The sequence below is a fragment of the Falco biarmicus genome, chromosome 4 (genome assembly GCF_023638135.1).
Source record: "Falco biarmicus isolate bFalBia1 chromosome 4, bFalBia1.pri, whole genome shotgun sequence".
In the NCBI taxonomy this organism is placed as follows: Eukaryota; Metazoa; Chordata; class Aves; order Falconiformes; family Falconidae; genus Falco; species Falco biarmicus.
In genome coordinates this window covers 50627174-50743992 of record NC_079291.1, presented here as the reverse complement: position 1 = coordinate 50743992, position 116819 = coordinate 50627174, and the positions used below count along the sequence as shown (strand labels likewise).

Here is a 116819-nt window from a genome sequence, read left to right as displayed (position 1 = left end):
ATAATGGGAACCTCCTACCCACGCCAGCCCAAACGCTGCTGGGAGAAGCCCTAACAGAGCCCACCACAGCCAGGGTGCCTGTCACCTTGCCATCCAGCCCCAGGCTCACAAGCCCTTCAGGCCCCATGGCTAAGGTGATCCCGAGGAGCTCTCTGCAGCTGTACCCACCCTGAGTAGCTGTACCCCCACACGCACAGACCTAGCTTTGCTCCCCGCCACCAAAAAGCTGCCACTTCAGCTCACCTACCTGGGAAACACGATCACCGTTCCTCGGCCTCAGGAGACTGAAGAACCTAAAAACCTTCACCTAGGTGGAAATCTGCTATGCTCCGTTCCCAGCCAAGGGGCACACAACAACACAGGGGTATCTGCCCAATCCCAGCTCTACAAGCTGTCCTGTGTATCTTGATTTTCATCTTGCCTTCCCCTAACGCTGCCAGGCACAGGAAAGACTAAAACCCCCTCACCCCACAGCCACAACCAGCGGACTCTCATTTGGCCCCAGCAATAAGCTAGCTCTTACTAGCTCAAGTCAAATCTGGCAGCAAGTCTTCTCAAAAGCCTCATTCTAGCCCAGATGACCAAAAATAACATGAGTCTGGAGACGTCTGGGAATTCCCTCCTCGGTATCAGAAAACATCCAAAGCTGAAGCCCAGCAGCACGGGTCTAGCCCCTGCTCCAGGGCCTGAGGTGGACTTGGGGGGGATGATTTAATCAGCCAGTTGTTTCCCTAAATAAAGGGCAAGAGAAGCCAAAAGACTCATTGAAAATGTGCATGAAAGCATTGATTTTCTTTGTATTTATAAAAAAAAACCCACCAGTCTTTTAGTCAAAGAATCGGTGCTTCCTCCCTAAGATATCACTAAAGCTTCCCCAGTACAGGCTCAGTCTCTTTAACAAAGGACATGATACATGGTGTTCATTTAGGTATCTACACATGAGAACATGCTGCAGGCATCCCTGTGAAGTACTTCGTAAAATGACTTTTTGCATCACTAATGAAAACCAGCTTCGGCATCTCTCTGGGTAGAAGCTGACATCTTGTGGATAGTTCACTTGGGCCTCCCACGGAGAAGAACATGGAGCAGCAACACACTGCTCTCCACTGCTGAGAGAAGGCTGGTGAGCCAGGCTGCAGTTCATGTCCAAGAACATTTGTGTAATTGGACAATCTCTTAGATGCTATAAAATATATAAAGGATCCTACAACTCTTTATCTGCAGATTTCTTGCTTACTAAAAACCACGTCGCCCATGGTGACAGACAATTGACACTGGTAATTCGGTATTTAATGCCACGTTTTAGTAATTTTGAAAATCAATATACTCTAAATCGCAAGGCAACTTGCTAGCTCTGGCAAATCCCTTTTATTAAGGATGGACTCAAGTAAAAGTAAAGCGAATGAGAGAGTTGATTTAGCAATACTGGTGGCTATTTCTTTTGAAGGACACTCTTAAAGGAGTACTTTCTCCCCAGACCTTTGGGGTTTGACTCCTGGTTACCACCAGGGAACAGGCAATACGCAGTAATCGACCCCATGCGTGCTCTTTCTCTCTATCAAATACAAGCTGATTTGAGTTCGCTCAGCCCTCTCCCGTACAGTCCTAGGCTGGTGCTAAGAGCAAGAAACAGCAGATGCATCCAGATGATTTCCTTTGAACAGAGCAGCTGAGCTACATCCAAATGACTAAGTTCAGATAAATTGAGTCATCAGATGCCCACTTAAGACAAATTAGTTTAGAATGGCTACGCTGCATTTGTCAATGGTTTAATGCACTAGAAGTGTATTTATAAGACAGGGCTAATTTCCTGGTCCTTGAAGGAGAACACTCTTGAGAAAGCAACTGCTCCATCTAGCAAAGTATTCTCAGATGCAGTCAGAAAGGCATTCGTGGCATTAGTTTACTACAATACATCTTTGGCCAAGCGTCACTCTTAAGGTTGAAGAGATACGGTCTTTGGTTTTTATAATATGCACAGCTGAAGTGCCAAAACACTGAAGACATCATAAATCATGTCGCACAAGCTCTCTGCTTCTTCTCTTTGACCAGATCAAACAGCAGCCGAAATGCAGATCAGCACGCCTACTACATTATTTTTTATAAACTGGATTTTTAAATTCCAACAAGGAATATCCTCTTACTTCAGTATCAGCAAGACACCTCACTTGAGCCAGCTCTGTCTGGGAGAGGCGTTCAAATAAACGCACCCATTTTTGCCCATGGTGAGGCTAGCGGGGCCAGGCAGGGCAGCACGACCAGCCAGCCTGGGCAACCTGCCATCATCGCCGGCTGGCACACAGGGCCGCACGGGGTGCTGGAACCCTCCTCACAGCAAGAGGAGCAAAAAGCCTGGTTCTTCAGGATTGTGATTTTCTTCAGCTTTTCCCTGTCTTTCCTTCGCTTCTGCCTGGTTCACATTCCTTCCCTGCGTCTAACAGCAAATCCAAAAACACGCCGTGAGCTGCAGCCCTCTCCAAACAAAGGCTATTGGTTAGGCCACTAAAAGTGCGCTATGTATTTCTCTATTAACGAAGAATTGTAGCACTTGGTCATTTTCATGTATGAAATTGAGTTCATAGATCAAACGCCAAGCTACAGGTGTCTATACCAGCTGTGTATATGCGTGTCCTCATGTTTCAGGGGAGCCTGAAGAGCCACTCAAGCTGATCGAAATGCAGATGAGCTGCCCTCCAGGCTCCATTGCCTATTGATCCCAGCTCCACAGACTAAGCAGACAATTCAATTTATCTGCATCTGCAAGCTGAGTCCCAACCACTGCCTAGTAGTTTATAACTTAATTTCTGCATATTATATACACATTCCTTGCTCTTTTATGCTGTATTAGCAGACAACAGCCTAACACGATTTCCCATTTAACTGCTTACAAGGCAATTCTAGTGTCATTTGTTTGGGAGATTTTAACCATGCTGAGCTCACCCACAGCTGCCAAGTCAGGCTAAGGGATGGGAAGACATTGTAAGAAGTAGAGTCCAACAAAACTTCTTATACACCCCAACGGAGAAGTATCTTGCAGTCATGATGCTCACGTCTCCACAGAGCACGAGAAGCCCCTACAGTCACCTGGCTAAGCCTGCCATTCTCTTCCTGGTGCAAAGTACATCGTTGCCTCTGCACTCTTTCTTTCTCTTTACTGGACAGTACCTTTTATTTATTTTTAACCCACCAGTTTGTACAGAAGTAGAATCAAGCTAGAAAACATTTAGATGTCCCTGGAAACGCTGCCAAACACCTAAAGGTGGCTGCGGAGCACACCATTACTGCTGCTGAATCACCAGGATTGCCCACAGCCTGAGGGCCCACAAACAAACGTGTTCCAACTCAGGACATGCTTGGAGAACTTGGAAGGCACAGGGAGATCCCCATCTGCATCCAAGCATCACATCACACTAGCAAGACTCTGTGACTGTTTATTTGGTAGTGACAGGGGCAGGTCCCATGTGCTGCCATGAAACACCAGCATCCTGTGTCAGTCCTCAGACCTACCTATGCAGGGCATCACTTTGTGTTACCTTTCTTCCTAAAAGGGTAATAAAGGCAAATGTGAAATGGTCAAGTCAGAATTTGGACTAGTTACCCAAGTAACCTGGCTTCCATTTTGACATGCAGCTGGAATAGCTAGATGGAATTTGTTGGAATATAGGAAAATAAATCTCTACAGAAAGTGGTACTAAGTTCTTACTCAGATTTGGTCATTCAGTTTAGATGTTTAGAACAAAGTTATTTAAATAATATGTTCTGTAGAAGATTTCACCTTTACCATACACTTGTTGATGGCTTTGAGGCAGTTAGTAAAATGCATCAAATACGAACTGTTAATGCACAACATGGCAGAACCCCCCCCCACAACCCACACTGAAAACGGCCTGCTGGTAAGCCAGAGCAAAGGAACCAAACTCCGTCTCTGAAGGTCTCTGTGCGAAGAACTAACAGTGGCTCTCAGTTGGAATTAAATTACTCAATGATCAGTACGATTTGAATTTTTCTATCAATAACTAAGCCACAGTAAGACTATCTCCCTTCCCAGCTAGCAGCTGGGAATCCCAGAATCCCAGAACAGTGAAGGTTGCCAGGGGTCTCTGGAGATCATCCAGTGCAAACCCCTGCTCAAAGCAGAGGCAGGCAGAGCAGGTGGATCAGGGCTGTGTCTGGTGAGAATTTGAGTATCTCCATGGATGGAGACCCTACAACTTCCCTGGGCAACCCGCACCATCACCCTTACAGCAAAAAAAGGTGTTCCTTCTGCCTGAACAGAATTCCATTTCAGTTTGTGCCCATTACCTCTTGTCACAGAGCACCACTGGGAAGAGCCTTTACTCCCCCCATCAGATATTTGTACACGTGGGTAAGATCTCACTGAGCTGTCTCTTCTTCAGGTTGACCAGTCCCAGCTTTCACAGGCTCTCTCATATGACAGATGCCCCAAATCCCTTAATCACCTTTACAGCCCATCACCGGACTCTCTCTAGTTATGCCCACTTGTTGCCCACCTGGACCTCCCAGGTCCTTCTCTGCGGAGCTGTCACCCCCTGGGTGCATGGGGTTGTTCCCTCACCAGGTGCAGGACTTCCCATGTCCCTTTGTTGAACCTCCTAAGATTTCTGTTGGCACATTTCTCCAGCTTGTCAAGATCACCAAGTCTGCAACGTTCAGGTCAACAAAATAAATGTTTGATGTATCATGGCCAGCGATACAATAGATAAACATCAGCAACTCACCCTGTTACAGTTAAAGAGCAGCCCTCAACAGAAACTACAGCTTGAAGTTACAGGAAAAAGGGCTGGTACCTCTGGTTTCAGACAACTCTGCATCATTTGATGCAGAAACAAAGTAGAGGCTTTTCACACCAAAACAATAGTAACATCTTCTGGGTCCTGGGGTGTCAGAACCACTGCAACAGCAGCACCTGCTACAGCTGAACAGTGAGGCATGCAGTGAGCTGTTTGCATGACTTGCTAAGTCCACCTCCATTGCGCTTCCCTACCTTCCCATTCTGGAACCACTTGTGGTAGCCATATCCTCTTTTCCACGTCAGAACTAAAACCCAGTTCCAAAGAACATCTCTTGTTTTCCTGATTTTCAAGCTCAATGCACATTAAACCTGGCACCGTACTTCCATGTATCCAGCCGTGTGGCTGCCTTCAGATTTTCTAGGCGAGGATGAAAGTGTGCAGCAGCGTGCGGGATGGCAGCCAGCATGGCTGAGCTTTAGTCACCATGGGAAGAGCAATTCAAAGGGAAAGTGAAATTCAAAGGTTGATCTGAAACAGGATTTGCTACCAAGGAAGCATTTGGTTGCCAGTCCAAGCTATCAAAATCCCCTGAGAAAATCACTCTAGCAAATTCATCACTTTGGTATCTGGCTGAATCATCAGGTCTCTTCCAGCACCTTTTTGCCATAGCTTCAAGGCAGGCATCTTCCCCGAGTACCACCACGAGTCATACCAGAGAGGAGGAGCTAGCAATTGCCAGTACGTAGGAAGGAGACAAGATTCCAGCCAACAGAAATGGAGAACTTAGCATCAGACAAACACCACAAACCCAGCAACAGCTATAAATATTCAAAGACAGAACACACTTTTTAAAAATTTATTGTACACATTACACTTTGGGAACCTAGAGCCCAAGATTTAACACATATCAGGATAACTGACCTTTGAGTATCAGATCTGCTTTAACCAGTGGGACAAAAAAAAAGTTCCAACAGACGTTTCAAAACGCTGAGCCTATTGTATATCTGGAAGTAGGTGTAATTCTTAGGAGCAGGGATCAACAGCTGCCATCTTCCACAAGTGATGCAGCTCGAGAATGAGAGCACTGAATCACTAGAAAGGAGAAGGAGGAAAACACACCAAGAGAGAGAAAGTGACTAAAAATCTTACACATCCTATTTCTAAAGGGAAACAAGACAGAAATCACATTCCTCCTTGCAGAGGAGTAAGAGACTGTGTAGGCAAGGCCAGCCGCAGACACCGTGGATCCCCAAGAAATTTCATTTAGGAAAGAGTCCTTCTCCCCCAGAGAGCCTATTTAACCGCCCGTCTCCAAACTTCTGCTCCCACCCCAGAGCGTGTCCTGGGGCCCTTCCATCCCAGCAAGGCCCCCAGCTGCCTCCCACACCGCGCAGGGCTGGCTGGTGGGAGCTGCGAGCCACTGCAGCGCACAGAGCCGCTGCGCTGCACGAGCTGCACGCTGGCAGCCTCAGCCCAAGCTACGTAAGTTGAAGTCAGAGACAAAAAGTAAAGAGTGACGAAAGTTTCTCATGTGTGCTACAGCCTCTGAACTGTAGTTCCTGGGAAACACTCCCAGCCTTGGCGTAAGAGCTGGATAGGCTAGACCTGCTGTCTGGGCTCACATCAAGCTGCACAGAGAGCACACATATGACTTTGGCTCCAGTTTTGGAAGGTATTAGACACATTTCATTAGGTATCAATTCCATCCATGTAGATTTCATAGATCTGTCCAGCTTCAGTATGTTTTACAACTCTTAAATTCATCCCTTTATCCCTCCTGCCTCAGAGCATCCTTAGCCACGGTAGATTTACTACTCTGCAAACACTGCCTACAGTAAATGGGATGTAAAGCCATCAGACTGCAGGATGGTTTCCATACCGTACGTGCGTAACAAGCACACAAAGCAATTTGCCTTTCAAACTGATGAGAATTTAAGAGAGATTAGGGGGCAATTTTATCTTAAGGCTCCCTTCCCCCAGTACATACAGTGAACTGCTCCCAAACCAGTTGTGACAAGATGATGCATAAAGTCTTCTAATAGCCTGCCAATGCGAGACAGATTTAAGATTTAGCACATTTACAGCTCGTACATAAGAATAACCAAAAAGGCTAGAGCAAATCTGCGACCTTTTCTCCTCCCCGTTGTGAAAATAAGGCTCAAAACCGGCCACGCTTGATGAGCTGAGCCATGCTCACCACGCAAGCAAAGCTACGTTTAAGCCAGGACCTTTTATTTTCCATTCACCTTAAGTTAATCATACAAACACCCCGTTTAATTCAGCTGATATAAGGCACTGTCCCTGCCAGGACCGTTACCACATCAGTCTCCTCTGGGCACCGACTGCGTAGTCCTGACTCGTCCTACGTTCTGCTTATGGTGCAACAACAGCTTCTGACCTGTTTAAAAAAAAAAAAAAAAAACAAACCAAAACACAACACACAAAACCCAAACTTGTTTCTTGGTTGCTTTTCAGACAGGCCAGCGTGCTGCTGTGGGGGAGCCGACAGGAGGGACATAGCACAGCCCAGGCAGGGCAGCCTCTTCACAGCGTTTTCGTGCTTATTTGGCACACGAGTTCAGAACAGTATTCCACACACCACTTCAAAAGGAGCAAACTACTTGGTCAGCTTAGGTTGAACATTGAATTACGAGGTGTATACCCATTCTGAGAGTCGATGCTGCAGTAACTGAGCTACTGTAACCAGATGGCACCAAGGCTCTATACTGCTACGTAGTTTATTCTCCCAGAAGCAGAGATGAAGTGGGTAACGTTACATCCATCTATAAACCAGCAAAATCTGAAATTCAGTCGCTCCCCTGCCTTAAGTGGTTGCACTCATAAAAGCCCAGACGTGATAATCAACAGAAAAGGAGCTTTTAACTTCCAGAGGTTTCTGAAGTAAAAACCTATTAACAGACTTAATATTTCATGAACTTTTTTCTAAAGAAGCCTTAGGATCCAAATTCAATGAGTCACAGTTTCTGCGACAGTAAGTAATCTCTGGATACTCAATTGCATGTGATCTTCCATATTCACTTTTTCTCCTCATGCCCAAGAGGAAACAAAATTTTTTTCAACATGAACATTGGTGCAGCCGTCACTGAACATCTCTTTGTACTAGGGAAAACTAGCACAAGGGGACAGTGCCCTATCTGGTTGTGTGAACAAACAGCTACCCGACTGCTGCCACAGCTGGGCTGGTCCTGAAAAGCCACACTGGGACTACAGCAACACTGCCGACCAATTCCATGTTTTCACACGTTAAGTAATAGAAAACTGATTTCCAAGGGCAAAACAGGATATTCCACGCTGAAGTGAAAACTGGTTGTCTGCAACTACTTGTAGTCCATGACACCACCAAAGCCTAATGTTTAACTGACTATTGTAACATGCAGTGCCCGGTGTACATGGGTATTTCTGCATTGCCCTAATTCTGTTGAGCACACGCTAGTGAGGAAATAAAGCAGCAAGCAGCCTAACCTGTCCAGAAGCTTACAGAGTATCCAGCCTGAAGAATAATACTGCAATACTTCCCAAGATACTTATAGAACACAGTAATTGTTAATACTTCCATGCTCATGTCCTCTGTTAAACTTGTCATATACAGCTAAGAAACCTAAAAAAAAAAATAATTTAAAAGGGTTTCAAGTATTTCCAATATAGAACTTTTACTTACAGGGAGGATATCCCAGCAGCAGTTCTTTCCTAGCAGCATGACCAGGATAAGCAGCGAAACCAGCCAAAGCCAAAAGTAATCCCAGGACTTCTCTGGATTCAAGAGCCAAACAAGCAAAGCACTAACCTAAATGTTAAAATCCATGTTTAAGACCAAGCCAACACCTTATCTAATAATTTGTGGAAAGCACTAATGAAGATTATATCCCCTAGTAAACAAAACATCACATCAGCTTTTTTTTTTTGTTTTAAGAAGTTAACCACAGTTACCTAGAGATAGATAGGGCTGCCTTCAGAGGTACATTATAGGTAGTCCTGCTGCTGCTACATAGCCTTAGGTGATGGTTGCAACAGCTGCGTTGAAGAAGTAAAGCAAGCAAAGATTTTTTCCCAAAATTAGAAATATACAATTTCCAAAAATGGGAGCAAAAGACAAAAGGTAATAAAAAATACTGCTGAAGAAAGGTTTAATTAAAAAAATCAGGAATTCAACAGTGCCTAAATCTTTATTTTTCATAACCTACATATTTTTTTCAAATTAGACAGTTTTACATTTTTATGACACAAAAGGAAACTTAAATTACTGATAGTTTACATGTAAGCTTGATTCCAGTCTTAATGGAAGAAGAACAAAAACAAAAACCCTCAAGAAGGCTCCCATATTACACTTCTATTTCGTGAATTGGCAGCTGTTAGGTCTCCTTAGAAATCTTCGATTGTCTGCTGCTATTAGTGTAATAGGTTACAAAGCACATAAAAATCCCTAACTGTAGCTAGCTGAAGGAGATACAGAGGAAGGTATGCACCATTACAGTCAGCTGTTGCTCCTGATACACTGCACCACACTCAAACAAGGGCCTTTCTGCCAGCTGCTGAAGTCTTTGAAGGATAATGCAGCAACATAAAAAAATTGCCACTGTTCGTAAGATTTCTAACTGGCAAACGACAGCGTCACAGTGGGGGACTGATCTGAAACAACAGTAAGTTTTAAAAGCAACCTATTTTTTTTTTTAACTGAAAGTCTCAGATCCCATTTTGACTTGTTTTCACAATTAAAAGCATGGCCAGAGTCCTACAAGGTAAAATGCCAATTTCAATTACTGTATCCCTGCACCTTTAACTCAGCTACTGCTTTTCGGAGATTTTGAATTTTAAAAGCCACAGTTTAATCCTTCTATGTATCGTAGCAACAGCCTGCATGCAACTTCACAACTCTACTCTGAAAACTCCATTTTGTCACTGAGTGGAAAAAAAAGAAAAATCTCAAAGTAAAATGCAGTAAGGATAAGTTGTATATTACACAGCTATTTGGCGTGTCACTTTTTTTCTTTTTAAGAAAAAAGCTATAAAAACCACATCAGAGGAAGGTTTAAACTTTCAATGCAACAGACTGTTGCTGGGTAAGCAGTAATTACAGTGTATTGACCTAGCACAAATGGCAGCAGAATACATTAGAACGGCACAACACACCCCGCTGGTGTCAACATATCACCTTAGGTACCAGTTGAGCATTATGACTAGCTGTACACAGTCGCTGTAAGGAACCACTTGTGATTGTTTGCAGCTGGTAAGCCTTTCACTTGCAGCAGACAAACAAAATGAATCATACAGCTGGCCTAAACCATACACAAACCTAGCTGCCATTTTCACTGCCGCTGGGGAAAGGAGAAGCGTATTCAAAATCCAATGACAGAACTAGTTGAGTGGTTTCGGTGACGTCGTCTCAAGAGTCCTATCTCCTCTCACAGCAGTCACAAAGTGCGCTTTTTAAACAAGAAAAATCAGATCCCAGCATGCCCTACTTTGACCAGTTCTGCAGCATACAACAGGCTGGATTTAAACGGTCAACTAGTCACCAATTGATGCTCATAATAGGAAATTTATCAGGAGTCAACTTCTATAGTTACTTTACAGTTCTATGATTCATACGCTAAGGAAAGCACTGATATTCTTGAAAGCAGACAAGTAAGCTTCAGTGTGTATTTTTGTAGCAGTCTAAAATTCTTTCCAATTGAATTTGATTTTATGACAAAATTACAGTTTGACTGCTGAAATTCACTATTTACACTTTTGAATTGGTTACATCACTTGTTTTCAGAAGGACACAGGAAAGTATTTGAGGGCTTTCAAATAAGACTTCTATTCCATTTCCCTTTTGCAGTGAAGAGGCAGAGTCAGTTCAGCACACCAGAATAAAATAAGAAAAAGAAAAAACAACAAATTAAAGTAATATTCAAACCACAACATTTAGTTTATCTACATCCAGCTCAACAGCAACATTTATAATATCAATAATTTTTATCAGATTTTTTCTTTAGGGTACCTTTTTATATGTTCTGATTATTTACAACTGTACAAGCAAAGCACACACTTCCAAGTGCACATATTTAATACAGTATTGACTATTTGCATTTACAGGTTTTTCAACAATCTGAAAAAGATCAACTGTGTAAGATCTTTAAGGTATATTACAAAAACTGCTGCTAGTTCCTGTACTACAGTATGTTTACCCAGTAAGACCAGTGACAATAGATACATACTGTAACTGAGTAATTCTGTATTCCACTCATGCTAACCCTCCACGGGGTCAGACCTCATTAACTCTAAGCTGTCTTGTACAAAAGTTAAGGCAAAGTCATTTTCAAGTTTAAATAAAATTCAAGTCTTTAAATATTGGATGGAAATAATTCTTTAAAAAAATCAGTTGTTTAAATAAACATTTTTGTGGAATAAACTGTACTGTCATAATCAGCAGGAATGATTTTTGTCTGAACTTCCTGCAGTTTAAACACTTAAAGAAAAACTTTAGGCATTTTAAAACAAAAATAATTTATATTCAACTTTATTAGAAACTCGCTAATTTAGTGCATCCTTGTCCTTCAGAAAGCGCATCACTTCTAAAGTAAATAAGTGTGAGAAACCTCATCCCAGAGGTAAATATCAGGGATCTCTTCCTCTACCACACAAAACAAACACCATTATCTCACGTCTTGAAAAATTCAAATCCATATGCCAATGCTCGTAGTTACAGGAAGACGTCAACACAAAGCTGACTAAGATATGGACTCTTTCAAAGAGCACTTGGGGCAGAGTTTAAAAAAAAAGTCTACACAGAGCACAGGGGTAACCAGAACATACAGCGCTGACTCAGTTAACTCCCTTACAAGCACAGGGAAGCTAAGGTTATCACAAGAAGGCTACAGTGCTTTCTCCTGATAACACCCACTAACAGGCTTCACCACCATAGAAGCTCACAGACTTAATTCTTTCTATTCACAATGTGCTTTGTATTTGCAAATTATAACATCAGTTTTATTCTGGAGTGAGAAGATGGTTACTTGCTTGCAGTAAGTCGAAAAAGGAAGTATTTTAGAAAGACTGCTATGGTGCTCCGTAGGATTCATTTTGTGTGTGCAAAACATCAATAGAAGATTAAATTTTTAAAAATGCTAGAAACAACTACTCATTTAACCTAAAAGTGCAAGTTTGTTTGCTGACACTTAGTACAGCAGCCCAATAAAAAAAAAATCTTCAAGGTCACATACTAATTAATAAAATATGTCTACTTCCTTGCACTCTACACACTAGCTGCCGTTACCAGTCTTTTGGACACTTTAGATATGTACTTGCAGACCAGTTTATTAAAAATATTGCAGCAGCACGTTTCTGCTTAACAGTTTAGAAAAAACTCACTATACAGAGCTTGCACTCACACAGCCACAGAGAGGCTTAATAAAAAGTTGATTTTTTTTTAAAGACGAATATTTTACATCTTGAAAAAAAATAATCACACTAAGCTTCACCTCCAATTAAGCACCAACCTAAATGTAAGGTTTAGAACAACTATCCAGAAATATCCAGAAAAATAGAATGTTTGTTCAAGAGGGGAAAAAGTATTTCACAGAAAAATAACTTGCAGGCATTGTTATATGCCTAGTATCACTGCAAGCTCCTAACCAGCAACTCATTCTCAGGTATCTTAGTGGGAACATGGGTTTAATTTGTGGGAAGCAGACCTCTTTTCAAATCCCTCCCAGGTGTTAGTTTCACTGAGGAGATTTTGGAGGGGTACTCTGTTCTTTGTTTAAGCGTTTGCCAACGGCTGGAGGTGATGATCTGCGTCCTGACTGTCTCCTCTGGTCTTTGGGTTGTCCAGGATGTGACTTTGCAGGAGGAGGTTCTCTGTTTTTCTCTATTGTTTCTGTGGGCTTTCTTTCATCTTTTCCACATGCTACAGTGTTTGGCTTCTGCTCCTTCTGGGGTTGCAACGTAGGAGGATCTTTAGTTGTTCTCTGGCAAATTTCTGCATAACTAGGTTTTCGCAGTTCCTGTGAAATCAAAAGCAAACAGGACAGTGAAGTTAAGGCATCCTGAGGAAAAATAAAAATCATTTACTTTTATGAACAAAAAAGGTAAAAATCTTTGCCCCAAAAGACCGCTGCAGTAAAATATGCAGATGAGGGCATGAGCACGAATTTTACAGAAGTTGTACAGACAATAAGGTTCAAGACAAGGTAAAATGCAAAACAGTATGCCAGAAAAATGGGGTACTGTGACATGGCAAAATATTTCTGATTCAAGCAAACTAAGACAGCTGAAAGACAATGAATACTCTTGTTTAAATACCAAGTTATGTATTAACGCTTCTACCTCAAGGATACTACCAAGAAGAGAATTCAGACAGAGCTATCATTCACCAAGTTATTTTAAACATTTTTGCAGTGTTAACTGCATAATTGTATCGCGCAAGTAATCACGAGGCCACCAACACAAGTTTAAGGATACTAGGCTCACATGATTAAGCAACACTGGGTAGCAATGAAAGCAATATTCTGTTAAAAGCATCAAACTGGATCATTAAGAGAAAGTGAAGTAATAAGGTCACTTACTATGGCAGCCCCATTGACTTGTACCGATTTACATGCAGTGCTGAGTGTGGAAGAAGAAAGCCTTTCTGTACTCTGTGTCTCTCTCTGCTGTTTATCCACAACCTTGGAGTCCCTGTAAGCATCCAGCAAGAAGCAAGGCTCATGAAAAGCAAAACTTCAGGATAGATGAATAATCTAATAATGGGTGTAAAGCTGTTGAGTATGATTATAAGAAGTTACAGCTATAGTTTGCCTAGCACATAATGACTAGCATTGCATTTAAAAATGCTATCAAATATTAAAGAAAAGATATTCCTGTGGAATTTGACACTATTTGTAATTTGCGACATTGATAGCATTTGATTGTTATCTTAACACCTCTATTTGATTTGCAGGTTCTAAATAAGGTCTTACTGAAAGCTTTATTTATTGTATGGGCAATGATACTGCCCACAGGACCATAGGTTTACCCTCTATGCTTCAAAGACAGTAAGGTATTCATTAAACTTCTAAATACTTGCAGAGACTGAAACAGCACAAAATTTGTCTGCTGAATGACTGACTGAATCTCTATTATGATACTGTTCAGAAATTAAGCTTTATTGTCTTTATTACAAGTATAATATGCAACAAAATATTATTCTTTTCACTGATCAAGATTTGAATAGCCATTTACAGTGTTCCACTGATCCTTCTGATGAGAGAAAATGGAAATGTGATTCCGAGCAGAATAATTACAGCTATGTAATTAAGTGCTTACTCAGAAGACGGGGATGGCGAAGGAGACCTTTCAAACGTCCTGGGCAATGTAGAAGAAACTGGCAACAACGGCTCTCGAGGAATTCCCGATGAAATAGTGTTTGTACTTGCATCCACATTAATGTTCTAAAGGAGGGGAAAAAAAGAAGGGCAATCTTAATATCTGATATATGGTTTACCTGAAGATTAACACAATCAGTAAACAGTTTACAAGTTGATTTATAAAGGTGAATTGACCGTAGGAAGACACAGAAGGATCCAATGTATCTATTGTAACAAAAGAGATTTTTCCTTTATAATTATTTGGAAACACAGACAAACAAAATCGCACACTGTGGCTCCTCCCCCCAAAATTGGGGGAGGAGCCACAAAAATTAATTCCCTTTGGGACATATCCGGATGACAAAAGTCACTTCATTCAACCTGGCAAATTCGGACCTGCTGGTGACAAAGCAGGCTTTGTTCCTCTTCACATGACCATAGGTAGCCTATTAAGGTGTAAGTCTCCTGGAGTTACGCACCAAGAATCATCATCTTCAAAGCTCTAGCTCTGCATCATCCCAAATAGCTGGTGCTAAAACATACTAACCTTTTTTTAAAAAAAAAAAATGAAGCTTTTGCAAACTAGGATACGACCATAATTTGAAAGTCCTTTTCTTATGCTGTAAGGGTGATCTGCTACGAAGCAGAAGAGGTTTTTTTTTCATAGCCCTTAAAAGATTCTGGTAGGGCCAAGTGATACCGTGCTTCCAGGTAAAAGCCAAAAAGGTTCAAGATACATACATAAATATATATTGTCACAAAATAAGAAAAGAGAAAGACTTTATCTTGAAAAATGGATTTCTGACATTTATAACCATTTTGGTGGTGGTGGTGGGTTGGGTGTTTTTTGTTTTGTTTTTTAATGAAGTGCTGTGTCCTTTGTATTGCTTCTGACCTGTCTGACTCTAGAACCAGAACAGATTCTGGTAGCAGATGAGAGTGTAGAAAACATGAGACTCCTGTGGTCACTGTTACAAAGGAAAATGGTATTTGACGACACTGTTTCAAACCAGGCAGCATAGATTACTGCAGTAGATCTAAGCCTAGTTTTACTCAAAGTAAAACCATAAAAGGTAGGATGTTCAGAAATAAAAGAATAGCTTCTAAAGTTTTAGTTTTACTCATTATAGTAGTGTGTGCAAAGCCTTGAGACTGCAAGTTACTGAGCATTCCAGCCAAGTTCAAAACTGTAGGTGCCTGGTCAAGCGTGAATAGCTTCAAGTCAAGCAGACATGCAAGTGCTGTTCCTAGGCCAAAACACTCAGCCCCTGGTCTGTCAGCACTGCAGTTTCCTAGTTAGAAAATGTGGGATCATTAACACCTGCCATTCCCCAGACCTACCTCTAGAAGAGCACCATAAAGCAAAGCACATGAAGATGATGATGCATGGATAACAACCATTGGAAACACGCAACTTAAGTTCACTCAGCTTTTGTACGTTGGACTTGCCCATCTATAAAGAGTAGCACTGTGTAACCCTACATCAGGTGACATGAAAAAATTCTGAGATCAAAGTGAAAAGCAGCCGGTATACATTGGCAAGATTCTAATGTAAACTCAAACACCTTTGTAGTAGAACTCAATCAGTCTTTGGTATCAGTTGCTATTACCTCATTCCTTATTAACACCAACAAGGAAAGACAGCACAACGCGTTTCTTCCATACAATGGTATAGACTAACTCATGCAAGCTGGAGAAAAAAATTAGGACATCAAAGGAAACTTTTTAATGTGACAGTGCATCGCATATCGTAAAACCTTGGTGCCTGACCTCTACAGAGGTCTACAGAGGTATAGACTGCCTCTACAGAGAAGAAGTGTAAGTTCTTTACATTAAGTGCAAAGCAAGTGCTAGATTTTTAATGGGAGAAGCAATGGGTTTTCAGCCGTGGCATCAATAGCAAGTGCTGGAATTATATTTAAAACCTGAAATAAGGTAATAAAAAACACTTCAGAAATAGAGGTAAAATACTTTAAAAATAGGTCTTGGCCAGGAACAGACTACAGTCTGGAGTACTCACTGACACTAAGTTAAACTCTGTTCTTATCATGGCACTGTCCTGCATATCCCCCCTAAATGCAACCCTGGAACAGTTGTCCCTGTTACCAACTGCAGGAGACAACAGATGGCTTGTCTGCGCAATCGCTGCGCCTGGTGCAGGCTGCCCTGCCGCTTCCTTTCTTTACCAACACACACCCTCCCTACCCACCCTTGATATGTGGGCACCAAAGAAAACACTTCTGCAATAAACTGGTTTTAGAGACCAGGCAGGAGAGATACTGGTGTTTCACCATGTTGCTTTACATTGCTATATCCAGGGGTTAATTTCTTCAGTTGTGGTACAGCTAGAAAAACACAAATTAAATTAGAGCTACCAAAAAAAGCCAATATAGACTTCCATAGCCTAGACTGTTCCATAGTACACAGGGTTATTAGATGAGTCTTGAGAGAGGAGAACTGTCACTCACAAGTGGCATGGTAGAGAGAGTTCTAAACCAAATCTTTGAACAGCTACTGAACATTAATTTTCAACTGCATCTCTACTACATCTAGAAAGCAGTGGTTGCCAAGTCATTCTGGTATATTTTTATCTTTCCAAGTAATATGACAAGACAATGCTGGGATCCAGCTGGTTTTGGTAACAGTTCTTGTTCCAGCTATGCTGCTTAGTGTACTGAGATTATGTAGGCAGCTTCTTTATATTTCAGTGCTTAAAAGTTTGTCTCTGTCACTTTAAAGTGTTTTATATAAATCTCAGAAGTCTAACTTTCGAACATGAGGAAAACTTTTATCACATATTTTTCACCTGAGTCTATCAAAAAGCCTGAGGCAATTACGAACAGCAAAGAGCATATTTTCTAATCTCTGCTATTAACATCTACTTATACTGGTGCTCATACTCCCGAACTATTTCAAAAGGAATACTCAACAAATTTTAAGATATAAGTGAAGAAGGCAGCAGCACATCATTTGACCGCTATCTTTTAAAAGCATTTCTTAGGACCCATGCAAATCCACAAGTCTTTTCCATGTACAAGCCACCAAATCTGAAAACAAGAGATATGCAATGCTTTGTTTTCCCAACAAAAATGAACACTGGTTACTCACTCTTTCTTTTGACGTTCCTATTACCACGCTGGATAGCCTGTTTTCAAAAAGGTCTTCAGTCTTTAAATTGCCAGCAGCCCCAGGTAATGGAGGAAAGCTAGATAAACCCAATTCAAAGCTAGGAGACGGAGGTTTTGGGGGTGGTGGAGACTGTGTTTGGCCTCTCTGGAACAGAAACAACATGTTGAGGTTACTGCACTGGATGACAAAGAGACAGACGTGGAACTTCACAGGTATAAATCAAATGCAAAATACAGTTTGAAGCCCTAGAGAGGCCTCCCCCATCCCACCTCCCAAGAAAACGATACAGCACTCAGGAATAGATACTTTCATTTTTCACTGCTGCCCTTAAAATATTTAACTGTTATTTAAATGTGATGGCATAAGCATCCTTAGATATTTCATATGCGTAAGTTTTAGTGATACTGGTAGAATAAGAGAAGTCTTCTTGCCAACCCTTCCTTCAGGATGGACACTTACACTGACAGATAGCAAAACAGAATGGTTTAGATATCATGATATAGTGAAAATATAAAGCACATTTATGTGGTTGGTAACATTCTAAATGAAAGGCAGGAGTCAACAAGAATCTTTTATCATGTTCAGATAAATTAAGAAGTGGCAAGAGAGCATGCCTTGCATGTAGTGTAGACAACATGCAATTAATATGAATTTACATGGTCACTTCACAAAAATGCAAAGATAAATGTCAAAACTATTGCTGAAACAATGTGAATTTTTTTAACTAAATCTAAGAAAAACAATATCCCAGCAAAAAAAAAGTCTGCTAAACACAACTATTTTGCAATACAGACAGCAGGCAGTTCAGGAGTTGAGTACCACAATTAAAGACTACTTGCAAGGACCACTTGTAAGGATTTATAAAGCTAAATGCTCTTTACACTGAAAAAATAAAATCCCTTCTGTAATATGCTGTAACTGAAGTTAATTGTTAACTTCTTCTACATCATGTAAACAAAGTAGTAACTGTTTCATGACTGCTCAGGCCTGTGTTAAGGTCATCTCATCTGCAGAATACCAAATGCAAAGCATTTTGAGACCATTCCTATTTTGAAAAGGAAAATATAAGTATATAGTCAAAATGGTCTGAATGCAAGAACAATGCTTCTGGACAGAAATGTGCTGCACCACTTACTGTTCCCCCACACACCTTCCTCCTCGTGAAGAGCAACAGATACAAAACTACCCTCAAGGTCTTTTCAGAAACTACAGTTCATGTCAAAAGAAGCATGTGTCAAGAGGGAAGTAGGGAAAGAACAGAGGCAAGAACAACTGCAGCTCCTAGGACTGCTACTGACCCAGCATTACCTGCCAGAACACAGTTTAAGAGCACTACAGGAATGGAGGCTGCAAACCTCCAAAAATATAAGTCAGATGACCTGTCAAAGGGTCACAGTGGGAGACTACACTTAATCCAGCTCAAACTGCAAGAGGAACAACCTTTTTTTTTTTTTTTTTTTTTTTGCTTTTTTAAGGAACTATTCTTCAAATCACAGCACTTAGTTTTCTTAAAAGGGGACTGAAGTCCTCAATAGATAATGCTTCTGTATTTTCTACAAACATTTTAAGTTATAAAGAATGGTCCTAAAAAGCCCAACATATTAAGAGACAAGTAGTATGAACATATTAAATTAGGGGAATTACATGGATTTTAAGCTGCATACTGCATAACATTTCTCAAATCAACTTATGACAAGTTGAGAAACCTGCTTATGTCTTTATGTCTACAGTCAATTATAATCCAATAAAAAGGTTCATGCTTTCTCATGCAAGTACGCATACTCTAATTTTTCCTTGAAAAAATAAAAATCAAAAGTTGCCACTATTCAAGCACAACTGGTTGCAGTTGTGTCCTGTGTACACTATATCTAGTCACTACAGCATCATACAAGAAACAGGACCCTGGATTCAATTACTTCTATAGTCTAAAGGGGTCAAGTGTTAATCCTTCACTTCAGAGTATGCTCCTGCCCAGTGTACACAGTTGTGGGTGTGCAGCAGGTCTCATCTCTGTTCAAGTCACATTACTGGGCAGTACAGACGAAAGATTCATGGGTCTGAAGAGACTAGAAGGAACCTGGCTGCAATTAAATCCTGGGGCTGAGAGAAAGGAACTGTGGATCTCCAAAGAAGTTATGTCTACCAGTTTTACATTCAAAGTTAACATAGCTTTTACCGTCAGCTAAGTCAGAAGAACATCTCTGCTCAGTAAGAGCGTCCAAGGTAACCCTTTCACTCCAGCCACTCACTTATATGCCTAACCTGTACCACTTTCTTGTTCTTCCAAAGACAGAAAATAATGTTTATAGGAAAACACCAAACTAAAAATTCAAGCAGCTTTGAATGGGCAAGAGAAAGCAGTATTGAGAGTCCTACATGCAATCTGATCTCACTGAGCTTTGACAAGTTTGACAAGAACTAAAAGCAACCAAAGGGAAGGAACCACTTGCCACTTCATGCTTTCCAAACCTTGATGCTCCTGCATCCAAGTCCCCCAAGGCTACTCAAGTGCAGGAGCCACAAATCCACAAATGCAATGATTCCAGATCTTTGAGAAAGTGTTATGGCTCATGCCGTGGGGTTACTTTGCAACTGTAACATGAGTAAGGGAATACTCCGGTTCAAACTCAGGAACACGCTGTGTGTGGCAAAAAAACCCAGACACTTCCTGCAATTCATCAAATCAAACCTTAAGTCTTACCAAAAAATTACAATTTTTTTCTTCTACACAGTATCTAGTCAAGCCTTTTTAAGTATCAAGGTTATTTAGGTATTCACCTTGGATTTCAGTTTACCAAAACTAGTATTTCAATAGCGTTAGTACACCCCTACCAAGTGGTACTTGGAAAGGATTTAAGAAACAGAACTGACCATTTAGTAACTATCATTCTTGCTATACATTATGTCACATGAATCTATAAGATGTTCTTCAACATCTACACAAATGATAATCAAGTATTAGTGGTTTGAACTTAGTTATTTAGCTCTCCCTAAATATGTCAGCTGGTATGCTGACAAAGTAACACTAAGATGGAAATTTTTTGCTAGTATAGAGCAAAAGGTAATTTTAACTTTTTCCTGACTTCTGCATTAACAATCTTCTCTGACACCCAAATGCAATAAGCTCACATGACTGCTGTCTTCAGTCAACTGTGACATACAATTGCTTGCGCAAAAACTCATCTCACCTGCTACTCCACATAATATCCATACTATTGCCTTGTTACCCTACTTTTATTATAGATTAATACAATCATGAACACTCACTGTAAACTTGTCCTCCCTTTTCTTTCGGTAGCCATATGAGTTTTTCCTAAGGGAAAGAAAGCAGTTATTAGAACCTTGCCTATAGATAAATGGAAGGCAGTTGGCAAAACCAGGAGAAATTAATTCAAAAATTTATTTCATCTATCTTCATTCTAGACAGGTTATTAAAAAAGTGTTTTAGGGAAAAATTAAAGGTAAGGATCTTATACAAGTCAGCATAAGAATACAGTGGTCACAAATAATTCCGGCATTTAAAGCATCTCTGTGCCGATTACATATAAGGCTTAGACAAAACCTTTCAATACCCAAAGTAAAGGGTTTGTCTTTTTGATGGCTGTGCACCTTTGAAATACAGCTATTTTCAAGTCCTGTAAAGCCCCTCCAAAGCATTTTCAGCACTTCTCCCCCAGCCCTGCTTCAGCTAAAGCCCCTCCACACAGCAGTTTGAAATCTGCAGTGCGTTCTAATGTTTCAATCTATTTTGTTTTCTACTTGACTTAAGTACTGACAATTCCTGTACATTTTCATACTCCACTTAAGCAATCTTGTTTTCTATATCCTTAATCATACTCTCACATCCACTAGTTACAACACAATTTGGCAAAACAGATTTAGACAAGTATTACAATCCTTGCACAAAATCCCCACTTAATTTTGCAGTGATACAACACAAGTCTAATATAGAATCATCTGCAAAAGACTTAAGATATTTTCCAATTCAGTAAGTCACTCGATGTGATTTACTTGGAGACAAAAACACAGCCATTATTAAACAAAGCTGCACAGTACTTTTATAAAGCACTTAGAACTGTACAGTACTGAATAAATTCCAGGATAAGCCTGCTAAATTCTCAAATTAATATTGGTGCCACCAATTTTCAGCTCCCCAGGTGAGGTTTTTTTGGGGTTTTGTTTGGTTGTTTTTAACCTGCATAACAATAGTTTTCTTTGAATGTAATCTTTTTTCCTTCATCCATACCAATCCATCACCTTTGTTGTTGTAAATTTCTAATTTGGGCAAAATTCTGACCTTTCAACTGAAAAAATTAACAATGAGCACTGCTAGTACAGGTTCAGGTGCACAGCCTACACTGCTTAACAACGGAATGGGCAGACCTGCTTCATTAAATTCAAACAATCTGTAAAAACTTTTTTACAACAGATGAAGAAAGGACAGAGGATTAGATGTTATCTTACAGCTGTAAATTGTTCGTCAGTTGCCATTGACGATTTTCATTTGGTAGGAAAGCATGCAAGTCCACTTTGCTTATGTTCTATCTTCAGCACTTTAGAAGCAGCAATACCAGGTTCAGAGGACAACCATCGAGGACACTCACCTTCCTCTACCTAATCCAGGAGACGAGTCAACACTGGTCTGTTCCATCCGTCCAGTTCCCACTTCCCTCTTGGTGTAACTCGTAGTAGCATTCTGCATCCGTGTCCTGTTTTGTCCCGGCTGCCGCGTCTGTGGACTCCTGACGCCATTGATTAAACGATCAGCAGAAAAGTTGAATATTGTAGGACTGTCTAGAAGCCCAGGTCCCCTTTCTGCACTGGGTATTGTATGTCGTATATGAGACTTGCTAGGATTCCTACAAATTCAAAAGTCATTTCAACATACGTACTATGAGAGATCTTCTGAGGCCTAAGGCTATACACAGAATTGAGAAGAAGCAAGGTCTTTAGTCCTTTATTGCAAATTTATAAGAATGAAAAATATCCAATTTAATAGGTCATGTGAATTCCCAAAATTAACCTTTTCGCTGCCTTTTTTCAACTATGGCTTTACTAAAAACTACTTGAAATTGAAAATACTATACAAATAATCCTTCCTGCTGATCACATGCCATCATTCAGTGTATTTCAACTGAATGCCCTAGATCACAGAACAGACAAGTTCTCAGTTTTCAGACAGTCCATTTACATTTAGAAACAGTACATCCACTAACAGCAGCACCATCTGCCCTTTGGCCTCACTTAACCTTGCACCACGGTCAATTTCACAAGTATTTTCAAGTTAGCTGGTGTCACAAAAATAAGCAGATTAAAAGCCCACGAGCCAAATACTAGAATAGTACGTATATTGTTAAAAGATTTTTGAACTTGCCTGTTCCTGGGAGGATATTGTCTGAGCGTAGTCAATGGAGAAGCAGCAGGCTTAAAGGTTGGAGATGTGAACCCATTGATAAAACCAGTATTTGGAAACGGCGTTACCTGAAGAATACATTGCATGCTCATAATTACAAACTGAGTACTATTTTTTCTTAACCCCATACTTCACATCATTCTATACAGGGCAGTACTTAAAACGTTGGCTCAAACAGCAATACAGCATTTGTCCAGTGCCTTGTAACCAACTTAGAAAATGCTGGGTTTTGAGAAGACATATTCAAGCTCTGATGATTGGAAAACGTTGAGCCAAAATTCTTGGCTGTAAGCAACACTCCTATATCACACCATACTATGCACGACTTCAGACTACGGAGATCCTTCATCAAAGAGTAACCTACACAGCCTGTAAGTTTTTCTTCTAATTTATGTGTGAATCCCTCCCAAAAAAGAACAAAAATTGGTTTTTAGTCCCTCATTCTACGTATCTTCCATGTGACACCTAAATAAAGTCTAGAGAGTAAGTGGATGTTGAATAGGCCTCTGATTCTTTTCACATCTTACCACATTATTCTACATGTGAATTACTGTCTTGTTGCCTGAAGAAGCAACATTAGCAAAAGATTTTTTGGGGTGGGTGCATATCCATGTCTTGTATTAACAAGATACCTACAAACTTGAAACATGTTCATAGTAATTTCTGCAACCTCAACTAGCACACTTTCTTTTTTTCAAAATGAATGAATGAGTTTCGTTTAGGAAGTGTTATCATTAGCAACAGCAAATGCTTGTCTTTGTGCCCTGAAAACAGGCAAAATGCAGAACAGTAAGACTTGTACGTAGCATTCCTTCTACAGTTAATTAAATGATGAGAAACAGCTGGGATTAAGACCATTTTCTATAACGGTATCTTTAAGCTTGTCTAACCTTTCTTGCAAAAGTTAAAGCAAATCGCTAATCAATGAAAAAAGTTTAACACCAAAGCTGTCATGTTGAACTACTGTTAGTCTAACCTAGCATTTGCTGTCATGTGTGCTATCTCAGACTCCAAAAATAGGCCATTAGAAGTTTAATAAAGCTATTTTAGGAACAAAGTTTCATCAAAATACTGCTTTGAAGTGCTTTCTGCTTTAATAGTTACAACTTGAGCACTGTAAAATTCAATCAAAACTAGTAACTAGTGAACCTGTATGAGAAGACATTAAGCATACTAAAGGAAAACAAATTCAACTCATTGCTTAAAGGGACTCTAACAATATTCACCCCTTTTCTTTAAGAAAGGGTGACCTTTTTTTGAGACAAAAATGTCATTTTCATTTTCCAGTAACAGCAAAAGCATAAATTTGCTTTCTCCACAGAATTCATCTGGCTCATATAAAGTACACTTTTTTAATACAAGCAGGAGAAACCAGATCTTCTTAGTACTATTAAGTACTTGAAGAAGTAGGTAGGTTTAGAATTTTGAGGACAAGTGTTACCATATTCTAGTTTCAGAACTAAAACTGGATGTCCATGCAAATGGGTGTATTAAATCTCTAATAAATGAGACAAAGCATTGTTAGTGTTTATGCTAAGGCACAAAAGAAATTTCTGCTATATTTGCACACAAGTCTACACACAAACTGCAACCCTGTCTCATGGAAATTATTCCTGTGTGATAGTCTCTCATGGTCCCTGTTCTCAAGCAATTTCTATTCAAATATAGCTCTTCCTATAAAAGGTTCAAGAAACATATTAATGTACACAAAATGCAGCTAACCAATGACAATATGCTGCAGAACAGCAGGAGGTAGAGCTCTGCTAGCTGGTTTCTTAAGAAAGGTATGAGATCTTTAATGCTGGCAAACTTGAATCGTCTTCCCCCAAAGGCCAAGACTAGTAAGCTTTCTGGAACACAAAAAGTTCCAGAATGACATAAGGCAGATACACACTGTGCTGTGCTTGAACCTGTGGCCAATTAATCTATGTCTTCTACACCAATGCCATCCAACTACTTCACTATCCCACAGCAAGTCTGTGCAGTGGTCAATCTTAGTTATCTAGAGGTAGAACAGTTTTCATTGCTGCTTAATAAGGTGGCTTTTCTCCTGAAACAGCATCATTCACTGTGCTACCCTGTCTCCTCCGCATTCTTCATCTCCCTGAAAAAGCCTCCCCCTGCAAGGGTTCTGGCTACCTTCCCTGTGCGTAAAGTATTTAGCACACCAACTTTTTAATTAGCTTGCTGTTTGTTACACAAGAAGTTTGCTCAAGTTTGTTCAAGGACACTTTAATCCTCTGCCAAAAAAGCTCCAAAGCAGCTTCTAGTTTTGAGCATTGCTACCCTAGTTTTTTAGCTGCAAGTCAAGAGGCATTTACAGAGGGGAGAAAGAGGTTCCACATAGAGCAAACAGTCTCCCAGTCATTACAGAAAGCTATATTCACATTAGCTTCTGTAGGGTAACAGCGGCAGCAGACTACAAAGGCCAAGGTAATTCTGATGGGACTGTCACAGTGGAGGAAAAGATGAAAGCAGCATTCCAGCATGTATTGGACATCTCATTAGCATATATATGGTCTTATTGCTATCACTCTAGCTCTAAGACTTACCGATAGCCCCTAAGAAAGTTGTTTTTTTTTTTTAATTAAGCAATTGAAAAGTGAGTATTTTTTAAAGTAATTTTATTTTTTATTGCCAAACAAGATGTTACTTTTGCACAGAAAATATTTTGCTTTTAAGAACATGCTGAATAAGGTAATTCAGCATGTTAACCTGGAACTTCATTTTCTTGCTGAAAGATCAATATACTAAGGTATCCTTATTTATCTGATTCCATTAAGTTTATTCAGTACATATCAGAATTGTTTTTTCTCCTAGTCACATACATTTTCTGAAGATCTAATTTCTAAGGAGGCTTTTAACCATTACGAAAAGAAGTCTTTAGGAAAGATACATTTTGGTAATGGCTAGTTAATAATCTTTACTAAAGAACTGCCTCAAAAAGTTCAAGAGAATCACACTGCAGCCTGAGACCAGATACAATCTTCAAATAATTCATCTTGAACACCATGGGAAGAATTTTAAAGAACTTTTTCAAGAATCAGTATCTTAAACTCCCCCTTTCGGGATACATATGCTTCCTATACCCCAAGACTTAAAAAGAATGCACCCGTTTGATAACCAAGAGACTTACCAATGAAGGGTCAAGGTAGCTGTGTGTGGCTGACCAGGTCTGTGGGCCAATTAAGCTGTACAATGGAAACTGCTGATGGGGGCTGTATACCGGAGGTAAGTAAAAGGATGTTGTGTAACGCTGCTGTGTGTAGAGGTTCATATCCAGAGGTCTATATCCATTCTTTGGCAAAAATGTGTTTATAGCTATTGCCTTTGCTTTTATCCTTGCCTGCAAAGGAGATGAGATTATTTATTACAGCAGCCTTTCAAATTAAATCAAAATGGTTCAAACTAGCAGCTCTCAAACTTCTACTGGACACTTGTCAAGTCACTGCATTCTCCTTCAAGGAAGGCAGAAACAACAATGCTTCCCTGTTGGCCTGATGGTGGGATGCATGTACCACCGCCAGAAGGGAAGAAAAGGAGAAGTAAATGGCATGTGCTACATTTCAAAGCCCATCTCCAGCTCAAATGACTACTCAGATTGGACCACTTAAATTTGTATTAGAAAACAGCATGAGCCCCAGAATATATACACAACATGCCCAAAAGACACCCCTCCCATAAAGCTCTATTTACCTTAATTGGTTTTCCTTGGAAAGTTTTCACTTCTTCTCTAAGGTATCTGTAAGCCTTTAAAAAAGTAATTATAAAATTTGTCAAATAATTTCAACAAAGGAAACTTAAGTCTTGAGTCTAAGCCTAACCTAAGGCTAATTCTTGAAGCATCTGCTAGTTAGACTATAGAAAACCCTCATATGTAATCTGCATTTGGCAAGATTTAAGTTATTGTCGAAGTGCTTCAGTAGCATTAAAACAAGATTAATTTTTACGATCAAAGCATTTCAATGTGTCATACAATATATCAATATTCTTACTACAAAAAAAAATAAAATACAACTGTTTGTATACAGCCAGGATATGTGAACAAGATAACACTCTTACAGGGTTATGTTTAATAGTACTGATAACTGGATATTAGCTAAGGAGAAGCACTACTGGTTTTAGAAGTTTCAGTATTTTTCTTTTAAAATTTTTACATATTTGTAATATACTTTAAAACCCATCAATCCACTCTCATCCCACCCTTGTTTACTGTTATATTCTAAAATGATTCAAAATAGTCTTACCTGCTGTGCATCAGCTTCTGATTCAAACGTGATGAACCAATTGTCATTATAGGCAAACTCACAGTTGATAAACTTAGGCAAATTATCTCCTTTGAAAAGTGCTTCAACCTCCTAAGGAAAGTGGTTTTGATAGGAAGGGAGAGAAAAGAGTGGGGGAAAAAGAAAATGGATGGACAGAAGAAAACATCAATTTGAAGTGCAGAAATCTGGAACTCCAGGTAAGAAAGACAAAAATCCCTTTTGGCCTTACAAAACAGAACTTAGAACTTCAGACACCTGCAGTAGTGTTAGCTGTCTCCAGTCTCCCCACTAACCAGAAATAATTCAAATAAGCATTGTCTAAAGGCCATGTGGCAAGTAGTAGTTGCTTGTTCCTTCATATCCAGGAAGATAAGCTATTTAGGCCATAGAGACACACTTAAATTTGGTGTCAAGTACAGAAAAATGTCTATTTCTCCCCAGTCCCCAAAACTACAGAGCCACGTGAAAACCTGTGCATACCGCATGGGGTAGAAACCTGCCCTTCCAGCAGAAACCTAAAGATACACTAACTCAAGGGACTACAGATTAACATATTTGAAACAGGGTTTGTTGTCTTGAAAACAATTGCCTAGTTAGTACAGAAGACTTGGACTTTATATTCATTTTAATCCATTTGCATATTATTTGTCACAGAGCTGAGGCATGCATCATCAAAAAGCAATACAACTTGGGAGGCCTTACAAGCACTTTGAAATTCTGCTGCTTAAATAAAGCCTGATCATGCTATGGCAGAAAACTTATCCTATTAGATCTGGCTTGTTAAGTCTAGATTTTCCAGACTGGCAAATTTAAACACAATGTATAAAACACTTCAGATCACCTCTTTTGATAATAAAGACACCTCAGAACTTTGCTGTCATTAAGCATTTAAGAGCAATCCCCCAGTACTAATATATCCAACCTGACAAACTAATGACAGCAGAGGAAAAAAAAGTATCTGTAGTATTAAAAGCTAGGCAGTCTTTGAAATGTTACATTTACAAAGCTAAAACCAGCTGATATTTTGAAGCTACATGTTATGGCATATCTAATTTCTTCCCTCCAATTCCTTTTAGCATTTTGTTTCATGCTCCTGTTTATTAATTAAGGCCACTTTTTGTAGTTAAACCGCAGTACTTTTTATTTTCGTATGAAGACTATCAAAAGCAACTCTTTCAGAATCTTTATTCTTCCTCGTAAAATTAAAGGGGGAAATAAAATACCTATTCATCATCAAGAACCTTTTTTTAAAATTCCAGTTGGTTTAATCCATGGCCCAGTCATTTTTTTTCTAGTCTTTCTGTTAGTCATAGTCCCAGATACAGAGTTGCATTGAATATCTTTCCAAGAATCAAGTTCTCCACTCTTGCTCTCATTCCACAAGCCAGCAGAGATCCTTAGCAACCTGTTGACACCTCCACCCTCAGCATTATGGAAATATTTGCAAAGTTACATACTTTATCCTAACAAGCTTCAAGGCACAGCAGTGGCATTTTCCATTCTAAGACTTATCTTACCTCATTTTTGTTTGCTATTTATCCAAGGAGCTGAGCGCTAAGTGCATATGGATAAGACAGAGTCCAAGAATATTATGGTATCTCTACCAAACACAGCATTCCCAGTTTTTCAGCCCTCTGCACAGCTACAGGTTTTACCCACAGTCTTATTGAAGGTAACATGCTTCTAACAAATATATTTATTATCCAAACACATTCAATAGATGAGGGTTTAGACACATTGCTAGAAACTAACAATGTAGTAAGAAATGTGATATGCTTATTCAAATCTGGAATAAATCTAACTTCCAAATCCTAAGGAAAAAGCATTCTTTACTGAACAATTAAACACTTACTTCAATGGGGGTAGATTCAGGTACTTCACGTAAAATAACAATACAACGATTCTGATTTGGCCTAACTTTTTCTCCCTTCTCATCCACTTGGACTAAAGGCAACGCTAAGAGAGAAAAAAAATATGATTTTTAGCTGTCAGCAATCATTAGTTTTTAATTCTGAAGGCACACAGAGTCATGTTCTTTTTTCACTCTTACTTTAGTGGTAACATGCAATAGCCTTTTCTGAGAATTTAATCATAGAATCCCTGATTGGAAGGGACCTAGAAGATCATCTGGTACAACTTTTCCTGGCAAAAGCACAGTCTAGACAAGATGGCCCAGCACCCTGTCCAGCTGAACCTTAAGTGTCTAATGTTGGGGAATCCATCACTTCCCTGGGGAGATTATTGATTATTTCAGTGGCTGACTGTTCTCACTGTTAAAAGTTTTCCTCATGTCCCATCAGGATGTCCCCAGGAGTAACTTGCACCTATTACCCCTCATCGTAAGGTGCTAGACCTTACACTGTGTTAGTTCATTTTTCCAGCCTATCCAGATCTTCCTGCAGGGTTGCTCTCCCTTCCAAAATATCCACTTCCTCACTCTGTTTGGTATCATCAGCAAACTTTATCAGGGTATCCTTGATCTCATCATTCAGATCACTTATGAAGAAATTAAACAGAGTTTGCCCAATATCGATCCCTGAGGGACCCCACTCATTATAGGTTGCCAGCTTAAAAAGCAGCTATTTACCACCATCCTCCAGGTACAGCCTGCCAGCCACCTTCCCACCCACTGCACAGACCACAACACATCCATTTCTCTAGGAGGATGATGTGGGAAACCATGTCAAAAGCCTTGAAGAAATCCAGATAGACAATGTCCACTGCTCACCCCAAATCAACCAAGCAGCTAGCTTAGTCATAGAAGGCCATCAGGTTTGTCAAGCACGATTTGTCCTTGGTGACTCCTTGCTGGCTTTTCCCAGTAATGTGCTTCATTTAACTTGTGATAGCCCCCAGGAGAATTTGTTCCATAACTTTCCCAGGGACTGAAGTAAGACTGATGGGCCTATAATTTCCTGGATACTCCTTTAAGCCCTCCTTGTGGAGGAGTAACATTAGTCTTCTTCCAGTCTTCTGGGACATCCCCAGTCTCCACAACTTCTCAAAGATTATGGAGAGCAGCCTCACAATGACATCAGCCAGCCCTCATCACCCTCAGGTGATACTGTCACAGCCCACTGATTTGTAGGGGTCAAGCTCCCGTAAAGTTCACATATCAACTCTTCCTTCACTGACTGTCTGGGTCTGTTTTTGCATCAACTTGGATTTTTGTTCCTAAGGCTTGAGGCTCAACAGTACTGGTAAAGACAGAGGTCTCTGCCTTTTCAGCACTGTTGGTGACTAATTCACCTCTTCTGTTTAATGGCAGGCCAGGATTTTCCTTCTGTTTCTGCTTCTTGTTGACTGACCTGAAGAAGCTTTTCTTGTAGTTTTTGTCATCTCTGGCCAATTTCAATTCAAGCTGAGCTTTTGCTTTTCTAACTGCATCACTGCACACACCCTGGCAATGCCCTCATAGTTCTCAACTGTCATTCATCTGCTTTTCCATCTCTGGTACGTTTCTCTTTTGGTTTTGAGCAGACTCAGAAGCAAACAGTTAAGCCAAGGGGATCTTTTGCTCTGCCCACTTCCCTTACCGTTAAAGGGGATGAACTCTTTTTGTGCTTCCAGAAGAGCATTTCTGAAAAAACTCCCAGCACCTGCTAGCTCCTTTATCCCCCCCATGGAAGCTTCCCACAGAATCCCTCCCAGCTGAGCTTTGAGCAAGCTGAAGCTGCACTTCTAAAGTCTAAAACCTCTCTTAGTACTAGCCTTCAGTGTGCTCAGCAGGATCCCAAACTCCACAACATTGTGATCACTGCTGCCAGGGCTGTCATTAGCTGAGATATTACAAAGCAGGTTTTCTTGGTTTGTGAGCAGCGAGTCCAGCAGTGCCTCATTCCTGGTCGGCACATCTAACACTTGTATGAGGAAGCAGGCCTCTACGCGTTCCAGGAACTTGATGATTATGTGAGCTGCTGTATCTTCTTCCACTGAATGTCTGGGCAGTTGGAGTCACCCATAAGAACCAGGCTCTGTTGACCTGAAGCCTGCTTAAGTGACCCAAACATTTTGTTGGCTTTATAGTCCTGGTTTGGAGGTCAGTAGCAGGTGCCTACTGTAAGATTCCCCCTTGGAGATGACCCCTCTGATCTTGACCCAAAAGCATTTAATGGGGCTTCTACAATCTCCATAGTGATTTCCATACATTCAAGGTTCTCCTTAACGTAAAGCATGACTTCTCCTTTTCTTTGCCTGTCTTTACAAAACAGCCTAGTGTCCCACCACATCACACAATTTAAGCTCACATTCTCATTTACAGAGATCACTACTCAGTACCTCAAATGTGAAGTAGCTTTGACAAAACCGCAGTCCTATAATTGTGATGGTCTACACTGTGAGCTGCTTGCTTAGTGCTTACAGAAAAAGGATAGCATTTTATTGTGATACAGAACAAAAAAAAAAGGAAGAGATTGAAACCCCAGATTAGCAGTAACCCAGATACAGCAATAACCAAAACACTTTCTAGCACTGAGGGATTTTTACTTACATCTCAGCACTTCAACAATCAGATCCATATCAGTACTGAGTTTCTTGACATGATCAAGGTTTGCTACTGTCATTATTGGCACATACTGATCACTGTCCATCTGTGATATAAGGTACATGTCACTGGCAAGATTTTCTCTGTTGGGAGAGAAAAAAATAAGAACAAGGAAATGTCACAGATGTAACTTTTGCCAACAAATCTGAGGCAAACAACTCATCACATAGAACGCAGATTGCTACACTAAATTTTGTATTCAGCATGTTTACAAACTCCCTAGTCCGTTCACTTACTGAAATTTCACTTCCTAGGAAACATGAACATTTTTCTTTTCATTCATGCAACATCTTTCTGGTTCAGGCAGCACATTACCCCCACAAACACATAATACTGTTGGGAGTTTATTACTTCAAATGACCACTGGTTGTAACTGGTTATGCAACAGTATACAAATTAAGAATTATTCTAGGTTATTAAGACATGTGTTTAAGCTGTTTTTACCCAGACAAGCACTGAGAATAATTAACTAAACTGCTTTGATGCTCTTGCATCAGTCTATACTGCAACATGTGTGATTCAGAGCCCTTTTTTTTTTAAATTGATCCTTTATATTGTAAAGTGATCTACAGATGCACAAAAATCCTACTTTATCAATGCAAATTTTTAAATTATTAGCTTAAAGCTTTACAAAATGGCTTAAGTTACTCAGTTTTAATTTGCAGAAAAACATCAGTAACTCATTAAAATTCACCTGATCCATAACTGCTTGTAACTACTCTCACTAGAAAACAATGTATTTGCTAGTTTATGTTTTAGGCCCAGAAGTTTCACACAAGCTTTAACAGTTACATCAATACGATACTCAAATTTGTGTGTTGCTTTCCCCAATTACTCATCCTTCCCACTCAGTTTTAAGTGACAGCTGAGAAGTATATTGATATACATTCCAAGTTAGGTACTGGATTTTGTTAGTTATCCTCCAGTTTGCTACATTTTGGTATATACATACCTAGATAAACAGAATTCCAGTGTTTTTTTCAGTAATTCTCGTAAGTCTTCCTGACCTTCGGGCTGCAACTGTTCATTTCCACCTAATAATTAAAATACTTGTTTAAATTTTGTTATGCTATATTACACAATATTTTAATCAAGCTATCGTGTCTACTGCTGTCTATATAACTAGTAACAATTTTTCCAATTCATTAAATGTTCATTAGTTCAGCACCCACCAAAATGGCAGAGGGACACTTTTTATTTAAAACAGAAAAAAGACCCATATCTCACTTTACTTGTTATTCTCTGTTCTCCAACTACATATAAATTTGAAGCAGTTTTATAAGAGCAGCTACAAACACATCTGAAAGTAAACACTAAGACAATTTAGCTCCCATATGTGTCTTCCAGTCTTAGGAAACCAATTTTCAGCTGACTAAACCCTGACTAATGCAACCAATACAGCAAGCGACCAGCATAATGGAGGCACTTCATACTTCTGGCCTTGCTCTAAATCCCCACCACATTAATCCAGAAAAGTGTTTACAAACCATAGTTATGAAATATCAGCAGATATCCAATCAATTAACAACAGATGTGTGATCACTTAATATCTTGACTAAGAAGGAGACAATGGTTTAAGACGTTAAACTGTTAAAGATCGGAAGTTTACTGTGGCTTTTAGAGATTTGTAAAACACATGACATGTTTCATAAATTAGGTTTTTTACAGGGTATTTCACACCAACAACTCCATTCCCTTCAGTAATTTCATCCTTTTCTTCAGCTCTCCTTAACCCTTCTTCCTAAAGCAACTCTTAAGTCCTCCCACTGTTTTGTCCTTCACATGTTCTATTCTGATGTAGATAATGCCAACACCTGAGAAATACACCTAGCTGGTACCACTATTTCTCTTCCCCATCTCCTCTTTCTTCCTTGCCCAAAACGTAGCAAAGACCAAATTTACATGCATTTTTAAAAAATAATAAAATAAAAATAGTCAGATTTCAGAGTTCGGACCACCTATGTCACTATTCATCTAGTGGCATAGATCTGACCTGCTATCCAGCTGCTTTACAATACTATTTGACTCATTAAAAGTTAACTGTTTCAGGCACGTAAAGGACACACTGACAAGTTCTAACACTAAACTGCGGAACACTGTTCCCTTCTAGAGAGCTAGGCACCATAAATATAATTTTCTGTTTGCCAGTTAGTAATTTTTTAATATTCCCCAACAGTACCGTTGAATAGCAGAGTCAAAGAGAACTTTCGGTTTTCAACACAAGCAAGGATGATGCCACAGCTGTGTCTGGTTTCAGTCATCTTGATTACCAACTATTATGGATGCTATACTGGTCATTTCAAATACACGTTATAAAATCAGCTAAGCACAATGCACATGGAACAGATGTCTCAAATCTCAAACAGCCAGTACATTTTCCTCTTTCCCATTCCTCATCTCCGTTCAAGTAGTAATCCTACATGCATCTTGCAGGCCTTCTGTCCCCTTCAGTGAAATATAAGCATGGCTGAACCTCTATGCTAGTTTCCAGAAGTTTCTTAAAACATGCCATCTGGTATAGGCTACAGCTACTAACAGTTGCACTGAAAAAAGTTCATGGAAGTTCATTAAAAAAGAATGCAAAGAAATCAAGACTAAACTGTTGCTTATTTTAGCATTTTAAAAAAGTACAAGACTAATCTTCCAACACATTAACATTACTACTTGAGACACAAATGGTATGTGAATTTCACCTCAGTACCTGACCCCGCTAGGAACATGCGGCTTAGGTAGATATCTAAATGTAAATGTCTACACTGGGGACTTGCATTCACAATAACATTTCAGAAAACAATACTCTGCTATATCCAGAACTTATGATCAATTCTGTGGAGTATCTCATAAGGCCTACACAAAACAGGAGGAGACTGATTTCTAAATATGTCTAAACCTGAGGGCAAAAGAGACAGGATTTTCCAGGGTCTGTTTACAGAACACATACATTGAACAACAGAAGTGGTGGGTTTTTTGGTTGGGTTTTTTAATGGATGCTCACTTTTCAACTCAAAGTATGTTTTCTTTTTTTTTTTTAATCCAAGTCCAATCAAATATTTGCTTTCCCTTACCTGTCTGGGTAGTTTCGTGCATAGACTCATACTCAGAATGATCAAGAGCCAAAGGGTTCATATCTGCCTGGTCTGACACAGAAACAGCTGGTGACGGCTCCTGCAGCTCTGTCAGCACCGCATTCTGATGCTTTTTGTCCCCATCACCATTGGCATCCAGTCCTGCAGCAGAGATGACACACTCAAATAAGCATTCCTTCTAATCACAGCAACATTGCAGATAAAACTAAAAAACTGCATGCATTTTTTAAATAGGAAATTAAAATCAAGAAAGTTCTGCACTCAGCTTTACCTTTTGCATGAGCAACAGCTAGAAACTTATTCCTACCTTCTTTACAAGAATCTGGAGGTTGGTCAGGTATTTCTTCCCACGTTTTGCTCACGCTACCATCAGTGGCACCGCTTGCTTCCAAATGTAACATATGATTTCCCCAAACCTTTGCATTAGGGTTTAACTCAGAAACCTTGGTTGACTCCTACAAAGAGAAGGATTTTTGATTATGCACTTGGCAGATGCACAGCACATCTGTGCACATATATGTACATTCTCAAATAACAGTATCAGAGGCGAAACTCAAGACTGTATTGTCAAGTTTTTTCACATCCGAATATATTAACTGACTTGCCATCCCATAATTGTTTTAGGTACAGACATGACCGAAATGTGCAGCACAAGATTCATTTCCCTGATTAAGAATCACTAGAAAAGGATGGCCAAGCAAACTACAACAAACTTTCATTCTTTGCCTCTGACAAACTAACTCAACCTGTACTTGGCCCTAGATTTCAGGCAGTTCTCTAACATAACATGTTAACTTGATGTGGAATGTTACTGCATATGTTTCTGAAAAATAACAAAAAATTTAAGAAAATAAAAACGCACAGGGTTTTTCTCTGGATTTATATAAACATTTAACAGTTTTAAGGAAGCATTACAGAAAAATGAAAGCAATGAGATGTGAATGACAACTTCCATCATTACTTCAAGAAAAGAAAAATAGAACACTAATGAAAATTTAGATCCATTTTCCCCTAGGTAGAACAAAAAGAATGAATTACCAGATGCAGTTAAATCATATCTTAGGCCAACCTCCTTTAACCTGGATTAGAAATGGGCACATTTAACAGTCATATACTGTTATACATAACCATTATATACATGGTTATATTTGTACTTCAGAGATTGCTCTCTGCAGTGCCAGCACCTACAATACTTTCTTGATAGCAGCATGAGACTGTTTTCTCTTGTTTTGCTAATGTTTGAGCAAAATGCATTAAGATATTCCATACCCAGAGTATCTTTGGTAAATTTTACTATGAAGATTATAATGGGAAAGAGTATTGCTCAAAATAACACATACTAAAAAAGTTCATTAAAGTTTGTTTTATGAATTTAAGGAACATTATAGAGCTTAAGACAGGCACTTCAAAACTTCATGAAGCTTTAATTATTCTGAAACACATGCACTCAAATAGTCATTATCATAGTGTATAGAAAACACTATGTTTTCTATATGTCTATATCCAGAAGGTAAAAAGATCTAAAGAATCTCAACTTAAGCACATCTACAGAATGACTGAGAAAAGACATGAAAAGTAGTAGTGTTCAACTGCTTGAATAGTAAGGATTCAAAGATGATAAGTTTGATCAGTTTCCATTTTTAATACAAAAGTTCCCCCCCCAGGAGATAAACTTAAGACTCTAGTACGATCCACTGCCAGGACTGCAACTGCTGGGCAAGGTAAGAGCAGCTGTGTAACAGAGTACTGTGGAGAGCAATGGTTCTGCTCAGCAGGGAAGAGTAGCAGCAGCTACCACGGGTCACCTTTTGTTTCTTTCTTACCCCAGCCAGCCAAGATCCAGTCTAACTCAATTCCTCATGCTCCTCCTGCAGCCACTGCTTTCTACAGCACTTCAGAAGATCACCTCCTGAAGCAAGCAAAAGGTTTCCTAATTGCTACAAAACAAGAACTTTAAGCTTTCAGGAAATGCACAGACATTTCTTCCTATTTGAAGGTAAAGAGTACTACTACCAGTCTGTAGAAAGTTTCCCTTCCACATACTTAAGCGTTCATCTCAAGCTCATCCAGAATTGAGAACGTGCAATCAAGATACTTTGCCCAAAATTTGAACATGCACACAAGGTAAATAGAACAAAAAAAAAAAAAAATAATAATCAATATCCAGCAACATCCTGAACCACTACATGTTGTATAGCATTCAGTTTTGCAAAGGAAAGAGTGGTCAGCTTCAAGACAAGTTAACACATTAAATATAGCTACCTAATAAAACCAGTTTGACTTGCCTTAATTCCTAGCTTCAGCTTTAAGCTTTAACATCAAATCACTTTTGCAGAATACTTACAAGTTTGTCTTTATCTCGCCATCCCGAAGTACCAATATTTTCTGGTGTTAGCAGCTGATATGGGTATCTTCTCACTGAGTACGAAGTACCTGTCAAGTCTTCAGGTCCATTCTGGAAGTTTTCACTAACTATACACAGCCTGTCATTCTTTACAGTATCATTAGAAATCGCATTATTCCATAGAAAGCCCATCAGATATTCACCATTGCCAGCAGTAACGGTGCCAGAAAACAGCTGTTTTGTCCAATCAGTATTGTCAGTATGAAGACTGATAAAATGTGACCACATTTCAACTTGGGGATTTTGTCTGTCCAGTTCATAGGAGTGCTCTTGGTCACTCAACGCATCTTCCATCAGGTCTAATATACACTGCTCACTGCCTTGCTGAAATCCTGCGGCACCAGGAGAGGCACTGTGTATTTCATAGGAAGGAGTAGCAGCATATTTGTCTACCTGCTTTGGGTCAACAAAGACTCCAAGCTCTTTGTTTGAGAAAGTCTTGTGATCTGACTGCATCTGTTCCCAACTTGTGGTCAAGTCATTCATTTCAGTATTTAATAAGTAACTGGTGTTTTTCAGTTCAGCACTCTTGGTCTCTAACTGCTTTAAATCCCCTGTAGTAAAAGCTTCTAGCTTCCCAGTTGACATATCAAAACCAGTAAGGTTCTCCTCCTCTGAGTGGATGCTGACACACTCTTTTACTTCATCATCCTGCAGATTACGCTCATTAACACCACACACTCTTTCTTCACAAATTCCTGATCCTACTTCAGTAAAAGGCCCAACAGAAACTTGGATGTTCCCGACCTCTGGCTCTGGACTGGCACAGTGACATAACTCAGGCTCTTCTACTGGTTTATCATGCACATGAGAATATAGATTTTGACACAATGAAGGTAAACAATTGTGGGCTTTATGTAAGAGATTACTGGCGTCTTCCAGATTTTTAGTGTCATCTACCAATTTTACACAGTTGTCCAAAGCTGCAGGTACAGCGGAGTTAGAGTAAGCATTCTGATCATGAGTCAAGACTTCACTGCAATTTAAGAGGCTTTTACCATGATCAACAATGTTAGCATCCAAATTCTGGTTTACATTTTCTGCCTTGTTATCAATTGTCTCATTTAGGTGAACTTCAAATTTTGTCTGTTTTACAGATTCTATTACATCCCCAGCTGTTTTGGCTGGGTCAGTTCCTGCATTCCACTGATGTGCCACTGTGTGGAGGGAACATGCACCCTGCTGCTCATCCTGTCTACAGTTCATGTCCACTTTACTCATATCCTCATGTTCCACAGACACAGAAGAGATGCTGGATTTGTTATCTGAATTTGAATAACTGCATATTTTTTCTTTATTCCCTGGTGACTCTTGTGAAATCCCAGATTCTAGGCTGTTTTTCTTTAAGAACATTTCATCTGCACTTGTGTGATGTAATTCATGAGATGTCAAAGTGTCATCGCCTACCCATGATCGAGTTCTGCTCAAGCTACCAGCTTCTTCAAGCATGTTTTTTAGCTCAACAATACTCACACAGACATCTTCCTCCATGCCACGGTGGTTTGCACCTTCAGTTGATGTCTTGTTTTCAGAGCAACTCTTAATTTGAGTTTGAAAATCAGAAGCTTCTCCCAAGTTTTTGTGCATTTCAGTCCTACTCAAAGCTTCACAGCTACCCAAAACTGTACCTGTGCATTTCTCTTTATCTTTCAAGATTTCTTCCAAAACCCTGTGGTGTTCACTACAGTCAGGTACAAACATTTGGCTATCGCCGTATGTTCTTTGAAATGTTCTCTTTTCCACATTTGAGTTTACTTCACTTTCTGGCTTTAGGAAGTCACTGCCTTCAGCAAGATTTTCTGCATGTTGACTCACCAAAAAAGAATCATTGTCCATTTCACGTAACTCTAACAATAACTTAAAGTTACCCCTTGTGTTCTCTGCCACCTGTTTGGTATTTATTTCCCTTACAACACTCAATGGATGCCTACTTAAATCGAATGGTACAGTCTCAGAATCATGACTTCCCTCATTTTTTTCTGAATTACATTCTCCAGTGTTTATCAAGACACTGAAAATACAATCAGTGTGTTTCATGTTTTCTGAATCGGGGCTGTATCTGTTCTCTTCAGCAGCATCTGCAGATTTTAAAGTATCACTAGCTGTATGGGGCGATTCATTCCAACTGACAGCATCATCTACAGCACATACCACCTCTTGTTGATTCTCAGGGACAACTTCATCATATACTTTCGCCCTTAAGCCATCTGTTACTGTATTGTCAGTACTTAACCTATGCACCTGACATCTGTTAGCCAGTAAGTTATCGTAAGAAGACTGGGTATCTATGCTACAATATTCCTTTGTTTCCTTTTTCTGCATGTTTGACCTATCCTTTTTTTTAAACTCAAACAGTTCTTTCTGCAAATTAAGCTTAGCTTCCACTTGTGCCGACTGCTGCATTGGAAATTCCTCCCCAGTGTCTAGAGGTCGTGCCATGCTGCACATTCCTTCATCAGTAACAGCTGAGTTATCTATGTCTGCTGCAGTCTCTCCATGCACAGTAGCTGGCACCTCTTCATCCCCTTTCAGATCTTCAGCATCTACAACACAAATACTGTAAAACTCCCTATCTTTTCTATTCTGTCTGTTGTCTACATCAAGATAGGAAAATGTTGGAGACCTCTCTCCGTATGAATTTGAACCTTTTTGCAGGCTGTCACTCGTGCTATCTTCAGCATTTGCTGTTACTTCATTCTGCCTTGAATGGTCACATGTAACTGCATGACCCTCCAGAAAATTTCTATTTAAGGAAATTTCACTCTGTAAGCCTTTGTCTAGGATATCTGGTACATGTGAAGTAGAAATATGATCAAACAAGCAATGCTCTTCTGCAGCTACATTTTCATTAATATTACTGTTAATATTTTCTATATTGTTCATGTACTGACCATTATTACTAGATTTTTTAGGTGCTCTTTTTTTAAAAAACTTGTCTTTATTTTCTTCACTTTTCTGCAGATTTCTGTATGTACCAGAGACCTTCAGGAGGCGACTAAAGGAATTAAAGAAGCTAAAAGGTCTGTCATACGTTCTCCTAGAGCTCTCACGAGGAGTATTCTCCATAGTTTTGTATGACTGATATTTTGCTTTTCTATCCCAGAACCCAGATTTAGAATTTGATGCTGCGCAATCATCACTACGAACGCACCGAATGCTGACCATCGCAGCTGCCCCATTAACTGTCCTTCCCACTGTATGCAGATCCTGGCTTTCCACAGTTCCTAAAATTGAAGATAAAGTTTTACTTATCCTTGACTCTGGCGCTTCCTCTTCCACAGATTTTTGCAACAAGCTGGTTTTCTCCTCATTCGTGCTGTTACTCAATTCTTTACTGAAGCAGCAGCCCATGGTTAATAAGTAGCGTCAGAGGAGTCTTCTCATTGCAAATCACCTTCCTCTGTACACTAAACTAACTTTCTACTGCTACTGAGGAAACAAGCCAACACCCAGCTGCCAAAAATAGCACACTTTAAAACCATACAGGGGTTCATATGTCATTGCCACTCAAAGTCCAAATCCCAGTTGCTGAGCCATGTTTTAGTATTTCATCATATGCACTGTAATATTCAAGCCAAATAATTCTCCTAATGAGATTACAGTCTGTTTACAAGTATTACCAAGTCTTATGAACTTCCACTGTTTCATTTCCTGAAGAGTTTCCTTCATCCAAATCATTAAAATGCTTAAATGACATCTTTCACAATGTCTGTATCTGCCAAAAACCTGCTTGCCTTCATGTTTAATACAACGCCTCCTTTCTGTACAAGGATAAATGCATTCTGGCTTCACACGTTTAAATCTGATTTTAAGACTGAACCAGTGGAAGCTATTAGATCAAAGACATTTTGGACAATTTTCTCCTTTTCCTCCCTTCCCCCAGAGCTGAACCTCTAGCAAGATTACTTCTTTAGGAAAAGCAGGCTAAAGATAGATAAGACCTCATGTATTCCATTGAGGAGACATTGTACGTTATCAGTAGCTAATTCTGTTCCAAGCCCTTTTTTTTTGTTTGTTATCTGCACACAAGAAAATACATAATCCTTCATTGATTACAGCACTGGAAGGGGCCTGAAGATCATCTAGCCATCTTATGGTACTGTGGCAGGATTAATTATACTTAAGCACCAAAAAAGTATGTATTCTTTTATAAAAAAACTTAAGACAAATTTAAAAGGTGATTTGACTAAACGCTACTTCTTCCAAAAGTCTGTCTCCAGTGTAAGTCTTCTTTGTTGTACATAGGCAGACTTCTTTCTGACCTTAGGACAGCTAGAACATCTTTATACACATGTATTTACATACTGAAAGACTTCTACTACTAAGTCCCTTTACTTGCTAAAAAAGTGTTTGTTTTTTCAAAAATGAAAACCCAATAAAAGAAGCTGAAAACACCTAGCAATCTTTTCTGCTCTAAACAGATGTTCTTCTTTGCCTTTACATAACCTTACATCACTCAGACCTCCTCAAATCCATTCCTCTCATTTCAAATTTGGACCCCATCCTTCAGAGAGCTTGCAGACTGTACCACTACAGCACCACTCTACTCTGTTACTTAAAAGGTATTGAAAACACAGAAGAAAGTAAAACAAGACAGACCCTTAAACTCTATTTCAAATGTTCTTTCAGCTATACATTGAACTCAAGTATTATTTTTCAATTGGTTGTGCACTTTACGGCTAGTTTAATAAAGATGTACTTGAACTACAGCTTTAAGTTAACTAGTAAGAAATTATTTTATTTTCTACTGTACCCACTTGCAGGGTAAAGGCTGCTTAATACACAGAGATCCATGCTCTAATACTCTACTACCCTTACTTTTTTTTGGCATGATTGTCATTATGACTTATTTTACAGCTGCTTTCATGGCAAGTCACAAAGCCTATATAAGGCTTGAGAAATGACTCAGTCTCATTTATGTTGTCTATATGGTCTCAGTCACCACCACACTGCAAGATTTCTGCTTTGTTTCCAAAATTCCAAGACAAAAAATTTCCATCTTTACCAGAGAAGCCCACAGTCACTTTCTCATTTCCATCTCCTTCTCTTCCTTTAATTCTGACCGAAAATACAGAAAATTTACTACTATAAACATAGAAATAAATCAAGCATCAGTTCCTCTTTTACTCATTCTATCTTGTTAGTAAACTAAGTTGACATCTGTTTAGAGTAACAAAAGAGAAGCAAGCATTTTGTTTCCTGTTGTCATCTGAAGACTGAGAAAAAAAACAAATGCTGCTGCACTGAACCACAGTAAGCAGAATCAAGCTGCATTAAAATCAGGTAGAAAATAAAAAAAACTCTTGCTATCCCTAACTGTTTGCAATCTTATAATAGCTTGCAACTACAAGGTAGTACTGAGCAAGTGCAGAATCACTCTAGAAATTCAAATGTTTCACTTTAGTCTGCACTGCAGCCACTATGAACTGCTCCTGCAGTAACAGTGGAGTTCCCATGTAACAGCAGAGACTGGCAGTGAATCTCTTCCATATACAGCATGAAATGCTTCTGTTCTCTTCTCTGAAGCTTTTACAATGGATTAGAATATTTGAGTCATTCCTTACCCTACTTCTCTTTATAAACACTTGTAACACACAAAAGAGCAAAGCTCTAATGTAGTTGCCAATGCAGCTTTTTCTCCCCAGACAAGTATTCTGCTCATAGGACAAATGAAACAAAAAAATAACGTGCTTTAGATTCTTAAACACAGGTTGCCATATATTTAAATGCCATAGGCAGACTCAGATTTCTATATGTGAAAAAAACATATTGGCTAACTTTCAGGGGAAACCTATTCACTGCTAATCCTCTGACCATAAAGAAAGGTTGCTGAATTAGCTAGGGACACATCCCCTCCACAGCAAATCTGCTTTGAAACTGCATAGTATAAGAGGAAGACTACCCTGCCCCCCCCCCCCCCTCATCTTATCCAATAAGTGAAGCCTCAAAGCACCTCCAGATACATTGCTCTTAAGAATCGGAAGTCTGATGCATCATTGCTGCCATCTGCTGCATTTTTTTTTTAATTCTCCAGGGGGACAAAGTTACTCAACATGCTTAGATCCAGACTTAAAGCTATGCCAAATCACTCCTCTCTTCAGCATTCCCTGGAACCAAGATCAGGGAATGGGGAGGGAGTTACTTATAATAGTTTTTTTTAAACAAATGCCATGAGCAAACAATTCAACTGTTTTTAATGTCAGCATAAAGTCACAGTAATACTTGCAAAGTTTACAACTATTCAGAAAACTCCATCATTGGATAAACAAATAGCATGATTTTTTCCCCTCTGTTATTTAACCATTACTAACTATGTGCTTTCTAGAGGGGAACAAAGTGCTTTTAAGAGACAGACCAGGGCAAAGTCCACTTTTTCAGTGCTTTAACAAGCACTTTGCTATCAACTAATAGGGAGAAAAATGGGTGAAGTGGTTCAGGCAAGCAGACTTCCAGTTTTCCCATAACCTTATGTGCAAAGGCACATTTTGTACTTGCTCCCCTGGTTTTATCTAAGAGTTCCAGGGATAACTTCTATTTTTAAGCACCTATAGTGCACATTCACAAAGTTACATTTCTCAATACTGGTTATTGTGGGATCACCATTAAAAACAGCAACATAAATTTATGCTACATTACCCAAGGCTGGCTGGTTAACTTGCAAGGTTCAGTAAGACTTAAAAGCCTTCTGGCTAAGCTAAACACCACCACCGGAATTGAAAAGCACTTTACCAGAATTTCTGCTTTGCCACTTCAGTGCCCAGCTCAGCTGGGGGCGAGTTTGTTTATTTTGTTAGGTTTTTTCCTTTATAGGTATATTTCTCATCTACTCGAAGCCTAAATAGGTTTTCCCTCTCCATGAAAAAGAACTGCTCTGAAGCAGAAGCTGCACTTTCGTAATGTGAACAATTTTAATAAGCGTTTTAGTCCTATGTTCTGCACACACCTACACAGAAGGCAAGAAGTCAACAAGCTTATTAATAGGAATATACCTACCTAGCTACTTTCATTTCTACACGTCCCTAATTCTTGTCAAGGAATATGGGTTTATCCCATATACAGTCTTACATACTTAAGTTTTAAAATACAGTCTAGCTTTAAAGTCCTTACAACCTTCAGACATCTAACTTCATCTATACTTTTTCTATGATGATGCAACTGTAACCAGTTCTGAGGAAAGCAATTATCCTGTATTCCTAGGCCATACTTGATGTCATGCCCACCTCCAGCTGAGGGAGAAGAGCAGCATCACAACAGACATCACAGCTTCATTACTGCAAGGTTTTTGGAAACTAATCAGATTGCTTAACTTTCCCTCCAAAACATCAAGGTTAAATTGACTGTTAAAGAGTTTAAATAGACATTTGACACATTAAACCAATTAAACATTAGCATTACAAGCCACCAGGTGCAGAACTATTCAGCACTTATGGTCTAAATCTATGATAATGTGACAGAAAGAGCAAACACTGACAAGTATCGATCCTTTACATGATGCTGACACCATAGATGTTCAATTTAAGATCTAATCCTCCCATCTCTTCTTTAAAGCTGTTCATGATCTCAGAATTATTAAATATCACCTACTTGTTATACAAACTGCTACTTAGCTCTTAATTGGCACATACTGTGTATTGTCAAATGATCTGAGGATTATATGCTATACCAGACTTTCACTGAACTGTTACATAGGGTCCTATATTAAACTAGTAAATGTAACTTCCTCAGTCCCTTTTTATTCTGAAGCTTATTCTTGAATGGGTTATAAAAGGGTTTTTGAACAACACAACCCAGAAGCTCTAAGCCCTAGCCATCCTTCCATATTACCTCCTATGAAAAACATTTTAGGAAGTACAATTAAGTCCCATCTTAAGTTTTCTGACTTGCTAGCTATTTTTCTTGCGCTTAGAATCAACAATATGATTGAATGTATATTACAGCACCCATAAGCATTGACAAAAGCCAGCACATGACATCAGTTTGAATTCCCATTAACAGAAGCCCATGGCAGCACCCAATAATTATTCAACTAGGAAGAGATTTAACTAGGGCAATGCTTATATTGCAATCAGACAGCAAGTTCAAATGACACCACAGCAATATCTTCCACTAGAACAAACCAACGTTTGCAGAACCTGTTGCCACTTGATGACAAGACTCCCTTCTAAAGTTCACCTCAAATTTCCAGATCAGGTCTTCAATTCAGCTAATCAAGGAAAGAAAATTCTTTTGCCCTTGGAAAGTGCTCCAAGACACCAAACGTGGGCATGGCAGGAGAAGAGTTTAGGATCAGTAAGTAAGGAAAAAGATCATGCCTTTAGCACTAAAGGTTAGTTAAGTCCTGTCTGGCAGAGACAGGTCATATAAACTACCTCCACCATGGCATTTGGGTCTTGCCCTCTTCCCTCCAACAATAACCTCAAGTTTCTAGCAGCACAGCATTACTTATAGAAAAGGAAAGAGTGTCAAAAGGGAGTGACACATTTCTTTAATACTGACTTTCCTGGGTCCAGTCTGAAAAGGGCTTTCTTGGAAAGAACAGCTGTCATCAGGATACAAAAAAAAAAAATAGGTAAATATCCAATTACAGACAATACCTGAAGTGACAAAGCCCACCCCTCTAGGTTAAAAAGAAAGCCAGAAAACCCAACAAATATTTAACTCCCAAATTTATCAAAGCTAAGAATTTCCTTATATACTCTAAATCATATACTTCCAATTTGCATGTGTAAGCACTTTATGAGGATCCTCAAGCTGACAATTTCCCTCAATGGACTTGCATACTAAACTACTAACATTCTGCTGTTAAGTACTACTAATATCAGCCATTCAAGAGGAACTGTTGTTGAAAGTGAACCATACTAAGCTTGCAATCAATCTACATTAGGCATTAAACAGCATATAGTTCCATAGCTACTTCAAAGCAGAAGAAATTGCTTTGCCTCCTTCACCATAAGGTTAAGCCTTTTAAACTATTAGTAAATAAATTACCTCTATATCATTAACATAAGCAGTCCTGGAAAGTGATTTCTGAAGGGTTCCACCACAACATCAAAACTTTCATTTTAATTCAGTGACTACTGACTATCTGTTCAACATTACTGACAGTAGAACATGTGTTAAGTTTTATTTCTGCCACAGAAAATAGACTATTTGCATGATTTATTTATTGTTAGTATTAAAAAAAAGATGTAACAAAAATAATTCTGTAGCTATTACATGTGGTAAGACTAGCATACAGGGAGTTATTTTTCCAGGGTCTATAGAGGTGTATCAAAATTTCCAGCAGACATTCTACAACCTTCCTCTTGAACTGCCACAACAGCAATCAGACTAGGTATCACCAGATTCTAGAACAGCACAGCCAAAATAGCTAGGGAATGTAATTCAGCAAATTTCTTTTACGTTCACAAGATGACATCCCTATAAATCGCACTAGATACCATGGTAGTATGGCCCCATACCAAATATACATAAAACCAGGGATTACCACAGACATGAATCTATACCTTTATGCAGTCTAGCCCTCTGCTCTCAAAGTAATTAAGACACAGAAGGAACAGCAGGTGATTTTCAGATAACCTGAAGCACGTACTTGCTAAATGCAATTGAGTCAGGACTTCAGAAGTTTTTCTTATGCCTATCACATTTTTGCAAAGATGAAATTGTCTCAGTGATTTTAGTTTTCTAACTTCTTCCTGTACTTTGTGAAGCTTTTCCTCAAACTATAGCCTTGTCCCCAAAATTTGCAAGTGAAGTCCTGAAGCACTGGCAAAATATACTCATGTAAGCGTGTAATTATGGAAGAGACCATCTTGAAAACACCACTTTTAACAGCATGTATTGCTGATGATTCTTATACAAGAAAATTACCTTCTGGTGCTGTGAATACAAGACTATGTTACTGGTATAACTTTAAAAAGCTTAATAAACTACAGGTCTCATCTTTCTGGAATATTTAGCAAAAGAAAAGTTTTAGTCTCAAAAGAATTAGTTATTTTAAATGTGCCACTATAGCACTATGGACACATTCCAAGATATCTAAATTGACGTTAAGTCTCCTCTACTGAGGAAAAGAGCAGGCAGGTTTTCTGAAATAGAATGAAATGGTTACTCCCTTTCTCCAAATAAGTATTAAAGAACAGAAACTAAGATTTAGATCTAACTTTATATGTAGTTTCATAAAAATTCTAGTATGCCAGATTAAAAGAACTAGCCATGTGAAGACTAATCAAACCACCTTTAATACTAATGCACCTATTGAAAGTACACTGACAGTTCAAAGATTTTGAAGCAAATCTACAAAAGCCTCTCACTCAGGCTTACATGCTGGTTTCTTGGCATTACTGCTCTGAGTACAGTAAAAAAACAAGAGTCACAAAAGCTCAACTTCCAAAAGCATGGCCCAATAGTGGGTTCAACTTTCTCCTCTACTGATAAACAGACAAAATTCACACCTGAAAGGTGAAACAGAGCAGAAAAGAAGACAGGATTTAAAAAAACAGGGTGGGGGGTGGGGGTGGGGGGACGGGACAACAAAGAAACCCCACTAGCTTGTTTAACAGAAAAACACATGTCTAGAGTGTTTTCCAAAATGCTCCTTCACGCTTGCTCTGAGGTAAGTTGAAGCAGCAAGCATCTGCTGCTTAGTATAGCACAGGCTAAATGCCTAGCAGAACATACACTAAAACCAAACCCTTCAAGATGTCCCAAGAGGAAATATTCCTCCCAATAAACAGTTTCAAAGATGAAAATATGATGTTACAGCTTACACACAAAGTATTCAGTCTTCTTGAAGACTTATGTAACATCTACTGCAACACAGATACATATACACACAGTAACAGCTATTGTATGATCTGCCAAAAGCATCCCATAAAGCAACTTACTGGATCCTGCACAGGAGCACAAAAGCAGCAGCACGTGTGCCATTTGGCAGAACTGACTGAGCAAAACTCCTGCTACAGAATCCAATTTCCTATTTGTATGGGTTTGTACTTTTTTCAGTTGTAGATACATGCCAAGTGCACTTCCTGCATTTTCCTCACATGTGAATCTGGGAGCTAGAACGTAATGCAAGATTGGTAGTACAATTTCTGCAGTCTAAAAAGCCCTTTACCTTAAATGAGTGCAAACTCTTGTAACTTGCTTTTTGTTTAAATCTCCTGTAGGGCTGAAGAAATGTTAAGTCGAGGCTTCTACTCGGTATGGAGAATTGGCCACCTTCAACTGCTCTGGCTCTAGCATTTAAGTTGCAATGCTATCAGCCAACTTCTAAAACGTTCTGAGATAAAATTTTGATTAAGACATAGTAAATAAGCTGTTTCATGCAACACTTACACCAGGGGAATATGTAATACTCACCAGATGAGAACCGTCTTTAACTTCTTGTACTTGCTGCACCTGCGGTTCAGCCACAACTTTAGTGTCCTGATCAGAAGTCATGAGCTGTCTGCTTTTTGGCTGCTCAGAGAGAACTTTACCAGTCACCTTTGTAAGCTGTGGAAATAGGAAGAGAAAAGATTCTGTAAGTGGTTGTTGAAATTCCTGAGAACTCACAGCCATTCCAGATGTGCCATGTGATTCAGACCAATGGTCCAAAGAGCTACCACACAACATGGTCAAGATCACACATTCAGAGAAAACGTTATGGTGGAAGGCAAGGATAAAGCGATCTTGCAGATACACTCAGTTCCTAGTCACTGTCTGCCTTCGTGCAGAAGAACACTTGCCACAGCACTGGGCAGGGAAATTCCACTGGGAATGTTTCACTTTATTCTCATCTTAATTATTCAGATTGGTTTTCAAACCATGACTTCTTCATACCACCTGATGGACTTGCTTAACTTACTAAAAAGCATTTAGGCACAAACCAACATTTGTCTTCTACTCTGACAGTCACTGAATCTTTGCAAGTTTTAAGAAGCATGTTACAACAGTTCTGCTAGATTAGTAACACTGAAGTAGTCGTACTGCTCCATCATCCTAAAGTGTTGCCTTATTTGATTAGACAAGTAGAAAACTAAGTAGAGTTGAAAAACTGACAGCAGCTTCACTTTGAAATTTGATGCTATTATTTAATATTCTTATTTAAAAAAAACCCAAAACTACTGGTCTTTTAGAAGATAGAAAGTCATTTGAAGCATGAAGATTCAGAAAGTAAATACTAGGGTGTAACATCAGAGTAATTTATTTTATCTTTTCCAAAAGGACTATGAGAAAGTTGTAATATGCTTTGAGTTACTTATTCACGCAGAAATTCCAGTACTGCATCTGTAAGAACATGACAGAAATGTATTGCTTCCAAATTGGTGACACCAAACTTCAGGGTAAGATCCTCTATGGTCTCATTTAAAAAAAACAATCAAGATTTGCAGTACACAGAAGGCGACTGCACGATTCTATTCTTTAGCAGCATAAGCACCTTTCAGGGTATCTTGATCAGAAAAGACTGGAGTTGGAAAGTATTTCTTTCAGTCTATGGTGTTATGGTCTTCCATGGAATCTCTTCTATACTATTTTTTGAAATGGACAAAAGCAAAAGCCTTTTATACAATTGCTTGAATACAGTCCAAAAATTTTAAATAAAATTATGACATTCACCTTTGAACTGATTCAAGCATTCTATTACAGGGTTACGCAGAAGATAAGATATTCTGCGTGCACCATTGAAGAAACAAATATACTGACATTCCGACAGGATGAAATAGTCAGCTTAGATGAACAGTTGCTTATCACTTCACTATTGATGCAAAGTCAGCATGAAAAACATGTTTTTTGAAACAAACACACGCACTGTGTCACTATTACATTCCCAGAAATTTCTTTCCTAACGTCTTGCCTCTCATCTTGGAATAGAAACTACTTAAAGAAAGGAGAAGTGATACAGACAAAAACCCACCAGAACAAAATTATACTGCCCCTCGCAGTGTTACACACACACGAACATACACAGACTCTACCTGGCAGGAAGTCTGGAATTCATTCCAGATGTCTGTATTTTATAAAATAACCAACAACCATTCACAGGATTAAGGCAATTTTTCAAAAGCAAGTATTAAATAGCTAGACTCTGTTACTTAAACCCACACATTAGAAGCTGTATGCACATTAACACTGTGGAAGGTGTCTCAAGCTTCTTTGAGAATGCTTCTGCTAATATTCTTTAAAGAAACTGGTTTTAGCCTTCTAAAATTTTAGGTTAATATTTTTCTAAAAAACCACAAGGCTTCTTACACATTTTGTGCTGACTGTATATGATCTCCACTGCTGTTCATACTATACCCTGAACACGTACATTAGTCCAGATTCACCAGCTAAAGTCTCCTTTACAGAAAGACAAATGTGTTCCAGTCAGCAATGATGTTATCTACTCAGTATTTTGACCCCCAAATCAATGACAAGGTACTTCTTTGCACCCCTCTATGTCACCTGCTTATCTCACACATCCCCATTCCCTTGTAGGATCAACTTGTCCCCAGTCATGCTGCAATATCTTCCATCCTCCGGTATGTAGTTTTAGCACCAGTACTTCATAAACCTATGGATTATGGAAGGAAAACAGCTAAGATCATGTGAGTCAAACAAGAGTAAAGTTCTATTACACCTATATCCTTTAAAGCATTTGCTGACTGGCCATCAAGCACAAAATACTCAGCTAAATCATTAATTTCAGCTGAGTGTAGACAAGTTGTTAGCCAACTTGATAGATGATGCATGACTGCAATGTGCACATTGCAACTTCAATTTCTTAGGCAAGCCACAATCAGAGCACCACATCATTCTACTGCTTTTCAGGAGTCCTTTAGATGAGATTACACAAGACACCACAAGCTAGGTCTAGATTGAAGCTCTACCTAACTTTGTTTGGATTAGTCAAACTAATAATCATATTCTCTTTAGTTACACAGATTTCTTATGATACACAACACACCAAACCCACTCACCTTGTGAACAAATAATTTTTAATAGCTTCAATGCCAAACCCATATATTTAAGTTGCATTTTGATCCTTAATGATCAAGATTACTTCCAAAACAAGTGAGATACTATCATAATCTGTTTAAACAGAAAATTCGATCTGCCTTCTAAGTCCCATGTTTTTAAACATCAGCCAGCTATTGCCTTTCAGCAAATTGATAAGCCATACAGAAAGACCCCAAATGCTTAAGTTTCCTTTGCAATTTTCTTCACTTAGTATGTCACACTACTACAAGTCCTCAGGATGTCAAGTGCTCTGCTGCAAAATCCCATCTGTTGTGATATACTTCACAACTTAATGTGCAGGGCTGTTCTGGAAAGTTAGCGACATCAACTTTTCCACCACAGAGTTGTCACTTACCAGTCTCTTAAGGCATAAAACTTATGTGACTGCAGGCTTCCATGACTACCATGTCAGAGAATACAGTGAGTGTGGAAAGGGCAGTGTTACTTTAGGTAGAGAAACACTGAAAGTCACAAAATGTTAAAGGCTCTTCACAGGATGTGTTTTATCATGTTTCTCCTTAGTATTGATACATACCTTCATTCACAAGCTTATTTAGAGGTACAATAATCACTATATGGTAGTACTAGAAACTGCAGGTCAGGATGGATCGTTTGGAAGAGAGTTTATCCTCTTTTAATGCTAGTTTAATAGTCAAATTCGCAAGCCAGTTAAATGTGGCATCTTAATGCACCAATAAAATTCATTATCTCACTGAACAGTGAACTTGCCCACCACTTCAAAAGATGCACTGAACTGCTGATTGGTAAACCATATCTTTGCATACATACACACTGCTGCAATATGTAGGAGGCATTCAAGAGGAAAATACAAGTCAGCAGACCCATTTGGGATAGAGATAGCAATACCTATGGCAGAACACTAAGCTGTCAGAAGTAGACTGCAATTTTTTTCATTCAAGTTATTAAAAAAAAACAAACCCACAAGAAAAACCTTCAGAGGCACACAAACTCTTAAGTAAGCTTTTAAATAATATCTGTAGTCTATAGCAAGCAGATTCACAAAAAAAATATTCATTTCTCCACAAATTATGTCTAGTCACATACTCTACAGAATAGCTGCCATTTATGAATTGATTTAGAAGTACACAATTTTAACATTGTAATATTATATATAATTTCAGTTCTGTATGTATAGTAAATCTTTATTTTTCCTTCTGGCTTGCCATTTGGTCATCACAGAGTAATTAGTCAAGTTCAACAACTTCAGATATATTATGTCAAGAGCAAAGTTACTCTCGAGACATGCAAATACTTGTTTGAAGAACTACCTAATTGAAGAGAAACTGCATGGATTATTCTGAAGCTTATCAAAAGCAGTCTGCACTTGGTTTGTAAGCAGTCAAGACGCTTACCCCCAGATGTTTAAAGTATAGGTAAAACTACATTTCTTTAGAAACCGCACAACACTCAAGCATGAAGTCCTTACTGTTCCCGAAACTGTAATACACTGCTCAGTCTCCTAAATTAGCAATTGCAACAGGAAAGAGAAGGGCACCTTAATACAGTTGTTTTCTCAGTAGAAAGAAGACAATGGGGGCAGGGCAGTAACTCTTCACTCCTACTTGTACAGATCTTGTCTCTGTGGGCACCTGGTCAGCAGCAGTTAATCTGAGGAGTTAGAAGAACATTCTCAGGAGGGACTGAGACCTGGCAAAGTGACACAGATGCACATATTTCAGCCTACTGGTTTCCCTCTGCAACATCCACAACCATCTTCACAAATAAAGAGTTGGGGGTTGTTAGTGTGTGGTTTTTGTTTGGTTTGGTTTAGTTTTTAAGTTGACAACGTGGTTCTTTATTGGGAAATACTGTCAAATGCATCTTGTTATAATTCCATCACTTCAGAACATACCAGATATAAAGGATAACTATACAGGTAAGTGCACACAACCATATGATCACTCTTGTCTGGCTGCCAAGCTAAACAGAGCTGGGACTGCTCTCATCTAAAAAGCCACCTGTGTGTTATTATGGTGCCAACATCAGGCCAACCTTTACACCGCATTTTAGTTGAGGTTTAGGTATCTTATAGTACTGGCAGAATTAATGTTCAACTGTCTGAAGATACTTAAACACACACTGCATCCACATACACTACAACCTTGCGAACAGCTCAGAAGAGACATCTACACAATTGTTACACAGCCAACAAAACCACTACTGCCCCCCCCAAACCTCCCCCCCCCCCCCCGTGTATCCCCCAGTTCTCCTGCTTTCATTAGTACTCGTCTCTAATTTCTCTAATTCATATTCAAAGCGTGCTTTGATACAGTCTGTTTTGCTGTCTAGAGTTGTAAGAGTATGAGTAGCAGCATGCGTTCTCTCAATCAAACCTGTCAGATAGATCTGTTATTTAAAAACATGCAAAACCCCAAACAATGCTCTAGGGCTGAGATCTTGCCTGCCAACTTTCAGCCCAGAGTAATCAGCCCTTAAAAAGAGATTTACAAATGCAAGTGCTGACAACTAACTTTCACACTGCAAACAGCAACACCATAAAACAAAAAAGCTCACTAGAATAAAAGACCTTTTCATTGCTCTTCCAGCAAGCACAAACAAAAACAGATTTGAGCTTGGCTTTGTGCAGAACTCTTCCCAGCAAACATTTTAGAAACTTTAAACACAGATTAAGATAAACTTCTCACAAGGGTAATACAGAAATACCCTTCGAGTAACATGAGAAAGCCTAAAGTGTTTTCTAACAGGTGCATCGTTTAACTTAAGTCTCACAACAAACTTCCAGTTACAGGACAGAAATCCTCTTTCTAGGGTCAGAGATAACATACTTTCTCACCGTGTTTCACACTCTTACACATTCACAGGGATCACAACACCACAGCAGAAGTTAACAGAGCTACCACTGACCTCTGCTTTGAAAAGAGTTTTAGCACCTGCTGAATACATCACATAGTTGATACAAGAAGCAACAGATGCCTCTTCCAGAAGTACACTATTTAAAAGTTTACCTTTATTAGTTTCACATGTGTTCTGAATTACCAAGGCATATGTAATCTGTCAGAAGTTAATCATGTTGTCAGCCCAGGTAAAGCTGCTAACTCAGACACAGGATAGTGAAGCCCTAGAACATCAACTCTGAAAAGCTGCAAGTTTCCCTCTGTTAGCATTATGAGCAGTGACACAAACTTGAGCTTGCAGTTTTAATCAATGGCTGTTTTAAAAGACTTTCAAAGAAAGATTTAAGCTCTAACGTTAAGAGTTGAACCATCATCCCGCTGCATGGGGCACATCACCATTCTGTAGATGAATAACCATACAAAGCTGTATCATTCTGATACAGAAAGCCTGTGACAGAACTCAGGGGTTTCCATCCTTCCTTTCAAAACAGGAAATCAGCTTATTTACAGAGTAGATGTGACAAGCAACCTATCATTCAAAAGATGGCATTATTCAAAAGAAAACACACTGTGAGGCAGTTACATTACCACACTGGACATAATAGCTGCAAATGAAAAAAATAAATAATCTAACAACCCCAAAAAGCACATCTGTTTTTGGCAATCTCTGCAATCATCATTGTGCCTATGTCAGTTGTAAACTCTGTATTACACAACAGCAATTAAACAGCTGACATGACATAAATATTTAGTCACAGCGTGTCTCTACAGAAGTTAAATATTGAATACACTACTATTAAAAATTACCACAAGGCTCTAAATTTAGCTGCTAATTAGCTAAACAGTTGGGGAAAAAGTTGAACATTTCACCTCTGGAGCTTAGTGTGACCCTGTACTTTCATCAAAGTCTGCCAGATGAAGGTTTCAAAATGTACATGCATCCAGTGTATGTGCCAGTATGGTGACTGGAAAAATAGATTTCAAAAAACCCAAGAAAAGTACCATCTGATTTGTTTCAGTTTTCCTTTCTGCCAAGAACATTACTTATGCCTGGGCACCTCCCAGGCAGCACCCAGAACACCACAGCGTTTTGGTTCTTGAAGAGGGCATGGACACAAGCACCAAGGGCAAACCAGTAACACGGTACCTGGCAGGTGCAAGGCATTTTAAAACCCACATGGGCAGTGAGGTGTCAGCAAGAAGCGCACTGTCTCAGAAAAACCACCTAAACCTTAATGCTGTACGTTTTTAACATTTTGCAATTAAAAATACCAGCTCAAATGGTTTAGAGCTGCTGCTGCATCTACTTCACAAGTTTTTTTTAAAAAAAACCCTTCTGTTCTTTATAAGGTTGATAGCCTTCAAAACTGTTCTGTAATTCTGTTAGTTATCTCTTCAAACCCAGTCTCTCCTCTAAGAATTGCTGAGATCAAGAGAAACAGTAAACCCTGCTATTTAAAGGGAACACTGCATTTCCTTATTTGAAGTTTTACAAAAACATTTCTGCACTAGGCTTCACATGCCATTTGCAACTCCCATCATTTACTGAGGTTTCTAACTCATACAAAATCCCACATGATGGAACTGCACACCAGAACCGATTACTCCACAAGTCTAGAAATTCAGATTGTTATAGTAATTAGTTGTCCAAGCAAGAAGTTATAAGCAAGGTGATAAAATAGTAAAGAGACCTGATAGTGGTAAATGATAAGGACCTTATACAGAGGTATACAAAAAACTTTCAGTCAAGAGCAAGAAAAACATGAAGGGGGTAAAATTACAGTCTTATTTACTCACAAAATCTCAAACAACAGGAAGAAAGATCTTTATAGTACACTGAAGATAACAAGATTACTCCACCACCAAATAATCCTGATTACCTTTTTTATGTCTAGCCTTTTATGCATGGTATTTTAAATATATATGCTTAAAATAAAAGGAAATTTTTTCACTATACTGAAAGGTCTTACAAAGAATTTCCGCAGTCACCCTGCACCCCGAGATGATAGGTATACACAGGTATCATCTGATGTGCACTCAAGAAATGAACTAATAAGTCTGTGGATCATATCCTCCTCAGTAATGCAATGCACCACATGATTGGTAGTACACAATCTAAAAAAAAAAAAAAAATCCATTTAAGAATACTAGGAGTTCTACCAAGACAGGAGTAACCCACTGGGAAGAAATTTTTATGCCCGGGTAAAAGCATTGTGTGCCTTGAAGACAAATGTGATTGTGTCATGAGCAGTTCTCAGTTTTCTTACAGTTTGTTCTTAGCTCTCAAGTTTGAAGCAGCATTCTCCTGACTGCAGGCTGAAGCGTGTAACATTAAGAAACCCAGCTCATTAATTAACAGGGGTTGCTTCATGTAGCACATCCATCACAAAGCCACAAGCTTGTTTTCATCACTGTAAGTGGACTAACAGCACACACCCTGCAGGTTATCCATAAAGATGCATATTTAATTGCTATTATAACTATCATGTCAGATTTTTTTTATCAGATGATGATTTCAAAAAGTACTGAACCGTAAATTAAAATAAATCCTTTACTCTCATTTGTGCATTATCTGCACAACCCCTCAAATGGCAAAGTTAAAGTTGTTAGCAGCTTTGCCAAACCATGGCGATTCTGAAGCAAATGGTGGGATACCACCTTAATATTAAGCATTATGGATTGTAACTCTCCACAACCCCATCTGCTCTTGAAAAGTTGCTTTATCTAGTTGAATATAGAACCACAAGTTCTACATAAATTACCCAACGCCTACAAAAAGCAGAAAACACCTCACACTGGAAAAAAAGGCCTTTTATCTTTCTCCAGAAAGAGATCAAGAATCTGCCCCTCAAGCACATCAGGCTAGCACTTCAAAATTTGATTTTCCAGTAAAATATTCCATCACTTGCCCTCTGTTAGATTCATGAGCATTTGACCTCTCTACTTCCCAGCCCCAGTGGGTTTTTTGCTTTTCCAGGACAGAAGACATCTCTAGCAAGAACAGGATTTTTATAAATTTGAACAAACCATTTTTTCTATGAATAGTTAAACAGGTAACTACACAATAGTTGCTCATACACATGCTTTACTTCTGGGACCACTAGAAGAGTAGTAGAGGATGACCCCAGTTGAACAACTCATGCCATTAATCCTCCTTTCCTGTTCTCTAGGAAATCATCAGCAGTAGAGTACTGCAAACCTAGTAATGCAGTTCTGAGTGAAACTTAACAGGTCAAGTCTACATCGCTCTCTGCTGCTGCTATTACTCTTGCCTACAAAGCATCACAGGTAGTTTCTACTGAAAGAGAAAGAAAAAAAGAAACAAAAGACGACAGTAACATGCCTGCAGGACTTTCACGAGAGAAATCCCAGCAGAATGCCTGCACTGAATTAAAGAGTGAAAGAACAGGTCAATGCAAACCACTGCTCTTTTGCATTGAATAAAAAACAAAACAGAAAACCAATTAAGCCTGAACACGGGGCGATGATGATTCAAAGCACCTACAGAAGGACAAGCTTGGGAGTTCCAGACCCCACACTCTGCACAGCAGTTCACATCTGCCTCTGCTTCCAAGCTGTATAATAAAGAATACATATTTTTAAATGAGCCTGACTATAGAGTAACTTTTCATAAAATCTTCTGAAACCAGTCAGACTAAATAACATCCAAATATAATAAAAAACAAGTTTTTGCCTAACAAACTGTGGGACATGACAGAAACTCCCTCCTCCTGCAAGATTTTTTTACAATTAGTATGTTTTAAAAACTGATGAGGTTTTCATCAGAGGACTGGCATCATATATTATACTAATCCACTGCTCAGGTTAATTTCTTGTAACACTCCCATCCCACCTGCATTTACCTGTTACGCTTGACTAAGCTACAAGGCATCAGTCTCTGCTTGCACAGAGTCCAGTGCAATGGGATTCTGATCCGCAACTACACAAGCCACCACAGAGGTAATGCAAATAGAATTGTTAGTATTTTTACTAATATACATCATTTTAACCACTAAAATTGTTTACCTACTACATAAATATTAACTCTAGATGCTTTGGTGTGACCTTTGATAGGCTAATTGCATTTTTCTCTGAAAATAACAGCTTCTCAGTAACTTCACATACCTTTATGCCTACAAATTAGCAGGAAAGCTATTACAGGCTTTTAATGCAATACCAGTATTTAATGTCAAATACTGTTCGCTGACATGGAAACTAAGTTTTTCACTTAATGCAAATATTAGGAAAGCATCACAAAACTACTTCTGAAGTTTAGGACCATCAAATGCAAAACTTCTTCTAATTTATCAACTATCATCATCCATGTTGCTTGTCTGCACTGAGGTCACCTGAGTGTAGCAATTGCACACCACCTCTGTACACACAGAAAACAGAAGACCAAGACAAAATTGACTAGAAGTAGTAAGTTGAATTTGAAAGAAAATTAAAGCTTGCCCTGGAGTAGACAGGGCAGGAGATGATACCTTTTAGTACTAATGACTATGCATTTCACAAAAAATTGTTCATTTTATTGTTAATTTCCTTTTTAAATCTGCATTTTCAGAACACCAGATGGCAACTTAAATGCTTGAACTCTGATTTATTTAAAGGGAAACTTTCCAAAATCCTACACCTATCTTCAGCCTATATTACTTCTTCTTATAGCCAACCAAGCACCACATGAAGAGATTAACATGGCTATCAAAAAGCCACCTGAAAGACTTCAGATATTTTTTCCTATAAAGGTATAGTTCTTCATTTTGACACACATCTTATTTCCAGCAGGTGAGTTTACTCTGGCACACTGGATACCAAGTATGTCTCATTCTATCATATCTTCTTGTGTGTGCGTGATTTCAGAGGATTTATCATGCAAGGATAGTATCTTGCATAATATCATTTATTTTTCCTTGTTTCCCTTCCCTCGCCACATAGGTGGCTTGCTCTCACTTAACCAAGCAGGATTTTTTGGTGTTCACTTTTCTTTAAAGTATCTATTGAATGGAAGTCAGACAGATTAATCTTCCCATTCCACTACTGAAGGAAACAACAACAAGGCATGCTAAGAGCTCTATACAGAGCAGTAAAGTTATGGAAACTGTTGCACTTTCATCAGGAAAGGCAGTTTTCATTCTAAGACTGAAAGTAATTCCTGACTTGGGAATGAAAACTAGAAAAGATACTGTACTTTGCTGGCTAACAGACTCACCAGCATCTCAGTGTGATAGTGTCACAGCAAATGGACCTGTCACTTAATAAATTCTGTTTATTTCACAAAACAACTGCAATTTCTACAGTATTTTAACAGCTGCTTCAAATTTTTAAAAGTTAAGATGCAGCAATTGATGGCCTATTTGACCTTTCCAAATTCTTCAAAGAAACACTAACACTTCAAAAGATACAACACATGACAAAATACCAGAAGCTTTAGCACTTGCTTAGAGGGAACAAGTTAAATGCTGTGCATGAAGAATGTCAGTTTAGCAATGCTGGGAACAACAAACTTCCTTGTTTCAATTACCGAATGTTCCTCCTCCCAATTTACTAATACAATCTAAGTTTTCCACATACTTCACTACACCACTAACCAGAAAGCGGCCAGTGCACACTCATGATGCTGCCTGTGACTCTAGGCAGTACAGTTCATAAAAGTAAAGGAAATAACTAACCCAGCTCTGCTGGGTAGGATTTTATGGACAGCACCTTCAACAGAAAAATTCTGAAGTTGGCAGAACAGGATGAAGTATTTTATAATGAAAGACAAGATTAAAAGCATCACTTGGAGCTATATGGTTAATATTTAAGGTAGCTCCAAGGGTGAGGTTAGAAGTCTGACATTGTTTAACAGGTCTTAATAGGCTTATCATCTTGGAATATCACTTATTCTTTTGAATTCTACGTTTCAAGTCTGCAATCAGTGCTATGCTTAAGCAAGAGAAGGTCAAAAACTGTATTAGGAACTTCTAGGATGCAATTTTTTTTTTAGTGCTTTGAATTACTCTAAGACACACACATAGCTTCAAAGGAAATTTTTTAAGTTTATCATCACATTCTTGGACCACACAATAAATGTCTTATTCAGGGAAGCCAAAATCTTACTACAAGGATCTCAAACTCAAATGCGTGCAGAACTAGAATACTAGAAAAGATTTGATGCAGACTGATGGGACAGCTGTTACAGTACTCCTAGAATACATCTTTGGTCAGAACAGGTCTGAGAAAGTGAGAAAGAAAACAGTCTACATCTACGTAAAGTCCAGTTGAGAGGCATATACAGAACCAAATAAAATGTTAATAAACTGCAGTGATAAATGAGAAGATACAATTACAAGATTTCTTCCAACACAAATGTATACAGTAATCCTTGACTATGCAAAGACTATTTTAATAAACAGCTGTTCTGCAAAACAAAGAGCCTAGGATGAACTCCCCTTCAGCTCTTGGCTCTGGGTGTTTTTGGATGACTTGAAAGGCATTAATTTACCTAAAATATGTTAGCTTAAGTTTTGAAACATGCTCAGGACCAAATCTGAAGTGAAATTAAACTACTTACAAAAAAGTGTCATGTAACTTTAAGGTTTTGTAATAAGAAAAGGAAGCTAATGTTTTTGCCAATGATTATTTCATTAACCTCTTTGCCAAAAACAGAATTTAACCCAAATAATCCAGTGACTTCAGTATTACTTCCTCTTTCGAAAAAAGCCACCATCCTCCATTACAAGCTTAACTGAAATCAGAAGCAATTCTTGCTTAGTGTTTCATACATTGTTTTAAGAGTATCACCTGCTGGGTGCACATTTGTTCAGTTAGAGAACCCCACCTTTTTAGAGTATCACTGTAATCAAAACTACTGGTAATTCAGGTTTTGACTTGCTGTTAAGTATGGACTGTTCCAATATTTGAGCTTAGATTTAACAACAATAATTCTTCCTTGCAAGTCAAAATAACTGTGTACAGACTCTCCTAAAAGCTCCAGTCTTTGAATCCAGGTGGTTAAAATACACAACATTAATTAAGGAACAGAAAATTATAATCATAACAAAATAATTACAAACTAAGCTGGAAACTATTCATAAAAAAAGATCCCCCTCCCTTCTTTACAATACAAATCTTTTCGACATCTACTACAAAATATTGGACAACAAGATTTAAACAGGAACAGGGACACAAACCTAAGATCCTGGAGACATGCCAACATAGACAATGATATTTTGGCCAAACTGTTTGCCTTGCTGCTTTAAACAGCAACATGTTGACCATTTTCTGCCCCTATCTGTTGGGCAGCAGCAACACTGAATGGGAATGAAACTCTGAGATAAGACTGCAAATCCCACACATATAGGTAGCTCAGCACTTAAAGTAACTGTGCCCCAATGCATTCTTCACTTGTGCTTTATTTTTCTAATTCCTAGAACAAGAAGCAGAAGCCCATAGGATCCATCAAAATGTGTGAGCATAAGCCTTCAGAGCCAGGATATGAAAAAGCAAGTTACTTTGGACATTGGTCTGTTGATTCATCAGTTCCTTGTTTGAACAACAGTCAGTCAGGCTTTGTTGTGAGGCAACCTGTGACAGCACCACAACCTGTGAAAATATGCTTATGGATACCAACACTGACCGAAAACAAAACCATAAAGCTGCCAACATCACTGTAAAGATTCTCAAACATTTCATTAATTTTCTGACACGTGAGATTTATCAAATGGTTAAATATTTTTTCCTCAACATAATTACCATTTAACTAACATTTAATTTGTCAAGATTCCCTGTCAGATCACTGGCATCCTGTGATTATAAAACACTTGAAAATAGAATGCAGAACATTAGGTCTGCTGAGAAATACAGAGAAACACTTTAATAGAATAACAAATCTACAGTTTTTTGAAGTAGGTGTGTAACTCCAATACCAAGACAGATGGAAGTCTGCTTTATGAATACCATCAATAAAGTGTTAATATTCATCATTGTTTATTTCCAGAAGATAGCAGGAAAGGGCCAGTATGAAGCTGAGGGAGAATTAATTTAAGCAAAGGGAAAAATACTGTTGTTTCTTTGCAATTATCAGAAGAAATCTAACAGCAAAATTAAATGATACAGTATTTACACTTGCACACAGCCCAGCACTAGCTTTAGTTAAAATAACTGATCTACAACTACACTCAAGACTCAGTATATTCCTGAACAAGTCCCATGTGAACTACTGATAGCATCTGAAGATGTCATTTCCAGAGTCTGTATTTGCCAGTGTTGGCTATTTTCAATAGTGAAAGTGATGCAGGCATTTTAGGAAGGAGTCTAACAGATGAAGTAATTCTGTGTCTAATTTATCATAAGCTACCACGCTACATAGATTTCTACAGATATCTAGAGGCATTAATTTTCTATTTATCCATCTGCGTAACAGTCCAGAACTAAAAGTCACGTATAGCTACTACTACCTTAAATACACGTACACTGAACCCGAGGTACCTATGAACCCCAGATGGCCACAAACGCTATCCAGAATAAACCTGTACTGTAGGATACACTCTCAGGGATACCAACTCCTTACGTGCCAACAGCCTTATGCTAGTAACAACAGAGCTGCTGGAAGTGCAGAGGTGGCAATCCATTCAGCTTATGAACAACTGATTCCTTTTGTATTACATCATTCAACTACCCATTAAGGAGCTGGACTGACAGGATCCAGAATATGCATAGCCCAGCCCTCCATGGTAAACGAGGGTTAGAAAAGATTAAGGCTCAAAGAAATTGGTGATTCATCAGGGCGTCAAAACAGCATTTCCCCAATTCCCTGCAATGTTCTAGGCCAAGTAGCTAGCCACATATTAGTAACCCCTGTCAGTCTTTCAATTTTGGAGGTAATTGCTGTTCCTGAAACATATACCCAGACACAAAATACCTGCACCAGCACACATCACAGAACGAATACTGTCACGGCTATCCTAATCGCACAATTATGCTGTATTACAGTCACACCTAATTTAAGTACTCCAAAGTACCTCTGTTGTCTGCAGGTATTACTTTGTAGTGCGTGCTTCCTAATACGGGGGGACACCCCCCTTAAAAAGGGTATTTAACAGCAACAAACACAGACAACACAAACAGGAAAGATCAGTGAAAAAGGGATTATAAATCCTTGGCTCCATCACATCACCAAAAATTAAGAACTATCAACTAAGAACAAATTAATAGAACTTGTTTCTCCCACACTACTTTGTAGAACTTTGCTAGATTAATTTAAGCGTATGGGTGGTACAGAAATCAACCTCTAGTTTGTTTCTAACAAGTTCCTCAAACTTACTGGTTTTAGATAATTTTTTATCATGAGCCAGTCAAAGCCAGCATATCCTTAAAGAGAAAGAAACAGATTCTTGGAATAGCAATGGGTCTTCAACTGCTTCGTATTTACAGCACTGAATTATATTTATTGACCAGGTGAAGTATCACCAAGTTTCACATTCAGAGAAAGTGCTTCAGAAGTATTCTGTTTTTGTGTTTGACTTATGACACACTAGCTTGCCTCGAATTCAGCACAGTTAATACATAGGAAAAGAAAACAGAACTTCCCCAAGCATTAGCTTACAGCTGTATTTACAACATTTTCAAACCATACCTTTGGTAAAGCATATAACCAGTTCATGGGGGAAGAGGGTGTGCGTGCACGTTTTCTCTTTTTTGAGGTATCACAATAAAACAGCATTATTTCAAAGTTCATGTTTTACATCACTTTCCCTCCCTAATTTAATGTCTGGCTTACATGGCGAAATCCACCTGTCTCGATCTTGTTTTATATTGACTAAAATAACAGTATTATTTTTCAGCATGTGTATGACTTGCTTTGGAAACAACACTGCTCAAATACCTTTCCAGGGCCTTTACTACAAGAGTAGCTTTTGCTGTCATCTGCTATACAGTTCTCCACACACTATTGCCTCTTTCAAAACTGCATGGGGAGGGTTTTCTTTCTTACAACGTCCTGTTTTGTAACATCCTTCCTTTCCTACTCATACCTGTGTGCCCATTCTGAATGCAAGTACAAGAGACATGCAATACTCACGTTGGTTTAGTATCACTGATTACATACAGGAATAAACACAGCCAGAGTCTTTTCTAGTTATGTCTAAGAGTTACACAAACTTGTATAAAAATGTCATTTTGCTAGTAGATGCTTGAAGGAACAGAACACTATGCAAACCGCATTTTTTACAATGTCTTAAGCCATGTAAGAGTTCCTCACGGTGCATGTACATGCACCCACAAACAAAAAAAATCACACCATCAAAGCTTCATATTCTCTAGACTTGAAACTGTGCTTCTTTGCTTGCTTAATCTGGTCTCTTCTGCCTTTTTCTCTGTGCCAGCAAGTGCCTTCTTGACACTGCATTTGTTAGCTACCTCTCAAGCCACCTTTACACCTTCCTTCACCAAGCATCTCTAAGACAAGAATGCTTTTCAAGATCAATAAGGCCACTGCCCTTAACAAAAACTGCTTCTTCCAACACAGGCACAAGAAAAGATAAGACAATTGCTCTACAGGCTTATTCATGTACTTTACCTGTTAATTTATGAGAATGTGAATGTCTGATGAATATATACAGGCACCACGGAATTAAAGATTAATAGCACTGAAGGGCCCAAAAGCCACCTATTTTAAGAAAATTAAACTGATGAAACACATCTACACCTAATTACTTTGTTCTTTATAAGTCCGTCCTTGTTACCTTTCAGCTGTCACTTTGGATTTGTCACACACTATGGCCAGAAACATGCCTTTTCCGTGTCTAGCATGTGCATTTTGTGAGGTAATGTAATAAATATTTAACAAAGAGTTTATATTACCATGCCAATTAAGCTCACAACTGATTTAAAGCCAAAGCCACTGCCAGATATGAGACCTGAGACACAGCAACAGATCCCCACAGAACATGTGTATTAGACAAACCTGACACTTTATTTTGCATTTCAGTAAAATAAAGCATGCAGTTCATTTCACTCTAAACAAGGAAGAGTCAGAAATTGCCTACATGGTTACCACATGTCTCACAGAAACAAAAAAACCCTAAAGCTCCCACAACTGCCTCCAGTTCTAGATCTTCCATCTTGCTCTGTATTGAAGCAGATTTAAGTCCTAGCCACATATCTAAACAATATATCTATGTACATATCAGTGATCCATACCTTTCTATGTGTATATTTGCATTAGAGCAAGCCATAAAAAGCAACCATGGCAGAACACACTTGCGCCAACACCTTTATTCCCTTAAGGCATTTGTGTGTAAACACTTGAAAAAACATGAATAATTACAAGGGAAACAATTCAATCTAACCCAGAACACCTTGTGCACTTAAGGACCCGATTATATACCATGAAAATATACAATCATTTAGGAACATCCAAGAGGTCAAATGCATCATTTATGCAAATCCTTTATTTCGGTTTCAATAAGCTTTTATTTTTTTTCCCCAAAAAACCCGTAAGACCAATTAAACTTAAGAGTAACTTTGGCTTCCATATAAATAGCATACACATATAAATGACAACACACCTAGAAGAATAAAATTTCCTACAGACATTACATATGTTTTCTGTACATGCTTTATCAGGCTTCATCCTAGTTTTTGCCTTCCTTTCACTTCTTGCAGAATTAATAATAAAAAAGTCAGAAAATATCAATGTTTTTCTAATAGCTAAGGTGATTAAGCTGAATAGCTTCATATCTCAAGAATTAACTTGAAGAAATGCTTACAAGTCAGCAGGAAACAAGTGAAAGTTCAACTGATAAAAAAGTTACCAGATCAGAATCAAAACCCTGGAGTTGTGAAATCTCAGCCAGTTTAAAAAAAAAGAAAACAACCTGCTTTGACCTTTGAAAAATTATCCAATCCATAAAAAACAAGTTCATTTGACACAAAACTTAAACCACATGAAAGGTTAAAGCCTTTCGACAGCCATCCTGAGGCAGTACTTAAGATTTCTACTCCAATTTTACTAAGGATTCAGACGGAGGTTGACAAAACTAGGCCAGAGACAAGACGCAAGATCAGAAGCCAGAATTCCCATGGTTTTACCCCAACTGTGACTCAAGTTTAAACAGTGGTTTTGAAACCAGCTCGCTCTCTGTGGCCACAGGCAAGTCTTAACCACTTTGCCTCAATTCCCTTACCTGCAGAATAAAATAATTATACTTATCTGCCACACAGGAATCTTGTACAACACTGTTTGGCAACTGCACATCTGTTTAAACTGTGGACAAAGCTATGTAGTAATTTTGAGCATCTGCACAGCCTGAAACTGAGAGTGAAAACAACTTGGCTGAGGCAGCTAGTGAAGGCCCGACAACAACAAAATCCTAGGGGCAAAACACTGTTTGTGCGGTAGCTGCTTTTGCAAGTATTGCTTCGTAACCTGCGAGCACAGCTGGCCTGCTGGCTCCTGCACCAGCCACTCACCCGGTCAGGGCACAGCTCTCGGGAAGAGCCAGCGCTGCCCTGCACTGCCCGCAGCAATCGGCGAGGGGCCGGTACCGCCCGCGCCTGCCGCTTCCTCCAGCCGCGCTCATCCGAGAGGGTCACAGCTCCTCACCGCCAAGGGTGCACGGCCCGAAAGCGCCATGAAGCCGGTGCTCCAGGCGTGCCCTCGCACCGCTCGCCCCCTCCCCGCCGTCCCCACCGGCGTTCGCACCCACTGCCCACCGAGATCCTCGGCAACGCCAAACCGGCGCGGGGGGCAAAGCTCACTCGGCCGCTGCCCGGCCACCGTTTGCGACCGGGGCAGCGAGCGCCGCTCGGTGAGACCGCAGTGCGGGAGCGGCCCCGGCAGCCCAGCCCGGCAACTCGCCTTTCCCCCCGCCACCAGCAAGGCCCCGAACCGGGATCCCTCCTCTTCCCTCCTACCTCTCCCCCGGGAACCGCCTCGGGTGGGAAGATGGCGGCTCCGGCCGCCTCCCCGGTGAGAGGGGGGCGGCGGGTGGCGGAACGGGGGGGTGTCTCCCCCCTCCCGCTCTGCCACTCCCCCTCACACCGGGAGATGGCGGGGGGGGGAGGTGGGGGTGGGGGGTGGGGGGGGGGTGGGGAGGGCGGCCCAGGCGGGCACCGCCGCCAGGAGGGCGCGAGCCCCGGGAGGCCCCTCGCACTCACCTGTCACCAGCAGCCGCCGCCGCCCTCGGGCTGGGCCTCGAAGGGGAGAAGACAGGCGGGCACGGGGGGGGGGGGGGGATGCTCTCCGCTAGCGCCGAGGCCTCTCGCTTCTGCCGGGCTTTCCGCTAGCGTCGGGGCCGCTCGCTGCGCCGCCGCCGCCGCCGGGGCCTCGCCGCCGCCGGATGCCAGGAGAGGAAGAGCGGAGAGCGGGGCGGGGGCCGGGAGAAGGAGCAGGCGGCGGCAGCACAGCGGGGAGGGGGGGGCGCGGAGGAGGAGGAGGCGGCGGCGGCGGCTCCGGGGCCCGAAACGTCTCCCAGCCGAGACTCAACCACCCGCTCGCATGAGAGACCCGCTTCCGGCTCCCGGCGGAAGTCCCTCCTCCGCCGGCGGAAGGGATTGGCCAGCGACACTGCGCGGAGCGGCGCGCTCTGCCGGCACCAGTGCCCGCGGATTGGCGGAGTGGGCCCCGCGCGCGGCGTGACGAGTCGAAGCACGTGATGCACCTGACGTCACCCGCTCTGAATGCGCGCGCGGAGGCGGACCGACACCGCCCGCCCACTCCAGGCATTTTATCTCCTCGCACTTGCCGTAGCCCCTCCGCCGGACCCCGCCCCGCCCGCCCCGCCCCCGGCGCTCCAGTCGCGGGGCCTCGCCAGGCCGCCCGGCGCCGCCGCGGGGTCGCATCGGTGCCTTCCCAGGTGACGGGGAAATGGCGTTTGCTTGCGCGCCGAGCACCCTGCGGCAGGGAGCGCCCGGCCGGTGCCCGGAGCCCTGACAGACCTTCGCTGCGGCTCTCAGGGCAGCGCGGGCCGGCCGGTGCGGCGGCCGTGCCCCTTCACGCCGGGAAGGGACGGAGCCGGCCCGAGCAGGCCGGGCAGCGGGGCCGGGCGGGCCTCCCTGCCCCTGCCGGCCCTGGCTCGGGGCCGTGAGGCCGGGCTTTCGGCTCCCTGCGCTGACACGGGGCGTGTTGTTGCTTTCTGAAACGCCGCCACACAGCGATGGGAGCAGGCAGGTGCCTGTCCCGAAATTCCAGACCCTGCCAGTGAAATATGCTAGGTCTTTATATGGCAGCTTCTACTGGGGTAAGGCTGAGCCGTTGTGGCTTCAAAAGGAAGTGATAAACGTCAGTAGGGTTTAAGGAGAAAATGCCATGAAAGAGCCTTCTGCTTCATGTGGGTTGTGAACGCTACAAGACCCTTGTCTCGGTAGAACTCCTGAATTCCTGGCCTCAGTTTACCAAGTGGGGGAATAGATTATATCTTCAATTAATAAAACTGAAGTGAGATTGAAGAGTTCTTTTGTTTGACCAAAGAACAAACAAGGCTTGTCACACAATTCTGCTTACTCAGTGGAGATCATAATTTGTTCTTAACTATAGTTAATTAGGCAAATGGAAAACATGGTTTCTTCTCAGGACTTAAAAAAACCAACCAAACAAAAAAATCCACTAGAAAGAGTCGTGTTCTAGGACTTCTCCCGGTCCTCAGCTTGCCTTCTACCTCAAACGTGGCAAAGCTACATCACCGTACAACCTGCTGGCAGTAATTATCTGTACCATGCATTGCTGCCTATCATTGCATCTCAGAAATTACTCCAGATAGAGCCTTCTGCATCCTGTTTTTAATCCTTACTGATAAGAGTCATATTCCTGCCTTCAGAGTGTCTGCTAGAAACTCCCATAGAGACAATACTGCAATTAACTGAGAAGACCTATTCTAAGGACACCCAAGTACCCTTTGGAACTGTTTTTGAGGTAGATGTATTGTTCCAAATCCCTCGCTACTAGAGGCAATAAAGCACATCATAGTGCCTGAAATGAGGTCAGGTCTTCCCAGACACGAAGCTTTACTGTTCATCCAAGGGGAGTGTGTCTCAGCATTCATTCTTGGGCAGACAACTGTTTCTGCAAGCAGAGGTGGTGTGTTCCTTAGGAAGTTGTTTCAGTTTCACAGAACTGTTATGAGGAAAAAACACTGAGCAAACCATCGGGCGGAGCCTGATCAGGAAAAGTAATAAAACTTCTCTTTGAGCATAGGTATTTAGAACAGCAGGAAGTGCCTCAAGTAGTGCAAGAAGTATTAGGTGGTCACCATGTAGCTGCTATACAAAAACTGAGTCTCAAACAGTGAAACAATTGTTATTCCTAATACTTATACAAAGGAGCTCAATAAAATTGTTCTTTAATACTTGACTATTTTTCATCAAACAACAGTTCTTGTCAAAAAAAAGGGAAAAAAGAAAGGTCTAATTTTAAGCTCTCTGACATCACGAGCCCCATTATATCCGTGTTCTAGAGGGGCCTCAACATCCCTGATACTTAGCCCTCTGGACATACTGTCTTCATGCCTCCTCCAGGCTGTACCCCCATGCAATACCTGAGCAGAAAACCAAACACATCTGACCAGTAAGACTGCACTGTATCATTCCTTCTGCTAACTCAGTGTTCATGACTGCAGAGCTCATCTTCTCCTTTTCTGTAACTGAAGGAGCGTGTGAGAGAGAAAGAAAACAACCGGTTCTTCTGAAAACCAGCCACATGATAGGTTGGAGTTTTCTTTAATGGACAGAGTTTGTTCTGTTTTGGATTTTTTGCCCAAAGCAGCTTAATTGTGTTATTAAAGGAGAAAAATACCCTTGAGACTAAATTTTTAAAAAGCCCAATGCTATAAAAGTGTTATATATGGATAGATATGTCCTATATATGTATTTGGTTTATGATTTTTTTTTTGTCCTTATTCTTAAATTTTATTGTGGTTGAGTAACAGTCAAACTCTTGCACTTTTTCCATAAAGTAATACAAGTTTTCTACTTGCCTGGGCCACTCCTAATTCTCTTCTCGGTGTGGGGGATGTAGAACTTAATCACTGAATGCTTCCATTTTTTAATGGCACACTGCTGAGATCAAAGGGATTTGACCTTTTCCTTGGTGCACTGGTAACTGAGGAATGTGTGTACAGACATGAGTAAAATACTACAACAAGGGATGCTGTGTGGTAATAGAAACTACTCCTGTTTGTTCTGCAGCTCAAACTCAGCAGTCTGGAGAGAGAATGCATCTCTGAAGGAACAGTGTGCGTGAAAAATAGGATTGTTAGTCCACTAAAGCCAAGATTAGACTAACTGGCTGATTCTTTCTTGGTCTGTGGTCAAACAGATGTAGAAGGAACTATGTAAGTTACTTGTCAATATATTGTTAAAATTCTATTTCATAAGTGGTTTTTTTTTTTTAAATCTGGATTCCTAGTTCAGCAAAAAAGAATGAGGTATTTGGTACACTTAAGAAGGTAACTCCTTACAAAGAGGAACTGCAAAAAATACAGTATTCCTGGAAGCTAAACCTAGAATTATCAGTCAGAAACTCAAACCCTTAAAAATGACTAAATGTACTGGAATACTTGGGCTTTACAGTCTTCATGATTTCCTCTAAGTATGATACAAAGGATAATATTTCCTTCCTCCCTCCCAAGAGCATAGAGAATTAATTCATTAAAGTTTGTGAAGCACTCAGGTGACATGATAAAAACTTCCACTGAAACAGGACTAGATTTCTGCTTTGTAAGGAAGTTCCTATTTTGAGCTACCTCCCCCCGCCCCTCCCCCCCTCCCCTTTTCACTCCTTTAAAATACGCTCTAGTAGTTGCATTCTCAAAATATTTTATCCTGCAGATCTATGGGATAAGGCTTCATGGATCACCAGTATTTAAGAATTGCTGACCTGGAACACTTGCCAAAACCCACAAACCGCTCAATTACTTTGCAGTTTGTGAGACCTTATGAGCCAAGTGATATTTTACAACTCCTGATGCTGTTACCCAGCTTTGCAGGAAGAGAGAGATCTTTTCAAACATAAGATGCTAAATGATTGCACACAATGGGTTATTCCTGTCATAAAACTGCGACTTAAATAGAATTCAGTAATAATTCTGCATTGCACTGATTTGATGAGTGGCATTTTAAATATATATTATTTCTATGTCAGTATCTTTCATAGGTCACAAGTAAATAGTTTACTATCTTTTACAAAGACAGTCCCTATTCCAAGTAGACTACCATCTCAACAGTCAAATCAGACAACGATGAAGAGAAGCTAAATACTGATTCCAAAGGGACAGGAAACTAACAGAGATGAAGTGACCTGCCAAAAGATTATACAAGATATCTACATTTGAGTCCCAGCTCTGTGTGGAATGCTATAGTATAGTGAAATGTTCAGGCCTCCTTTGTAGCTAAATGAAAATTCATTATCAAGTGAAATGCCAAAAGTCCATTATTGAGCACATAGAATTATGATCCCTGTTACTCATGCATCTCTGAGGATAGGAATGATTCAGGTTCAGATGAGGTAAGCCAGAGATATGTTCCAATATAACATCTTACTTGATTTTTAATGATGTAACCTTCATTTTCTCCACCAAGCGCAGATGTGTAATAAAGAGTATACAGACCTGATAAAAAACAGGTGTGATAATTTGGATCTGTTTCTTTTCTAGTTGAAGAATCATTTATAGCATAATGGCGAGGCTATCATGAGACACTTTATTAATTATATCCAGTGCCAAAAATCAGTTTTACTGAAATGATATGCACAGATAGCAGCGCTGAGAACCTACACATGTGATTGACAACATGAACATGTGCGTTCTGACTTTCTTGGATCAGCTGCTATGTTTGTTAACAAACGTTGTAAAGTGCTGCTGTAGAACTAGTTCAAACAAAACTATACTTAGCAGATTTTTCCCTGTAGCCTTCTCCCTTTGGCAGGTTAGTCATATTTCTTTGAGACATAAAAGACCATTTTAAAATAAGTGTAGGTGCCAGCCATCGTTAAACTTTGATTTTCATTAACGCAGTGTAAAAAAGTCTAAGCTGTAGATGGTACCATAAATATTACAACCATTGTTAACAACTGCTGATTAAAAACTTTCAGGAGATGGTTTGACAGTAATTACTGTTAATTGGACATAATCACAAGTCTGAAAATTACCATCCTATTTCATGGACTTTACAGTGCTATCAAACTGACTAGTATACAGGCCTTACTCAGTCCATATGTAGCGTCTCTGCCATAGAGCCAGGATTTCAAAGCAGATCTCTCACATTCCAGGTTTGAGCAATACAGTGTCATCAATTTGGTTACTGTTCATCTGTGACAGTATTTGTTTCTTTAGCTTGAACTAATTCTTAACAGCTAATTAAATCATAGCAAGAAATTGTATAAATTATATAAATTTTATGGCTGAGTAAGAATTTTCTGAAGGGATCTGAAATAAACTCAAATTTTCTTAGCAGTAAGCATGTTAGCAGTTTTCTGCCTTTGTACTTATGTTCATTATTCTATCACTATTGTTTCTGAGCATTTCATAACATTCTTTAAATATCATTGTAACCACTGTGTGATGTTTGAGTGTATTTAATCCCAATCAACAGGTGGCAAACTAAGGCATGAAGATGTCTGAGCTCAGTGTTGTAACTGGTCCTGTAAAAAAGTTGCATCTGCTTTGAAAAATGGTTATAATATATGGACCACATATGCATATATTTTTATTCCCCAAACATCCCATTTCAAACATGAGCATCTTAAATTGTATTTCCTGCTCTTGTTCTCATAGATTATAAAAAGGTTTCTTTTTTTCTTTTTTTTCTTTCTTTTGATTTATTCTCTGTTGGAGCTCTGTGAAGAAAATTGCATGAAAAATTTCAGGCCACTGAATGAATGATTTGCAAAGCTATGGATATCAAATATTTCTAGTTATACAAGGCATATATTGTATAAGGCATAGTAGTGAGGTGGAACAAAAAGTTGGAAGATAATAACTTAAATATTGAAGACTTGAAAAATAAGCAAATACCCTCTTTAGAACCATGTTTGTGGCACTTTTGTTTCCAGTTATTCAGGAATAGATACTCCTTGACTGATATTAACATTTTGTTTGGCCAATAGTCAATTTAGCATCAGATAGACTTTTTAATATGACCCACCCATCATTACAGAGTATTATGTACAAGAAGACAAAACATAGAACTCAGGAGGTGTCTCTTTTTTGAAGTTTGTTCAGGGCAAATGAAATACTAATTACAAAAAATGTAGTTCTAAAGCAACACTTTTCCCTAAATCTAGCATTAGTCAGTTCACTACGTATTATTGTGTGTTATTAATATAGAACACCTTTTAAATCACAGAGCTGTCCTAAATATTCAATTAACCTGGAGAAATGTCGTTTTCTGCTTTAACTGCAGCAAATAATCTCTCTGTGATGCAGAAATGCAGAAGTTTTTAATAGAGAATTCATCAGAAGTGTATCTGTTCAATTATAGCCATAATGAAGATCCTTCTAGATCTTAGTCATGGGCATATATTCCTCAATGGATAAAGAAGCGCATCTGAAGGTGGTAAAACTCAGTAATGAAGAGTTAGCAGATTCTCTGCTCACTCTTCTTGAATGTTCATTTGAACTTGGAAACTATATTGCTAATTGGTTATAGAGATACTCCATTCTCTTTGTGTACATGACATACAGTGTTGAAGGACAGGGAAATTAGAGTCCTCACCTTGTCTTTTCCAGAAATGGATGTTCTCAGATGATATGTGCATCGTCAGATCTGTGCTGAGTGTGTGTCCTACTCGCGCCTGTGTTTACACACAAGTGTCCGAGTTGGTATTGGGGAGAAGAAGGGGTTTTTTTCCCATCAAATTGAGCTATGGATGGATTATGAAGCTGGGATAGTGTGATTTTTGTAATAGAGCTGTAAGGGTTGGACTTTGGTATTTCCAACAGGTCATACTTGCAGCATGGTGACGATGCAGCCTGGTTTATTAGCAGACAAGACTGGACTGTTGTCCTTTGCTTTTCAGAGTCAGGATTTGTTGCATAACCTTCATGGCCCAAGTGATGTTGTAAAACTGGGCATCTCTGATGTTCTTCCTCCTCTCCTTCCCTATCAAACACCTGCAATAGTGGGGTGCCGAGGGTGTAAATTTACCCTAACCCTGCAGAAGACAACTGTTGTGGACTGCTGTTTCTTATGTGTGTTGAATACAAGACAGGTCAAGTATAATGAAGTGGCTGAAAGTTCCAGGTTTATAATAAGGAGTACTTGATGGAGACTGTGGTAAGCATACAAGAAATTCACAGTTTAGTGTTTAAAAAGCCATAAAACAGTGACTATTATTAGTCTAAAAAATACTTTGAAATGCTATGAGATAGTTGTAGGATCTAAGAGATGTTTTAACATCAGCATGCTGAACAGTCAGGAGTTCCTAAGGGCACAGCAGGTTGCAGTAATCACTTTGACACTACTGCTTTTCAGGGCCATTATAACCCAGGATAGAAAGGAGTGTGTCCAAAACACCCCTTCACTGCTAGTGATTCCCAGCTGTTATTATGTAGAAATGAAGGCAGTGGGTTGATCAGCATCGATAACCTGCAGCTGTGGCCTTGCCTCAGAGGCAGTGGGTTGATTGACATGGATGATGTGCAGCTGTAGCTCGTTCCTGCTAAGTGGTTAAATAGCCCTCAGGAGTGTGGGTTGGGTGGAGGAGGGGCAGTAGTGTGGTTTGGTTTCTGGAGAAGCAGCAAGGATAGAATCTTATCAATGGTAAAGCCTTGTTGCGGCCTGTTAGTTTGCTTGTGCCACAACAGTTGGTGCCTCATGTGAGGCTGGCTGAGTTGGACTCTGACTACAACAACTGGTGCTCAATGTAGCTGAGACAAGCAGGAGAACCTGTGGCTCATAACAGACACTGTGAGGGGCGAGCCATTGACAACTAAATGATATGGGTGTTTTGCAGTACTTGTTGCCCATCTTAACTCAAAGGGTGACTTCTGGTGCTCAGCGTAGATGGGGCCTAACTGATATAGGTGCAGAAGAAGAAAATTCTATGTTAGCAATGCTTATAGATATATTTGAAGAGAAGCATAAAGTACAACAAGAAGGCAATAAGAACTTTGCTAGGATGGTGTGAAGTAAATGATGTGCCAGTTATGCTGAAAAAGGTCTCTTGTGTTCAGGCATGGCAAAACACTGGAAAACTACTTTTTGAGGCTGCCTCAAGGGCGGGATAAAATTGCAACAGCATTGCTAACAACATGGAGATTAGTCTGAGACTTACTAGAACAATTAAAAGTGAACAAGGAGACAAATTCTATATTTGCAATGCTCATGGATATATTTGGAAAAAAGAGGTGTAATGTATGACAAAATGGCAATAAGAATTCTGCTAGTGTGGTGTAAAAAGTATGATTTGCCAGTTATGGTAAAAAAGATTTTCAGCATTCAGATATGACAAAGCGTTGGAAAGATACTTTTTGAGGCTGTCTCGAGGGGAGACAAAATTGCCACAGCCTTGTTAACGTGGAGATGGATCATAGATTTGCTAGAACAATCAGAAGTAGACAGAGAGACAAACCCTATATTGACAAAGCTAATCAACCCACAGCCTTCATTCCTCTACATTATTATTTTCCTTTGAGACCACTGGCAGCTGGTGTAATTGGGAAGGGACTGCCCAGATGATGCCAAGAACAGTGGAATTGTAAAACTGGCTCTGGTCAACTGTGCTACACTCTTCTTCAGATGCATTGAAACTGCTTAGTCTGAACATGAAGACCATGTGTCCTTTTTTCAAAGTACTGGATGTATAGTACCTGACACTTCTTTTCAAGCATCCCCTAAGCTGGTTGCTCCTGGCCTTGGTGTTTTTTTTCATGGCTTCAGGAACTGATCCACCCTACTGCTTATAATTAAATGTAACCCACAAAAGGTATTCTTGTGAGAGTTTTGCACCTTATAGCTGAATTATGAGGTTACATCTTTTAGTGATGCGAAAAGTATTTTTGCTGGAGGAAGTGATTAGGGAGGACAGTAGCAAAGGTGGCAGGAAAACCTCAGCTGTTGTATTCATCAGGAAGGACTGAAGGCCTTTTTAGTTTGTTTCTTTTCACATATCCTTTTGAATTACAGGCTTACTGTTCCTGAAGCTGCAGAGCTCAACTTGATTATTAGATAAGTTAAAAAAAAAAAGTCCTGTCTTCACATGCTGAAGTGTCTAGAAGCTAATTTTGTTGTAGATCACCTGTACTCTGGTATATAAATAGAAGTAGGTAGTGGCAGCTTATGCATCATAAATATGAATCACATGAAATCAGGATCTGTAGTCCATGGGAACCGATAACATCCAGTCCTGAAAATCTAAAGATCATTCTTGAATACTTTTAGTTAATTAAATTCATTTTACTGTTAATTTTACCTGCACTTGCACATAGATTTCAAGATAGATTTTGTTTTGCTCCAGAGGTGCCCACCAGTCTCTGCCTGCTAACCAACTCCAAGTTCTGTATAATTCTAACAAAAAGGAGAAAAAAACGGGACAGAGCAGAGCTGGTTGTCTCTGAGCTCCTTTTTAAGAGGATCCCTACCCTTGTCATCCTTGGCATGGAGGGACAGAGTGGCTTTATGTCTTCACTTGGCTAGCTTTGCTTGTAAATACTTCTAAATTGCCATACATCATAGTTACTTTGGGTTTATCTATGTTAGAGGAGCCTCTGCTGCTTTGTCTTCAGACATTTTATGCCCATAATTTACATATACACACTCTGATCAGGTTCTTTGACGTGTCTCTTGTGCTCTGCAAAAGCAGGCAGAACCTCAGAGAAAGGAACAATGGTTCCACAGGAAAAGACCATTAGATGTTGATATTCTGTAAAGTCATGTCTGATTGGTTTTTTTATACTTCTTCCCCCTCAGTCAGAGAAGTTGATTACTCTCTGGAGGCCTGTAAAAAAATCCCTTCATGGTGCTGAATCCTTGAAATTGTCAAGATGATCTATTCGATACAGCCTTGTGACTCCTTTTCCCTGTTGCAGAGCCCTTTTCTGTGACATGGGGATTGATTTCTGGTTTTCAGCCAGTAAAAAGATTCCAGTAAGAGGGAGGGTTTCCACACCTGTTTTCTAATGCTTAGAAAGATACGGTTAAATCTGGTTTGAGATGTCACAATGCTTTCTTCTCAGTTTAAGCTTCAGGTAGCGGTCTTGGCATCTCACACACATTCATCCCTAATCAGAGGGCCTTGATCTTCAGGGTATTTTTTAGAGGAAGCATTTTCCTATCTAAATTGTGGTGGCCCTCATAAAAATTTTACTGATCTGTTTCCGCATCTACCACAAAGACTTCTGCTCAGGCTGTGGGCTGCTTCAAGACTCTCAAAGGGACCTCTCGCTAAAGCAACTATCTCTAAGGAGGCAGGGGGTTAGAGTTTATTCCAGTCTTCCTAGTGCTTCCTTGACTCAGCTGTGATGCTGACATCAACACAAACTCTCTTCTCTTCTAAATGTTGATGGTAACACTTAATGGCAGCTGATGTACTTGAAAAGTTGCTGTCTTTCTTCCAGTATAGAAGTTTCCCCCTTCCTAGGATTGTGTGGGTTTTTTCAATCATATTGATAGGTTCTTTCTTTAACCCATGCCTTTGTCATGCTTTATCAGAGTACATGGCTCCAAGCAGGCAGAAAGGAGTGTTTGCTGTTTGATTAGTATTTGCAACTCCTGCCTGGTTAATGGAATTGCCCAGGCTGAAAAGTGTGGGTTTTTAAATCATCCACCGGCTGATCAGGGCCAAGCACTTGGTGGCAATGGATTAACTCTGGAGCTGAAGATACACTGATGCCCAGACTGCCCTAACAGGTATTGCTGCCCCCATGAAACAAGGTTCTGCTTATCAGAGAATGAGTTTCTGTATCACTACGGTTTTCAGCCCAGTGCATCAAGATAAACCAAAACTGAACTACAATAAATCAGCAAGGATACACTTAATGAAGGTACATCTAGCTGGGTGTACCAGGCTGAGGGCTGTGGCCATCCCCAAGTGGGTCATGTGCGCCAGATGTTGGGAGTAGAATGACCTGTAAAGGGAGTGGAGGAAACTCCCATGAATGGTGATGGCTAGGGACGTCTCTTAACCTACTGGCACGTATTAGACATCTAAACTGAGTATACTTAGGTCAGTGTGGAAATCACTGTGCACCTCAAGGTGCACATAAAGACAGTGTCGTTTGTGGAGAGTTTTGCAATCTCAATTCTAGCTTCCCCTCCAAGAGAGGAAATAGGAATCTGTTTTAAAAGCAAAACCAGTTTATACTATATGAATAACAAGCTACAGCTGGCTCTTGACTATGCTAAATGCAACATGGAAAATTCAGTGTGTCATGGAAATAACATAGCTTTTCTCTCCTGGTTGCAGGCAGCCATGATTGTTGTTACTGGTGTGGTCAGCTAATGGACTTTGGACACAAACTTATTGCTGTTTATCTTTTTGGTATTACTATAGGTGGATAAAATCACCAGGAGAACTACCCAGTATTAAAAAATATATTTTTATACTGGTTTTCTCTCCTCGATATGTCTAGGTCAGTTCTGAGTTAGGTCTGTGGGCTGGGAATGTATCTGGTAGCTTCTGTGAAATGGGCAGGTGGTTCAGTGTGTACTGGACAAATACGTGTCAGGTGAGACAAATGCTATATGACCTATGCATCTAAAAGATGTTTTCTTCGCAACCAGCTTTCTGGCACAGAAACAAAGTGTTTCCCTCCAACCTTCGGTGCCTCTTCTGTGTCTGGAGAGAGAAGAGCTCTGAGAGTACAGCTGTGAAATTTGAATGGGACATGAACTGTGCAAATGCATGTAGTGTACATCTAAACCCTGATTTTCAATACACAGTGACTTAATAAAAAAACCCTTAATGCTGCCTTTAATGCTTTTTGCACTTCTGGCACCTCCTCTCCTGTATATTGCACAGTAGTAGCACATTTTCATGCCTGCTGTAATATGGATAATATTTGTAGTCTGTTTCTGATTTTCATCAAATTGAGTAGTAAGGGCGGGGTATCCTGCAGAGATAATGCAAATTATTTTTTAAATGAGTGGTAAAAGTGATCTTGTGTCTGAGGAAATGCATCCTTGGATCCTGTGAAGTGAGTTGGGTGGCAGATAGAGGCGAGCTGGAACTCCCAGGGCAGGAGCGTGTGGGATAATTGTGGGTGATGTCCCAAGATGGCGCAGCAGGACTGATGGTCCCAGAAAATCCAGAGGAGGCCTTGCTGAGAGGCCAGTAGGAATCCTACATGTTGGTACATGGTCTGGCCTGGAGGCTCGATCACAAGCAGACAAGCAGAGAGGACTGAGGCAAGATGGATGAATGTGACTTGCCTCGGTTCATAGACCACCAGAGAGGGAAAGGCCTCCTATGTCCCTGCTGATGATCCAGCCCCAAGCCTGTGAGAGACAGACCTGAATCAATGCTATGTAAGCAGACGGAAGTTATAAACATGAAAAATCTTAAATTATTTGAAGTGTGCAGTCTTTCTACTGAGAAATATAAATTGCCTTAAGAACCAGAAAGGGGAAAAAGAGAAATGAAGCACTCAGGGTTGTTTTTTTTAATTAAAAGCATATGATTTTTAAGAATAAACAGAGTGGGATAAAAAATACTTTGCTTCTCCTGACTTTGTGACTAGTATTGTCAGCTCTTTTGCTCAACAACTCTCTCTTTCAAACCCCTGACATCTTGTTTTATAATTAAATTGTAAGCTCTTCAGGGCAGAAGCTGTATTCAGATATGGAGCAGTAAACACCCGGCAGCAATAAATACTTACCCTGATTGGCACCACTGAGCAATATAAACACTATGTAAATAATGAGAGAGCCTGAGAGGTGCTCAATCCTGGATAAACACTGTTCTTCTCCAGCAACTTACATTATAGTTAAATTAATTCTAACAGTATACCAAACCATGTCAGTGTGTTGGCTAAAGGCAGGCTGGATACTGCTTGAAAGTATGGGAAGTCATGAAGAGCTGGGTGAGCTCCGTGATACCCTCTGGGAGGGAAGATTCTCTGGGGAGAAGCTGATTTGGAACTTGGAGCCAAACTTCCCACCCTTTGGGAAGGAAAAAGCCTGACAAACAGTCCTCTTCTTACGTGGCATTTATCCCATCAATGAAACATCTATGCATGAGATATATCCAAACTCCCATCAGAGGCCATGAAACCTGGAGATCTATCCAGCTGCCTGCTTCCGTTGCTCACATAAATTTAAGTACCATTTGAGATGCTCTGTAATAGGTCCCAGCTTGCAACTGTTGCTTTGGAAGGAGAAAGGCCATGTTTAATATTTGGCAATTCAGTGTAAATGTGTTGGATACCAGAGGCAAAGCTGGGACTAGACATCGGAGCTTAGCCAGCTGGTTTGTATGCCAAGAGGTCTGCTTTAGGGTGAGGTGGCAGATCTCTGGACTCCACTGACTGAAGCGAAAGTTTGGACATAGAGTTCACATGTGGATACCTACCAGGTTTCTTAATCTGCAAGGGGAATATTAGTGTCCTTTAAGATGCATTCCAAGACAAGACTTATCTTAGCGTCCTTTAAGATAATATATAAAAAATTGATTGATGCTAATAGTGTGAAAGTGCTTTAACCTCCTTTTAAAAATCAGAGGTCTTAAAATGAGCTGAAGTTGCATGTGAGAGTGTAGGCTTCAGACCTGCTCTGAGCAAGTGTGCCCTCTCCGAATAGGTGAATAAAGCCAGCGCACACTGTGTAGACACCTGAGCTGGCTCAGCACCAAGAGCGGTCTGAAGATGCTGGTGTACTAGGCAGGCTAACCGGTCATGCTGAGAGGCAGGGCAGAGTTAGCTCACGTGGAGAACCACTGGCCTTGCACTGTGCACTGACTTGTGCAGAAGGCTGTACAGAGAATAAATCTTCTCAGATGTTAATCAAAATTCATTACACACCTCCATTTTTTTTCCTTTCCTTCGCCTTAATTTTACTTTTTTTTTCTCACAAAGTGTTACCTTCTGAGTATGTGACCTTAGTGCAAAAAGAACAATTTTTTGCTTATATGTTTATAAAACAAAAACAGAAGGAGCACCTAGTCTCTGACAAGGGCACTGTGGCAAAACAAATTGAAATACAGATGGTAAACCGAAGTGCAGACAGGTTATGTGCCAAAGACTACACAGGCCCTCTGAGATGAGGCTGAGGTCTTCTGAGGTTTGATTCAATACCTTAGCTGAAAAAACTTGAAAAAAATTTTGTTTCCGTGGCTGATATTATATATCAAAAATTGGTATTTGGGTAGTGCCTGAAAGTTGCTGGTTTTTCTAGATATAGATATATATGGAGAAAAGAAACAGTTCTTGACCACAAGGGACTACAGCATGAGGTGTAATCAGACAAAGGCAATGAGAAGAGTATTTAACATCCCAGGTGTGTTGCCAAAGTGTAGGAGCCGGACAGCTGGACTGACTGTCTCTGTATTCCCAGATGTTCTCAAAGTGAGCAGGAACTGACTACCACTGAGAGGTTTTATCTGAAAGTCAGTACCAGTATGTTTTTTCACCTCATATAAACAAAGAAAAAGAAGGGTTTGTTCTGCTTCGCTGGAGCAAAAAAAATAGCACAATAGACTTCCATTCAGGCACACAAATAATAACTGTCCTGTGACTTCTCTATTTAAATGGGTATCCATGGTGAGATCTGCATAGCTTTCGTTAGATGGCTGCGGAACGGTGCCGTGGTTCACACTGCAGACAGGAAGGAAAAGACGGCTGAAAAATTCCCCTTACAATGAATGAATGAATGAATGCAGTGAGATATCAAGTTGATGGGGCATCACGCTGCAAAAATGATGCCTGTGTTCTCCACGCTGCTTTACTACCCCTCTGCTCTCCTTTTCCAGGCCCATTCAAGTTAAATGCTAGTCTGTACTTGTAGGCACAATGCTGACCAACAGATGGTACGTAAATAGGTGCAAACCCTGCAGCATTACAAGGGGCTCCCTTCCTAGGGTGCATTTCTTGTTTGCTTTCTTCTTTCTTTTTTGGTAGTTGGGATTAGGCATCTGCTGTATGATATACAAGCCTGGGTCAGACCACTCCAGGGCCTTGCCTGGCTCAGAGCACACAAGGATGACCTGGCACTGTAGGTACCATGCAGATGTCTGCTGTGGAAGTGGCCTTTAGCAGCAAAAGGAAGAGAAGCTGTGGGCAAGGCTGTTGGACTTCTTGAACCGCCTGTTTTCTGGGGCGAATGACAGACCTGTCTAAAATTTAGGATGCTACTGGTATGTCATCAAGGCTGCTTGTATCAGGGAACTGTGAAATAAAAATGAAAATCAACTACAGTAGTTTGAGCTAATGAACAACAACATCCTGATGTTGGAATAATTATTACAACTGTTCACAACAAAGATCAGCTGCTCCTGCCAAATACGGGCTTTAAAAAATCATGCATGTACCCCAAAACAAGTCAAAACTGAGTTAAGGACTGAAATACGAAAATACTACCTTTGGGTTATTATTTATATTCTGCATTAAAATACTGACGGTTCACACTTTTGAGATCTTATCCACACATGTATCAGCTAGAAACATTTTAAAGTGCCATATTCTGGTAGTAAGTTGAATGTAAAAAATTATTTTATAGATCGTAACATTCACCATAAAATTATTAGCAATGCTGATGCTGGATACAAATTGGAAGATACTGATACACCAGTGATAATGCATTAAACTTTAACTTCAACAAAACTAGTAGTAAAGCTGTTCCTGACTTTAAGTAAGACCTAGATCTGACCTACATATTTTTTTAAATATTCTGGCTACGTGCTAAGAATTAAAAATATTAATAAAAATGGATTGTCATTGCTGTCATCAAGGAAAAGCCCCAAAAGCTTTTGTACATACCTTTTACCATTCATTATTGTATTTTGCTTCCATGTGAAGACTGGAAGTGGACCAATCAGTAAGTGTTCGGTTTATTCAAACCAAGTCTGGAGTTAGGTGCTAAGCCCAGCTGCTACCAATACAGCAGCTGTTGAAATGTGAAAGTGTGGTTAAAAAGAGCTAAATTTAAAAGTGTTTTCCTGTGGAATCCAGCCAGCTTTTGAAATCAGACTTTCACTGTCTTCCCTAAGCCATCCAAATGTTAGAAAATCTGGAAGTACGGCTAAGGAATCCTGCCAGCCCCCCAGTGCAGAATGATCATCTCGCATCATTTCTCCGCTTGGCTGTCGGGACACGCCAGGCAGATGCTTGTGGTGTGTTGTGGTCCTCACTTTCCTTAGGGAGTAGCAGAAGAGGTGACCCTGCTTTGCCTTTAGGCCTGTGACCTGGAGGTGTGCTCAGTGCAGTCTCCGTGGTCAGGCTGCCCCTTCGGTTGTGGAGCGAGTATGGGAAAAGGCAGAACTTGGTGGTGCTGGCAACAGGGACCAGACGGGAGCAACGGAATCAGATGTCTGGGATTCTGTGAGGAGAGGGAGACAGGCACGCTTTATCAGGAGGTGGAGGCCAAACAAACCAGGGAGAGTTAGATGTTTGTGCAGTCCTGAGGGAGGGTGCGGGTGTCCGCATGCATGAAGGCACAGCCAAGCGTGAAGAAAGTGCGGAATAGGTTTGCACCGGGGAGGCACAGTCGATCGCCTGGGTGGTTTTGATCTGTGCTTGGGAAGCAGATGCCTGGAGAGTTAGAAGCAAACTGTTGTGGTTTCCAAATGCTCATATTTAGCATTCTAGCAAGCTGGAGCAGATGGCAGGTCTGACTACCCTGGGCCCCATTTCTGGGCAGCGGCTGGAAACCCTTCAGGCCTCTTTGAAGAGTGGTGTGGATATGCCTGCTTAAGGAATGGCATCCCGGGCTTTCCTGCTCCCTTCCACTGTCTCCATCTAGGTTTTACACCACACTCAACCCTCTGGAACGCATGCTCAATGCTGGTGCCACAGGCTGGGGACACCCTGCTGGGTCACAGTGGGTGAGCTCACATGCCCCAAGTTGTTCAATGGGGGTAGTATGGGTCTGGCCCCGTGCCAGCAGAGTTTCTCTGCTTCTCAGGTGGAGACATGCAAGAACAGACATCTGGACTGTTTGAATGCCTTCCAGAAGCTAAATCGTCTGTAAGCACTGCTGAAGTGAGTTCAGCATGCTCAAAAAGTAGGGCACAACTAACTTCCCATCACCATTCACCCCTAGAGCAGAAGTCTCAGAACAGCCTTGGTCACTGGCTGGGGAGAACTCCCAGCCAAGAACTCCCACCAAATGCATCCACCTTCTCAGCGTGGCTGAGAGGCTGAGGCAAGCAACACCATATTTATGCTACATGACTCTTCCCCTGGAGAAGCCAAAATAAGTGCTCTCTTCCCATTGCAGTTTGAAAGGACCTGCACAAAGGAGGTGGAACTGGAGGCAGGCTTTGACCTTATGCATGTAGCTTACAAGAAACCTACAGCCTTTTAAAGGAATTTCTCAACTTTGCTCATTAGCTAGTAGCAAATCTTGTGCAACAAAGCAGCTGTCCTTACACAAGGATTGTCTCCCCAAACTAGGCTTCTAAGGTTCTCCAGCTATTTCTAGAGCATACATATGCTAGACTTAGCATTTACGTCTTTCACAGTACGTTTTTATATACATACATATATATATATATATATATATATATATATGCCTTTGGAGACAACTGAAGCAGAAGTTGTTCATGATACCAGCCATGTGGCAAGTAAGCCGTGCACTTGGCTTTTGTACAGGTGTTCATCACAGACAAAGAGGGAAAGGAGGAAAAAGTCAAGAAGAACATGTCAGAAGAACTGAAGGAGAGGCTGCAACCAGCCCTGGTCAATACCCCTCTTTACCAAGTTCTGCATTGGGTAACCTGAACTGGTAAGTGAGGGCACTCAGTCGCTGGGAGGCTTGCACGCATTATGGGGCTTTGGCGGTTTTCTGGATGTTCACCAGTAAAACCGATTCTGGAACAAGAAGGAGATGAAAAGCAACTCAGAAGCAGAAGGCTCTCATCAGTAGTAGACAAGACACTGCAAATGAAGTAACAGGAAAATAAAATTACGAGAAGTGGAAAGAACCTATTGGAACCTGATAAGTAGAAAATTAATTTCAGTCTGAAACTACCACTTTACCAGGATGAAATCAGAGAAGTTCTCTCAGGAAAGAAACAAAATGCTCAGAAATCCAGTTTTCAACAGTGAAGTTCAATGTGAGCTGCAAATGCCTCAGGGAACAGCAAGCAGATCAGCAAATAACGAATTACAGAAGTGAAGTCAGGATGTAATAAAAGCCTCAGTACCCCTTTGAGATGACATTTGCTTTTACCTGGAGAGGTTCCTGAGAGGGTTGTGGGAGCTTGAAAGAAAGCACTAGCTCCAAAATTGCAAACCTCAGAAGCAGGAAGAAAATAATTGCCTCCCAAAGAAACACGTAGGTAAGAAGATGCCTCCACTGGGAGAGGTCAAGTCAGTAACAACCATGTCTTTAGTCATCACTGAAGTCCTGAAATCAGAAAGGCAGTCAAGCAAGACAAAAAAGAATTGCTTTAAGCCTCACATATCTTTTTCTCTGTGTATTAAAGATGGGACTGAGCCATGAAGTACAGCTCTGACTTGATCTCCAGATCCAAAATTCACAAAAGATTGGATAAGGATTTCTGGGCTGGGAAAATTAATCTGGACCTCTCAGAGTTTCAGAATGTTCAGTTCAGTGGGGGGTTTTTTGGCTCAGGTTTTGCTCCACTTCACCTAGACAGATGTGTAAAATCCTCTGCAGAGCTGAACCAGAGGCAAACCTGGGGCACGTGTTTTGTGCAGTCATGCACTAGCTTTGTTCGTGCGCTGAAGAGCTGGGACATTGTTGAGTTGTGACTGTGCTTATGCTCATCCTGCTTTTCGGTTGAGCTCAGTAGCACCGCAGGGTTGCTGTTGCTGTTGCAGCTGTGTGTTCTCCATCTTTAATTATAGGGATACTAATAGTGGTAAATGCTAGTAAGCCTTTGGGGCTCGGGGCATAAATGGAAAGCTCCCTTTCCTCACCAAACTCTCAGTTCATCAGCTAATCTCATCTTGCTGGAACACACAGTCCATTCCTTGGAGACTTCATCATGGGAAGCCATAGTACAGGATGTCATGGGGGACAGGAGGAACCACTTGCCTTCCAGCCCTCTCCACTTGCTTGCATGAGGACTCGAATCCATCAGTCATCCTGACCCAGGACCATTTTGGGCTCCTCTGATTCCTCCTGTGTATTAAAGAAAGATACTTTGCTGATAAGGAAGCAAGCGGGGTTGGAGGGAAAGACAGTTTGCATGCTCCCACAGAGGAGCACAAGAGGGAGGAACCATGCCATCAGGGTGGCTCTGAGCAGGGCCACACGTAGGACATACGACTGGTATTACAGGTAGTACTACTAGCACTACAGGTAGTATTGGTGCCTCATAACTGCGGTGTTGTTTGGTACTGTGTCCTTTCAGAGTCCTGACACGACCCTGCAGGATGTCACCTGTCACTTGTGCAAAGCTTCTGACGTGCAGCCAGGTTGTGCTCCTGCCGCACAGCCACCCACTGCAAGCATAGGGGCAGCTCCATTGCTCGTGGCTCGCTGGCATTATGGCAGCACACCACAGCATCCTTTTAGGAATCATACTGGGATATGACTCTTCTGAAGAGCTGTGGCCCAGGCCTACCACAGGGGATGGAATGCTGGAAGCCTTTGAGTTGTGTTGGTTGCGAGAGGAGGCTGCGAGTCCTCATGGAGGTTCCAGCAAGGGGATGGGCAAAAGCTTCCATGGCCAATATACACCAATACAACTTGTGCTGGAGGAGGGAAGGAGGGAGCTGGGGGGAAAGCGGGAAAGGTGGTTGCTAGAAAGGTCAAGATGTGTGGGTAGGAAACACCCAAATTGAGGATTTGTCTGGAATATCCTCTTCATCAATTTCTTCATTTTGGAGAAGGGCAATGAGCCTCTCTTCTAGGTGAATTTTAACTTTATTGCATAAAGATTTCCTGTCTTTTTGATAATTTCAGCCAAAAATATCAATGAACACCAGCAGTGCAAGTCCTGCGTGTTCATATATCCTTTATGGTCTGTTCTTACCGTGGGTGGTTTCAGACACATAGGAAGGAGCTCTCTGCTATGTTCTTTCTTGCCGGGTTTGTCCCTTGCCTGCTTTGCCCGGGTGTATGCAGGCTGTGTGTATCCTTAGACAATAAGCCACAGTGTCCAGAGATTCCAGTCAAAGGTGAAGGTCCTGTTGTGCAAGACGGGATATTTTTCCCAGAAGTTAGTTCCTGCCCCAAAGAAGTTCCAGAGACAAGACCGTGGCCCAGCTGATGGCAGGGAAGTAGAAGACACTGGTGAGACACTTATAATTAGTGTAATGAAGATCAATCAGATGGCACCAGCTGCCTAAACATTGTCATGTAGTTTTATGGGCATGACAGCAACAGCATGATTGTAAAGAGAGATGATAGAGGTATTAGGTAGTGACTGCTTTCAGGACAAGCTTTTTCCACTCATGAATGCAGGTTTATAGGAGATGGTTTTAAATTAAATTTAGAGTAACAACAATTATTTGGGATATACCCAAACTGAGCACTGCCTGTTTAGTGAGTGCTGTGAGCTCCCATCTAATGCCCATCTAATGCTTTAGTAAGGCCCTGATTCCTGTGCACAGATTCAGTATATCCCCATTTATAGCTTCCTACATGCAATACCAGACTGAACCAAAATTACACCTGGTCTTTCTAAGTCTAGAAAATACAGGCAGTGGATGATTATATTACGAGAGGAGCCTTTTAGCCAATGGAAACATCTGCTGTTCACAAACAAACTTTTTTTTTTTTTTTTAATTCAAATACTCATTAACATGTTATGGCAAGGTCCATCCAAATTTCTCACGATGGTTTCTAGCACATCTCAGCTACCCACCTCTGCTTTACATTCACTGCCACTAAGTAGTAAGCTAGATTTTGGGAGTAGTTTTTCACCTTGCAGTTTCTGCATGTTCATTCATAAATTTTCATGGGTGAATTTCTTTTCCAACAAGGAATGAACATTCCTGCACAAATTCAGTGGGTTGAAATGCCCATTGAGCCAACTTAGAACTTGTGGTTGAACAATTCCCTATGACATTGACCTGGAAGGGACATTTGCCTCTTGTATGTTGTAAAAACCTAAAAGAGACCAGGGGAGGGATATGAATTCATTATTCATGCATGATTCAGCATTCATTATTCTTTCATCTTTGCTAAAGACTGCGCAGATGTCTTAACTCACTCCAGTCAATGGAAGTTTAATCAATACAGGCAGCAGACCACAAAGCACAAGTTGGCTGACCAGCCTCTGTGTCTAGTTTGGGGAGATCTAAATCCCACCATAGCTAGTAAGCTGGTGGACATATGTATTCAGTGATACAGCTGCATATGAGTTGAACTGAAACTGTGCATTAGACATTGTGTATTGTCAGCAGGTCAGAGAAACAATGTGCTTGTGGAAGTTTTATCTCGGCTGCTGCTGAGCGCACTGTAACAAGGCTATGAAGAGGCAAACTCACAGGCCATAAAAAGCTGAAAATCATGTTTTATGTAACTGAAAGGTCATTTCCCTGTGTTTAGGATGAAAGGCACAGATTTGCTATAGCTAAGCCTCGGAAGGTACAGTGACTCATGAATTTTTCATATGACTGTTTCCAGGATTAGTGCATCATTTACCTTATTGTATAAGTAATAGGAAGGGGTTGAAGTGATGCAGCATAAAGGCATGCAAAAAGAGCCACACACTATATCCCTATATATTAATAGTTATCTATAAATAGATCATGTTTATGTGTTAATTTGCTTTATGTTAATACCATTCAGCTGAAATACAAGCAATAAATACTGCTCTCTTAAGGCACAGAAAATGCATTCAAAACTGAAGTCTGTGTTTTAATAAATTTATTGCATCCTTAATAGAATGAAAGTCAGATAATCAACACACCTGATGTGTAGGCAAATGAAAGCTGTTTGGTGGTGAGGTGATTGCAGATCCATGGCCTTAATAATTTTTGTCTGTGAATGAGAAAAAAGGAAGATGGGAAAAACTTCTCAGCATTACTTCCTTGGAATCACAGGAATACTTTTCTGAAATCACAATACCTTTTCTAATACTATAGTATTTGCTCTCAGTGCATTTATATGACTAATTCCTTTTTTCCCCATACATGCAATCTAATACCAGATCTGACTGAAATGAGAAAAACTTATTCAGCCCTGTGGCTAAACAGTTAAAAATGTCATTCAACAATTTACCAGGTCACTGTCACAAATATGTTGCTAGGTGACTGCAGATGTTATCAGCCACTAAAATACATGCATTTTCCAGATGTAGTCATCAAATAATATTCAGTTGAGTGATGCTGTGTTACAGAAAAGTTGAATGCCTATTTGAGTGTCTAAATACTTTAAAATACATAAGCTAATTCAAATTATATTGGAAACTGTTATCTATTGTGAAAGTAGAGGAAAGGGATCCAAATTTGGGGTAATTTGACTGAGGGTTTCTAGCTATTCAGCTCCCTAGGAACTGCAGTTTTACACTATCCTCTTGGGTTTTGTAACTTCTGTGCATACCTAATGCTCACATTCTGCATCTAATTATTCTACAGCTGATCCCTGATGATTGGCATTTCTATCAGCTAGTGATATGACTCATTAACCCTTTTGGAAAGCAGTCTTTCAAAAATTAATAACTGTAGAGTTTGAAACTTCAGGCTGACGTGATACCCAGTCATAAAAACATGTGAACTTCCAGGCAGTTTCAGATGTTGTTCTGGGAGCCGATTTTATCAGTCATAAGGAGTCTGGTTCACCTTGCAGGTCAAGACTCCCAAAGGTGGGCTAGTTTCCCAGGCTCCCATTCCTGGCAGTGGCAATGTCATCTGTGTCACCGTGGGGCCGGGAGAGCTGCTCAGGTCAGCAAATGTAGGTCTGTACATCAGGGTGAGCTGAAGAGCTCCCAGACTCCTGGAGTGTACTAGCTGCATTGGCAACGACTATTGCATGAATTTAGACGCTCAGCTTGGGTGTAAAAACCTGTGTTAAAGTTTTTTAATCTGCAAGCTGATCCACATGCCAAATAATGGGCACGATAATTGAATACAGTTATTTATTAGAGTGGAAATCAGATTAGATGATCTATGGATTCATTCTGGCCTCAATATCTGCGAATGCACGTTGAGTAGATATGAGGTAAGTTCACAGAACGTGCCACTGCGTGCATTTTTCCTAGAGCTTTGAAGCATAACATCTGTGTATGCTCCCTAGTTCAATTTTCGTCTAGAACGATGAAGAGATTACTTGGAGTACTTTGGCAGGGACTTGCAAGATCACGCTTTCCAGCTCTGACCAACCTAAGTCAGAGGTATCTAGATGTGTGTGGATTTAAGTGTGAACTGTCCATAAAGAGTAATGTGCTAGTATTAAATCCAAAAGTATCTCCTCTGGTTCAGGAAGTTCCTGAGCCACCAGTGATGGCAGACTGAGTGTTTGTTCTGAGAAAATACCATTATTTTTCTGTATTCTGCAAATTTTTCCCTAGGCATCCACTTTTGGCCACATATCAGAGATGAAATACTTACTGCACTAGATGGATCTTGGCCTGGTCTGTGTGGCTGGTTTTATGTTCTTAGGCCTCTGCAGCACCAACTGTTATCCTTCATGATAGTACAGGTGACATGGGGCTTTCCAGCAGTGTATGGGGTTCATGTCATTGGTCTCCAGGCGGTAGTAATAGGTGTGGGAAGAAAATATCACGGAATAAATGTTTAATCCTTCTGGCAAAGCTGCAGGGAGGACAGCAGTTTGTAAGGTTTATGGTTGCTGTCGGTGCAGTGTTTAAACATAGCTTAGATAGCTATATTTGCAATGCCTAAGCTAAATCTGTTTTTACCACATTAAAAAAACCCTTTAGACAGCATTTAATGCCCATGTTCTAAAGAAGTTATGTAGCATTTCATAGTCTGTCTGGTAGAGGCTGTGCTGTTCTGCTGTTGCTCCAGGGAGTAGTGCTGTAGGAGAATCATTGTTCTTCTCCTGGCTTCACTGGCACCAGGTAATATAACGAGAGACAGTGGTCATGAATTTTGGCTTGGGATGTTCAGGCTGGACCAGATGACCTCTTGGGGTCCCTTCCAATCAACATTTTTAGAGTTCATAGAAGACCTGCACTTGTCTGAATCAGTAACTCAAGGCAGCTATTCCAGAGCATCTCGAATGTCTCCACATATTTATGTGATGGCAACTGAATCACAGCCCCTAGTCAGCACGGTTAATGGAGAGTGGTGCAGCTGACCAGCTGCTAGATGAACCAGCTGTTTGAACTATTCACCAACCAAGCAAGAAGATATAATCAGTGCCTTTGGGGATACCATAGTTTATCTGACCTGTCATTTCAGAAGGATGTGTATCTGTCATAGGTTCTGTGTCACATCTACATGAATATCTCATCATCAGGTGTCCGGTGGTGCCTCCAAGGGCACAACATGCTTGCGTTTAGTCGACTGAATCAAGCCCCAGGTGTCTCCTGGGGTGAGCAGAAGGGGTTTTGCTTTTTCATCTGCAGCAGAGGAGGTTTCAGGATATCCTCAGTGCCTTGTTCACCTTAAATAATTATTCTCTGCGAGGCTGTGGTCGGTACTTTTAGCTTGCAGAATCCCAGCACCATGTCAAAAAAATACACAAGCGCTCCGCTACACAAATGCTGATCTGGGATAAAGCCCTTCTGTCAGATTACATTTGTTCAAAAAGTGCAGTTGCCTAACCAGGGCCACAGGTCAGAATCGTGTTCACGGTAGCTCATTTGTGCATTGTTTGGGTTTGCCTTGTTCTTTTTACTGTCATCCAAACAGGATCTGGGTGGAGGTACTGGGACTGCTGGTTTTGTGGGGGAAAGCCATTCTGCAGCAGTTGCCATGGTGGCAGTACATGTAGTGGCACAGCTTGCATCCCATTTCCATACTGATGTTTTAACACAGACACCGAAGGGACCTGAAATGCTGAAAAGTATCTGTAAGAAGGCCAAGCACAGCAGTATGTGCTGCAGGGACGGTAAGGTGGTCTGTCTGTCCTGGAATGGGTTGGTGGCATCATGAACTGGGATGTCTGCCTTGTTCCAGAGTGTAGCAGATACTCCATGGTTGGACATTTGGATCCTTGGAGGCTATCACTGCTAGTGAGAAAGACGGAATACCCAGTGCCGGTGACTGAACCACTGTCCCAGATAAAGCCACTGTGGAGAAAGAGGGGTTTCCCACCAGCCAGCACCTCTTCCAGTAGCTGGCATCTGAAGGGTTCAGACCACCACTAGGCCATGTGAGGAATACAAAAATAATTTCTGACCTTTTCCTGATTTCATTTTTGTATTTATTTGCTTCTCCTCTGCAATCCTAAGCTTTTGTCAAGCATGTGGCCAGGTCTTAGGCACTTTGCTACCAGGTTTATCAGTATGGCCCCTCATATGATCTGCAGCCCCAGGTAAGGAACCTGCTTCCAGGCCTGCTCTGTCTTGCTGGCTTTGTTGGGTGTAACACCCCATGAAATCCCATCCTTTAAAAAATGGAAGTGGTTTACAAAAAAGTGGTATTTGGAAATGGAGCCATGTCAGTTGAATTGGCATACTTAAGAGGAGCATGAGGTGGGGACAGGACTGAGTGGAAAACAGGAGTGGGGAGGTGGTGTCAAGCTGGCAGTGAGGAAGCTCTACCATGAGCCTGCTGTGAGCCTCATTGCCCCGTGTGATGCTCCTTCCCTTTGCCCACCTGCAGCACCGTCGTTCACAGGGTGGATGAAGACCATGGGTCATACATGGGGTATGCTACCATGCAAGGCAGATACTTTTGCCTTAGCTCTGCCTAATTACCTCCAGGTAAAAGCGTGGCCCACCTGTAGATATAAGTTAAAATTAGTTAAATCAGTTGTTACTCAAGTGCAATTGCACAATTGCTGTAGCTTCCTTGTGTGTAGTTCATGGTGCTTCCCAGAAGCCTGAGTACCATTGCTTTTCTCAGTACAGATGTTGGGATATCTTTAATAAAATATATTCTTACTAAGATTTCTTTTAGTGCATTGTCAGAAGTTTCCAGAAAGGTGTTGAAACTGTGGAAGTTTAAGTCAAAATTACTTAAATTGAAAATGAATTCTCTCTCTTGAATCTGAACAATGGATTGCCCAGAACTTGGAATAAAACTTCCAAAAGGAGCCTCCCACAATGTGGAATGTAAGGATAGAGATGTGCACCACACACTCTGGGAATGGAGGGAGGACCGTAGGCACAGCAGCCAGCTCCACAGGCCAGCCAGTTTTCCCTGTTAATGAATTACCTGAAACTGGGCTGCCGTTAGCAGAACCCAGTGGCCACTGCACAGGTCCCTGCTGCTCATTTTGTGGCACCTCAGTGGATGAGGAGATATTACCTGTCTGGTGGGGACAACGGTAACCCTGGTAGGAATGTTCTCCTCTCATTTTCTGGTTTTTGGAATTTAAGTTTACACCAACTCTCTATTGTGACCAAGTGCCAGGAGCTGATAGGAATCTTCATGTCTATTAAGAATTTTGGACACATAACAACAACAAAGCATTAATATAGCTTTGCTTGAAAGCAGAAGTTAAATGAGTTTCTTTAGGAAAAAACAATCTTACTTCTTTAAAGTATAACCTCATTACAAGAAAACATCATGAACCAGACTGAATAATATTTTCTAGAATATGTTAATTATGGAATGAGCTATTGCAGTTCTAGGTGATAGGATCAATCAAGAAACGAAGTCTATATGCTTAATAACAATAAGAACAATAATAGTAGTAGTAAAATAACAATAACAGCAGCAACAACAATAACAATAGGAATAATAATACTTAATTCTGAATAAACCTGAAAATGTGGGAAAAGCTCAGTGTTACATTTTTTCTTTTTTCTTTGTGACACAAATGTAAGTCTCTGGTGCATCATTTGTCCTGCCTTACAAGCTGTTTCAGTATACTGAGATTACAGGGGTCTGTTTAGTTTGTCCCTACTTTAGGAGATGACTTGATTATGTACATAAGCATTATCAGAGGAACAAAACACTGGAAACTAGGAGCTGTTTAATCTAGCAGAGACAAGAATAACATGGAAGAAAAGCTAAGACTTGATTAGTAATAGATACTATTTTAACAACACATGCAAATAAGATTTGAACAGATCACCCAGTGAAAATGGTGGCTTCTCCATTACTTTTTGTCTTCAAATCAGGCCTTTGAATGTCAAAGTGATAGTGACCTTTTCTGTAACAGTCTTGTGCCTGGACCACTCTGTAAGGCTGAGGGAGACATGTGGTGACCTGCCCTGGGGGCAAAGACCAGAACACCAAAGTTTCCTTTTCTCCTAACAGTTCCCTAATCACCGTTGCGTAATTATCTCTCTTTGTTGGCTCTAAAAGGAAAACAAGTGATAATTCAGATTAATTTAGATGGCTAATGATTTTTCAGAGATGTTGTATCTGCAAGAACTTCCCTAAATTAAGCAGACTGGATCCCACTGTAATATAAACATGTTTTTTGTGACTGAGACTTTAGTATTTCTCCATTCAATTCAATGGACAAGGGTGCAGCTCCCATCTCTTAGCTCAGTCTTCTAAAGGGGCTGCACACAACAGCACTGCTGTACTAACAGCCTGATAGATTTAAAATAAACTTCATTATTGATGGGTTGTAGTAATTGTCACAAAATTTTCCAAAGTGAAATTTCTCTACAGCCCACTAGAGAGGTGTTAAATAATTAAAATAATGTGTGTGTGTGTGTGTGTTTATTTATTTAAAGGACATACTAACTGTAGTTAATGGGCCAGGAAACTTTGTTGAATGAAAATGTCGAATATGCTTTCTAAAGCTGTTACATTGGCATCCACTGTACAGACTGTTGATGCTCTAGTATTTTGTAAAGCAAATTAACTCTCCAGTGTTAAGATACATTGCACATATACACAGGCATCCAGATTCTCTCATTTTGGATGAGACTATGGCTGTATTAACAGAAACATTTCAGAGAAATCTATTTACTGTTTTATCTTCAGCACAAAGCACCAAATAATATGGATCAAATATTTTGTTTTTTCATGTGAAGCACTGCAATATGGTTCCACACATCCCAAGACTGGTGTTGAGAGGAGTAAATCAGCTCTTTCAGGGTGCAGTTGTAGCTCCCTTGTTGTGTGTAGTTCATGGTGCTTCCCAGAAGCCTGCACACTCTTGCTGTCTTGGTATGGATGTTGAGTTACCTTCAATAAAGTATATTCCTGCTGAGATCCCTTTTAGTGCAATGGCAGAAGTTTCCAAAAAGACATTTTTTGGACCAAGCCTTTCTACTGTACCACTGACAAAGTCTGCTTCACTTTCTGTATAGATTGTGCTGTTACCAAGGGCCATTTTGTACAACAGGACTCTTTAAAAATAAACAGAGTAATTCTTATTCCTAAAGCTTGTGTTATTTGCCTCATTCCTAATGGCTTTTGACATAACTCAGTAAAATTTTGACACTTCCACTGGGCTGGAAGCATGCTCTCCAGTGCTCATCTGTACATCAGGTGACTTTAACTTTCCTGTAGGCTTTACTTATCAGTGTTTTGTTGCCTCTGAGCCTGATTCAGCCCGAGTGGCACAGGGCTGGTTTTGAGAGCATGCACAGTCCATGTGAAATGCTGAAAGCAGAACTAAACCAGCTGTGGTTTAAAGTTTGAGGCATGCCAATAAGTTGATATGAAGTAAGGATCAGTGGTGAGGAGCAGGCCAAGTTAATGGGAAGGCTACATCTTGGCTCTGAGGTGCGTAGGAGCCTAGAAAGTGTGTGACTGGAGGCTTTTTACTGGAATACTGATATTCTGCTAGACAGAACATAGCCTTTGCAAATGTGATGAAATAACTGGGATTTGTTTTGCTTTTTTTCTTTCTTTCTTTCTTTTTTTTCCTCTGTTTTTCTTCATCTGACCTGTCTACACATGTCTAAGCCTCAAATTCCAAACCAAGATTTAATCCCTTCTCCTCTGGAGCCCTTGGAGTTGGAAAACAAAGTTGTGGTAAATCATATCATTAGACTTTAATAGCCAATGCACAGTAAGTAACATTTTTTCCTCCCAAGGGAGTTATTTAATGTTTAATGAAAATACCTATTTGCATAATTCAATTGCAGTATAAAGGTCACCATCAGTCTGTCACTAGGATAACAGGGTAATTACTTAAGATAACTACCTTCCATCCATAAAAGAATGTTAATTGGTTGAAAAGGACAATTTAAAAATATTGTATTTTAATTATTATATCATCTTTATTCTATTTTTAAGAATGTTAGAACTTCTGTAGCACAGCTTTCAAAGCTGTTTATCACTTTCTCAAAGGCAGTGGATATTGAGACCAGGCAAACCAAGCTTCTGTACCAACTTCTAAAAACCTTTGATGTGCCTCACTTTTTTCCATCTGTCTTGGTTCACCTGCAGTGTTTGACGGTAAACATCTGCAAACCTAGATAAATGGCAACAATATCTGTAAATACGAGAAGTCCAAGGGAATCAGAGCAACAGACCTGTGTACGATGTCTTGGACAAAGATGCAGCGGTCCCACAACATGTCCCCTCTGAAGGTGGGGAACATTCTGACTCTGCCAGGGTCAGGAAGACCCTGCTCCAGGCAGACCACTCTGTCATAATCCATCACCAAAACCTCTGGGGTCACAAATAAAATATTACCCAAATAAGGGCCCATTTCTTTTTAGGTTGTGATGTAAGAGGAAATAGTGATTCTTTGTAAAGTGTAACTAGGCCAGTAGCTGGAAACCTGTTGAACCTTCGTGCAGCCAAGCCCAGCCAAGGATTTCCACATCAATACCTTCACACAGGAGGAAGGAGCTTATGGAAACATCTCCTGCAATGGTGTGTGAAGCCCAGCTACTGACTGACTGTCTTACAGCTGCACACAACAGTCTGCTTATGACCAAGGGCCACCACCACACCCAGATGGTTTGCAAGGAAGATCCAAAACTGGCATGCAGCTGCCAGCTGCGCCAAAGCACTCTGCATTCCCAAAGGAGTATGTGTCGGAACTGGCCTGCAACAGGGACTTCCTAAATTGTGAGTACGTGCAATGCAGCCACACTCATACAGGAGTATTTGTGGCACTGGAGCAAATGGCATCACTTTATACGTCAGAGTATGTCCTCCTGCTCCTCTGGGAAGACTCCTACCAGGGCCATCAGCAGTGCTTGTAAGGATGATGCAATCTAGCAAACTCCTTTTTCCCTTCACTGTAAAGCCAGGATGATTTCTCTTTACACTGTTTGGAAGCACCGTAAAAGTAATACTGGGAAGTGATCCCGTGAGTTAGTTATGTACTGTTTGCAGAAGGACAAACTAATTTTTCAACTCAACACACTATGTTTCATTTAATGACTACTCCTGCACAAAGCTTTCAAATAATAAGCACTAACCTATTTTAAACCTGAGCAAGCTAAACATTTCATTTAGTATTCACTTGACTCTACTTTATAACCTTATTAAAACCTCAGCTGCATTGGAGAAGGCGAAGAGGGCAATATGATTAAGACAACATGATTAGGTCAGGGCAGATGGGGGTTTTCTCAGCTGAGAGCTAAGGCAATCTTCTTCTTTCCTTCAAAGAGAGCAGCACTGGTCCCCCTCGGCCAGGCCAGGATGGAAGTGAGCTCCAGGCACCAGGTTTCTTTGCCTCTCAGGTGCTTTGCAAGGTCATGCTTCAGGGTTAAGACTTGCACTGTGCAGGATGACCCCAGCTGTTTACCTGCATATCCCCAGAGCAGTACTTCTTAGGGATGGGATATTGATAACTCCTCAGCTCTAATTCAGAAGGCATCTTATTGCATTTATACAATAATCATATGTGTTAGTTGCCACTGTGAAATGCAAGAGATGCAGCAACTATACTAATAAAATCCTGGCAGCTTTGAAAAGATGGGGGATGCCAGCTGAGTCTGTTGTGGTGTCCCTGCCACAGCAACAAGTCCTGCAGGTGTTAGGCCTGGTGGCCCCATCTCCAGGGAGGTGCCTGATGCCCAGGTCTGGGGCTGCCCCTGCTGTCCCCCGCCTGCCTTGCTCCCTTGCAGGGAGCTGAGGCATCACACTGAGTTTTCATGGCCAAGGATCCAAATATGCAATTTCTGCAAAATCTGTCTTCTCTTTGCATTTAATCACAAAACTTCTTCTTCCATCCCTTCCCAAACTGAGACAGAGACTCCTCTGCTCTGCCCTCCACCATCCATGGTGAGCCAAGGCATGACTACTCTAGGTGTAATTTCCACCTCTTTCCCAGCTACCTTCTCAGGAGCCAGCTCGGCTGGGATCTGTGGCTGGTCACTTCAGCTTTGAATTTAGGTCCTGTGTGATTTCCAAATGCAGAACTCTCATTAAAGAGAACTGGAGCACAATAAAAATAGGCTTTGGAGGACCATCCTGTTTAGTCAGTCAAGAGGGCAGTCCCACAGCACAGGGAAAAGGAAGGTCCTTATAGGATGGTATTCCTGACACACAAAGGTATATAAATACACACTAGTGCCTTTTTTGGTATCCTTCCTGACAGTGGCCTATAGCAGATGTATGGAAGAACTTCCCAACAACCGCATTCCCATACAATACCCCAGCCTCAAGCTGTCTGAAGTTTAGGTCTCCTTAAACCACAAGTGGCATCTTTGTCTTTAAAACAATTAATGTAACTCAACATCTAAAAATAATCCCATGGAGTCATACATTCTCTTGTTCTTCAGCATTTCAATCATTCCAGCTAATCCACAGCATCATAAAACACATTTTGAGAAAGAAAAATACCCCAAAACTTCCCTAGAGCAAAATATTTAAAAATAAACACAGCCTCTCACTTGGTAAAGCACATACCTAAATCATGTTGTTTCACAACATGCTGAAGGCTCTGGATGAGGATGGGGAAGGCTCCAGGCACTGAGGAGTGGCCAGAGCCATGGGCACCCCACCAGCCTGTGTGCAATTCAGCCTGTGCCAAGCTCTCAGTCGCCGTTGGTTTTGTGCATGAGCTTGAAACCCGAAAACAACTAAAATGGTAAAAATCCGATTCTTCTCCAAAAATGAGATCTTTGGTGGAAGCCCCATGAATACAAACAGAGGAGCTGTGCATCAGCACAGGGCTCAGAGCAAACACCAGCAGCACTGCTGGGGAACTGCAACCATCCCTGCTGTAATGCTGCACCCATAGCTAAGAAAACTGACTCTCTGGCTGGCAACGAGTAACATGAAGTGGGGAAATTGTCTTCATTAGCGTTAAACGTTTTTGTCTCTTCAACCGAAAGTTTAAAGGAGGCGCAGAGGCATGGCTGGATGTCAAATACCGTGTTGGCTGGATGTCAAATACCGTGTTAACTGGCTGCAAACATGTAAAACCTCAATGTTCGTGTTCTGCTACTCAGGTGGTTTCTGGTAGCCCCCACAATGGCATGAATCATCTCTAGAATGCTCAAATTATTTGAAACAACAGTACCCTGTTTTCATACACTATAATTTTATATTCATTTTCTTTGGGAGTCTATGAAGGAAAATGAGGTTAAGCCAAGACCTGGATTTAGGCACACATTCTTTCTTTGAGTACAAAAAGGAAAAGGTTGAGACACCTTCATTTAAGTAAGTGGCCTCGATTCCTCATCCAGCACTAGCTACTGACCTTGCTGTGCATCATCACCCACCGCGTGTGATGACTGCTTCTGAGCACCCAGACCACAGTCGGTACCCGAGAACTGATGCACTCTTCTTTAGGAAGCCGGGAAGCGTTGTGCTCAGGGGATGGCAGGTCTCTGCCATGAAACCCTCGGTGAGTGCTTAGAACAAAACCAGTCTGCGAGGTGCTCCTAGGGAAAAGGAGGCAGGAAGGCAGCAGCTCCCTTTGCTCCACCCTCGTCAAACTAATTATGTGACCTGAATTACGCTGGCTCCTCCTGGTGGCTGATCACACCACGCTCAACACACACACAGGGATGCGGTTATCAGCGATTAGTGCTCAACCTTCATTTCCACCGGTAGCCATGAGTTTGTATACTGCAATGGAGCCTGGAATCTTCCACCAAAACCACCCAGCCTCCTGTTGTCTCTGTCACAAATACTAATGGCCACCAAATCTGACCGTTGTGTCATTAACGTTTTGCTGATTGTTGGCTGTTAATAACAGCAGCCTTCAGCATCGCAGGAGGTTGGTGGGGTATGGCTTGCTAAGGGGCTATACCTGGTGCGTGCTGCTGGGATCCAGCTGTGCACATTCAGCTCCAGAAGGAAAACTGGAATAACACAGCTGAACAGCTTACTAATGGGGGGGGGGGGGGGGGGGTGTAAAACATACAGTCAAATAATAAAGGAAAGCAGCTGGATCATGATTTGAGCCAGTCTACGCCCCCTAAGCAAGCCCACCTAGGATTCATTTTTTAATGGCACAACTCCCTCTGCAGTGTGGAGGTGTCACCATCCCCCCATCTGGGGAGGCTCACCTCCCGAGGGGGAGCGTGGGCATGTCAGAGGACACTGAATTTTTTCATGGTGAAATCTGAATAAACATTCTGCATGAAAGCAGGCCCGGTGACTGAGCGCGCTGGCAGGCTAGCCCGGAGACCTGGCTGTGTTTGAAGGACTGTGGTTGTAATTACTGTCACCATTACTTGCATCAAGAATTACAACTACATTATATTTGGAGCCTCATCTCTTTTAGGCAGTGCTTTAAAGCTGCCTCCCTCTTATGCACACTTAAGTGGGTTTCTTGACCTATTTTGGGGCAGTGAGAAGTTATTTATTTTTATATGTAGACTTCCCAATTAACCATGATAATACAATAAGCAGGGGACTGGGAGGAACAGGAGAGACATACCTGGCTCTGCACTCCTGCCCAGACTACGTAACGCGACAGGGAGCAGCCTCGGGTGTAGTGCTGGCTGGTGTTAGGGAAAGCCATCTTATCAAAAATGCCGGCTGGTGCAACAAAATATAGAAGGGGGGTGAGGATTACCTCGGGCTGTGTTTTGTCAGATGTTCTGTGAAAAAGAAATTCACACAAGCCAGAACCTGTTACAGGTGCGAGATACGAGACCCCTACCAGTTCCCTCTCCATCCCTCTCCTTCCTGACAGGTGAAGTGTTTAGTCATTGAACTGTATCACAGGTGTATCTGGTTGTTATAGTGAAATCAGATAACGGCTCAGGGGAGCATTTGTATTTGTTCTGGGAGTAGGATAAGTTATTGGTTTTATGGTTGAACAAATGGATCTGTGTGTCCCATTACATCTGCACGTTCTCTTGTAGCTTCAACATAGATGCTGTGGAAGCAGACCTTGTATACAGCTCACATATAACATTTGTTATATATTATATGGCAGGAAGCCAGAGGACACCAGAGTTCCCAACAATCAAAAAAAAGAAAGACAAGACCTTCCCCTCATCAAGCATGAGAAAAAGGGCCAGGAAAAGCAGAGAAAAGATCGAAAAATGTATAGATTATCACAGATCTGGGCCAGGGACACCTGAGAATGCATTTGCTAATTTTCTTCTGAGGAACAGCGCATCTTTCTCAGTTTGGAGATCAGACTAGTGAGGAAACATATACCCCAACATGCATAAAAAGGAAGAAGGTCTGACATAATTTAAGTATATATTTTAATGAGGCAAGTGTAATTTAAACATGCAAATATGAACAGTAGTAGAGGTAATATGCATACAGCCAGTGGGAAGCCCTCAGAAGTTGGGTGCATCTGTAAAACAGCTTCCCCCCAGGCTGGTACAGCAGTGAACAGCTCTTCAAGTGCAGTAGCTCTATGAGGAACGTGAGTGTGGGCAGCCTGGGCTGGGCTAAGGCTCTGCCCAGCCTTGTACTCTGCCTCTTCTGCTACCTCAGAGCAGATCTCCGGAAAGGCCTGTGAGAACAAGACAGTTTATAGTTTTACCTCCCTGAACTGAATACAGTCTGGCCCTGCCTCCAGCAATCTGCGGCTCAGGGACTTCCTGAGCCAGAGGTAGTATCTGTGCATGTAGCGGTTGCTCATGGGCACCTGGCTGAGTCTGTTCTCACGGAGCATGAATCTACACTATTCACTAGTGTGCAGCTGCGCCAGCTGACTAGGAGATGCCCCACTGGCTTTCTTGTCCTAGTTAAGTGGCATGTGCTGTATTTTCTCTTTATCTAGACTATAAGTCAATATGAATTTTTTATCAAATGCACCACTGAAAAATTGAAAGGATTATTTCTATAGGTGTGAAGAATTTTGAAGGTGACAGTACTATGTTTCTTTAGGACTGACTTTGTGTTTGTTCCTGCAGTGCCCATTACGAGGAGATCATATGGTGTGTTGGGAATAGCTCTGTGCTGCAAAAAATCTCTTTTTTTCCAAAACACATCGGTGTGTAGTTCCCTTCTCCACATTTAAAGCAAATGGTCCAGTTTCATATAATTGTTATGTGGAGTCAGAGGCAAATATTGATAGATAGTAACAGAATTTAATTTATTTCTTTGTTGAAGATTGATTTTTCTTGGGCTTTGACAGCACTGGCTGCCTTCCCAGAAACACCTCTGAATTTATCATCACGGGGTGCCAAACTGAGACAGAAGGAACAAGTTTTAAATATAAAATTCCTCAAACTGTGGGGACATTTCAGCATGATGAAGTTCCAGCCATAACCCTGTATGACACAGAGTAAGGACAACTGAGAGAAATTGCAGCAGCAAATTAACAGTGTCAAAGGAGGGAGATCAGTTTTAGAGAGGGGTGTCCCTGTCTGCCAAGGGGTAATTACTTCTCACTCCTAAATTCTGGTTCATGCTGAAGATCATTTCCTTCTCTGTCACAGTTGTGTCTAGGTAATGAACGAAAGAAATGAGGGTGTAAACTAAGACAGACTTGCCCATCTGCAATATTTTTCAGGCTCCAACACTCAGAGCCACCGGGAATCCAGCTGCTCAAATCATTGATGGGCAGAAGTCTCACTTCGTATTGCCTGGCAGAGGAAAGCTCATGGCCTCGCTTTCTCAGTCATCTCTGTTGCCCCACCTCGTGAGCTTTAATAGCTCCCTCCTGATCATCTTTTCCACAGAGCAGCAGGGTGAAGCCTACTACTGAGGCATGTGGAAGGTGACGTTCCTTGGAGGCACACAGAGATGCAGTTGCTGATGGGAGGTGCACAGTAATTATCAACATGAGTCACTGGAGATGTACACGCTTGTACCACAAGCCATGGTGCTCATCTAGTAAAGTATAGCTTCGGTATCTACTCTTAGTATCATCCCACAAGACAAATTAGGAGGCAAAGCGAAGTAAGTTGAATTTCATACTTAACTGGAAACATTAAATACTCCATTGGCTTCATTAGACTGGACTTAGAGTGAAGATATTTAGGCACAGTGCCAGGATCCATGGTGTGTAACTCAGGTTGCCCACAGTGGGTGAGGAACAGGCTGCTGACAGGGATACTCGTAAGCACACATCGCGCCATTTAGCCTGTGAAGTTAGCAGGGCATCTTCCTGAGCAAAACAGCAACAGCTGCTCCTTGTTAGCTTGATCTGGCTGCGCAAGTTCTCAGCTCATCCTTCACGCAGGAGTCACAGTGGGAGGACACAGAGCAAACAGGAGGAGGGGGAAGAGGTTGTAGAGCAGTATCAGGGAAAATGCCCTTTTTTCATCCAAAAAAGATCAACAAGGCAATTAAAAAAAACTTCTGGGTACCCTGCAAGATCAAACTAACCTCCACTACTCAGTCTGTGCAGAGATCTTACCCTCCTTGCAACAGTGCCAGCCAAACCTCTCTCTCTCTCTAACGTTAAGAGTCTTTAATTTAAAAGAAAAAGACCTTCAAATGTGCTGATCTCTCGTTTCCACCACCTCAGGAAAACAAGGAGTATGCCCTTCTCACTTCCCAGGTGGAAAAGTGAAAGCCCACAGCCCAAGCTCTCCCCTAGGGGGTCCTTTCCCCTCATGGTGAGCTCTGGTCCTGGTGAACCCAGTGTCCTCCACAAGACAGGACAGGTGGCAGTGCTGGCAGGAGAACATAGCTGTCTCTCAGTGAGAAGCAACTCCCAGCTGATTCATTCTGGGTCGAAGAGAAGGAACTCTTTTTACCAAGGATCTCACCCCTCTGAAGACTGTTCTTTATATTCTGCTGCCCTCTGAGCTCGGCAGTAGTGGCTGGTGCTGTGAAGCACAGCAGCCTTTGCTGATAAGCCCTGCACCCTCTATATCTTCCTTTCTTTGAGTGTTTTCCATCAGGAGAGCAACCGATCTGTATTTCCTACAAAAAATTGCTTCTGGCTGCCAGGCTGGGCAGGCTTTTCACTGGTAGAAGTGACACTGTAGTGTAGGGCAGTATTTCTACTAACTGCAGCATCAAATGAAGCAGCATGTAACACAGAAAAAGGACAAAGTGGTACGTGGAGGCAGTTTGCTAGCAGTGCCATGTTAAGGCACAGACCATCCTGCCTAGCCCTGGGATCTGGGGGGGGAGCGGAGCTGGGGTGCAGTGCCCCCCTCCCGCCGAGCTAGCTGCAGCCCAGCACAGCAGAGCAGCTCCATGTGCGCCCACCCGGCTCCCACCGCCTCTGGCTCCTGCCCTCCTTCTGAGCAAAAATGCAATGAAAGGTAATAATTTCTTGCTGAGCAAATTATTGTCAGTTAATTTGCACCCTTCTGGTTTCATGCACAGCTCAGGTCTGGGATGTCGGGGCACTGCAGAGATTTGCTTTTACACTGATTGACAGGCCAGCAGCACAGTTGTGTTGGGACACTGGTCGGTGCAAAAGCTGGCCCCTTTGCAACCCTACCCGAGCAACCCACTCCGGGTAGGTTTAGCATCACAGATTGTACCTTTCCTTGGCACTACCAGCTTTTCTGGACCAGAAGAAGCTGGATCCTCCATATTCCAGCCCTTCAGTTGCACTTCCAGACAAGCCTGCAAGCCCTGAAATTCCCAAGTGAATGCTGTCCCTTGCCACGCTGCATCTGAATATCAGCTGCTCTCATCCTTTAAAGGAGCAAGACTCAGGGCTTCTTGGCTTCAGAAAATGCAAAAGGAACAAAAATGAATTAATAATTTCTGCTCATCTTGGGCTAGTGTGTCTGGTCTATTCCTGGCACTCCAGATTATTCTTGCAGAATCAGACCTGGGGGACTATCCCTCCAGCCTTGCCTCCCTTGCCCTTCCTGGCAGATGGTTCTTCTGAGTGAGCACTGGAGTGGCAGAACTACACTTTTCCTCTCCTCCTACATTAGGCTCTTCCATTAAATTTTGAATTTTGACAGCACTGTATTTTAAAGGAAGCAAATTCCTCCGTTAACTTCTGCCCTGCCAATGGGAGCTGCAGACCACACCAGTCCCTCTGGGGGGGGGGCGACTGGATGAAGCAGGGGAGCACTGGTACCTTCCTACCCTGGAGAGATGAATTCCAGCAAGCCCATCATTCTGCCAGCTGAACATCAGCACTGCTGAGCCACTGCCGTAACATGAAGTTGTAAAAGACAGGAAATGTTCTTTATTGCTTTGCCTGGCAGTTTTCCTTATTAAAAAAAAAAAAAAAAAAAAAAAAAAGGAACTATAAGGAGCCACTCTGGACGTGCTGCTTTTACTAAGTTTAACTCTGTGCCTGGAGGCTCTGTATGCATTGTGGCCCAATCCTGCCTTTTGTTCTCTGAGTCCTTTGTACCTGGCGATATCGGTTTCTGCACTTGGTCTATCTGATAATGCAAGGAAGTGCAGTCAGGGGATACAAAAGACATTTCTCATACTGAAAGGAATAGCACATGTTTCTGCTTTGAACTAACGATGTGCTGAGTGCATTTTGGCACACACGGGTGGGAGAGAAGTCCATACCCCCACGGTCTTAGATCATACATGCGGTGCTTAGGTTCTACTATGATGCTCTTTGTAGTATGCTAATACCATATTGAAGAAGGTCTTCTGAGGAGCTCAGTCTGAGTATAGGGGGGGGTTCTCTTTCCCATCTAGCTAACTTCTAAAGCACGGGGTAAGATTTCAGCTGTTTAGGTAACAAATACATTTCCTGTATAAAAAAAAAATCAATGGCTTGTCTATGTGCTAGAATGCATCTTCAGGCAGGTTTAAAACTATACAACACATATTAATGCTTCAGAAATCATATAAAATACAGAGTGTGTAAGAAAATTGGAGTAAAGAAATGGTAGTACGCTGTAATACCATAGCACCTTTTAGAAAATTGATCCTGGGCATAATCTCTAATACCTCAAAACTTAGCCCTCAAGAATTACCATTAAGAGGGATAATTCACTAACTATATCAGAGCGTAACAAGTTCACAAGCAAAAATTCATTAAGGAAAACTCTTTCTTGGTAAACTACAGTGAAAATGACTGCAGGGATTCACACTTGTGCCCTTGAGATGTGTCAGTTCTCTGAAAATTTAATACAGAATTCAGTGTTGTCAGACACCTTCCTCAGAAATAGCAGAGATAAATCACAAACTCCATTTCTTTCCTCAATCAAGTCCTATTCTCCAGAAAATGAAAAAAAGGGGGAAACCTGGAGATAGTTGGGCAGCTGTTTGCTATAGATACAGACCCATGGCCAGAGAAACCCCTGTGAGCTGTCTGTTAGCCCCTTGGCTGGTGCAGTACTCATAGGAGTATATTGGCAAAAATGACCGGCAAAGTTTCCACTTTAAGGTATGCAGGAGGTAAGACAAAGCAGAGGAAAGTAACAGGGGGATGTCCAGGAAGGTTTTCTTACAGTGAGATCATTCGGACTGTGGAGGAACATTGGGCATGCATGGGAGACCTTTTCTATGCACTATTTATAGCTGCACCCGACCAAGCTCTAATACACGTGCAATGAGAATTCCCCCTGTGTGCCCAAGGATGACAGAGTAGCTGTTCCATATATCTCTTCCATCTCTAACGTCAGACTTTAAAATAGTTCTTTAATTCCCTTTTGCCACACAAGTGGGGTCTACAGGTAGGGAGTAGTTCAGTTGCTGAAAATACATGTCAATATATTTCTGAATGTATGAATGTATATAGAAGGTGAGGTAAAATTCTTCCTTTGCTGAAATCAGCTGAAAACAGCTGAAATCAGTAAATATGTTTATTTGGCATCACCAGAGCACTCACTCAGGAGCCCCTAATCACATATGTGGATATAGAGTTCCTTCAAGAAAGGGACTTAGCCCTTGAATTCAGTAGAACCAGGCTTTCATGTTAACTTGTAGTGCTCTGCAAGTTTCTCTTGATTTATGTTTTGCCTAAATCATGAGATAGCTTTCAACCATGCTGTTTTGTCAGGGCCAAGGGGTAGGGCAGGTCAAGGCAATGCCCTCCTAAAATCTACTTCCTGGCACGCAAAAGGCAAAGTGAATGGTGGTGGTTAACCTCTAGGATTTGTGAGATTGCTGTGGGGACACTAGATAATATTTCTGAAGATTCATCTTCAGCATAGGTTGTTTTGTCCCAATTTTGTTTCTGTGGAAGATAATCTTCTGGCACAGGCTGTATATTCACAGAGAACTCCACTCAAGTTGTCATGGTCCATCCCCTCCAGATGGTAGATCCTGGCGGCTGAAGGTGCGGGGTGAGGGCAGGCTGGGTTACTATTGCTCCATTTTCTGCTTTTCAGTAGAGACAGAGTCAATCTCTACTTTTCCGCTGTTGTAAAATGTCAAGACACCAAGCACCATTAATCTTAAACACTCAAACTGGATTTTACCTTGAAACAAATAGTAGCAAAACAGTAGGAAATTTCTTTCTTTTCCTATGTAGAAGTTACCAGATATAGTGCTGTCATCTGATGCACGGTTGACCCAGCCTTCCACTGCCCGGAGCCAGGGACTAGCTTCAGGGGATGGAGGACTGTGCCTCGCTCGTGGTGTGCGCACAGGCAGTGGCACCACACTCCTGAACAGCACCCAAGACCTGCGTGACAAGGTGGCAGCAAAGATGGTGTGAGTCCTCCCTGCACTGAAGAAGGTCCTCAGAGCAGAGAGCATCACGGGAGCATCATTTCCATTCACTCCCAGATTCCCTTAGACTAATCAAGTGTCATAAAAAAGCACCTTAGCTTAACTGATAGTCATCTGCATCCAATGTCCATCATGTTTAGAGGTAATTGAGCAGGAAATGTGTTCAACCTATATAGAATTTAAAATAAAATGCCACTAGACTCCAATTTTGTTGACTGGAAAATACTGTACTCATCACGCTGGTTGCTAGTTACAAATATGTATTATGAAATATCCATTTATTTAGGCATTGTGGGTCACTTGAAAGGGAAGATGAATGATGTAATCAGATTTCTTTTTATTTTTTCTGGATGAGCTACGTGGTGTTGCTGACATTAATATGCAAGCATTGTGCAAGATCCCTTCACATGGATCTGTTGATCTGCACTTGAAAACGGATAGCATTGGCACTGCTGTAATCATTCCTGGATGAATTCCTTTTAATCGGGCTTTTGTCATGTGGATAGTGAAATGTGAGACTGAAATTTGACAATGGGCTTTAACTTGTAGCCATATTCAGAATTTAAATTCAGAACTCCCATAAGGAAAAACTCTAATATCTATATCAATGTGTCTGTATATAGAAATATTTATATATATATGGAAAGCTCTAGTATATTGCATTGCCTGCTCCATTATGTGGTAGTTAATAATTAAAAACATACTGCAATTGCTTTTATGAATCCATAATGTGGAGATGAAGGATTACTGCAAATTGTAATTTTATATATAATAATCTTTGTGTATTTCAGTTATTTGTTAGTGAAGCTTAATTTCTTTTTTCAACTTTGGTGTTACAAAGAAAGAATTAACATCAGATGTTTCCTCTGCACTTGCGCAATTCTGAAGTGCCTTTATTTAAAAGAAAACTGAATTGCATACAGTTTGGTAGAGCACCTCTTGAAAACCCATCTTATGTGGTATTGTTATACAACATACTCCATCATCTCTCCTAGACAGGATTGTGCGACTGGCTGCCTTGGGGACTGATGATGATGATGTGACATATCAGATCCCTTCAGACCTTGGGAATGCAGTCTGATCCATCACAAACTCAAGGGGGTTTTATGCCCTGCAATTTCATCCTTAGGTAGCTTTATTGTATTTATGCGTCCAGATGTACAAAGACCACCAGCAGGCATCCAGCCTTTGGTAAGCCACCAGCTGCACGGGGTAGCTCATTTCTGAGCTATGATTTACTTGCACTGTGTAGCACCTGAGGGCCTAACCAAGCTGAGCTCGGTACCAGCAGACACGGAAACACCTCCCGCCCAGCAGCTTTGCTGCAGGGTAGGGAAGAGTGCAGACACATAAATGGACTTGTCTGGGGTTAATGAGAGAGCCTGATCTTCCCAAGTGCATTTTCTATGCTGGGGACCCACAAAGAGGAGCCCCTGTCCTGCCTGCCCGCTTCCTGGCTTGGGTGGGAGAAGGAAGAAACACTGAAGCAGAGAGAATTAATGTCTGGGCTGTGGCAGCTCTCAGGAGGTGGCTAAAGGACAGTGAACCCTCGTGTCCAAGCCCCTTGGAAACCACAGCCCACCGGCAGTGCCCTCCTTGCACAGCACCCCTGCTCATACGCCGAAGGACATTTCCCAGGTAACCGAATCCAGAGCCATTAGGGTTCTGGGGGTTAAAACCAGTGTCTGGTTTACACCTGTGCGGTTACACAGAGTCTGGGCAAACAGGAGGAATCCCTTGGCTGTGCCCATATTGTTAGAGGGCCCATGACATGCATTGTGCAGTGCCAAGGCCGTGTGCTGGACCATATGTGGACCTGGCTGTGGTTGTAGCATTGAGCTCTGGAGACCTGCTGGTGAAACGTGTTGGGTATGTCTGTACTAGCACACTGAACAGTGCCAGGGAACGTACCCAGGGACTGCACCTACATTGCTTATGACGGATGGCCCAAGGTATGGTTGTAGACATGCAAAGCAGTCCTCTCCCAACCAGTTTCCAAGTGTAGTTCAGAAGCAGGTAAGGCACAAGACACTTTCCAAAGAGGTGACCTGCATGTGATTGACCACATGTAACTGTTCTGGAAATTAAGGAGCTTTTAATCACAAGGAGATGGGAGTCCATGCCTGAGGGGGGTGCTGGCCATGTTCAGTTTAACAGTACAGCTATAGTCTCTGTGGCAGTAGTGCTCTGTGGTGAAAAACCTGTCTACGCACATTGCACTTTGAAAACTCAAGCATGTTTGCCCTGTGCCCTTGATGTCTGCCTTGTCATGGTCGTGATCATGGCCAACACGATCAACATAAAAATCAAAACTTGAGGGAACTTCTCGGCCTCTCCTCTGCACCTGCCGCATGCCGTACCAGCTGTTACTGCTGCTGATGGCTGCGGTGAAGACTGGCTTAGTTAGCATGTTCCCTATCATACAGGATGGCACACAACAGTCCATGGAGGGTGAGGAGATGCTTTGAATAACAGACCTCTCCCTCATCCTGAACATTAAGGAAAGCCAGATATACCCCTTCCAGGATGCTGCCAAATATCTGCCAAGTCTGTGGCTGGAGCGAGAAGTACCACCTTCCAGCAACCGTTTTCCTGGAAGGTTAACACTTCCCATGCAGAACCTCATGCCCTATACCCCAGAGGGTAGAACTCATCCTATGGATTATGGCAAGTCTATCCTCATTTGGTGGTAGCTGTGAGATGCAAGACTGGCGTGGAGGATACAACCATTCAATTCAGTTTAGTACAAAGAAAAGGTTTTAAACATGAGCAAGACCAACAACAGCAGACCATTAAACCATTACCCCTGCTTTGCAAGCAAACAAGGCAGGAGACCACCCCTGTGAACAGACCGCAGCCCCCTTCTGTGTGTGATGGCAAGTTCAGGGCAAGGTGAAGTACTTTTGGAAGCTACCCTCATGGCACCAGATGCAGCCCATCCTCGCTGGCTGGCTGCCAGGAGTGCAGACCACATGTCAGGATGCTCTCATTAAGCACAGCTCACTCCCTCTTTATCATACAGTAACGTGGATAACCTTACCAAAAGCGTGCTGAAGCTAGGTTTCTGCCCCATGAACTGGGTGTGTGCTCTTTGCTGATGTCTCCAAGTCTGCTTCCAAGGATGGTGGGGAGGAGGGAGATGTGGCTGCCTGGTCCTCTCTCTTCCTCTCCCTCTCTCCCTCGCTCTCTCTTCAGCTGCTATAGTGACTGAAGAGTCTGAAATGGAAGATGTCTGTCATTTGTCAAGCTCTGGCATGCAGCCCTAACTGCAGAAGCTTGCTGATCACATGAGGTACCAACACAGTTTTGCAAATACCACATGTAGTGTGGCACAAAAGCTGGCCACTCCTGGCTGCAGCCAAGGACTGGTTTCTGACATTTCCCTGTCTGTATACAGCTTCCAACATCTTTAGTGCAAACCAGCTCAGTTGCAAAAAGTTTTCTGTACTTCGTATGTCTGCTATTTCTTCATATTGCCACTAGCAAATCTTCTTGCCAAAGAAGCTGTGTGTGCAAGCATGGTCCTTGCAGATGTTGGCCACAGGCACAGCTGCTTCCCAGCCAGCTAGATGGGGCTTTTCACAGAGTAACTCTGAGTGTGAAGCATGTAGATAATGGCATAGTGTATATGAGATTAGGGAGAGGCATGGGACACTATGAGGCTTGCTAAATAGGAAAGGTCAATGGGAGATACTTTGAGCTGGAAATAGACTCCAAGGATGGGATTTTTGTGCTCTTTGGTCTGTGTCTGAGTTTCCCTGGCTAGGAGACAACTTACTTCTCTGCAGAATAAGACAGGATGCGAACTGGTGTAGGTGCAGTTTAGACAACCCGGCAAGCTGACACTCTGCATGAGATGGAAATGCCTCAGCAAGACATTGCAATGATCTGCTCTGATGTCCTGCAGAGCATGGACCATACAGTCTCATCAAGTATGCACTTCCTCAGGCTTGCAGCTTCTTCCAGAGATAAACGACATCTCATGAAAAGTTACTCATTACATTTGGAGAGAATTCCCCAACTAGAAATCTCTAATTACATATCCTCAATTAGCTCGACTTTTAGTCTGAATTCGACACTTTCAGCTTCTAGCTTTTTCCTTATTAGCTTAGAGTTTTCTACTGCCAGGTGTTTCTTTGAACAAGTATTTATAAGATCTTCTCTTTGTTGAGATCGGGTTCCTTTGATTTCTCGTTGGAAGGAATTATCCAGATCTCAAATAATTATTACAGACTTTTTCTGAACCCTTTTACACTTGCCAGCATTCTTTTAAGAAAAGGAAATAGGAAGTGAGGAGCCAATACTCCAATCAGTACTGTTGCTTTCAGTGGAAATAACATTGTTTATAGTTCACATTTTACGTTTGGGCTGCTGCAACACACTGGGAGCTCATGTGCTCTTAGTGACTCATCAGGCCTTCACAATTATTTATTAAATCTCTTTTTCAAGTGCCGATTTGTAAATATGACCTACATTTTTGTTTCATACATCCATGACCTTGCCTTTGACTTCCTTACAGCGCCTGCTGTTTAGGTGAGTCTTAGTTTCCATGATCACAACATCACTCATGGGAACTGACCTTATTAATTATAATCACACTAGCTTTTGTGTTGCCTGCAAATTGTTACGGTTAATGGAGATGTCAACTGACTTTTAGTTGTCTGGCATACTTTGTTGTTCACACTAGAGGTCAACTTCCATCATTACAGCCTGGCTGACTCTGGGAGCTCTGAAAAAGTACTGTCCTTCAGAGGAGCATCCCATACCTGGGCTTGCAGGGAGGAAGCTGCTGAACCCTGCTCCGTGTGCTCCCCTCTGAGGTTATGCCTTTCTGTTTGCGGTACCAGAAGCCATGTCTTTGAGGTACCAGAGCTCACCCTGAGACTGACAGAAGGACTCTGTTGTACACCAACATATGCAGTATGGGAAATAAGCAGGAACAATGAGAGATCTGTGTGCAGTCGCAGGGCCATGATCTCATTGCAATCACAGAGAGATGGTGGGACAGCTCGCATGGCTGGAACACTGTCAGGGATGAGATGGACTGTTCAGGAAAGACAGTCCAGCAAGGCAAGGTGCTGCAGTTGCTCTTTATGTGAGGGAGCAACTGGAATGTATTGAGCTCTCCCTTGGGGTGGATGTAGAATGAGTCGAGAGCTTCTGGGTGAAGATTAAGGGGCCAGTCAACATGGAGGACACTGTTGTGGGTGTTTGCTACAGGCCACCTGATCAGGCAGAGGCAGTCGGTGAGCCCTTCTACAGACAGCTGGAGGGAGCCTCATGATCACGGGCCTTGGTTCTCATGGGGGTTGTCCACCTCCCTGATACCTGCTGGAGAAACAACCCAGCCAGGCTCACACAGTCCAGGGGGTTCCTGCAGAGCATCGATGTTAACTTTTTGATGCAGGTGGTGGAGGAGCCAACAAGGCGAGGTGTACTCATAGACTTTGTATTCACACACAAAGGACTGGTTGGGGATGTGAAGGTTGGGAGCAGCCTTGGCTACAGTGACCATGAGATGGTGGAGTTCAGGATCCTGCATGGAGGAAGCATGGAAGGGCAACAAGTAGGATTGCAATCCTGGCCTTCAGGAGAGCGAACTTTGGCCTCTTTCAAGGACCTGCTTGGAAGGATCCCATGGATTAGGGCTCTGGAAGTAGGGGGGGTCCAAGAGATCTGGCTAATATTCAAGCATCACTTCTTCCAAGCTCAAGATCACTGCATCCCTATGAGTAAGAAATCAAGCAAAGGGGCCAGGAGGCCTGCATGGATGAGCGAGGAGCTTCTGGCAAACCTCAAAAAGAAGGAGTTTACAGGATGTGGAAAAGGGGGCAGAAAACAGCTGGACCTGACACAGTGCTCCAAAGCCTGAACATATGCAGTTGATGTGGCTATATGCACACCCTAAAGCACACCATTTACCTTTTGTGTATCCTGCCTGGTTTTGCCCTAATCATAGTCCCAGTTCCTAAGGGTACATGAAGTGGGCCAGAGAACAAGGGCTTCACATGAGGGCTTGAGACTGCTCTCAAAGTACAGTGCAGATGAGGCCCCAAGTTCTTTCTTGTCACCTTGAGTGTTTCAAGATGCTGTTACTCTGACTGCAATAGTATCCACATACTGCATATTCCCTGGTGTGCTATGTGATATCTGGCTTGAGCGTGCAATGTTAGCAGCTGGTAGGATTGTCCTTTTATTGCTGAGAACAGAGTGGATGCTGAGGCAGAGAGAGGCAGTGATGCTGAATCCCTACAAAGTACTTTTTAGCCTCGTTTCATACAGATAGTAGGTCTTTTTACAACCACACTGCTTCTTGTCTGTCTCTTCCAGACCCTCCAATGATTGAGGTCTGTTGGTGAGCTCAAAGTGAATTTGCCAGCAGGCTCTGCTCCTACAGAAACTAATTTCCTACAAGCAACAAAAAGCAGTGGGTGAAAGGAGGGGGGAGGCTCTGCTAACGGAGCAGGAGCTCAGCACCTACCTGTTGAGCTTGGCCTGCCAGCTGGCTGCACAGCACCAGCATCCCATGGAACTCAGAAGGAAACACAGCACCTTCTGCCTCTCACACAGCTGATGCTGCAGGGTGAGAGGGAGAGGACCCCGTGCCTAGACTGTGGAGGACAAGGCATGTGGAAAACCACTGGAAATGGCAGGGAGAGTGAGAGCTTGCAGGAAATTAACTGGGAGCAGATGGCAACCCAGGCTTTGTAACCTTGCTCGCAGAGCAGCAGGGCTGGGATCAGTGGCACCGCACTCACCTACAAAGAGAAAAGTTCCTCTCTATCAGTAACTTGCACATCAGTTGTCACATTTCTAAAAAAATGCCGGTGACTGAATGTTTCAGGATCATTTCTCTGCATCACATGCACAGGATCATTCCCAATCATTACCATTACTATGTTGAAAATAGGAGTAACTGCCCTTCTGTTTGCACTGTGTAGTCTAGGGGAGCACACGCTTTGGGTCTGGTCATGGACAAACAGCAGCCCTGCTGCGCAACTTTACAGCTCCATCTAAAACGACCTTGTCTCTGGAGCCCTCTGGAGCCCTGTCTCCTTTTGGGCTGTTTGGATATGTGCTGTTATTTGAGAATACCGCTTCGTATGCAGGAATGTTGCAAAGATTAATTAATTAGGTGGGTTTTTTCCATTGGAAAAATGAAAAGTGCTATATAAGTGTTCCTAAGCATTATCAAGTATTACAGAGCAATGGCTCACAACCTTGGTTTTTTTCTGACATTTCTTTGCAACTTCAGCTTCCTATCTTGTACCACACAAATTTCAATTATCAGTAATAGTCCAGTATGCCATGTGCCAAATGATAATTCCCCCAAAAATATGTGAAGTAAATTCTAAAGACAAGGACTGTTTTGTCATTATATAAGCAGATATATAACATAGTCTGTATCTTATGTATTAGGTAACATAAAATATATATTTATGAAGGAGTGTGTATACATATATATACACCTACATATGTATGTATTACAGACAGCTATCCACATATGATGTATAGGAACAATGGGGAATTTGATAAAGGGAAGCTTCAGTAATTTTTCACAGATGAAGCTGTGGTAATACATTCCCTCAGGAATAATATGCAGGTCCCTTTAGGTCCACAGCTCCTGTGTTTCTGACACTTCCTTAGTAGCAATGATTCATAGCAAATATAATATTTTATTATATTTGTGTGTGTTTTTATATTTTGTAAAATCTGTGTGTATTTGTATATTTTACACACAATTATATATATTGTGTGTAACTTAACACACATTGAGTCAGTCACCATCATAGTTTGCCACCACAGTCCCTCCCGGATTTAGCCCACTATTATTTAAAGAAACTGTTAAGACATTCAGGTACTTCTGGAAGGCTCTCTAACAGCACGATGACAAGATGACCTTATAAAAACCAGACAGAAACTGGTGAGGAAGGTTTTTTTCTTTCCTTCATCCCATTGTGATACAAATGCCATCTCTTCAGAGCACAGTGTGTTTGTGTGCCATATGGAAATACAGGAAAAGCAACAGCAAAGGAAAGCCTGAAATGCTCAGTACCAATTCACATTTATGTCGCAGGGAGTTTTTTAAAAAACACTTGAATAAATAAATTCATAAAAGATTGAAGGATTCTACAGCCATGTAATTAGCAGGTATTTTTAGTTTTTCTTCAGAAAGAATGCCAGTCAGCATTCACGTGATTGACAAGGACAATGCTGGTGTGAATGATACATGGATGAATCTGTATAGGCCAGAGTGAAAGATGTGGAAAGAAAGGCTTTGTCATGGGTGGAGAGACTGGCAGCTGAAGGGCTGTGGTAGAGGGAGGTCAGTGAGCAGAAAGTAAAGAAAATACAAATTAAAATTGTGGAACGTAGACTCCTTTGGTGGCTTTGAGCTCAGAGGAGGGGAAGCTCCCGTCATCTGAGGAAGTCTCAGTTTCATCTCAAGAGAAATGTTCTGTCTTTTCTCTCACCTCTGTGGCTGCAAGAATAGGGAATTGCAGAAATATTGCTGGCTAGCTAAAAAACAGGCTGCAACTAATTTTTTCATTTCTTTGCTACGGCAGCTAAGCTTGGTTTGCAGACTGCTGACAGCCCGACATGGTAGAGTGCCTTGTGGGCCAAAAAAACAGTGGTGCTGGCAGATGCTCTGATGATCTTTTGGAGGGATCTGCACCAGGGAACACAACTGACTGTTCCAGCACTTGCCTAACCAGCAATTGCTACCTGGACACACAGAGGTTACAAACACGAGATTTTGGGGCCACCTACAGAAGTTAGGTCCATGCAGAGTGAGTGGTTAGGGTAAATTGTAACGATACCAATAGCTCAAATAGAATAGATGGCAAAAATATTACTACCGTGCTATATGCTACAACCAAAAGTTCCTGCAGAATGCCATAAATCTTTGAAACTAGCAGGAGAAGTGCACGGTGTTGCTTTTGGCAGTGTGACCATGCTGTGACTCAAAAGCACCACCTGCTGACTCCACACAGCAGCTGAGCTTTCCCAAGTGCCATCTTCATCAAGTACTG

General features: G+C 41.2%; 1 protein-coding gene across 7 annotated transcripts; it reads right to left on the bottom strand.

Moving 5' to 3' along the window:
• Nucleotides 1–8919: 8919 nt before the first annotated feature.
• Nucleotides 8920–67310, bottom strand: LARP4B (La ribonucleoprotein 4B). Of its 7 annotated transcripts, none has more exons than XM_056335882.1 (17): nucleotides 66944–67310; nucleotides 48306–48440; nucleotides 34848–34995; nucleotides 34520–34681; nucleotides 32407–32488; nucleotides 31401–31537; nucleotides 28764–28867; nucleotides 26891–27001; nucleotides 26340–26393; nucleotides 25780–25989; nucleotides 22605–22711; nucleotides 21835–22089; nucleotides 20498–20543; nucleotides 17210–17374; nucleotides 14061–14185; nucleotides 13322–13433; nucleotides 8920–12760 (listed from the first exon to the last, which is right to left on the bottom strand). In XM_056335882.1, the coding sequence occupies exons 2-17, from the start codon at nucleotides 48384–48386 to the stop codon at nucleotides 12479–12481; spliced, it is 2181 nt and encodes a 726-aa protein (XP_056191857.1). In that variant the 5' UTR covers nucleotides 48387–48440; nucleotides 66944–67310; the 3' UTR covers nucleotides 8920–12478. The 7 variants fall into 7 exon arrangements, with proteins under 7 accessions (XP_056191857.1, XP_056191858.1, XP_056191859.1 ...); XM_056335883.1 differs by lacking the exon at nucleotides 66944–67310 and adding an exon at nucleotides 52444–52556; XM_056335884.1 differs by lacking the exon at nucleotides 66944–67310 and adding an exon at nucleotides 50373–50473.
• Between the last annotated feature and the right edge of the window lie 49509 nt (nucleotides 67311–116819).

Bases quoted from the DNA above. Each gene is read 5' to 3' on its own strand.
- LARP4B (XM_056335879.1), bottom strand. From the start codon at position 40,295: ATGGGCTGCTGCTTCAGTAAAGAATTGAGTAACAGCACGAATGAGGAG. The intron at 28,868-31,400 runs GTAAGTAAAAAT...TTTCTCTCTTAG, and splicing joins GATTGTTGAAGTGCTGAGAT to CGTTGCCTTTAGTCCAAGTG. The intron at 26,394-26,890 runs GTAAGACTATTT...ACTTTTTTAAAG, and splicing joins CAGAAGCTGATGCACAGCAG to GCTTACAGATACCTTAGAGA.